This window comes from Physeter macrocephalus, chromosome 5, assembly GCF_002837175.3.
Source record: "Physeter macrocephalus isolate SW-GA chromosome 5, ASM283717v5, whole genome shotgun sequence".
NCBI lineage: Eukaryota > Metazoa > Chordata > Mammalia > Artiodactyla > Physeteridae > Physeter > Physeter macrocephalus.
In genome coordinates this window covers 41,125,482-41,231,538 of record NC_041218.1, presented here as the reverse complement: position 1 = coordinate 41,231,538, position 106,057 = coordinate 41,125,482, and the positions used below count along the sequence as shown (strand labels likewise).

The following is a 106,057-nucleotide window of genomic DNA, read 5'->3' as shown; positions in this document are numbered from 1 at the left end:
AACCTAGAAAAATGGTACAGATGAACCGGTTTGCAGGGCAGAAATTGAGACACAGATGTAGCGAACAAACGTATGGATACAAGTGGGGAAAGCGGTGGGGGGTGGGGTGGTGGTGGGATGAATTGGGAGATTGGGATTGACCTGTATACACTGATGTGTATAAAATTGATGACTAATAAGAACCTGTATAAAAAATAAAATAAAATAAAATTTAAAATAAATAAATAAATAAAATAAAAAATTCCCTGCCTCCTTGTATTCATAATGGATCATCTCCCTGGAAGCAGAAACTATAGGCCTTACTTTCAGGTCTTACAGAGGTCAGCTGCACTCTTTTGCAAAAAGTTCATATTATATTAGACGATCAAGTGGGTAAATAAATATATTTGTATTATTTCCAGGTAGGAAGACTTTGATGCCAGGAAGATATTAGTCAGCTCAAGGCCTGCAAGTGATGACAGCATGGCTAGTTGGGAACCTTAGAGCCTGTCTTCCTCTTCTTCCTTCTTCTTCTCCTCCTCTCCCTCCTTCTCCTTATTCTTTTCTTTTTTCCTCTCCCTTCTCTATTTTTCCATCCCCCTTTTTCTTGATTTCTCTCTTTTTCTTTCACTAACTCATTCAATCACTACAGATATACTAGCCACTTACCATGCAGTAAATATTGGGCTAGTGCTCACATTATTGTTTTCTACAAAAATTGGGTGTGAGGTGGAGTCTTTAAATAATAATAACTAGTGTGTCTCAAACATTCGATCAAGGTGTCTTCTAAGTTTCAGGCTTTTTCCTCTTCAAAATGTCTTTGTCCCAAAGCACAGGGCAAATTTCCAAACCTGAGCCTGAATATTAAAAAATCCAAACACATAGCATCTAAACTTGACATCCAGGGGAAGAAAGAGAACTTCTCGTTTAATAAGAGAGTATATATTATGTGCAAGTGTTTATTGAACCTCACTTGTCAAGTTCTGTATATAACACATGTCAAAGCCCTCAACTGAGCTTGCCCTTGAGCGCTATGACTGTGGGTGGTGGCTCAATTGTTTCAGGTTCCCAGGTCCTGCCTGTGGTGTTTGTCTCTCAGGCCCGTCTGTCACACAGCTTACTGCTTCTCTCAGACATCCTCTCGGTTTTCCCAGTGTAGGACTGTTCTCATTAGCAAGCTATTATTCTACAGTGATGCACTGGAAGCATTTCTGAATGGCATTTACTATTTTTGTGTGGTTCAAAGTTTTCGAAATGAAGGCATTTCTTTCCAAGGTTTTTAAGCTTTGAAATTCCAATTTTGTGCAAAAACTTGAGCTATCCCCTATTCTTTGTGGGTGTCCAACTCTAACACATAAAGTAACAGGTTAGGAAACATTTAACCATCTAGGTTCAAACAAATCCGTTTACTTTGGTTGAACTGATGTTGCTATTGTCACTGAAGTAAACCACTGTAAGGAAATTTGACAGTAAGAAAAATATGACATTGCTCATAACTCAAATGGGAATTGTCTTCAGATTTCAAAGTTTCAACTTCAATTTGGAGAATATAATTGTCTAAGGTAATATTGATAAAATAATGCTATTCATCCATGTGCCCATCTCTTCTCAAGTATCAGGATGTTGTGAACATGCTGCAATGCCCCGTCCCTACACAGGTGGGGAAGTGACTGATAGTGTGGTATTGGACATACACAGTCACGGCTACAAGCAAGTCATGTATGTAGGAGAATTAAGTGTTTCTCTGAGAAAGAATGAAGGAGAGGAGAAATAAAATTTTTATGCCAACTAATTAAAAATTTCTATTAATCACTGGAGTCATATCCCACATGCAGAGGAATACTTCTAGGACACACTTTTTTTTTTTTTTTCATTTTTTTCCCAGGGAAGAAATTGGGCCCAAATCCCTATATGATCTCCCTTACTACCTATGACTCTCAAAAGCCTTTACTGCTTCATTGTCTTCTTCCTCTAGGCTCCATTCTAGTTCTGTTTGGCTTTCAAAAGTTGATGAGCCATCTTGGTGGAGGAGGACAATTGTGTGGAATGGAGCAGTCTTCAAGAGAACAAAATAGAGAAAGTGTCATGTAGAAGGAGGCAAAGAGGAAGAGAGTTTTTAAAAAAGGAACACCCTCTAGGAAGAAAGAGCCTTTTAACCTCTCTTCTCCTTGTGTTACCTAGGCCACAGTGGAGATGGTTTCCTTGGGAGTGATGTGAGTGACAGTGTGCCCCCTGCAGGCAGGCTGAGAGAGTGCATGGCACAGCTTAGCCAAAAGATAAGGCAGAATGCAGCAGCTGGGATTTAAGGCAGACCATCTGGGAGTCTGCACAATAACCCTGATGAACATGTATGCAAAAATCCTTGACAAAATATTAATAAACCAAATTCAGTGGCACATTAAAAAAAATCATACATCATGACCAAGTGAAATTTATCCCTGTAAGCAAGAATGGTTCAATATACATAAACCAATCAATGTGATACACTTCATTAACAGAATGAATGATAGAAGTCACACGATCATGTAAATAGATGCAGAAAAAGCATTTGATAAAATTCAACACCGTTTCATGATAAAAGCTCTCAAAAAATTATGTGTAGAGGGAACTTACCTCAACACAATAAATGCCATATAGTTAACTTCAGAATCAATGGTGAAAAACTGAAATCTTTTCCTCTAAGATCTGGAACAAGGCAAGGATGCCCATTCTTGCTGTTTCTATTCATCACGGTACTGAAATTAAAAAAAAATTAAAGGAGCAATTAAAAAGAAATAAAAAGAGCAAGAAAAAGAAATAAAAACACCCAAATTGGAAAGAAAGAAGTAAAATTATGTCTATTTGCAGATAATGTTATCTAATATGTAGAAAACCTTAAAGACTCTACAAAAAAACCTGTTAGAACTAATCAATGAATTCATTAAAGTTGCACTATACAAAATCAACATACAAAAATCAGTTGCATTTCTATAAGCTAACAATAAACTATCTGAAACAGAAATTAAGGAAACAAACCCATTAACAATAGGGGAATAAAATAGAATAAAACACTCAGGAATAAACTTAACCAAGGAGGTAAAAGACTTGTACACTGAAAACTATAAAACACTGATGAAAGAAATTAAAACACAGAAATAAGTGGAAATACTCTGTATTCATGGATTGAAAGAATTAATATTATTATAATTACTACTCATAATAATCCATACTTGCATAAGTGATCTGCAGATTTAATATAATCCCTGTCAAAATCTCAATGACATTTTTTACAGAAAGAGAAAAAAATCCTAAAACTCATGTGGAACAACAAAAGACTCTGAGTACCCAAGCAATTTTGAGCAAGAAGAACAAAGCTGGAGCCATCACATTTTCTGATTTCAAAACATATTACAAAGCTACCATACAAAGCTGTAATACAAAATACATTACAAAGTAATGCAAATTGTATGGCATTGGCATATAAACAGACACATAGACCAATGGAACAGAATAGAGAACCTAGAAATAAACCCATGCATATATGCCAACTGATCTTTGACAAGGATACACAATGAGGAAAGGGTAGTCTCTTTAATAAATGGTCTTGGGAAAACTGGAGGCAAAAGAATGAAATTGGAGTCTCATCTTACACTACACACAAAAGTTAACTCAAAATGGATTAAAGACTTAATTGTAAAGCTGAAACCACAAAACTCCTAGAAGAAAACATAGGAGAAAAATCTCTTGACATTGGCCTTGGAAATGAATTCTTGGATGTGACATCAAAAGCATAGGCATAGACATCAAAAGCAAAAACAGACAAGTGGGATTATATTACACTAAAAAGCTTCTGCAGAGCAAAGGAGACCATCAGAAATATAGATCAATGGAACAGGATAGAAAGCGCAGAGATAAACCCACACACCTATGGTCAAACTAATCTATAACAAAGGAGACAAGGCTATACAATGGAGAAAAGACAGTCTCTTCAATAAGTGGTGCTGGGAAAACTGGACAGCTACATGTAAAAAATGAAATTAGAACACTCCCTAACACCATACACAAAAATAAACTCAGAATGGATTCGAGACCTAAATGTAAGACTGGACACTATAAAACTCATAGAGGAAAACATAGGAAGAACACTGTGACATAAATCACAACAAGATCTTTTTTGATCCACCTTCTAGAGTAATGGAAATAAAAACAAAAATAAACAAATGGGACCTAATGAAACTTAAAAGCTAATTATTAGAGAAATGCAAATCAAAACTACAATGAGGTATCACCTCACACCAGTTAGAATGGGCATCATCAGAAAATCTACAAACAACAAATGCTGGAGAGGGTGTGGAGAAAAAGGAATGCTCTTGCACTGTTGGTGGGAATGTAAACTGATACAGCCACTATTTACAATAGCCAGGTCATGGAAGCAACCTAAATGCCCATTGACAGACGAGTGGATAAAGAAGATGTAGTACATATATACAATGGAATATTACTCAGCTATAAAAAGGAATGATATTGGGTCATTTGCAGAGACGTGGATGGATCTAGAGACTGTCATACAGAGTGAAGTAAGTCAGAAAGAGAAAAACAAATATCGTGTATTAACGCATATATGTGGAACCTCGAAAAACGGTACAGATGAACTGGTTTGCAGGGCAGAAATTGAGACACAGATGTAGAGAACAAGCGTATGGACACCAGGGGGGGGAAATGGCGGTGGGGTGGTGGTGGGATGAACTGGGAGATTGGAATTGACATATATACACTAATATGTATAAAATGGATAACTAATAAGAACCTGCTGAATGAAACAATAAATAAAATTCAAAAAAAATAATTAAAAAATTAGAAAAAAAAGAACATGGAGGGATATATTATATTCAGTGATTAGAAGACATATTTAAAAGCTATTACTATCTATCTGAAGTTATCGGTATCTACAATTTTAATGAAAATCCATTAAAAACACTAGACTTTTTAAAAGCAGATTCCAGAACTTATATGGAAATACAGAAGGTCAAGTATAGCTCAGGTGATCTTAAGGAAAAGAAAGCTAAAAAAATTGCACTACCTGATATGACAACTTACTATACTGCAATAGTGATTTAGACAGTGTGGTATTCACACATGTATAGAACAATAAACCAGCGGAACATACTGGAGACCTAAAAATGGGCTAAATTGACTCATATGTGGCCACCTGATTTATGACACAGTTTAGTGCGGGTGAGGATGGTATTTCCAATTCCGTGTCAATTGGTTATCTGTATGGGAAAATATAATCATGGTCTCCTACCTTACTTTATATTAAAAAAAATCAATTCTAGATGAATTGTATATCTAAAAATTTAAAAAAAGAAAGTTAAACAGAAGAAAGCACAGGATACTATCTTTAATACTTTTGAGTAGGCAGATTCCTTAAAAGAGCATGAAAGTGCTGACCCTGAAGGAAAATTTGACAAATTGGTAATACCAAAAATTAGATGCTCTGTTCATCAAAAGATACCAATTAAGGAATGAAAGGAAAGTGGAAGAAGATATTTACAATACATATCTCCAACAAAGGAGTAATATCTAGGCTACATAAAGAACTACTACTGATCAATAAGAAAAAGGCAGACAACCAAATAGAAATATGGTGAAAGACTTTCAAAAGGCACTTCACAAAACAGGACATGCAAGTGTCCAACAGATACATATGAATGTGCTCATATTTATTATTCATTAGGTAAATGCAGATTAAAACCACAATGCAATACAACTATATCAACTACAATGGCAAAAACAAAAAGGACAGAAAATTCTGCATGTTCTTGAGGTTGTGGAACAACTGAAACTCTCATCTACTGTTAGTGGGAATTTATTTCAGAAACTGCGGTTTTCACTGAAACTGAACATATACATACCCTACAATCCATCAATTTCACATTTAGGTAAATTCCCAACAGAAATGCTTATTTTCACAAAAGATATTTATAAGAATGTTCAGGGCTTCCCTGGTGGCGCAGTGGTTAAGAATCCACCTGCCAATGCAGGGGACATGGGTTCGATTCCTGGGCCGGGAAGATCCCACATGCCGAGGAGCAACTAAGCCCGTGTGCCACAACTACTGAGCCTGCGCTCTAGAGCCTGAGAGCTACAACTACTGAGCCCGCGTGCTGCAACTACTGAAGCCCAGGAACCTAGAGTCCATGCTCTGCAACAAGAGAAGCCACCATAATGAGAAGCCCGTGCACCACATCAAAGAGTAGCCTCCACTTGCCACAACTAGAGAAAGCCTGAGCACAGCAACGAAGACCCAATGCAGCCAAAGATAAATTAATTAATTATTTTTTTTAAAAAAAGAATGTTCAGAATAGCATTTTTTTTCATTTTTATTTTATATTGGAGTATACTTGATTTACAATGTTGTGTTAGTTTTGGGTGCACAGCAAAGTGATTTAGTTATACATATACATATAGTTACTCTTTTTTCAGATTCTTTTCCCACATAGGTTATTACAAAGTATTGAGTAGAAATCCCTGTGCTATGGAGTAGGTCTTTGTTGATTATCTATTTTTTATATAGTAGTGTATATATGTTAATCCCAAACTCCTAATTTATCCTTTCCCCTTTGGTAACCATAAGTTTTTTTTCTAAGTCTGTGAGTCTGTTTCTGTTTTGTAAATAAGTTCATTTTTTAGATTTCGCATATAAGTGAAATCATATGACATTTGTCTTTCTCGGTCTGACTTACTTCACTTAGTATAATAATCTCTAGGTACATCCATGTTGCTGCAAATGGCATTAATTCACTCTTTTTTATGGCTGATAATATTCCATTGTATATATGTACCACATCTTCTTTATCCATTCATCTGTCGATAACATTTAGGTTACTTCCATGTCTTGGCTATTGTAAATAGTGCTGCAAGGAACATTGGGGTGCATGTGTCTTTTTAAGTATGGTTTTCTCTGGATCTATGCCTAGGAGTGGGATTGCTGGGTCGTATGGTAGTTCTATTTTTAGTTTTTTAAGGAACCTCCATATTGTTCTCCATAGTGGCTGTACCAATTTACATTCCCACCAACAGTGTAGGAGGGTTCCCTTTTCTCCACACCCTCTCCAGTATTTAGTATGATTGTAGACTTTTTCATGATGGCCATTCTGACTGGTGTGAGGTGATAGCTCATTGTAGCTTTGATTTGCATTTCTCTAATAATTAGCGATGCTGAGCATCTTTTCATGTGCTTTTTGGCCAACTGTATGTCTTCTTTGGAGAAATGTCTATTTAGTTCTTCTGCCCATTTTCTGATTGGGTTGTTTGTCTTTTTGATATTGAGCTGCATGAGCTGTTTGTATATTTTGGAGATTAATCCCTTGTGGGTCACATTATTTACAAATATTTTCTCCCATTCTGTGGGGTGTGTTTTTGTTTTGCTTATGGTTTATAGCATTATTTATAATAGCCCTATAAGTGGAAATAACACTATTGTCTATCAACAATAGATTGGATAAATTGTGAAATATTCATACAATGACACAATATACTAAATAAGATAAAACCATACACATGAATGAATCTTAAAGCATATTTTTGAGTGAATTAAACTAGATACACACAAAAAAATGACACTGAGTTTATATAAAATTCAAAGTAGACAAACCTACTATGTGGTTTTAGTTGTCAGGATAGTGATTACCTTCAGTGAGGGTATGTTTATTATGTTAAAATTAATAGAACTGTATACTTATATTGGGGCACTCTACTATAAGTATGTTAGTTTTCAATAATAATATTTACATTAATTTAAATAACTTCATTAGATTCTATGAATACAAAGGAAAACTTGATTCTTCCTTGCTCAGTCTTGTTTGGAAGGCAGAACTGAATTATGGTCTGTGTGATAAGTGCCATAATAGAGGTAAGCATGGTTGGTGTATTCCATGGGACAAAAGAGGAATGACATCCAACCTGAATTGAGAATGCATATTAGGAAAGGCTTCCTGGGAGAAATGATGCCTCAGTTGATTCTTAAAAGACCATAGGAATTAACCAGGTATATCAGGGTTGTTAATTGCAGACAATAGAACCCACTTTAGCTGGTTTAAGCAGAAGGTGTTTATTAGAAGGTAACAGTTTACAGAATATCATGGACTGTCTGGGAACCAGGCTTGGCTGCTACAAAGACATACTCCATGTAGAGAAAAATATTCAATACTACCATGGGATTAATAGCAGAAACATCACTGACTAACTATTGCTTTCTGAAATCCATGATGTATAGTTCTGGAGACCTGTGCCATTGCTGTCCCAGAGCAACCAGACATTTCCACTACTGTCTTGCCAAATGATCTAAACTCTCTACACATTGATATCCTTCACTTTGCCTCCAAATTTTGCAGTAGTGCAACAAACTAGCAGAAATTAGGTCACATACAACCACAATAACTGCAAAAAATCTGTACAGAAATTTTCTGGCAGACCAGAAAAGGTTAGAATGGATGTTGAATGAGCTAACTTATGGGATCTGCTGTAAACCAAGTAAAGGGAATAAGAAAATAAGAAATCCAAAAAGAAGGAAGAACAGGGACTTCCCTGGGGGTCCAGTGATTCCAGTGCAGAGGGCGCAGGTTTGATCCCTGGTTGGGGAAACTGGGTTCCCACATGCCACATTGCACAGCCAAAAAAAAAAAAAAAAAGGAAAAGCAGCTTTTAAGATATACTGGCATACAGCTATGTAAGTAGAACCAAATTTCGTCATGGCCTCCCCCCTTCTTATGTTAAGATTTAGAAGCTTGGGCTTAGGAGATGCACAACATGCTTCTCCATGACTTTCAATAAGAAGTGTGTGTGCGTGCATGTGTGCATGCATGTGTGCGTGTGTGTGTGTGTGTGTGTGTGTGTGTGTGTGTGTGAGAGATACTTTGGAGAACTTGGCAAATGATATCCAGACTGGGGCTCAGTTTCTTCATTTGAAAATCAGTATAGTGATACATATACAATACACAGGACTGCTTTGAGGGTCAAATGAGACTATGTTCAGGCGAGCATCTCATGTAGTACCTGGTACATAGAAGAGATTTAACATGAGCTTCTTATATCTGAAAGAGAGAGACCATGGCAGTCGGTGATAAGGAAGGACTTGAGACACATGATATGCAACTGATCATATTTTCTTCTTCTTTTAGAAGCTGGTCCTTCTAGGTAAATAGCTGAAAAAAATGATGAGCAGAACTTATGGTGGCATGTTCATCCTTGATTCAGATACGAACACAGTATAATTTCACATTTACCTGATGGAACTACTTTTCTACAGAGAAAAATAAAAGGCAAGTACAGAGATTACACATCACACAGAACCAGTATAACATGAGGCAAGCTTTAAGTTCGGCTGCATGGAAATTCTATTCCATACCCAGGAAAGTACAGGCTCTCTGAGGCCAGGTTATTATTATTTTTAAATTAGTCTTATTGAGGTATAAGTTCTATGCAAGAAAATTCACCAATTTTAAGTGTACAATTCAATGAGCTTTGACAAATAACTATAATTGTAACCAACACAATATAAAACATCCCATCATCCCATAAATTCCCCTATGCCCCTTTGAATTTAATCCCTTCCCCGGCAACCTGGGCCCTGAGCTACACTGATCTGTCACATTAGTTGTGATTTTTTAGAAAAAGAAATCATTCGGCATGTAGTCTTTTGTGGCTGGCATCTTTTATTTAGTATAGTGTTCTCAACTTTATTATTGCCCTTCTAAAGAGCCTTTTTAGACCTATTTCCCTAATTATCTCTCTCCCTCTTATGAAATTTTAATACCACAGATATACTGTTTGTCTGTTTATGTACTATATGTATATCTGTATTTTATACAGTAAAAGTAAGATTTTTCACACCTCCAGAACAAACGTTTGCCCCCTTGGGGGCAATATTACCCTATTGAGAATACATGATTTAGTATAATGCTTTTTCAATTCATCAGTATTTTATCAGTAGTTGGTTCATTTTTATTGCTAGGTCAGTTTGATTGTATGAAGAGATATTTTAAAAAATGAATAAGAATAATTGCAAACGTGTTACAAAGTGCATAATTATGAAGTGCATAATTCAACTACTGCTCTTCCTTAAATTTGAGCCTCAGTCTCCCTGGTATCAGTAAACAGACCTCTTATCACCCCATTGTTCAAGTAAGAAATCTGAGAGTGACTGAGACACTTCCTCTCCCTTCATTTCCCAATATACAACTCATGTCAAGTCCTGTCAATTTCATCTCTAGATTATTTCTTGAATCTGGTCTCAAGGGATCAGATTTTGCCACAACTCAGAACATTCTAAACATGCAAGAATTTTGATTTTTACCTTAGAAGAAATGGGAGGCCATTGAAGGAATTTAAATAAGAAAGTGAGGTGACCTGATTAGAGTAAGTAAAGATTAATAAGTATTTAGATTAATATGTCTTTATTATTTACTATATTTATTAATTAGTAAATAATAAATTAGAATGTGGATAATAATTAGAAGGAACCAAGACTGTATAGGGAAAGGATCTTTCAGGAGTCCAGAGGAAAAATGATAGCGGTTCTTTTATGAATTTAAAGGTGGGGGAATGGGAGAATTATGAGACATGCTATATATTCTCAGTGGGGCCCATGATAAGAACTTAGCCAAGGTCTCACTTTTAGATGATAATATAACTGTGATGAGAAATTCAGATATACCCTCCTATTGCTTGCTGCTGCCTTGATTTAGCCAGATTTTTAGCCAAACTCATCAGTATCCTAAAGGAATTAAGCATAAATATTCTTGGATCATTTGCTGATGAGCTGGAAGGAATTAGAGAATTACAATGATACATAAAAGAAAAAAAATATTCCGTGTATTTAATGCATCCACTCAGCTTTCTGTCCATCTTAAGATTTTTTTTTCCTCCAGTGGTTGCTACAGTAATAGTATCCATGTATCAGCTTCAAATGGTCTGCAATCAGTTTTATGCAAATAGTTTTGACTGTGTAGATATACAGACCTCTTGATGAGGTCTTTGACAATTAAAGGCCAAGAATCAATGACTTAACTGTGTTTTCAGTGTAGAGTAAACAGAAATGCATATGACAATAATCTTCATTCTTAAGGCACATAAAGCTTACGTCACGTAAACAGATAAATGACAAAGTCACATTGCCAGTGCAATGTGAACAAAATATGAACAAAATTCTGGAAGTTTGTTAGTTACACTGGTGCTTTACCTCTTCCAGGTGACTCCTGAAGTATGGCTGACCACAACAGTTCCTCCTGCAATAACCCTATAAGGTCACCCCATTTAACCAGCCTCTACTTCGTAGTGCTCTTTGGAGGGCTGGTGGGCATCATCTCCATTTTGTTCCTGCTGGTGAAAATGAACACCCGGTCTGTGACCACCACAGCAGTCATTAACCTGGTGGTGGTCCACAGTGTTTTCCTCCTGACAGTGCCTTTTCGCTTGATCTACCTCATCAAGCACACTTGGATATTTGGGTTGCCCTTCTGCAAATTTGTGAGCGCCATGCTGCACATCCACATGTACCTCACATTCCTGTTCTACGTTGTGATCCTAGTCATCAGGTACCTCATCTTCTTCAAGCAAAAGGACAAAGTGGAATTCTACAGAAAACTGCATGCTGTGGCTGCCAGTACTGCCCTGTGGCTACTGGTGATTATCATTGTGGTGCCCCTGGTTGTTTCTCAGTATGGAATTCATGAGGGTTATGACAAATATCACTGTTTTAAATTCCACAAAGAACTTGCTCACGCATATGTGCAAGTCATCAACTATTTGATAGTCATTATTGTCATAGTTATTGCAGTGACTCTCTTGGTCCTCCAGAGTGTCATCATTGTGTTGATGGCGCGGAAGCTACACCACTCCTTACTATCCCATCAGGAGTTCTGGGCCCAGTTGAAAAACCTGTTTTTTATAGGGGTCATTCTTATTTGCTTCCTTCCCTACCAGTTCTTTAGGATCTATTACTTGTACACTGTGGCACATTCAAGTGACTGTAATGACAATGTTGCATTTTATAATGAAATCTTCTTGAGTGTAACAGCGATTAGCTGCATTGATTTGCTGCTCTTTGTTCTTGGGGGAAGCCATTGGTTTAAGAAAAAGATAATTGACCTATGGAATTGCCTTTTGTGCCGTTAACCACAAAGTATAGTATTCAGAATTACTTCCTTACTATTGAGAGTGAAAACAGGAATGGTTATTTCATTACTTGATTAAAACCATGCCTTAATACAGCCAAATAAAAGGATTATAAAATGTCAGAGCATTCATTTCAGCCCTTATTTAATTCCTACCATCTCTGAATGATACATATACAAACACTAGTAATGTTCAATTTACCTGGTGTTGCAATACTGCATTATTTTCCAATATAAAATATCTACTTGGCCCATCCAGGTACCATGGTCTAATGGTTTCTGAGTTTTACTAGCTTATTTTCGTTTCCTCAGTTTGAAACATGGTCTTTTCTTAGGCTTTGGACTGGACTCAGCCCTCTAGTTCTTTTCATTCCACTTAACCTTAGGTAAATTAATCCTGGTCATGGTCACTTCAAAGACACAAACTCTATTTGGCTAACCAGATGAGAGGACTATTCAACTCGCACCCTCACAAAAAACAGATAAGGGGGGAGAGTAGTAAAAAACTTTTTTAGACTACCATAACTTTGGTGGGAAGTCACTTATCTAGACATCAAGAGAAACAGATCTCTTTGTGGCCTTCTGCTATAATAATTTTCTAGACTTGTCCTTTGAAAGGTCAGGTTTAAGGACATGGGATCAACTCCCTCAATATCTCCAAAAATCATTTAAAAGCTTACTGAGTATATCTAAATAATGGTGAAACTGTAACTTAGACAATATTTCTGACCAATATGCTGCTAGGCATTAAAATGAGTTCCCCAGGGAAGTGATTTAATTTTCCCCCTTTCTGTTTTTTGAAGGATTTCTAGATATCCTGGGCCACAATTTAGATTTCCCTTGAAGACAAAGTTATACTGAAATCTTAGAGTTCCCTCCCACCCTTAAAGTTATGTGTCTTTAATTAATTAAAAACAATATTCTAAAAAAAAAAAGAACTCTTGAGAAATATAAAGGAAAACCATTAATTTAGGCTATGAGATTGGGCTGCTAAATTGAAACATAGGCTTATGGATTTTTTTCCCTTGTGCCCATATTTCTACTATTTCCCTCAAAGTTTTGCAATCTTGAAACTTTCCAAGCAACTGATCCAGTTTCATATTTGAGCCTTCAGAACCTGAAGCAATTCATGGTAGGAAGAGAAGAACAGAATGAATTAAGGTAACTTTTTTCTTTCCCCAGCAAGATAAATGTTGAGGATTTAAAGATTTTTCTTTATTTGTTATACTCTATGCACCCCACAAATTCATCAGATGAATAAGAAATACCCCTGGAGGTTTTATGATCACTAAAATTGCTGAGTCATAGAAATTAATTTTGAGGAAGAAAAAGCAAAAATATACATACGTGACTTATCCAAATTTTTTCCTGCTTTAAACTTTCACTTATTCATCTTTCTTTCTTTTTAAGTTATAGTTTTTAAATTTCTTATTTGTCTTCTTTTCCCATCTTTTCTTAGTTTTTTCCTTCTCATTTGATCCATAATATTTGTAAGAAAATTTCTAAGACCCCAAAAAAGTTGTGAGAAAATTTGTTACACCCATAAAATGTGTAAGAAAATAATTATAGTAAAATATTTTAAAAATTTAAAAATTATTTATGAGAATTACATCATTTCTCCTCTTATATATCCATATCTTACGGTCATAATATCTGTTAGTTTGTAGATTGTATTACTCTTCCAGACTTTAAATTATGTTGAGGTCTGGCAATTATGCTTTTCTCTGTATTATCAGATATTATAATCAAGGGCCTATTTTTGTGGACCTATAAGAAATACTATCCCAAATATAGAAATGCAATATATAAAATATCTTATTCATTAATATTTACAGAATAAACAAATAATCTCAATTTGCCAGTTTTTTGTCTCTATTTGCTTTACAAGTGAATCTCATGCAGGAGTGGGGGTGACACTGGCCTCTCAGGCCACTTTGGCTATCACTATTATAAGAGAGTACCACTGGCATTTGATGGCTGGGATCAGAGGCTAGACACCCTGCCTTGCACACAATTCAAAATTATCAGGTCTTGCTCTGTTTTTGAATGTTCTTCCAGACATTTGTGAATTGAAACATATGCTCATAATAATCAGAGCAGTTAGTTAGGTTTTATTCAGTTTTCATAAACACATAGTATTTTCTTGGTATGGTTTTAATTTTGTGAAATTTCCAGAAATGTAGCTACCATAGATATTGAGGAAAGATTTTACTCTGTTTTCCTCAGAACTTTAAAAAGAATTGTTCATTCCTTTGGAAAATCACATTGTCAATGGCAATATCATCTGTGACATTAACAAACAACACAACACACCTGTAAACAATATTTGTAGTTGTTGTATTCAGGTTGATATTAGAGATAGGTGCCAACATCAGACTGCCTCATTTTGTCTCCTTTTGTGATCATGTCTGAGCATTTACACAGAAATACATATATTTTATTATAAATAACTTTCTCTTTCACTACTCATTTATATTACAGTTAGAACATTACATGTATGGAAGGGTTGTATTATCTATGAATTTTATTTTAGAATGGTAAAAATGTTGCCAAATATTTGCAATTAAAAATAAGGCATTGGGTCTGCAAGGATTGAGAACCACTGAGCTACCACAAACAGGGTGAGTTTAAAAGGGAGAACTGCCAGTTACAACATTATGGACTGGAAAAATATTCCTATATTTTGGGAATACTTAACCTCAGTGTAATTCAATTATAAATTATTTCTTTCATTACTGTAGTGATTAAAAGAATAAATGCAACTTTTAGGAAAATACAAAAAGAACATGTATGTATTTTTCCTTTTTGATAAGACAAAGGTATTTCCCTGAGCCTCACAACTCCCAGGTTGGCTCTTGGTCAATATCTACCAGATTTTGAACCCACAGATAATGGCAATTTTTTTTAAATGAAATGAGCTTTGTATGAAATGATTCAAGAAGTGTTGAAAATCCCCAAATCTTCCCCAAATCCTTCTTAATGGGACTGCCATTAAAACTGCATTCCTAGGTTAATATGGCACTTCTTCTGAAGGAGACCAGCAGTCCAATCCACTCCAGTCATTAGCTCTTGAGCATGAAGACAATGAGGTGAACCTTTGTGAAACTGCCATTTCTTAGATTTGGTAGATTTTGCCCACTTAACCTCTAATAAGATAAGGCATAAACCAAGGACTCTCATACCTATTGGGGCTGATAAGAACAGGGAAACTCTTCTTGTAATAGGGGCTGACTAAAACATTTTGAAAATAGTTGGTAACAAAAACCCTATGTTAAAGGGGCATGGTAATGGTGGATTTACTTGAAAATGCTGAGAAATCTCAGGAGGCCAAAGGGCATCTATAGATATCAGAAACAAGGCATCAGCCGGGGAACCTGATTTTGGTCTTGTGCATGGCTGAGCCCTATTTCTGTGATAGAACAAGAATGCTAGGCATTTACCAAGACAAAACTCAGAAAAATGAGCAAGTTCTATTTCCTGAAGGGATACACATGTGGACTGGAACTTCCAGAGACAGGAGCTGGTCCCCAATGTCAAAATGTACCTGATGGAGGCTTCAATATGAGACATATTGTAAAAGCTATAGTAATCAAAACAGCATAATGTCAGCATAAAAACAGACACATAGATCAATGGAAGAGAATAAAGAGCCCCCAAATAAACAAATGCATATAAATTAGTTTATGACTAGGTGCCAAGAATATACAATGAGGAAAGAATAGTCTCTTCAATAAATGGTGTTGGGAAAACTGGAAAATCACATGCAAAAGAATGAGATGGGACCCCTATCTTGTACCATATGTAAAAACCAACACAAAATGAATTAAAAACAGATTCAAGATCTGAAACTGTAAAACTCCTAGAGGAAAATATAGGGAGCAAGATCCTTGACAGTTGTCTTGGCAAAGTTTTTTGGATTTGACACCAAAGGCAAAGGCAACGAAAGCAAAAATAAACAAGTGAGACTTCATCAAAACTTAAAAGCTTCTGTACCGAGAAGGAAACCAGCAACAAAATGAAAACTTACAGAATGGAGAAAATATTTGCAAATCATATATCTAATAAGGGGTTAATATCCAAAATATACAAAGTACTCACACAGGTCAACAGCAAAACCCACAACGATTCAATTAAAAAATGAGCAGAGGAACTGAAGAGACATTTTTCCAAAGGAGACATACAAATGGCTATCAGGTCCATGAAAAAATTCTCAGCATCATTAATGCAACCAAAACCACAATGAAATATTAACTCACACTGTTAGAATGGCTATCATCAAAAAAAATAATAACAAATGTTGTTAAGGATGTGGAGAAAATAGAACCTTGTGCACTATCGATGGGAACGTAAAGTGGTACATCCACTATGGAAAACAGTATGAAGTTTCCTTCAAAATTAAAAATAGAACTATCATATTATGCAGTAATCCAATTTCTGGATTTCAATAGCTAAAAAAATTGAAAACAAGATATCAAAGAGATATCTATACTCCCATGTTTATTGCAGCATTGTTCAACAATAGCCAAGATATGAAACAACCTAAGCGTCCACCAACATATGAATGGATAAAGATGTATCATATATATATATATACATATATATATATATACATAATTCCATATATGGTATGTGGAATCTAAAAAAAAAAATCAAAATTATAGTTGTAGAGAGTAGAAGGATAGTTACCAGGGGCTGGGATGGTGGCAGAATTGGAGAGATGTTGGTCAAAGGGTACACATTTATAGTTATGTGAGCATGAATAAGTTTAAAGACCCAATGTACAGGAATGATGACTATACTTAATACTGTACTGGGGACTTCCCTGGTAGTGCAGTGGGTAAGAATCCGCCTGTCAACGCAGGGTACACGGGTTCAAGCCCTGGTCCGGGAAGATTCTACATACCGCGGAGCAACTAAGCCTGTGCGCCACAACTACTGAGCCTGCGCTCTAGAGCCCACGAGCCACAACTACTGAGCCCATGTGCCACAACTACTGAAGCCTGCGCGCCTAGAGCCTGTGCTCCACAATGAGAAGCCACCACAATAAGAAGCCTGTGCACCGCAACGAAGAGTAGCCCCCGCTCGCCACAACTAGAGAAAGCCTGTGCACAGCAATGAAGACCCAATGCAGCCAAAAATAAACTAAAAAATATATACTGTATTGAACCGAGGAAATATGCTGAGTATAAATTTCAGGTGCACTTGTCACAAACAAAACATGGTAACTATGTAAAGAAAGAATATATTAACTGACTTGACCGTAGTAATCATTTCACTATGTATATGTATTGGGTTGGCCATAAGGTTCATTTGTTTTTTTCCATAAGATGGCTCTAGTAGCACTTAGCTGTCTTTAACTTCATTTGAAACATTTTTGCTAGATTATATGTGACAGCTGTCATATCCGTGTGCATTTTAAAAAAGACTTACCAAAATTGGTGAATTTTTGTGTAGGCATTTTAATATTGAAGATGGAAGAAAAAAGCAACATTTTAAGCATATTATGCTTTATTATTTCAAGAAACATAAGAAAAGATTTGTTCAGTGTATGGAGAAGGTGCTGTGACTGATCAAATGAGTCAAAAGTGGTTTGCGAAATTCCTGTGCTAGAGATTTCTCACTGGACAATGCTCCATGGACGGGTAGACCAGTTAAAGTTGATAGCGATTAAATCAAAACAATAATTGAGAACAATCAACATACCACGCAGGAGATAGCTGACATACTCAAAATATCCAAATCAAGCGTTGAAAATCATTTGCACCAGCTTGGTTATATGAATTGATTTGATGTTTGGGTTCCACATAAGTTAAGCAGACAAAACCTTCTTGACCATATTTCCACATGCAATTCTCTACTGAAATGTAATGAAAACGTTCCATTTTAAAAACAAATTGTGACGGGTGCTGAAAAGTAGATACTCTACAACAGTGTGGAACGGAAGAGGTCGTGGGGCAAGCGAAATGAACCACCACCAACCACACCAAGGCCCGTCTTCATCCAAAGGTGATGTTGTGTATATGGTGGGATTGGAAGGGAGTCCTCTATTATGAGCTCCTTCTGGAAAACCAAACGATTAATTCCAACAAGTACTGCTCCCAATTAGACCAACTGAAAGCAGCACTCGATGAAAAGCATCCAGAATTAGTCAACAGAAAATGCATAACTTTCCATCAGGATAACTCAAGACTGCATATTTCTTTGACGACTAGGCAAGATCTGTTACAGCTTGGCTGGGAAGTTCTGATTCATCCACCATATTCACGAGACATTGTACCTTCGGATTTCCATTTATTTCGGTCTTTACAAAATTCTCTTAATGGAAAAAAATTTCAATTCCCCGGAAGACTATAAAAGGCACCTGGAACAGTTCGTTGCTCAAAAAGATAAAAAATTTTGGGAAGATGGAATTATGAAGTTGCCTGAAAAATGGCAGAAGGTAGTGAAACAAAAGGGTGAATAAGTTGTTCAATAAAGTTCTCAGTGAAAATGAAAAATGTGTCTTTTATTTTTACTTAAAAAACGAAGGCAATTTTTGGCCAACCCAATATATCGAATTGCATGTTATATACCTTAAATATATTTAACTTTTATTTAAAAAATATTTTAACTATAGTATTAGCTTCTAACTTCTGTCATATTGAAAATACTATCAATACAGAAGTTTTCAAAAGGAAAAGGCAAATGTGTTCTTTATTTTAACACTAGATGGCAGCCCAAAGTAACAATTGTATCTGTTTTCAAAGCTTGTTACTTGAGTTTTAAGCTTAATTTATTTAAAAAAGGGGGTGGGATAGAGAAAAAAAGAAAATGAAATAATAATAACAATCATATTGTTTTCAAAACTGCAATAGATTCTCAGGGGTTTTTTTTCCTTAAAAGGGATATTTCATAGTAACTCTTCCTGTGTGAAGTCGATTTAGAAGATATTGTTAAAATATAACTTTAGTTATAAGGGCAAAAATAATTCTGAAAGCAAATATTTTGGCTTAGGTCATATTTAGAGATTTTCATGCTTTATTTCAATAACAGTAGCTGCAACCAATTTTTGAACCCAAATTATGTTGATTCTTGCAAATAATTTGTAGAGAACAGTTATTTTTGTAGAGAATTGAGATTTAGGTGACCTATTATTATTATTTTTTAATGTCTGCAATTTGCATAACATTTGAATGCCTTTAACACAGGATTTCAGGAGACTTCTCTACATCTTAAATCCTGAAAAGGCTGGAGTATATGAGGAACAAGCCAGTACCTTACTGAGGTTTCCCCTTCAATGACAGACAGCCTTTGATTAGCTCAGAGAAACTTATTCTTCTGACTTGTAGATAGTGTGATGAAATATTTCTCCAACTACTATGCTATATGATTTATGACTGCTGAAACCTATATCAGCCAAAAAAAAAAAAACTAGGAAAGAGAAAGCAAGTTAAGATTTATCCTCTCTGTCACAAGGTTGAATATGTGGTGTCCATTGCATGCCAAGTAGAGTGAAGTGTTCAGAAGATTACCAATGTGAAAATCTTGATTGTTGTTGTTTTAATAATCTCAAACTTTCATAACAATTACACATAGAACACAAATAACTTCTTTTTCTGAACCATTTCAGGGTAAGTTGCTGACCTGATGCCCCATCACTTCCTAATATTTTAGTGTGAATTTCCCACAAACAAGACCCGTGTCTCCTACAAGTCATTATTCAACCTTCAAAATTGGGAAATTAATGTTGATTCAAGACTACCATCTAATCCACAGGCGCCATTTAATTGTCATATTTCTTCAGTCTCTTTCACTCTGGAACAGTTCTTAAGTCTTTCCTTGCCTTCCATGAACTTAACACAAACTAGATTTTTTTGTAGTTTGTCCCTCAGTTTGGGTTTGCTTCATGATTAGAGTCAGATTATCTATCTTTGATAGTAATATCACAGAGGTGATGCTGTTTTCTCATTATATCTCATTGCCATGAGGTGGTCCACAATTTTAACTTGTCTCATTACTGATGACATTCACTTTGGTCACTTAATTAAGGTGGTATCAGATTTCCCCACTGTGAGGGTTTTTTTTCTCTTTGTAATTAAGTATTTTGTGGAAAGCTATTTTGTTTTTTTTTTTGTTGTTGTTGTTGTTTTTTGTTTGTTTTTTTTTTGTGGTATGCGGGCCTCCCTCTGCTGTGGCCTCTCCCGTTGCGGAGCACAGGCTCCGGACGCGCAGGCCCAGCGGCCATGGCTCACGGGCCCAGCCGCTCCGCGGCATGTGGGATCTTCCCAGACCGGGGCGCTAACCCGGTTCCCCTGCATCGGCAGGCGGACGCGCAACCACTGCGCCACCAGGGAAGCCCTAGAAAGCTATTTTGAAGCTATGTTTAATCCTATTCCTCATCAAATATTGGCCAGCTATCATGAAAATATGCTTACTATCACTAGCATTCAAGTAAAAGCAAAGAAGATAACAAACGTTTTTATCATAAGATTTTTTAAAAGTTTGAGAAAAATCTCTAAATGGTAAGGGTGAAAGGCAATATTGTTAGAAGTGATATTAGTACTGCTTTTTGGAGTGCAATTTGGAAATAATAAAATAAGTTTTAAAGGTATATATTTCTTGATATAGTAATTCTATTTCTATATGTCGGTCCTTAAGAAATCCACAGAAATGGACTGTTGGGAATTCCCTGGCAGTCCAGTGGTTAAGACTTGGTGCTTTCACTGCCATGGGTCCAGGTTTGATCCCTGGTAGGGGAACTAAGATCCCACAAGCCAAGTGGCGAGGCCAAAAAAAAAGGAAAAAAGAAAAAAGAAATCCACACATGCACAAAGATGTATGTTCAAGAGTGTACACTGCAGCATTATTTGTATTAGCAAAAAGTCAGAAATGACCTAAATCACTTCAAGTGGGGTGATTAATTAATAAGCTATGGTATATCCATGTCCTGGAATTCTTTGAATTAGTTGAAAATAAATAGAGGTATATGTTTTAACTTAGAAGACTACCATATTATTAAGGGAAAAAAAAGTGAGTTGTATCCCTTCTCCATATCTTATGCTATATGCAAACATCCAGTCTTTCACCAGATCTTGTCAAAATATATCCTGAATCCAGCTACTTCTTATCATCTTCACTATTATCATCCTGTGCCATTCAAGGCCCAGCAAGAAACAGGTGGCTCATTAAAACCAGGTAATTTGAGGAGGATATATTGAAGGGATTGTTTAAAGGTAGTATGAGTAGAGTTTAGGAAACTCAACAAGGGATAGTATAAAATCTTGGGGTTACCAAAGCACAAAGCCTTATCATTATAGGTTTAAAGGGGCAATTGATGGGAGATGTTATAGAACCGGGAGAGAACAGATGTTTGGACAGGGGCTGCCCAGGAGAAGCTATGGTAGAGGAATGGACCAACTCCTGTGACCCTGCAGGGAGTGAGCCTGGAGAATAAGTACCCTCCTAACTCTCCTCCTGTTCTCCAGTTTCTGCCAGTATCTCCTATTGGCTGAATCAAACTAGCCTTCTGGGCACAAAACACCCGTGAAGGATAGAAAGGGTTCTGGAGAGGCAAACAGAAAATATCCAGCACACACCCTAGTCCAAGGTGCTATCTTCTCTTGCCAGAGCCTCCTAACCGCTCCTAATTGTTCTGAGAGCTTTCTCTCTTGCCTCTACGGTCACTTAAGAAGGAGTTAAAGGGTTCCCTTATTTCTCTGCTCAAAATTCTTTAGAGGCTTCTCATCACACAATAAAATCCAAAGCTACTGGTCATCTCTCCATCATCATTGCCAACCATTCTTCTCAAGGTCACTTGCTGTTCCTGCCTGGAACATTCTCTCCCCAGATATTCCTATGGTTTTTCCGTTTCATTTGCATTTCATTGCAGAGACGAAAATGTCACCTCCTCAGAAAGAACTTCCCTGATCATCACATCAAAAATATACTTATTATACTCTATTCTATACCTTGTTTTATTTTTCTTCATGTTAATTTTTACCCTCGGACATTATATTATATGCTTATTTGAAATTTTAAAATCAATTTTCTCTCTTCAAATTGCTTAAAAATTTTTTTTTAATTAAAAAGATTTTTTTACTTAAAAAATGTTTCTAAATTTTTATACAGTTTTAAAGGTTACTTTCTATTTACAGTTATTACAAAATATTGGCTATATTACCCATGTTGTACATCCTTGAGCCTATCTTACACCCAGTAGTTTGTACCTCCCCCACCCCTCCCCTTCCCCGGTCCCCCACTGGTAACCACTAGTTTATTCTTCTCTCTTCAAATTGAACATAAGCCTCAAGAGGGAAGGAATTTTTTTTCCTGGTTTGTTTACCATTGCAAACTCAGAATACAGAATAGTTCTTAGCAATAGATGCTCATTAAGTACCTGTTAATAAAGGAATGAATGAATTAATGAATCCTCCAGAATATAGGAGGAAGCAAGAGTGTTTGCAATGCATAGGAATAATCCACAATATACCTTTTGATATATTCATAAATAACCAAAAATAACAGCTTTTAAATTATGGTTTTTATTGAATTACAGTGTAATCATGTCACAAAACAATTTGGTCTGCTCAATGAGTAAAATATTTTTTATATTTTAGTAACCTCAAGAGATAAGATAGATTTTCTACTCATTTCCCAACAATGGTTGCCAAATACAAGCCACTCTACTACTGACATAGGACTTTGTATATCCAGAGAAATCAACACTTTCTAAAATGGTCATTATTATTAACTGATTTATGTATTTATCTAGCTATCAAGCTTTGGGATAGGTATAATTTAGTGCTTACAAGCCATTTTCTTTAAAAAGTCTGCTCAGTAGTTAAAGGCATCTCTTAAGACCACAGAAAAAGACTTGAAAGATTGCCCTTCTGAGCTAAAAACAAGGCTGGGACTTTAAGTCATTCAACTCAGTTTCTTTTCAGTGGGCATATGAGCCAGTTCACCTTCTCTTTATTTTCTTCAGTAATCTGAACAATTTTGATAGTACCGCTTTAAAGCTAAATAAGAAGAGCTCACTTTATAGAAGCATGGTATCCATATGAGGCTTACAATAATTTTTAATATGCCCCAAGGAGATGATTCTTTAATGGCAACTATTTCTCTACATTATTTTTGTTTAAGGAGAATGATCCTTGCTTGAGCAGGAAAGGAATCAAGGACTTTAGATATCGACTGTGTTTTCTGTTGCTATACAATTATTCTTCATTAAAGAATAAAAAGGAATAATAAAGACTCACAATAAACATATTCAATTATTTTACATATACTTTCCAATTAAGTTCTCACCAAGCCAAATTAGGTATTAGGCTTTTACTAAAAGTAATTTATGATCCAGGATGTTCTTTTTAAAGCACTAGAGGTTTGATTACACTTAACAGTCTTTGCGTGTGTGTGTGTGTGTGTGTGTGGTACGCAGGCCTCTCAGTGTTGTGGCCTCTCCCGTTGCGGAGCACAGGCTCCGGACGCGCAGGCTCAGCGGCCACGGCTCATGGGCCTAGCTGCTCCGCGGCATGTGGGATCTTCCCGGACCGGGGCACGAACCCGTGTCCCCTGCATCAGCAGGCGGACTCTCAACCACTGCGCCACCAGGGAAGCTCTGACAGTCATTTTTATTTATATGTTCACCTTTGTTGTATTGCTTATGATCCTCTTGGTTAAAGCAGCTTGCAAAGCTCAGAGTGACTTTTAAGTTACAGAGGGCTCCACATGTACCCAACACAAAGCCTTTTAGCACTCCAGTAAGACAGAATTCTCTCAGGAAGCAAATCCCCTATCACAGATTCATTCAATCACAAAGATTTGTTTCAAAGCAGTCTGAAATCTGAACTAGCCCAGTAAGTTTACCAGCCAAAACCTCACAGCCCTACCCTTCCATCACTACTCAAACATTTCCTTATACCTGAAGACGTTTTTATTTTCTCTTCAAGATAATACTGAATAAACTAAAAGTCCTGTTCATTATAGCATCTTGAACATAAAAATAAGTCAGAATTGGCTAAAGACCAGAAAGAGTCACTCATCTTAAACTGATATAACTGTGTTAGCAAGACCTTTTATAATTTTTAGAGATTATAAACCCATTCTCGCACTGTGGAGAGGCACGAAGTTGCCTAGGATATACTACTTAGCATGACAGATTTGGTGGTGGCATTTTTCCAGATCCTCTCTCAACTAATCTGAAATATTACAGCTGTATTTAACAGGCCAGATAATAGGGATGTTTGCCTCCATTTACATAATAGTCATTGTTCTGGTTATCTTCTTCTGTGTCACAATCCAGAACTTAGTGGTTCAAAACAACAAGCACTTTATTATATTTCACAATTTCTTTGGTCAGGTATTTGAGCATGGCTTAACTTCTTCTGTTCCATATGGCATTGACTTAAGTCACTTAGTGGCATTCAGCTGGTAGACAGGCTGATCTGGAGGGTTCAAGATGACTTGACTTCATGTCTGGTGCCTTGATGGGTATGGCTAGAACATAGGCTCAGACTATTGACTGGAGGACCTTCACACGGCTTCTAGAGCATGATGAGCTCAGATAAATCTGCCTTCCTACATGGCAACTTGTTACCCCAAGAACGAGTGTTGCAAAAGGCCCAGGCAGAAGCAGGGCTTTTTATGATCTAGCTTTGGAAGTTCCAGAATATCACTTCTGTCACATTTTATTCATCAAGCAAGTCACCAAAGCTAGCCCAGATTCAAAGAAGAAAAGGAACGGGCTCTTTCTTCTGTCTCCTGATGGCAGTATGGCATGCTTGTACAGGGAAGGAAGAAATTGATAGTAGCCCTCCACCATCACGATGGTACTAGGATCATGATGACTGTGGACCAACACCAAGCAGTTCATCTCCAAATGATTACTTTACAAAAAAGAAGTATCTTTAAAATACTGCAATCTGTAGCAGCTATGATTTTTCATTTTCAATTCTAGGCCTGAAATATCTCCTAGTATTTTTGATACTTAGTAAATTTTTTTTTTTTTTTTTTTTTTTTTTTTTTGTGGTATGCGGGCTTCCCTCTGCTGCGGCCTCTCCCGTTGCGGGGCACAGGCTCCGGACGCGCAGGCTCAGCGGCCATGGCTCACGGGCCCAGCCGCTCCGCGGCACGTGGGATCTTCCCGGACCGGGGCGCGAACCCGGTTCCCCTGCATCGGCAGGCGGATGCGCAACCACTGCGCCACCAGGGAGCCATGGCTCACGGGCCCAGCCGCTCCGCGGCACGTGGGATCCTCCCAGACCGGGGCGCGAACCCGGTTCCCCTGCATCGGCAGGCGGACGCGCAACCACTGCGCCATCAGGGAAGCCCGATACTTAGTAATTTTGATACTGAATTATTCCAGCCCAAAATATCTAAGACCTATATGACCTGGATTTTCATTAGTAGTATTTTTTATCCCAGTAATAGTTTTGATTCTTTGTCAAATAAAATTTTGTAAGATATTCCAGGCAAATGTACACATGGGAAAACATAGTACATTGCAAATCAGAAGTTAACCGTAAATCATGCCATCTTGAGCCAGCAAGATATACACTTTATCACTGGGGCCTTATTTTCCCACATGAAAAGGAGATTAAAGATGGTATTTAACTCAGGGGTCACTTAATAACAGGAACAAAAAAGGGGATAGATATGATTACAGACCCTACAGACTTTAAAAAGATAATAATTGTAATGAACACCTATATGCCAATAAATTTGACAACTTAGATGAAATTAACGAAGTCTTTGAAAAACACAATTTACCAAGACTAGTACAAGATCACAAAGAAAATCTGAATAGTCTTGTTTCTATTTAAAAAATTGAATTTGTTTCCAAAAACTTTTCCACAAAGAAAACTCCAGGCCCAGGTTATTTTGCTGGTAAAGTCTACTAAACATTTAAGGAAGAAAATGAGATAATCCATGGTCAAAATTATCAACAATCTTCTAAATAAAGGACATTGACATAGAATGGGTTAAAACAAAACAAAATTAAAAAGAGGGTTTAGAAATGAGTGTGAAACAAACTTTCCATAGGTTCTCTTTAAATCCCACATTGTAAATGCAGTAAAACAAGTTTAGGAGGAAGAGATAATAAAAAAAAAATTGCTAGAAACATGTCTCAGAAAAAACAGTTTCAAAGTATATTTTGTTTCATTTTGTCTTACTTAAAAAAATATAAATTGCCATAGTTTATGAGGAATTTGATGCTATGTTAAAAAACAGGCATATTGCTAAGAAAGACAAAATTGAATTAACTCTAGAAAATGAATTGATGTAAGATTTAGGAAGATCAGTAAATGAAGCATAGCATTATTCATGCTATGATGTGGCATTAAGAAAATCCATATTGTGTTAAAGTGTAGTGAAAATGACTTTTCATGTCTAAATACATGAGTATGGTTCCCAGAACAATCATAAACAGTAAATATGTGTCACCTCAAAGGAGTAAGCAGCAAACATCTTATGGCAATAAGATTGAAGGACAGTTTCTAAGTCTCAGAGTATATTTATTTTGCTCCCAGTTCAATCATGAAAATTGTGACTAACTGAAATATTTTAAAAACACTTCTAGGAGTAATGAATCTGTGAAGATATAGAATAAAATTAGGTGGAGTATAAACTTCAAAAAATAAAATCCAAATCAAGAGATAAATCACTCAAGATGAAGATAATTGTCTAGAAAAATATCAAAGGCTTGCCTTAAAAATTTCACTTTAGGGAGTTTCCTGGCAGTCCAGTGATTAGGATACGGTGCTTTCACTGCCATGGCTGGCCCAGGTTCAATCCCTGGTCAGGGAACTAGGATTCTGCAAGCCAAGCGGTAAGGCCAAAAAAAAATATTTCAATTTAGAATTTAGATAAGTCCAACATAAGGAAGATTTACGAATAGCCAATAAGTCACCTATTGTATTATTGGGTTTTAGATTTTTTAAATTTTATTTATTTTGTAAATATTATATATATTGCAATTGAAAACAGAAGTCTTGGAGTAAATATTTTGTGACTTTCTGAGGGATGCCTCAAATTGAAAACAGTGATATGTATATTTTTAACTATCTTAAATTTCTTTGCCCCCATTTAAATATTTGCTAAAGTTTTCATCTCTTTTGACATGTAAAAGTATGAAATTAGAACACTCCCTAACACCATACAGAAAAATAAACTCTAAATGGGTTAGAGACCTAAATGTAAGACCGGGCACTGTAAAACTCTTAGAGGAAAACATAGGAAGAACACTCTTTGACATAAATCACAGCAAGATCTTTTTTGATCCACCTCCTAGAGTAATGGAAATAAAAATAAACAAATGGGATGTAATGAAACTTCAAAGCTTTTGTACAGCAAAGGAAACTACAAACAAGACGAAAAGACAATCCTCAAATGGGAGAAAATATTTGCAAATGAATCATCAGACAAAGGATTCATCTCCAAAATATATAAACAGCTCATGCAGCTCGATATTAAAAAAACAAACAACACAATCCAAAAAAGGGCAGAAGACCTAAATAGACATTTCTCCAAAGAAGACATACAGATGGCCAAGAAGCACATGAAAAGCTGCTCAACATCCCTAATTATTAGAGAAATGCAAATCAAAACTACAGTGAGGTATCACCTCACACCAGTTAGAATGGGCATCATCAGAAAATCTACAAACAACAAATGCTAGAGAGGGTACGGAGAAAAGGGAACCCTCTAGCACTGTTGCTGGGAATGTAAATTGATACAGCCACTATGGAAAACAGTATGGAGGTTCCTTAAAAAACTAAAACTAGCATTACCATATGACCCAGGAATCCCACTACTGGGCATATACCCAGGGAAAACCATAATTCAAAAAGACACATGCACCCCAATGTTCATTGCAGCACTATTTACAATAGCCAGGTCATGGAAGCAACCTAAATGCCCATCGACAGATGAATGGATAAAGAAGATGTGGTACATATATACAATAGAATACTACTCAGCCATAAAAAGGAACAAAATTGGGTCATTTGTAGAGACATGAATGGATCTAGAGACTGTCATACAGAGTGAAGTAAGTCAGAAAGAGAAAAACAAATATCGTATATTAACGCATATATGTGGAACATAGACAAATGGTACAGAGGAACCGGTTTTCAGGGTAGAAATAGAGACACAGATGTAGAGAACAAACGTATGGACACTAAGCGGCGAAAGCGGGGGTGGGGTGGTGGTGGGATGAATTGGGAGATTGGGATTGACATGTATACACTGATGTGTATAAAATGGATGACTAATAAGATCCTGTTGTAAAAAAGAAAAAAAAATCATCTATCATTCAAATACCACCACTAGAAATAGCATATTATCAGGTTTTTCCACAACTTAATTGAGGGCTTACTAGGTGCTTAAGGCATTCAAAGTATGATACCCCAAAATATACCATTTTGACTAAGGACTGCTTTGAGCTGCAGGCAACTGAGAGGATACAGATACATAAAAAACTGTCTGTCCTCTTTCTTTCTGCTAGGAAGGACAGGAGGATTCTTAACCACCAGAGACAACCCCAGACTCTTATCAGAACCAGAGGAATCTACACAACAAAACTTACTTAAAGAGCCTTCATCTGCCATTCGTCCCCTCGCCCAGCCCCATATATTCACCTACCCACAGTTTGCTGCCTCTAAAGACCTAAACCCCTTTTCCTTTGTCTTGTCACTTTTCCTTGTTAAGAAACCATATAAGCCCCAAGTTCCGCCCATAGCTTTGAGTTACCCATCACAGTGAATTCTCCCATGTGTATGTCGGATGGTAGAGGGTATAGGGATTTCTTCTCCCCTACACCGACAAGGATAAGTTTTGGTCCCCACCTCTTAGGAACTTGCAGTCTAAACAGAGACTGATACATAAGGAGGTAACTGTGACAAAGAATGATTTAGTTATATTAATGATATGAATAGAGTCTGCAAAGACAGAGTGAACAACTGACTGGTACGAATATCTGTGTGTGTGCATCCGTGTGTGTGTGTGTGTCTGTGTGTGCTGTTACCTCTTGGAAGAGGTAACATTTAAACCTGTTCCTCAGTGATACATAGGACCAACCAACCCCCCCAGGAAGTTCTGGTTCAGTTCTTTCCAGATTAACAGAATGAAGACGAAAGACAGATGAGATGTGTGGGACCATTTTGTCTAAGTTGGAAGCAATTTCTCCCATGACAAACACTATGTGTTAAAACCAGGGTCCTCCATTCGCTAGTATTAGCAGCGGCATCTCTTTGCCTTCAGCATTTTGCTGTTGCTAACAAAGGAGTGGTTTACCTCATTGTGCCTTGGACTGGCTTTTTGTCTTTTTTTCCCTCATTAAAAGGCTTTGTTTTCAGAAATGCATTTCCGTGGTTTTTTCCACTAATGTGCTTCTGCCTACTGACAAAGAAGACTAGAATTTTATTACTCAGGAAACTGGATTTTTCAGGTCTTCTGAGTCCTACCTCTGTGCCTCTCCTATATCCCACTACATTATTTCCCTTTGCATTTTATCATTTCCCAAATTAATGAAACTAAACAGGTGAACTGAAAGTTGATATGCTGAAGGATGTTTCAAACCTCCAAATCACCAAATTTTAACAAGATAATAAATATCTCTTTAACATATTACTTGATGTTCCAAGGAGAAATAGATGCATGCTTTCTTATTTAATGACTTTCTGGGGATTATTTGAATAATCGGAATGGTGTCTTTTTGCCCTTCCTTCCTCACTCTCTCAAAAATTTCTTCTCATAGTTTAATACCACATCATTGAACTGCTTTTTCATCTGTGGTTTAGACATGTTCTAGTCTCATAACAGTGAATTCATTTTTACCTAGACTAAGCAAGGTTGAAAGCTCAATAAAATTAACCTCATTTCACATTTATGATGTTCTAGTCCACTGTGCATATTTAAACACCATGCCTTTTTATTAATGGAAATCCTAAACCATGCACTGAAAAAAAAAAAAAAAGATTAGGCTTGCTCTGAATTTGGCTCCTGCTCCATTGCTTCTCGTTTTGAATTATATTTCAGCAACTAAGAAACAAATGAATTGAACTTACACAGTATTTTCTAATAATTAAAAATAACACTTATTTAATATCTGAAATAAATTTTCTGACATTCTATATAGTAATTTGAACAATTAAAATTTATTTTCCATAAAATGTGAAACAACACTGGTCTAAAACTCATAAGAATTCTTGTGTAGAATTTACCCAGCCTGCTTTTGGATATGGGTCAATTTTTCTTTCAGTCCTAGTTTTACTCCCGATGAATAAAAATCACAAAACTGAATTGGTGGTTTTTGTGTACTCAAATCTAGGATAGTAGCTTTCCCATCTCTATGTTTCAAGGTTTTTAGAGAATAAAATAGGTAAAGAGCTCTATGCCTCTCTAAAAAATGGCACAGTGTGAAATGTAAGGCAATACTGCCCTGACCAGTGCTGTTTAAATTTTTTGGAATCATTTGTCCCTTTCCTAATTTAACAGAAATTATGGGTTCTCTTTCCAGAAAAATTCCTGCACACAAAATTTTGCATTAAATTTTAGGGCATCCAGTGACCTTCCTAGAGGCTTCCCAAAGACCTCCAAGTTATAAAACACTAGTCTAGAAGGAATGCTACTTCACCTGTACTAGGTACTGTTTATGGCATGCCATAAAAGATTTAAAGTAGCATTATTTACATTACAATTCACGTCAATAATTTAACAGAGCCTACCTGAATAATGGGGTAATAATATACTCATGGAGCTGCAAATTGGTTAATTTATTTGGTGGCTGTCTCAATGTGGAGCCAGAATTAGACCCAGCAAATTGTTCCTGAAATATGGTTTAGTAGGTGCTGTTATTCACTTGACAAATATTTATGGAGCTCCTATTATGTACTAGGAATTGTGCTAGGCAATGAAGGCAAACAGCTTGTAAAATAAACACATGTTAAGGGTATGAAAACTTACATTGGGGGTATGAAAACAAGTAAAGAGCAATAATGATACTAGATGATAGGTATTATGACAGGGTAAGTAAAGGCAGCAAATAGAGTAAATAAGAAGGGATAGAGTAAATAAGAAGGGATAGAGTAAATAAGAAGGGCATCTGGAAGGGCAAATGAAGGCTTTCTAAATAAAATAATGAACAGGTCAGTCCTGAAGGATGAATAGGAGCTAGCCCATATCTCTTACACATGTGCTTAAAATGTCAGCATTCTATGCGTCTTGTTACAAAAACTGCTGTCCTTCATTACCTGCTCCCTGGAGTCAACCCCTTCCAATGATACATGCAGATTCTTTGTGTATTACCTCAAAATAACACACTTAATTTGCATTTTAAAGTTTTTGCATTTAGGCATTATCTTTTGATATCCTACTATGGTCGATGAGGATTTTGCTCTCTTTAATTACCTCATCTTCCAACCCCTTGTTCCTGGCCTTAGCATAAACATATGCACACATACACACATCCCTCCCATGCCATACCTCATCTTCCCATTCTGTCAGTGTTTACATTGTATTTATAATATTTTGACCATGTAAATGCAGTTAGGTACTAAGATATGACGGCTTGAACTTTCCTATACATTTTGCATCAATATTTGTCTGTCTGGATAGTTTTCTCTGTACTTAATATTAACTCAACTCTAAATTCTACCCTAGATATGTAAGTTTCCTCTGAAGATGTTCAACACATTAGTTATTCTATCAATGTTCATCTTCTTGAAGAACTCTATCCCTGAGCCATCTGATCTACTACAATTTGGACCGCTGGCTCTCTAGATCTGTGGTCCAGCTGTCATGCTGAGACTGCCCTTCACCACCAACTTGGGATTTCCTTTGCTTTTTTCTTGATTTGAATTTCCTTTTTCCTACTTTTAATCTCTTGATCAGTTTAATGATAAATTAAATCATTCTAGATTAACCATTCTCTTGATTTTCTTTTATGGCCTTATTTCCCTAGGACATATTTTCCAATAGCGTCCTTGGAAAGGGTACAGAGGAGGCAATATTTTGAGAATTTGGATATAGAATTTGATCTTAGAACTCTTTTTTCCCTCATAATTTTCAAAGCATTGATCTCTTGTCTTCTTGCTTCCAGGGTAGCCATCAGGGGTTTGAAGCTGTTCTATTCTTGAACTTTTGTGTTGCATGTGCTTTCTTGCTGAAGTCCTCTTTTTGTGTCTAAAGTTCTGACCGTTACAAATAATCTGCCTTGGTGTATCTATTTTCATCCACTGTTTTCAGCACATGATGGGTCTATCTGGAAATACATGTTCAATTCTAGAAGATTTTCTTGTACTATTTCTTTTACTATTTCCTTTGTTATGAATTTTTAAAATGACTATTATTTGGATAACCAACTTCCTATATGTATTAGTTTTCTAGGACTGCCATGATAAAATACCAGAGACTGAGCGGCTTAAACAACAGAAATTTATTTTCTCACAGTTTTGGAGGCATGACCAAGGTATCAGCAGGTTTGGTTTCTCCTGAGGCTTCTCCTCTTTGTTTGCAGCAGACTGCCTTTTCACTGTGTAACTCACGTGGTCTTTCTGTGCTCTCAAATTCCTGGTGTTTCTGAGTGTTGAAATTTCCTCTTCTTATAAAGACTCCAGTCAGATTGGATTAGGGCCCACTCTAATGGCCTCATTTTATTTAACTAAATCACCTCTTTAAAGGCCCTATCTCCAAATACAGTCCCAGTCTAAGGTACTGTTTTTTAATGCTTCAACATCTGAATTCAGGGGTAGGGGGACACAATTTAGCCCATAACACTGGACTTGTTTATTTGAAGTTTACTGTCACTTTTTCATTTGTGATTCACAGAAATCAACTTCTTTTTCTCTTTATTTCCATACCTAACCTCCTCATTCTTGACCATCCTTGTCTGTTCCTAGTATATATCCTCCATTTCAGAACTTTCCTTTTACTCTTTAGCTATATTTATCAAGATAAAGTGGAATAGAAAGATTCAAAAAGAATAAATTGCTTTGAACTTAATACTTAATCCATGATGAAATTCCATTTCATTTTTACTCCATAACTTCTCCAGGCTTTATGTATTTATTTAATTATTATTATTATTATTATTTTTTGCGGTACACGGGCCTCTCACTGTTGTGGCTTCTCCCGTTGCGGAGCACAGGCTCCGGACGCGCAGGCTCAGTGGCTATGGCTCAAGGACCTAGCCGCTCTGCGGCATGTGGGATCTTCCCGGACTGGGGCACGAACCTGTGTCCCCCGCATCGGCAGGCGGACTCTCAACCACTGCGCCACCAGGGAAGCCCCAGGCTTTATTTTTACCTTTAATCCACATATACATTCATTCATCATTTAGAACTTTTCACTATAGATTTTATTGGATTGTTGGTACATATAATACTGGCATTGTTAAAGCATGACTACCTGAGTTATAGTACCAAGACACTAATCAGTGACCATTAAAAACAGTCAAATTTATTGATTATTTAGGAACAACAGATTCTTTAAATCTTCTTTCAAAGGAAAAAGTGGCATACATTTTAATGCCTAAGATGAAAATAATCACATTTAAGTCAGTTTTAAGGGCAGAATGTTGTTTTGGGGGCAAAATCCATATCACTCTTAATCCAGCACATTGTGAAAATCCACTTTATAATCAATATATAATATATAATAATCAATATATTTATCATATATTTTCTCTTAAATATCAAATAAAGCATACATTTCAAATATACAGAAAAATCTAAATATGTATTATTAATATAGCATCCCTGTGTGATTATCAGAGAATTAAAAAGTAGTTTTAATATTTTTATCCCCTTAGGTAATATACTTTACTAAAAATAACTCAAGTAAGAGAAGAATATATTAATAGTTCACCCAACATAAGATATTTTGCTAATTTGTTAGACAATTTAAGTTAAAATTTCTTAATTTAAAAGACATCTATAAGAACATTTAAAATACATTTCTGGGAATTCCCTGGCAGTCCAGTGGTTAGGACTCCACACTTCCACTGCAGGAGGCATGGGTTCGATCCCTGGTTGGGGAACTAAGATCCCACATGCCACATGGCGTGGCCCAAAAATAAATAAATAAAATAAAAAAATAAATCTCATATATTTTAGAATCTGTAGGTTCCAGTTCCGATAGTGAATATTCATCACATTTCCATTACCTGAATGTATGTAATCAAGCCCTTCTAAAACATAGGGTCATTCAATGACCTTACACCTGACAAAAATACACTATGTTACAATGCCTGAAGAGAAGACAAAACACAGATAGTCGTGAATGGAAAAGTTAACACTAATAAAACTAACAGCACATATACATGAGATAGTAAATACCATGGCCCAAGACTTTGGGATCCACGGCAATCTGGAGCCCCTGGCATAAGTGTGGGGGACATAGAGAGGGAGTCTGAAAAGGAATGACAGATGAAAATGAGTCTGAAAAGGTGCCATATTAATGATGGGTTGTCCTTAGGGTTTCTCTGAGATTGTGAGTAAACTGAGATTATTATTTTAAAGCTTCTTTTATTAAAGTATTAAATATGTATAATGTCATATTAATTAATAACCTAGGTTATTTCAAAATTGGGGATGGAAATAGCTTTAAATTTATATTAAAGCAATTTAGTTGATTAGTTCATATTAGAGTGTGGGAGACATAGAAGGAGAGTCTGAAAAGGAATGTCCATTTGAGGGAATAAATTCTCTCTAGTATAAAATATAAGAAAATGTTTCTTTTCCATTATCCAGAAGGTGTAGAATTTACAGAGAGGGAATAGGTGATTAAATTCACTAATGATGCAGAACAATAGGTCACCATATTTAATTACACAATGCATACTATTTATATACATGCCATAGAGAAGACTATTAAAAACCTGAACCTTGGAACAAAGCCACTGAGGTGTTGGTGACAGATTAATGATGATTAATGATGGGCTGTCCTTAGGGTTTCTCTGAGATTGTGAGTAAAGTGAGATTATTATGTTAAAGCTTCTTTTATTAAAGTATTAAATATATATCAATTAAACCTAGGTTATTTCAAAATTGGGGATGGAAATAGCTCTAAATTTATATTAAAACAATTTAGTTGATTAGTTCATATTAGAGTTAAACCTACTCTCACGCCTGTAAACGTTTTATGTTATCCTCTCCAGTACTGCCTGGTCCTTATTTTCTCTGGGAATAGAGAAGTGGGCCAGTGCGTCATTACAAGCTCAGAGGAGAGACATGAAACTAGAATTTGCTAGCAAGTGGGAAAATGATATGCAAAATGTCATCCTCATTTGTCTCACATTTTACTGCTGCAGAGAACTAAAGAAGGCAGTTAGCTGCTCCGCCTCCCCCCACCCCACACCACGCCACTTCAACCACTTATTAAAAGGGAAATTGCCCCTTTTCAGAGTTTTAGTGAGTTAGAGGAGCATTCTTCTGCCTACCATAGTGCCTAACTTCAAACCCAAGTTTATTGAATCCAAATCATCAAGTCTTTCACTGTAAATCCCCACTCCCCCTCAAATGTTCTTAAAACAAAGAGCAATCATAACTGTAAGAATGACGTCTAGTCAGAGTTGACCTTTAGAGTTACTTCAATAAGCCTAACACGCTCTTTTGTCATTTCAACTAAAATATGTAATTTTAAATTCTGAAACATTTTAAAAATAGTAAAGCAAACCTGTACCTACTTTTAAATAGATAATATTTTGTCATCTTTATTTAGCTCACTTTTTTTTTTTTTTTTTTTTTTTTTTTTGCGGTATGTGGGCCTCCCTCTGCTGCGGCCTCTCCCGTTGCGGAGGACAGGCTCCGGACGCGCAGGCCCAGCGGCCATGGCTCACGGGCCCAGCCGCTCCGCGGCATGCGGGATCCTCCCAGACCGGGGCGCGAACCCGGTTCCCCTGCATCGGCAGGCGGACGCGCAACCGCTGCGCCACCAGAGAAGCCCTCACTTTTTTTTTTTATAGAAGTGACACATTAAAATCTCTCCACCGTCACCCCTTCTTGCCTCCTCGGAGGTAATCATTATCCTGAAGTTGGTGTGTTTTTATCCTTTACATAGGAATGTAAATATAAGCAACGTGTATTACTGTTTTGTATATTTTAAAATTTTAATTAAGTAGTAGACTGTTACCAAACTTTTTGCAACTTACCTTTTTTCACATAGTTTGGGTATTTATTCATGTTGATGCATGTAAATCTAGTTCATTCATGTTAACTACTGTATAATATTCTATTATTTTGGTTTATAGAGGTGTTTATATATATATTTTTTCAGTGAATCATGTGATGAGATCCTCAGCTTGGGGGAGGAGGAAGGGGTAGTAGGAGGGGAAGGGAGCAGTGTGAGGGAGAATTGAACTGGAGATAGAAGTAGAACTACACAATCAGCTCTCCTGGTTCTTAGGCCTTCAGACTTGGACTAGAACTACACCAATGGCTCTCCTGGGTCCCTAGCTTGCCAACTGCAGACCTTGGAATATCTCAGCCTGAAGAACAGCATGTTTCTCTGGAAAACACAGCCTAAAACACTGCCTAACAATCCACCCCAAAAGAAACATTTTGCTTACAATTTTGTGGTTAAGGAATTCAGGAAAAGCTTAGCTAGGTGGCTGCATTTGCTGCATTTTGAGTCTCGAGTCGCTGGGGCTGGAGAATCAATTTCCAAGGTGGCTTCTTCACACGTCTGATATCTTATTCTCCAGAGTTTCTCCCTGTGACTTTGCTTTTCCAGCATGATCTCAGAGTTATCACACATCTTACATGGCACCTGGCATTCCAAGAGGAAGCAAAAGCTCCAAAGAGGATGTGAAAGCTGCCAGGACCATTAAGGGCTGAGTCTGGAACTGGCAGTGTCACTTTCACTGTATTCTATTGATCAAAGCAGTCACATGCTCTTCCAGATTAAAAAAAGGTAGAGAGAGCTTCCCTGGTGGCACAGTGGTTAAGAATCCGCCTGCCAATGCAGGGGACATGGGTTCCAGCCCTGGTCCGGGAAGATCCCACATGCCACGGAGCAACTAAGCCTGTGCACCACAACTACTGAGCCTGTGCTCTAGAGCCCAAGAGCCACAACTACTGAGCCCGCATGCCGCAACTACTGAAGCTTGTGTGCCTAGAGCCTGTGCTCTGCAACGAGAAGCCACCGCAATGAGAAGCCCGTGCACCACAACAAAAAGTAGCCCCGCTTGCCGCAACTAGAGAAAGCCCACGTGCAGCAAGAGATTCAACGCAGCCAAAAATAAATATAATAAATTAAAAAAAACAAGGTAGAGAAATAAACTCCACCTCTTGATAAGGGAGTGGCAAGGTCATATACTGCAGAAGAGAATACAGGATGAGATATATTTTGTGGCCATTATTTGAAAAACAGAACCTACTACAGGGATGATAGACTGTGGAAGAGTGGTTGGTTGCAGTGTGAGTTGTTCCAATAACTGTGCTAAACAATAGGTGGTAGTCAGAATGAGGAGCTTGAAGTGGACATTTTCAATGGGATGCAAGTACTGGTGATGACAAAGGTCTACCATTGACCATAGAAATGAGGTGGCTTAAGAGAAATGGAGGAAAAGTTCACTGGAGATGAAGTGGTCAAGTAACCAAAAAGCCAGAGGGTGGAGAATAGGTTAAAATGATAAATGAAACAGACCCTTCCTTGAAGGAACTTATCTCTTATACAGATACATCTTGTCTCCCACCCCCAACCCCCAACATTCTCTGTAGCTTTTTCCCTCTGACAATTGTGCATGTTTCTACCCACCCACTTCTACCCAGTTTCTACCCAGTCCACCCACAAAAATACAAAATAGCATAATCTAAAAAAGTATGTACTTGAACACCAAATTAGTTGGCAGAACTGTTCAATTTAGCTAGAAACAGAAAAATTTATCTGCACATTAATATTCCAACTCTTAATACATGGCTGATTTTTTTTCAAGATCGAAAATATGCAGAAAAATTCCCTGCTTTTTATTTTAGAAAGTTTTATTCTGCATATTTATAAAGTTGAGATTTTTTTAATAACTGCAAAAAAAATTCAGTCACACCTAATGATTTAACAGAATGTAGTGGTGTATTATCTAAACAAATTGTGCTGACATGCCATAATAAATTGTCTATTAGTAAAGAAAATACACTTTAGGGCACAGCATCATATCACAAATTACAGTAGGGATACTTTGCAAGAATTTATTCAAACTAGAGAATTCTGAGTAACTATCTTTTGAATGCAGCACTTAAAAATGTAACAACTCTGTGCATTCTTTTTCTTAAAAAAAATGACCTTGTGTGTGTCACAGAAGTGCTTTATTGCTGCAGAGGTCAAAGTTCAAGGCTCAAGAGGTACAGGAGAGAATACAAAGGTAGCCTTAAGAAAATTGGTTTTGTTCGTGTGTAAAAAAGAAAGTTTATAAAAGTTAATTTACAAACCAAGAACAAAGTGGTATGCATGCCTTATGTATAACCATCCTTAAAACGTCAACATTTTTGAAATGCATAGCCAAAAAACAAAAAACCACCACTGCCCCTTGCCAAAACCTGCTTGATGTTTAGATCAACGTCATAAATTATTTATATGATGAAGTCTTTCTAAATTTGACTTACCAATCTCCCTGACATGTAGGCATAAACAGCTTCCTTACACTTATTTCCTTTTTAACTATCAGATAAAGTAGGAAATAGTCTGTGGTGGGGATAGCCTTCTACAACAAAAATCAGTTAATAGGTGGCATAGAACATAACTGGTAAATGGTACTGTCCAGTGGAAACATGGAATGTTTTAAAGATTATATGAAGATCTATATCCTTCCCTAATCATTCTCAAGGTATCAAGGATATATTTAAGAAGGTTCTTGATTTTAGGTTACCAGAACCAAGAAATTCTAAGTAGGCAAATTCAAAATATTCATCCAAACATTTATTGAGTTAATATTATTCTGCTTTCAAAAAGCATACAGTCCAGTCGAAGAGAAAGCCATGGATAACATCATGATATACAAACCGTGTAAACACTGTTACGGTGTTACAAAACATAGTCAGTGTTATAAGACAAAGCCCTGTAGGAACAGAGAAAAAACAATTTTGACTGGTAAGAAGGGATGACATTCCAACAAAATCGAAATACAATTTTAACAGACTGGTTGAATTTAGAGAATAAAATAAGACACAAAAACAAGTACCTGTCTAGCATGTTTGAGAAATGCTAAGAAGTCCAGTGTGGCTAGAACACAGGATGAACAGAATCACAGAGGATCATATACATGATAGTAACAAGTTTTGCTTTACTCTGTAGGTATTAAAGAGTGATTACAGATTTCTGAGCTAGGAAAGTTAGGTGGTGTGCAGGTGACACAGCTAGATCTATAGTTTAGGTAAAAAGCTGATAGCAGAGTCCAGGAAAATATGGAAGCAGGAGATTGAAAATATAGGTACTATTAGTTAAGAGACTCCTATAAGAATGTAAGTAAGAAACAAAGTTGGTCAGAACCCCCAAATAAAATTTATTGGTTAACTGAGTTAGAGGGAACCTTCTGAATTGAATATAGAAAAGCCAAGAAAGTATCTTAAATACTTAGAATTTAGTAGTTTAAAGAAACACAATTAGTTTAAATTATTCCTGAGTAAACTATAACTTTAAATACAAAATAACTACAATGTACAACATATTTTATAATGACTTAAAAAGGCTATTTACATCTATATTATTTATTTTAAATACCAGCAAAATGCAACTTTACCTATTATATACACATAATTTATGCAAAAATTTTAAGGATTTTTGCCCCACAGTCACACAATAAGGACACCTCTAATCAACTTTTTATAATTAGCTGACACACGTTCATATAATACTAATTAATTTTATTAGCCTAAAAAAACTAAGTGAAATATGGCCCCAAATAATCATCCATTTACAAAACAATTAGTATACTATTTGCTGCGTAGTCAACTAATGTTTATTGAGCACCTCCTATTTTCTGGCACCAAAAACACATTTACTACCTTACAGAATTCAAAAAACCATCCTTCAAAAAAGGTAACAGTATTTGTTATATTAACAGATGAGAAAACTAAGAATCAGGCTGACAGGAATTTGCTTAATACCATAAAGAGTAACATATTTAATTATATTAACTGCCAATTCTAAGGAATCATCTATTTTTCACATTTGTGATGCTACGACTATGTCTCTGCTTTTACGTTTCATTTTATTTCTATCACCATTATTTCTCTTTCCTACTTGTCTCTCCAAGGTCATCACCACCTATCTATAATTTCTTTTACTAAAATACATGTAAGTGGGAAGGTATAACATTAAGTATTACTCTCTCATTCTGGAATTTTAAAACGACATATGCACACATTTTAAAAAGTTACACATATTAAATAGATAAAAACCATAATTTAAAAAAAGTATTAAAAAAATTAACCTCATTGAAATTTTTGGTTTATAAATGTAACCTTAAATACAAGGTGTCAAGAAGCTTAAATGACTGTGTATTATGAAGGTCTGCCACATATAAGGTACATATTCTTTCAAGTTTAAAGTACCTCTCCTAAGCACTGGGCTAATGGTTGATTCCTTATTTTAGTTCAATTGGAATAAAATTGTAACTGGAGTATTTTCCTTTATAACACAAAAAACTATAGCCCAAAGGCCAAGCAACACATAATTTAATAAATATTGAGAAGAATCCAACAGTTAATAATATCAAATGCTAGCCAGCATCTAGTTTTATGTAAGTATAAGATTGTAATATAGAAAACTTCTTCTATTAAAAGTATCTAACTAGAAAGGGAAGAAACTATAAAGAAACAGACTATGTTAGAGATCTAGTTAAGTGCCCTCTTTTTACAGACTAGAGACTAAGAATCTTGATAAGTAACTTGTACAAGTCACATGTCAATGGTAGAACCAAGACTGATTCCTGAGCCTGATTTCTATTCTGGTCTCTTGTTTACCATATCCATGTTCTCTCATTTTACGACTTAATCATATTATTTATTCACTACATTTTAACTTCAAATTTGGAAAATTAACAAGTAATGAAACTTCTTCTACCCAACAACTCTCTAGTTTTTCTCAAAAATGAGCATTATAGGAACAGGACGCAGTTCATAACATTAGAGCACTTGCTTAACTTCATTAAGATAAGAACGTTACACAGGAAAAAGTTCACTTTACATATAATTTGGTTTGGCAAACAAAAAGCTTACATAAAAGTCACAGATTTAAAACCTCTTTATCCTATATCATAGTAACTTCATACGTTGTGAAATGGTTTTCTATAATCTTGACATTTTCTTCAGATAGCCGGTTTTCCTGTTTTAGCTGCCTTATAAGAGCTTCCAAAGACTTCAATCTTCCTAGAGTTTGTTGTTCTTGTAACTCAAGGAGAGTTATCTTTGAATGTAGTTTAGAGACTTTCTGCCAAAGATGTTCCTTACTTACATCCTGTCTGCAGTAAGAATGCTCAATCTGTAAAACTTCCATCTCATAGTCTACATCCTTATATGAGTCTTCAACATCTATGTCTTCTTCCATTTCCACCTTTTCTTTGGGGGCAGGTATAAAAGAATTAATTGTAGGTTTGGAATTTTCTGTAGGTACAAAAATGGCAATAACAGATTCTTTATTTGTGTTTAATTCTTCAACTCTTTGAGTAATTGTGCTGAACAAGAATGGATTTTCCTGTGCTGACTTAATTTCCACAGAATTATTTGTTAAGTGTGGGTTAGCAAGATGATTGGTAGTTATTTCAAGCACTTCTTGGGCTTCCAAAGACTGCTGAATACCTTCTGAATTTGAAGTTGTCAAAGTAATAGTTGTAGAATTTAGATTCTCAAAAGATGTGCGAAAACCATCTATACCTATGTCTTGGTTAACTGATGTTTCCAAGGTAGGTTCTGATTTTCTGGTATCTTGTTTAAGCAGATTAAGACTTAATACATTATTTTGTAAACTTTCTGGTTTTGGATCTGGTGGCTTTACCAAGGCAGATGAATCAAGTAATTCTGCATGTTCAGGGAGGACATCTGTGTCAACTGTATTCTTCTTTGGCTCATTTGACGAAAATGACTCTTCTGACTTGGCTTTTAAGCATACTTCTTTCTCATCTTTCAATTTTTCCTTCTGAGATATTTTTTTGGAAGGGTCTTTCTCCTATAAAATAATATTTTCAAATTCTAATAAAGATGTCCTTACTAGGCTTATTCCCTTATTAGTTAGTGCTGACTATTTCAGTACAACTATGAGCAGTATACTGGCCAAGCAAATTTATTCAGTTAAAAAAATGTTTTCAGTATATAACAGCTCAAAATATACTTGAAAGCATTTTTAAAAAACATTATGCATAATCAATATATCAATATAATGGAAAAAAATCTCAGATCACTCACAAGACCAGTAAAAAATCTAGATCATTCATTTACCTTAATAACTTAACCTGATAATTTATGTATGTGTTATCCTTGGCTCCTCTGAAGCTATGCTTCAAAACGGTTTAAATCTTTAAAAAATTATTATACTTTCAGTAAAAGCACAAATTAGTTTTTCTTTTTCTCAAATATGTGTTTTCCCAGCAGTTATCTTTCCCTCTCATCCCCTCTACCTGATTACCTGCCACCCTGCAATCTGCCACCATGCTCAGCATTATACCCTTCTCCCCTACTCCCTGCCTCCAATACCTGATTGTCTTCAGGCAAAGAAAATATTGTTGGAATTGCAGTTTGTTTCAAATAGCGAATACCCCATCTGATGTCAAGAGAGTCAGGAGTAAAATGGTCACTACACAGGAACTGGTATTTACTGGGAACCCATGAATCTCGCTTCATGTTCTTTAACCATTTTTCAAGTCTTTCTTTGTCATGTAGAGGAAACCTGAAAGTAAAAAAAGGAAAACTTTGCTATATTTTAACAATTTTGCCAGATTCCAGGCCTGCACACATAGGTAACCTATGGGTCAAGTGCAACAAAAGCAAGACCAACACTCCTACCATACAATAGCATCTTCATGACAACTACTACCAATAACATCTCTGCAGCAAAGAGGACTAAGATATGAGATGTGTAGCCAAAGCTTTTGTCTGAGAAGAGTGGCTTGTAAAACATAACTCAGAGTCCCTTCAAGTAAAACCTATGTTACTACAAAGGAAAAAATCTATTCATATTTGCTATGGATTACATTTCTTTTTCATTCTGTTGTGTAGTTTGCCCAGAACTAGTGAAGAGCTTTGTAACTACAAAGTCCTATTCAAATATATTTCATAGTAATATAACAAGTCAAACGGTTTCTTGTCTATAATTCAAGAAGTATTAAACTTCAGGCTCTTACATTAATATTTTTAAAATACGGAGACGTTAATTCAAACAAATGGTTTAGGTGACATAAAATGAATACTCAATCTTATAAAACTTCTAATCCTCCATTCTCTTTACTGGAATCAGCCTCAATTCTACCCATTTGTAATTTAGTCCAGTATTTCTAGTCTTCTACAGCTGGTAGACTGGGAACTCTAAAATTCAAGTACTCAAGTTCTGAAAGAGAAATTGACACAAGAACTAAACGTGTTAAAGGACAGACTCAGATATTTTATAATATGAAACAAACAGAAAAGATAGAGAAAGGTAAAACAGCTCTTTATACGTATTGTTCCTGTACTGAGAAACCTGGATTTTTAGAGTTGGCTCTAACGTACTACAGTGTGTTTTATGGGTAAAACTGGACTAATGGCAGAATTTGACAGAAAACTTTATTCTACCAGTCTAATCAGGTTTGAGTTAAACTGTATTAAACAACAGTGATTTATACTTCTTTTGAAGATTTTACAAGAACACAGTCCAAGACACATACTACATAATAATTTCCTATTTTTAAAAAACAGTAACATTGGGCTTCCCTGGTGGCGCAGTGGTTGAGAATCCGCCTGCCGATGCAGGGGACGCGGGTTCGTGCCCGGGTCCGGGGGGAAACCCACGTGCCGCGGAGCGGCTGGGCCCGTGAGCCATGGCCGCTGGGCCTGCGCTTCCGGAGCCTGTGCTCCGCAACGGGAGAGGCCACAACAGTGAGAGGCCCGCGTACCGAAAACAAACAAACAAACAAACAAAAAACCAAAAAAACCCCAGTAACATAGAAGGTTCTCATACAAAAAGCAGCTGTTATACATTCCTCACAATCACAACCATTTATGCTTCGTAGTAGCACGATTTTTAAAAATAAATATTGATAACTTTATAAGATGCTAGACGAAAAGAGTCTGGGTACTTTGTAGGAAATAATTTTTAAACCTGATATCCTTCCGTGGAAAACTCAGATTATCTGCCTTTGGAAGTTTTTACCACAGATATAATATTCATAGATGGTTTGAAAATTTTTTAACCTTACATATATCAATGACTTAGGTTATAAGTATGATAGGCCTAACGAGAAAAGGCATTTAATGGCACACAGAATTTTCTTTTCAGAGGACTTGGAACTCTGCTATCCACAGATAAGTTTATACCTTTTCTGTTATAGCTAAAATGAGAATATGCCTTTTACAAAAAATTTTTTAAATGTAATTTCATGTATACGGATGCTGTTTGTAAATTATTTCTCTTGTACCTATATGCTAAGTTATCAAACAATTTAAAAAATACACTTTGTGAATGTCTTTATTGGTAATTGTATTGCAATGCTTTCTTAACAGGTAAATCTCTAAGAACTCTCCTAGAATATGTTTCTGGAACAACTTAGTATCTCTACATTGGTTCAGTTTGTCTGACTGGTAATTTTGTTTCTCTGTCTTATTAATTCTCCCCAAAACATAAAATAATCACTGGTATAAACTGGTCACCATATGTATATATTCATTGAATTCTCAAATTAGTATAAATTTATTTTGCAGCTTGCTATAGTGTTAGTATGAGAAAATTCAATTCTTCAAGTTCGGTGCTATCAGGGGAATAAAACTAATTCAATTTTTAGTTTGCTGATTACACATGAAATTTCTAAAACTCATTTAAAAACTCTACTTTCAGTAAATTCATTTTGAGGAAAAAATTCATTATAATTGACTTCCTCTGGCATTATTATTTTTCCCTCCTTAAAAATAGTAACTACGCAGTCCACAAAGATTAAAGAATTTTTAGTCTGAGGTTATGACGCCCCCAAATCCAAGGCCAAGTAAATATGGAAAATATGGGGTTAAATCAAGCTCAACATGATCCTTTGCTACAAACCTCCTCAGAGCCAGAGCCATTAATATACTAGCATATATTTCTCCCCCTAAAATATCTCTTTGCAACTTGTGGAAGGGCTTCGAGGAAGATAATCCTGGAAATATTGCCACACGGTGTGAATTATTTGGAGTTATCAGTTTTTTTCATTAGTTAATAGAAAGCAGCTGAGTCATTAGTGAACCGAAAGCTTTAGGTCTAAAGTCAAATAAGCTTCACAAAATAGCTAATGAAAATTCAAAGAAAGTTAAAGACAACCAGGTTAGGGCTAAATTAATTATTTTTAAATAAAGGAAACAGAATATTCTAAATACGTTGACTTTCATAAACACTAAGCACGTTATGAGTGCCAAAAGCCATTTTACGTTTTACACGCTACGTGCGAATTAGGTATCATTAATGTCTCCACTTTACAGATGGGAGGTCTTAGCTAGACGGGTTAAATAATTTACGGAAGGCTATTCAGCTACAAAGTAGTGGAGCCAGTATTTGAACCTAAGTCTGGCTTTGGAGTCTGGCCTCTTACTTATTACACAATACTGCTTCACTATTCTTCCAAATAAAAATGGGTACTTCTCGGGTTCCACGAAAATATTTCGTGGCCGTAGTAATTTGGAATACAGGTATTCCCCACTTCTCCAAAGTTCGCTTTCTGCCACTTCACTTTTAGGAAAGTTAGGTCTAACCGGTACTGATGCCCGAACAAGATTTTCGCTTTTACGGAAAAAAAAAAAAAAAAAAAGCAATTGCTTCCTCGCTTGGGAAAGGTTTCAGAGTAACGCTCTACGTTGGGAGAGCGGGGAAAACCTGTTAGCCCTTACTTACCCTGCTCTCTGAACGAATGGAGAGTATCTAGAGCCCTGAGCAGGAGGTAGATTATAATTCTGGCTCTGCCACAAAACTTTCAAGGTTACTTACCTAACCTTTCTCAAAGGCCTCAATTTCGTCAGGAGAAAGTGGAATTAAGTAACAACTATGCGACCTAACTCACTGGAAGTGTAAGTTAACTTTAAGTGCACCTTTCCACTTAGCACGTTTGATGCACCTGAAGTGGTGGTTAAGGTCGTCAATTAGATGAGGTCCGGGGAGGTGGGGAAACGCTCTGAAAACCACGGAGCATCGCACAAACGTGACTGCTTTAGGCGCCCTATGAACACTCCAACAGGCCCCAACGCCTCGCCACACGCCCAAAGACCTCCCTAGAAATGTCAGAACATTTCCAGGTAAACTGAACTCGAGCCTTCGCGCCCTCTTCCCGCGGAGGGGCCGAACACGGCCGCAGAACCAAGCACGAATTTATAGAGCTGACAGGAGATACGCCAAACCCCAACCACAAACGCCACAGGGCTGCGACCCAAAGGCAAGCTGACGCTTCTGCGTTAGGGACAACTTACGGGTAAAAACTCAGCTTCCGGTCTTTACTGTTTCGTCCCCGGCGGTTCTTACAGCAAATCGCTGCGCAATAGCGGGGCATCGCTGCGGCCAGGCCGCAGGAGACCCGGGCCGCCGAGGGGTACAGGCGGGCCTTTCTCGCTGAGGCGGGGCCGCAGATCCAGGCCGCCGAAGATACCGCGCCTGCGCCAGGCTGGGCGGAACGGAAAGACGGCGCAACCCTCGACTCACTTCCGCTTCTGCCGGCTTCAGTACAGCCCTTTCGGGGGTTGGGGCCGGAAGTGACGCACAGGCCGAGCAGCCACAACAGTTTTCCACGTGCGCGTAGGGCGCCAGGGTCAGGTGGGGAGGCGGGAGCCAATAGGAAAGCGTTTCGTGTAGGTCTCCTCCTGAGGTGGTGGCGCGAGCAGCGGCCGGCCCGCCTGTGGGGAGCTGGCTGTGAGGGGAGGTGGCGGCGACGGCAGGAGTGTGAGGTCGGTGGACAGGCGGCAGTGGGTGCGCACCAGCTCCCGGAGGCCACGGAGGCCGGGATTGGGGGGGCCGAGCCGCGCAGCCGTGTGGAGTAGCTGGTCAGCATCGCCGGCGCCTCCGCTCTCTGAAGGAGCAGCTGCAGCTGGAGGGTGAGAATGAGGGATGAGGCCGGGGTCTCCGGGAGGGGGTTTAGGCCTCGGTGTCCGCCACGGTCGCCGCTAGGGCTTCGAGTTGCCTGGTGTTCTTGAAGAGAATAGGAGAAAGGAGATGGCCGAAGCACAGTGTAGTGCGGTTTTTTTGGGGGTTGTGCCGCTGGCTTTCTCGGATGTCGGGCAGCTCCTCCCAGGGCCGGACCCCGAGCCGCGGACAACCGGACGGCGGCGCAAGGTCTGACAGGGCGAGTCCAGCCCAACCAGCCACTGGCTCTGGGGAGTAAGGTTCAGGCTTGCTGTCCGCCGGCTCTCTCTTGGGAATAAGGAGTCAGTATAACGCAACAGTCCTTTTAGGAGAATATGGTATATTCAACTTGAAACTGTGGAGTAGGGTTTATGAAACTGGGAAGATGCCTCCCTGTCAGTTTTAGACCCGCCCTTTGACTAGGGATCAGGCACAGTACGCGCTCGGTTTGTGTTCTTTAAACCAGGAATTCGTACTTGATCCTTGGTTCGCGTGACTGTGAGTAACTCGCTGGGAAGAAGTAATCCATCTGCTAATTATGCTCCGAACAGGCCAACAGGAGAGGAACGCAGGCAGCTTGCACAAACCAGAGCGTCTTTCGTCCGCTGTGTTATGTCATCCTAGGTTCTTAGGGACTCCTGTGGTACGGTGTTCAACAAACAGGGTCGCTTGAATCCCAAGTCATTTAATCTGTACTCTCAGGAATTCTCAGTTGAATTCTAGGTTCAAACTTCTTTAAGGTTAGAGAAACATTTTAACGACTCCTGAGAAGTTAGAAAGAATTTACCCTATCTAAAGTACAAACTATGAAAGTTCATTTTTCTGGCAGCCTTCGCAGAAATCTTAAATTCTATTAATTATGAGTTTTTAACAAAACTCATTTATCCATGCTTTTTTGTTAAATATTTGGGATCTTACAGTTAAAAAAAAAGAGATTACATTCTATTGTGTTGCGTTGTCAATATTATGTAATATTGAGATTCTCTGTGTGTAATCCTTGGCTCACCTTGCTGAAATGAAAACTGAAAGTTTCTTAGGGAGGGAAGATTACTGCGAATTTAGACATACTGGGCTGATTACCTTGGTAATTTACTTTTTCCACATTAAGTTAAAGTTTTTAAAAAATCCCTTTAGAATATGAATTCTAGAAGGGAAGATTGAGATATTGAGATCATTTTAAGCTATATTTTTGTAACTACTGTGTTTATGGCCAGAGTGTTAGTGGAAAGGCAAAGCCAAGAAAGATTTTTCTTAATTTGGTTGAATTATATTTGCTCTCAAGAGTACAACCAATTTAGGGGTAGTGCAGCCTGTATAAGTGAAAAAACATGGAAATAGATACAAGATACACTATATATGCTTAACATTTTGATATTGCTTTAGTATACTTTGAATCCTAAAAGCTCATTCAGTTTCTTTTAAAAGAAAAATCTTAAGATTAGTTCCATGGATAATATTTTTTTTTCTTTTCTTTTTTAGGATATTAGAAATGGCTACTCCCCAGTCAGTTTTCATCTTTGCAATCTGCATTTTAATGATAACCGAATTAATTTTGGCCTCAAAAAGTTACTATGATATCTTAGGTGTGCCAAAGTCAGCATCAGAGCGCCAAATTAAGAAGGCCTTTCACAAGTTGGCCATGAAGTACCATCCTGATAAAAATAAGAGTCCTGATGCTGAAGCAAAATTCAGAGAGATTGCAGAAGGTACGTAAATGACTATCTCCAAGGTCTCACAGGTATTAACTAGTAAAGGAGAATGATACCTAAGAAGTTTGTATGTATTTGAAGATTTTGTGGAGGTGGGAGGGAGACTGGGATCTACACATGAATATAGTGAGAGTGAGATTCTCAAGGGTATTTTCTTATAACATATTTTGATCCTGGATGTGTGGAAGTATATACTTCTGTTGGCATTCAAATCTGAAAATGTTGAAATGTATTATTTCATTCTTTTGTTATTTATAAAGTTGCTTATTGTTTCTATGTCAAAAGGAATTTTAGATACCCAAAACTTATGAATTAATTTAAGAAAGTTTTTATGAATTATGAGGATTAAATATAAAAATATTAAGCATAAAAATATTAAATAGACTCTAAAACACCTTGGGTTTTTTTTCTTCCTCACTTGGTCTACATCTTTCAAAGCCACATTTGTCTTTAAAGGAAAAGTATGAAACAAGTTTTGACTTAAGACTAATTCTAAAACAAATTGCATCTCCTGAGCATTTAGTAATTAATGGTGGGTGGAGGTAACTGAGTAGGGAGTTGGAGTTAAACATTTACTTCAACTAGTAGGTGAAAAATGTGAATTCCTCTGAATTTGCTCATTAAATTCTTTTATACAAGTGATGATTTTGTGCAAATAATAAGAATAACTCTGAAATTATTGCCCCCATATTTATTTGTATTAATAGCAGCATTTATTTAACAAATATTTATTGGTTATTTACTAGAGGCAGGCATTGTGCTAACTGCTGATAGTATGCAGTGAATAAGACAAAGTCTCTGCCTTTTGTGACTTCTAACTTTTATGTTAGTAGCATTTGGTTTTATTTGTGATGTGAAATACTTTCATAAAATAAGAGATTTGGGTATATGTAATTTTGATTACTTTCAGTTACTAAAGTATTTTTATTTCTTTCAGCATATGAAACACTCTCAGATGCTAATAGGCGAAAAGAATATGATACACTTGGACATAGTGCTTTTACTAATGGTAAAGGACAAAGAGCTAGTGGAAGTCCTTTTGAGCAGTCATTTAACTTCAATTTTGATGACTTATTTAAAGACTTTGGTTTTTTTGGTCAAAACCAAAACACTCGGTCCAAGAAGCATTTTGAAAATCACTTCCAGGCACGCCAGGATGGTTCCAGTAGACAAAGGCACCATTTCCAGGAGTTTTCTTTTGGAGGTGGGTTGTTTGATGACATGTTTGAAGATATGGAGAAAATGTTTTCTTTTAATGGTTTTGACACCACCACCAATCGACATACAGTACAGACTGAAAATAGCTTCCATGGATCTAGCAAGCACTGTAGGACTGTCACTCAACGAAAAGGAAATATGGTTACTACATACACTGACTGCTCAGGGCAGTAGTTTGTCCTTTTTCTGTTCTCTTTAAACCCAACTAGTTGACTCTTCTTCAATATCTTTGATGCAGAACCAATTTTTTGTGAACTATTTTGACAAGTGCATGATTTCACTTAACTTGATATAGCTATCAAATATATTTAAATTGTTTTTGAGAAATTCAGCAACATTCAGTTAGTAGAGAAATAGCTAATTATTAATTTCCCTGATTAGGCAAGGTTCTTTAAAAAAAGATATTATAATTCTGCCTGGTCTTTTTTCTCTACCTGCCCTTGGGCTTATTAACATGACCAGTTTTATTACCAAGGAAAAAATGAGTTTGCCTGATAAATATTTAAAGGTTAAATTTTAAAAGTTATTGTAGATTTAAATAGTGTGAACTTAAATGATTTTTTTTGCAGTGAAACCTTTGCTAATTTAAAATTGCATGCTCTGTAGCATCTCTGACTTGGGTCGCAAAATGTATGTGAAACTGTATAATTGAGTCGTTCAGCAAAGGATAGCAAGCAGTATCTTGGTTAATTTCCACTAAAGCTTCAGAAAGGTATAGTTTAATATTTACCAGAGAACCATGCAGAAGAATTTGAGTAAAGGAAATGATTGTATTGCTCATAGTCATTTACACTCAAAGTTGAAAACTTAACATTGTCCAGAGTTTGTTACATGTTTGGTCCCTGGCTAATGATTTTGTAGTGTTGAACTCATAGCTATTTTACACATCTTTTCACATTTCTTTCTTAATTGTTGACGCTCTAAGTCTTATAATGGATTTATGTATTTTTGTGCGTGTGTGGTTTTTCTTCTTTGCCCTCATCTTTAGAGATTGACTAATACCTCATTCTGTTTATAAAAACAGCCAGTAATTTCTGTGCAACCTTATTATGTGCAATATTTTTAAATCCTAAGAAATGTGTGCTTTTTTTTTCAGATAGTCTTATTTCTTTAGTTCCGCACTTTTCCGTGTTATACTCCACATGAGTATTAATCCTATGGATACATATTAAAACTAGTAAATATCTCATACACCTTTGTGAGTGAGAGAAATATAATATTTACAATATGATGTTCTCTGTTGTCATTTTATTGTTAAAAGTTTATTCAGCAATTCTGGAGATAGGGAGGGTATATAAGCAATTGGGCTGCTTATACTGATCATAGACCATATTCTAGAAGTTACTTTTCACTAACCTGAAACCCTGAGGTGACCTTGTTAGATTGCTGTTTAGTAATTTCTCTTGCTTTCTTATCGTCCTCCATCCTCCTTCCCTCACAGATTTTGGTAGCTTAAAGATTTTAATTATAATTTTGGTGTATTTGCTTGCTGGGAACAAGTATTCTTGCCCCTGCTGCTTTCCTCTTTAGGCCTGGTTGGGAAAAAGCAGACTTTGCATGAAGCTATATTTGTTAGTGATCATCTTTAATTTGACATCTGTGAAGAAAATGAATTTATTCTATTATATTTATGTACCTTAATTATTTCCTGAAAGTTATACCTACTACTTTTGTTTGATAATAAGAAAATAGCCATACGTTGTATTTTGGTCTGAGGATTATCTGTGGCCTATTAAACAGAACAAATGAGGCAAAAAAAAAAAATTTCAAATGACGATGAACTTCAAGGATTATTTTAATATTGTTAGCATCTGTACCCTTGATTATCTTTCTTGTTTTTCCCATTTTAAACATTTATTTGAACCCCTTCTTTTTTTTTTAACCTCCCATTTGGCTCTTTGGCATACTTTTTGCAAGGAAAAATGTACCATGAATCATAACTCTTATACAAACTAAATATAAAGATGCTTAGGTAATCTACAGGTATGTGTGTGTGAGTAGTTAGTTATATAAGCAACTAGAAATTAGACCAGTAATCAACATGAAAGTTTCCTCAGTAATTTAAAATTTTTCTTCTTTATAGTTTATACAGGTTGAATGCACAAGGAGAATGGTAAACTCCTGTAGTTATGAAATGACCAAGACAGTAGCTTAATCTACACTCCCTACACAAGTCAACACATGAAATCTATCACTTTTTTTTCTTCGGCATAAAATAGTAATATTCATAACATGACTTAATCTTTTTGAACTAATTTCTGTAATTCTTCACGTTTTCTGGAATGAGTATATCTTGCATTGGATGCTATAGTGCATGTGGTAGGCATGAAATTCTTTTGGTGCTCCAGATTGGTAGGTAGTTTTGTGCTCTAAATTTCAGGTCCAATTCTGAGATTAGTTCTGTGAAAATTTAGGTTGCCCAAGGTCAATTAAGAATTTATACATTCCTGGGGTAGTTATTCTAATTTTTTTGAAGTAAAAGCAAATAAAAACACACTAGAGGAAAATGAGACCATTGCCAAACAGAATAAAGAAGAGATTGGTATCAGCAGTAGGTCTCTAAGGTTTTATATTTTTCATGTTAATGCTGACATCTTTAGTTCCAGGTGACAGGTTGAATAAAATCAGTGATGATTGTTTCCCCTCTTGGTCCCAATGACAGAAAATATAATAATGAAGTTGTAAGCATGCTGTAAAACAACATACAGAAGTTTTGAGGCATGATATAAAGGAAAAGTATAAAGCAGAAGAAATTGAATTGAGAGGGAAATCAGAGAACCACAGTCAGGGTGTCCTGGAGAAGCTTTTAAGTCTCAGATTTTTAGGGGGCTGGGGAAGGGGAAGCAAAGTGAAAGAATGGGCCAGAGTAGAACTTCATGGGGGAACCCTTGCCCTTTTCTCTCCCCTTCAGGTAAACTGTTGACAGCTTTTTCTTCAGGTCAGGGACTTAGGATAACTTCGAAGAAAGAGATCATCCCTGGGCAGGCTCCCCATTTGAGGGTATTGAGATGCCAAAACAAGAGCAGAGGTGAAGTGAATTTTCACTTGGTGATGGAGTGGGTGCTGGTGAGTAATAGCAGCCCTCCACTCCCAGAGTAGATAAAGCCGTCTTACTTTGGTATGTGTAGGGAACAATAACTTCTGCATGCTGACGACATACTCACCTGCAGTTGCCTGCAGGTTGAAATACCCTGACAACTTACAAGAAACCATAGCTCCTATTCAAAAAGGAGCTTTAGGGCTTCCCTGGTGGCACAGTGGTTGAGAGTCCACCTGCTGATGCAGGGGACACGGGTTTGTGCCCCGGTCCGGGAAGATCCCACATGCCGCGGAGCGGCTGGGCCCGTGAGCCATAGCCGCTGAGCCTGCGCGTCTGGAGCCTGTGCTCCGCAATGGAAGAGGCCACAACAGTGAGAGGCCTGCGTACTGCAAAAAAAAAAACAAAAACAAAAAGGGGCTTTAACACAGGCATACGTAACTGCTGAAGAAACTGCTTTTCTCATCTCTCTGTGCAAGTTGATGTAAGTCCTTCATAAACACATAACAGATGCCCAAGGAATTCAGACATTTAAGGAAAACCAACAGTAAGGAAGAGAAACCCTAAATCCAACCCTGTGTTTACTGACATGCACCAATGAATCAGGCATAGGTCCTTATCTTACCTAACCTGCTTACACCAAGGTTTCCTTCCATTTGGTGATGGTGTCAGACAGGATTAGATGAAACAGTATGAATCCACATTTAGTTTACATTTACATCAACCACAGCCAAAGTCAGTGGAAGATACAGCAGATGTGCAGTGTGTATGTTCCCTATTGTTAAAAAACAAAATTCACATGAGTGAATTTTAAAGATCTTACTGGCTTTATTCAATGATTCATGTGTCAGGCAGCTTTACACCTAGCTGATAGAAAGGAGCTCTGAGGAACTAAACAACATGAAAGACTTACAGGCAGGAAGAAGCAGGACAAGGAAGTTATACCAGCAAAAAGTTGTCGCAAGGTCACTCCTTTAGGGGATGGCAGGGGTTTGTCAGGCAGATTACATCACTAGTGCCCATCAGGTATTTCCTGATTGGGTTGAGATTCCATTTCTGGGAGAGCTGAAACAGTACTTCAGCCTTGGTTAGGTGTTGTGGGGCTTAGCATAAACAACTCCATTTTGGGCCTCTTATTTTTCACCCTACCATGCAGGCCTTTTGACTATCTTCTGCGAAATTCAGATTCTTCCTCTTAGCTCAACTTTGCTACTCAAACCACTCTCCAACTTCTCTTCATTCCTTGCCCTGTGGTTGAACTACCCAGTGAATGGGAGCAGAATTTGCCACCCCAAAAATATGCCTCTTTGGCATAAGGATTATCTTACACTGATTATTGTAAACAAACAAAATCGTAGGAGAAGCTCAGAAAACAAAGTAAATGGTACCCTTCTATAAGAGACGTTTACATTTATAAGGAAATCTTCATTTTTAAGTGTGTCTCCCTCTTTGGACAAGGAAGAGGAGGATGACTAAATCTCTAGCAACTTAGCGGTGGGGAAGGCACAGGCTTAAATCAACACAACAACCATATCCTTGTTTACTGTGCTTTGCCTGAAAATCTCCTATAACTGCCCCCCACTCCAAACATCTTTTTCATCTTATTGTGTCTTTCGGTAGGTGATGGCTTGGGCCATTCCTGAGTGTTACTCAGTTTTCCTGTCCATCTCACATATATACAGGAGGTACACGTTATTAAACTTCTTTTTGTTTTTCTCTTGCTAATCTATCTTTCATTACCGGGGTGAGGGTGTTCCTCAGCAAAGAGGAGGACCCTCTAAGAGGGTAGAGGAAAAATAATTTTTACTCCTCTACACTAGATAATTTGCTATGCAGTTTTATTTATTGTCATTGATAATGTAAGGAGTATGGGGTGCAGGTGCTTACATTCTCTTCAAAGGAGATTGGTAATAACCATAATAAAATAATTACTGTTGACTTAAATAGACTGCCAGTAATTTCTCCAGCAAAAATGGGTTTATTTGGGGGCTTCCCTGGTGGCGCAGTGGTTGAGAGACCGCCTGCTGATGCAGGGGACATGGGTTCGTGCCCCAGTTGGGAAGATCCCACATGCCGCGGAGCTGCTAGGCCCGTGAGCCACGGCCGCTGGGCCTGCGCTCCGCAACGGGAGAGGCCACAACAGTGAGAGGCCCCAACAGTGAGAGGCCCGCGTACCACAAAAAAAAAAAAAAGGGTTTATTTGGGATCAACAAAGAGCTGCCATTCAGGGTCTGTAACCATGGCAAACCACATCCAATTCCCCAGCAAAAATGGAGAGGAGAATTATTTCATAGGGGGAAAAGGAAGCCAAGAGGGTTATAGTAAAGAGTCCATGGCTTTTCATTGGCTGAGTTGTGACAGTCTCAGCCGAGATCTTGTCAGGAAAGAGTGGAAGTCTTCTTCCTGTTGGGCTCTGCTATGGTGGTAAGGTGTGAGAGCTCCCATTCTGGTCTACCCATTCTATTTAAATAATTGAGATTTCTGTTTATTAATTTTTTACTTTACTATGTAAGGTGATACACTCTACAAAAGAAAGGAAGTGTAATACAGGGGAAGGATATTGGCAGGGCAGGCAGGTCAAAAACGTGTTGCAATTTTCAACTGGATGGTCTGTGTAGGTTTCATTGAGAAGGTGAATTTGTAAGGCTTGAGTTATTTGTATGGAAGATGGAAATGTGTGACAATTTCTAGGAAAAGCAAAGAAGCCAGTGTAGCTGGAGGTCAGTGACACGGGGGAGTAGTTGGAGATGAGTTTATAAAGATAGTGGGGTAGGGGGCAGGACAGATCATGTAGGGCTTTGTCAGCTTTTGTAAAGGGTTTGGCATTAGAATGTGATGTGTGATAGCTGAGTTTCGAGCAAATAAATGACTTTATCTTCTATACGTTTTAAAAGGATCATACTGGCTTCTGTGTTGTTAATAGACTATAGAGGGGCAACAGTGGAATAGAGGCCAGTTAGTCTATTTCCGTATTCCAGGATGAGAAATTGATGCAGCTCACACACTACACCAGGAGGGTAGCGGTGGCAATGGTGGGAAGTGGTTGCCAGTAGGAATTGCTTACCGGTTGGATATAGACATGAAAGAGGAGAAAAGGATGATTCCAAATTTAGTGTTTATAGAGAACCAGAAGGATAGTTGCCATTAACTAAGATGGGGAAAGTTGCCAGAAGACATTTAAGAGGGAAGATGGGAAATTCAGTTTGGACATACCAACTTAGCGACAGTGTGTAGACGGTTGGAGATAGGCCTGGAATTTGGAGAGAGAGTGGAGCTGAAGATGTGTATTTTGGAATTGTCAAAATATAGGGAATATTTTAAACCATGAGTGTAAATGAAATCACCAAGGGAATATTTATAGATATAAAATGAAACAATCCAAGAACTGAACCCTCAGGTGCTCTAAAATTAAAAGTACAAGGAGAAAATGAGGAACCCACAAAGGTATCTGAGAAGAAGCAGCCAATGAGTTAGGAGTTTTGTGTCTTGAGAGTAAGTGAAACAAAGTTTGTCAAGTAGAAAGTGGTCAACTTTGTAAAATGCTGCCACTGAGTCCAGTAAGAAGATGCCTGAGAAGTAGCCATTGTTCTTTCTAGCAATATAGAGCTCAGAAATGAACTTGACAAGACTAATTTTTATCAAGTGGTGGGGGTGTGCCTCATTGGAGCAGGTTTAGAGAGAATGGCAGCAAAACTATAAGTGCTTTTAAAGAAATTTGGAAAAGAATTTATACTGAATACATTTTTGGACAGAATTTTTAACATGGATATTTTACTAGAGTTTCAATTATGACTCCATACGTGTAGCAAATAGCTTGCTCTTCAGAATGAGGTTCTACAGGATGATAATAAATATGCTGTGAAAAAAAATCATGTTCAAATAGATTTGTGAAATATAGATTAGGATTTGAATCTTGTTAAGTGTTTCTTTATAAGGGTGTTCAGTATTGTGATTTATAAGAAATATATACTTGGTCATTTAGATGATCAGAATACATTTTTCATGTATACAGTTGACCCTCAAACAATACAAGTTTGAACTACACAGGTCCACTTATACACAGAATTTTTTCAATAAATACTTAAAATTTATTTTAGGTACTACACAATCTGTTGTTGGTTGATTCTGTGGTTTTGGAACTGTGGAAAAAACAGTCTGACTATAAAGTTATACTCAGATTTTCCACTGCATGAGGTCAGTGCCCCTAACACCCATGTTGTTGAAGGGTTAGCAACTTGGCTTTCATTCAGTTCCCAGTTCCCAAAACCTTTGGAATTTCCTGTGATGGCAGCAAAGCAGTGTCTCTTGTTATGCTAACAATGTGACTTTTGGACCATACCTAACGATGGGGGCTGGTTGCTAGAAGTGGTTAGAGGGTTAGAACTTTCAGTCCCACCCCTAGGCTTTTGGGAAGGGAGAGGAGCTGAAGATTGAATTGGTAACCAATGATTTAATCAATCCTGCGTCTGTAATGAAGCCTCTATAAAAACCAAAAAAAAAAAGGAGAGGGTTTGGAGAGCTTCCAAATTGGTGAACACATGGAGATTAGGGAGAGTGGTGCACCTGGAGAGGGTGTGGGAACTTGGTGCCCTTTCCACATAACATGCTCTATGCACCCCTTCCATTTGGCTGTTCTTAGTCATATCCTTTTCTAATAAATCAGTAAGTAAAATGTTTCTCTGAGTTCTGTGAGCCTCTCTAGCCAATTAATAGAACCTGAGGAAGGAGTCCGGGGAACCTCCAGTCTGTGGCCAGTTGGTCAGAAGCACAGGTGACAATCTGGGCTTGCGGTTGGCATCTGAAGTGAAAAATAGTCTTGTAGGACTGAGCCCTTAACCTGTGGGATCTGACCCTGTCTCCAGATGGTGTCAAAATTGAGTTGAATTGTAGCACACCCAGCTGGTGTTAGGAGCATTACTTGGTGATGTGGGGGGAAAACCTCCCCAAAACATGTTGGAAATTTGGGTCCTTGAATACCCATTTATTGGGCTTCTCAGAGTTCTTAATATGCTAACCTATATTGTGAATCTCTGGTAGAGATACTAAGTATTGTTTGGACTGTAGAATCATTTTTATTGAGTACCAAATCTAGCTGTGCCACAACAAAAGTTTGATGAATACTGACCTAAATAAAACTGAATAACAAATGATAATGAACTTTTAGAACATGTTCATGAACACGTATTAAATAGTACTTCAAGTAGAGCAAGGATGATAGCATATACTATGCTTGTGCTCCCATTCTCTCCGTCCCTTTCTCTTTCTTTCTCATCTGTTTGAATTAAATATGACCTGAAAAAGATTATCCATCAAACCCATTATTTTAGTGTAGCTTACATTTCATCAACATGCTTTTCTTCTTTTGATCACCACTCTGAATAACATTGTTTTTTTTCAGAACAATTTTATACCTATAAAAGCCATCATCAAGCAAATTATGACATTACAATTTATGTAAATGAAAAGCTCCTTTATTATTCTTCCAAGAAAATAAAATCTAGTCATTAGTGTTTCTATATTGTATTTTAAAAATAAGACGGTATTTGAGGACAGAAGAGTCAAAGTGGATAAAGAGCGAATGATTCTTATAGTCTCATCTGTTTACTTTTGGACTAGTATTAGGAACTGGTGCTATCAGACAGGTTCTGACAGTGAAGAATGAAATAATTACAGGCACACACCCCCCCATACATATTTTGCTTCTTGAAATATTCTTTGGCTATGTCTTCAGAATAATGGGGTACATGGAAACAGATCAAAATACTAATATAAGTGAGTAGTTTGTCACAGTCTTTCAAGAATCATCTATTCTTTTTTACTCTGCAAATATGCCTAAATTTAAAAAATTACTGGTCTTATTCCTAATGTAAACTTTTACGGTAAACTTCTGGTGAGATGGTCTCATCTTGTGGGGGTACATAAAGCATCCTTTTCTCACCCAACCCCGACCACACCAAAAAATAAATTATTACAAAAGGGCGACGGAGGGAGAGAGAGAAGGAGAATGGAAGGGGAGGAGCCGAAGATACCAAGTCTAGAAAAGCAGTGTGTAGAGTTTTTGGGGGAAGAGTTGCAGAGAAATGGGCAGTATTAGGTGGGGAAAGTGGGGTGAAAAGAAGTTTCCTACAAAGTAACAAGAATTCGCTTCACAGACATGGGGAAAATAATAGCAGATGCTGAAGTGGAATGGAGTAATGTCTCCAAATACCTGAGGGAAAAACGCTTTTGAACTTTGTAAACGAATAAATGTTAATAGAAGGTGAACCCAAAATAAAGACATTCTAGGAATGCAAGAACTCAAAGATTACCATCCACATACCCTTTATGAAAAAAGCTACTGGTTTTTTACTCTGAATTACAATGTACAAGAAGGGTTACAACATGGGAAACTAGACAATGTGGCTGAGTAAATACCCTCATGAAGAAATAAAGAAAGAAAGAAATTGAGAGCATACATTAGAATTTGACACTTGGGAATTTCTCATTTGGAAAACTGATATTGTTTGTTTTATTACTCAATTTACAACAAATTTGTTTATATAATATTATAAATGTTTTTCAATCAATCTATAAACAGTACACAAAAGATTTAATTATATTTATTGGTTAATGATGTAAAATGTACCTCACATTGAGAAATAGAAGAAAAAAGGAGAGGAAAAGGCTTAGTGTACTAATTCTATAATCTTTCACGGTAGGTGGTTGATTCTGTCTAAAGCTGATAAAGACCATGATTAGGTATATTATTTTCAATTTTAAATGACAGCCACCAAAAGATCTGCTAATAGACACTGGTTACATGATAATTTCTGAGGAGTAGTACTGGGAGGTCAGGGAAGACTTACTTTGCATTTTATATCAACCTGTTGTGTTTGAATTGTTTGTGAATGCATTTTTTTCTACATTAGTATATTTTTAAAGAAAAAAAAAAGCCTGGTGTATCAGTTAGGATGCATGCAACTAACAGAAAACCCTAAATTAAATTTACTCAAGCAATACAAAGCTTATTCTCTTCTTTAACAAGGAGTCCAGCGGTCAGGCAGCTGCAGGAGTGGTATTTGCCAGGAATCTGGTTTTGCTTTTTCATAGCTCTCTGGGCTCTGATCTCTGTGTTGGCTTCATCCTGATGGCTGTTAAGAGCCATGAAAGCTTCTCTTGAATGCCCTCAAAAAATTTTTCCCTCCCATCTTATTGGCCAGAAATGTTCCATACTGTTACATGTTCACACCTAAACCAGTCGTTAGTAAGGAGAATATGACCACCATGCTTGGTTTGGGCTAGTCAAGACCACCTGCTGGGGCTGCGGATGTTCTCCCCTACAACTCATGGTCTCCTGGAAAAGTATTGATACCTGGAGAAAAAAGTGCTTTATTAGAGAGGACTTACGAGGATGGATGGGAAGGATGTATACATTACAAGCAATTGAATATTTAAACTTAAAAAAAAGACTTCAGTGGTCTTGCATGTTTTTACTTCCTTTATAATTTATTCTTCACCATTAGATGTTTTTAAAGAGGATTGGGCTTTTTCTCTTTGTACCCCCAAATGATAGCTGAGTTTTTGTTTCAGTTAGGAACCAACCCCACCTTAAATATGTAGAATCGTGGCATTGGTAGGTTTAGTGTTTATGGTTTCAACTATTTGGGACAGACCCCAAAGTTCCATAATATAAGAATTTGTGATTTTTCTGGGGTATAAAATTGAATTCCATACCTTACTAGTCTATCATTCAGGATATAGTCATTTAGGTAGTAAGGCCTAGTCACCTATTCAGCATCTACATATCAAAATATCTTTGAATAGTTTGTATTTATCATTATGTAGGCATTTTAAGAGGGAAATTATTTGCTAAATGGTGTTCACTAAATTTGAGATATAAGTCTCCTTCATCAAGTCAAGGAAGGCTATTACATTCTTTTTCGTGTGAAGATTGGTTGCTACCCTCACCCATTTACCTGATCAAATCTTTTGCACCCACCCCTTTCTGTTCTGCCCCATCCTGCCTCTGTCAAACCTCAATTTTCCTCATTTATTTGAATACTGGCTTTGAATTTTAACTACTGGCCTGTAGGGAGTCAAATCTACACCTGGATCATTTCCCTTAGCTTTGGCCCTGCCAACTCATTGTTTTCACCTTTCCCCCACCAAGCTATGCTGCTGACATCCCAGAGATGCCTCATGGTAGTCTTTTTTGGGTTACAACACATTATGTAATTATCACTCACTAAATTAGCAACTTAGACTTTCCACTATTTAATTTTTTAAACTTGATTTCCTATTATTCAAATATAATTTCACATAATAATCACTTGAAGAATTACATGATTCATTACACATATTAGGGAAAAGTCACTAAAATTCTCTGCTGATATTTTACAGTTTACTTTTAGTTACAACTAAATGTATTAATATGTATGTATTATTTAAAAGAGCAATAACATTTTCTTGTTTTAAATGAGTTTTCTTAGCATTTTCTATATTATATTACATGTTTCATAATTAGAAATGGAATGAACTGGTGTTTGCTAATGCATATTATTTGGTTATTTATTTGTATTCATTCTTAACATTTAGATAATACTGATTCTCACTCCCTGATGCATAGATCAGGAATATAGGCCCACATAGATCTGAGATATAAGATATGGAAAAAAACATTTTACTTTGCTTTTCAGGGAGGGTTTTGATTCCTTCATCTCCGTTCCTTTCCCTGTGTAGGCAGAGGTGTTATGTTAGTTGGCATAGGCTGGTCTATGCTGCAGTAATATATTAGTCACATTCATTTTCTTAAGTATTGGAATAGTATCAAAATAAATATGCCTAGTGACTATATTATGTAGTGCTATATTTTTGAAAAAGGAATAGCTGTAAACCAGCTTTTCCCAAAGTGTGTTATGTGTGTGTTCAGTGAAAATAAGAATTCTATAGTCACGTATGGGAAAGAGTAGGTTTCCTCATTCTCCTAAGACTTCTCAAAGTCTTTAATATGCTAATTTTTACATTGGATAGCTCTAAGAAGCAAATATCGTTTGAGGCATTTCTAAAATCTATGATCAAAAAACGGTTTTTCGGACTTCCCTGGTGGCGCAGTGGTTGAGAGTCCGCCTGCCGATGCAGGGGACACAGGTTCGTGCCCCAGTCCGGGAAGATCCCACATGCCACGGAGCGGCTAGGCCCGTGAGCCATGGCCGCTGGGCCTGCGCGTCCGGAGCCTGTGCTCTGCAATGGGAGAGGCCACAACAGTGAAAGGCCCGCGTACTGCAAAAAAAAAATAAAAAAACAAAACAAACTAAAAAACCCACGTTTTTTCTAGGAGCATCTCTTTGGACCAATTAAGTAAGAGAAGAATTCTGTGTAACACTCTTTGGAAACTCTGGGCTAGAAATACCTTTAAATCTAATTAAAGAACAAACTTTTGTGGAAAAGGCAAGCTTTTAAAAACTCTACTGTAAAAGCTTTCCATGAATAAGTGTTAGGACTAATGGGCAGTAGAGAAAATTTATTACAGGAGTGATTTGAAGAGAGTCATGACATTAAAAGTGTAAAGCACATGTATATAGTATTACCTTTCCTTTCTTTGTTATAAATGTTACAGAACTCTGGATTACAGTTAGATGGTGGTCATAAAGACAGAATATCTATGATTAAGAGATACATTATGCATGGTAATGCATCTTTTTTTGTTTGTTTGTTTTGTTTTTTTTTGTGGTATGCGGGCCTCCCTCTACTGCGGCCTCTCCCGTTGCGGAGCACAGGCTCCGGACGCGCAGGCTCAGCGGCCATGGCTCACGGGCCCAGCCGCTCCACGGCATGTGGGATCCTCCCAGACCGGGGCGCGAACCCGGTTCCCCTGCATCGGCAGGCGGACGCGCGACCACTGCGCCACCAGGGAAGCCCGGTAATGCATCTTAAGCGCTAAGAGCCTAAAAGTCCTCCTTATCGTATTCTCAGAATGCTCACTGACTTCTCATTGTTTGTTTGCCACCTGGAAAATGACATAAAAACTATGAATATAGTAAACTAGTATTGGGGAAATCAGAAAATTCACCTAAATGGAAAAAAGTGCAAAGATAAATGCATCCATACTCATTCATAGCTGGCAATCTTCTTTCTTAATTGAGAAAATGGAAGTAGTCTGAAAAGAACTTCCCAAGTTTCCCATCATCTTCCTATAGCAGCAGCTCCACTTTCTCTGCCTTTCCGTGAGCCCAGCTACCATCAGTAAGCTCCTCATGTTCCCTCCTAAAGCCAACCCCTCCACCATACACTGGATCACATCACTCAGAACATTCAAAAATACTTCCCCAAAAATTCTTCCTTCCTGCTCCTGTTACCAATTTTTTGCTTTTCATTCAATAATTCCTACCAGAGAACAAACCTGTTGCTCTTTCTCCTACATTAAAAGCAAATTCTTGTCTTGACTCCACTTTTCCAACCAATTGCTGTCTCATTTTTTTGCTCATCTTTGTAGCAAGACTTCTCCAAAGAGTTTCCATTCCCACCACTCTACCAGAACTCTCGTCAGGGTTATTGATGAGCTCTACACTGCAAAATCAATGCCAAATAACAGACAAATTGGCCACTTCTCAGGCCTCATTTTACACACAGTTCAATATTCTCCTCCTTAATATTCTTTCTTTGCTTAGTTCCCAGAACACCAAACTCTTCATTTTTCTTGTCCCTCATTGGTTGTTGCTTCTCAGTTTCCTTTGCTGATTCTTCCTTCTCTCCTTTGCATCTTCTCAGTCCTGGTTCCTCCCTCTTTTCTTTCTTCTCCCCTCTTCTCTCTTCCCTTCCTTTCTCTTCTCTTTCCTCTTCTTCCCTTCCCCTTTTATCTATTATCTCTCTTCTCTTCCTATTACACGTATTTCTTTCATGTCCTCTTTTCATGGTTTTAAAGTCATTAGTATACCTGCCACTTCCAAATTTCTGTCTCTGGGCCAGATCTCTCTCCTAAACTCACATTCATATATTCAACTATCTAAAGTACAGCTCTACTCAACATATCTAAAATAGAATTCTTCATATTCCAACTCAGATCTGCTCCATCTCAGCTGATTGTCAATCCATCCTGCCAGGTGCTCGGGTTGAAACCTTGGTCGGATTCTTTTTTTTTCTTAACATTTTTATTGGAGTATAATTGTTTTACAATGGTGTGTTAGTTTCTGCTTTATAGCAAAGTGAATCAGTTGCACATATACGTATGTTCCCATGTCTCTTCCTTCTTGCATCTCCCTCCCTCCCGCCCTCCCTTTCCCACCCTCCCTTTCCCACCCTTCTAGCTGGTCACAAAGCACCGAGCTGATCTCCCTGTGCTATGCGACTGCTTCCCACTAGCTATCTATTTTACATTTGGTAGAGTACATATGTCCATATATACACTACCACTCTCTCACTTTGCCTTGGACTGATTCTTGATTTCTTTCTTGCTCTTGCACTCCCACCCCATAGCCAATTTTACTGGCTATACCTTCAGAATATTTTCAGAATCTCACAACTTCTTATCACCCCAATACCAATACCACCATCATCCCTCATATGGATTAGTGGGTAAAGGTAAATTTCCATCCTTTATTCCTTATATTGTGTTATCAAACCAGCAACTAAGATTATCCTTTTAAAAGGTAAGTCAGAACTTGTCATTTCTCTGCCCAAAGCTTTCCATTTACTCTATTCTCATTCACAGTAGAAGCTAAATCCTCCGTAATATTCCACAAAGTATTATACAGTCATCCCACCCTCCCCCTTAGCTCACTAATTTTATCTTCTACTCCTTTTCCCCTTGTTCATTCTGTTCCTGCCAGACTGGGCTCCTTAATCTTCCAGGAACATACCAGGCATGCTTCCTCCTTAGGGCTTTTGCACTACCTATTTGCTCTCTTTGGACCACTCTTCTACCATACGACCAACCCTTTCACCTTCTTCTAGTCTTAGCTCAAATGTCACCTTTTCAGTGGAACCTCCTGGCCCACCCTATTTAATACTACATGGTGTCCCTCTTCCTCCACCCTCCCCATCCCTTTCATCTCCATTTTGTTTTACACACAGTATTATTTGCTTACTTATTATGTTATTATGTGTTTCTTCTTGATAGACTGTAAGTTCCATGAGGCTAGGAATCTTTATTTTGTTCACTGATGTGTCTTAAGTGCCTAGGTCTGTGGCTGGCATAGAGTGGATACTCAGTATTTACTGAATGAATGAATTAGACATCTCAACGAGATGTGCATATCTCAGCAATTTGATTTTTGGAAACATTACAGTATTTTCATTTATCTCATAGGGGTTAATCTGAATAAGGACATTTTAATTATACCAGATAAATGACATCTGTTCATTAAGATATTGAGAATCTAACATAGTCATCTAGCAGATTTTTTTTTCTCCCAAATGGTAACATCTCTTTTGCTGTAAGTTTTTTCTCATTGTTTTTCTTTCAGACATTATAGTGTTAGAAAATAATATTCTGTTCAAATACCATAGTCCAAGCTCTCAGAGATAGTATCTCATAAGAAATTATTTTTGAAAGGAGACAGAATCAGTTTATATATTGATACTGGTGATCTTCAGATACTCAGAAAACTAGGATATGGCTCCTCATTTATAAGAAGATCAAAGGGGAACTTTAAAAGAACTTTTATTGAGTTAAGAAGTTAAAATTAACTGTTAACTCTCTTTATGTAGACACATTACTGCATGGGAATGTGTGAGCTTATTTTTCAAAAACTTTGAAAATAATAAATCTTCCTTCTCCCAACCCCTTTGAGCTGTGTGCGCAGGGACCTAAACATGCAATTTAAATTTTACTTTAAAGCTATAATAATGGTGTACTGAAAATGTCCCCTATTTGGTAATTACAAATAAACAAAAGAATTCTGTTTTTTCCAACACTTCGGAATATTTTAAAATTGATCATAAAGTAGGTAAAAGAAAATCTCATTGAATTCATGTTTGGACAATTTATAGAATGTGCTTTCAGCCGAGACCGCTAACAGAAAGAATGATGTGAACTTGATGCTGCCAAGGGTTACATTATGGCAACAGAGAAAGGGCTTCCATGGAGGACTTCAGAGCCATTTAGCCCAGGATCCAGCTATGCCTGAAGCCAATACTTGCCTTGGACTCCTCGGTTATGTGAGACCAAAAAAAAAAGTCATCTTTTTACATTAGTTAGACTGATGTAGTTGAATTCTAGCAGCTGCCACTCAATTAAATCCTTGATCAAGTGTCAGGAGCAGTAAGGAATCACATTGGGTTGTCCCAGAGAAGGAAGGGGGAGGACAGGAGGACAAAGGAAGATTATGCTTAGATAAGAAGATGGATATGTGCTGGCCTTGTGAAGAGAGGGATCCTCTGAGACTGGGAGGAAGCAGTGGTGGCAGATTAAAGATGGCAGAGCTTCCCTTCCCACTCAGCTGCCCTGGAAGACTCCATGGAGACAGTGCATGCAGGTCTATGGTTTGATCCCTGAGTGTCTCAGTCTTAATAGCATTTTTGTAAGTCCCTGTGACCAGTCCTGTGGTCATTATACAAATGACCCAAAGTTGTGCTGAGGCATGACAGGGTTATCCAGTTGCCCCAGTATGCTATATATACTTCCCCAAAGTTGTGCTGAGGCATGACAGGGTTATCCAGTTGCCCCAGTATGCTATAAAATATTTCATTTTGACTGAATTCCCCGATGTAAAAAAGAGGTTGGAAAGCACTAGAGAGGATTACCTTGTGGAGCTTCTATCGCAGTGTCTGTGGTAGGTAAAATAGTGGCCTTCCCAAGATGTCCATGTTAATTCCCTGACCCCGTGGATATTAGGTACGTGACAAGGGAGAATTAGGTTGCAGATTGAACTGTTTGTTAATCATCTTTTACATAAGGAGGTTATCCTGGATTATTTAGAAGGGGCTAATGTAATCACAAGGGTCTTTAAATGGGTCAGAGAGAAGCAGAAGAGTCAGAATATGAGAGATGGTGTCCCAAGAAGGACTTGATTTGTCATTGCTGGCTTTGAAGGTAGAGGAAAGGGCTACTAATCAAGGAATGAAGGCAGCTTCTATAACGTTTGAAAAAGGCAAGAAAAAACGTTCTCCCTTAGAGCCTCCAGAAAGCCTCCACAGGCCTGCCAATGCCTTGATTTTAGCCCAGTAGAGTTCATTTCAGACTTCTACCCTCTAGAACTATGAGATAATAAATTTGTGTTGTTTTTTAGCTGCTAAGTTTGTGATAATTTGTTGCAGCTACAATAGGAAAATAATACAGGGTCCTGTAGAGGACAGAGGTTCAGTGCTTGATGGAAAAATCAGGCAGCAGAGGGTGGATGATGATGACAGATGTGGACTGAGGGCCAGGCCTGCCCCATTTTGCTGTCACCATCTTAGTCTCAGGATTCCCGTACATTTCTCAGAGGGTGGCAGGGTGTACCAGTAATGGTATTTACCATCCCATCAGCAGGTAGGTGGGAGATCCAAACCGGATTTAATTTTATTTGGAAAATGAGGTGCTTGCATCAGAATACCATGGAACAATGAAAGTGTTGTTTATCAATTGTGTAACATCAATTTTGAATTTTGTTCATTTATACTCTTTTGAAGTTGCCTTTTGAACCAATTACCAGTGTCAGGTCTTTAAAAGTGTCTATAAAACCCCCAACTGTCCTTTTCTTGGAGGATTTCTATTGTATGAAGTTCATACATTTCTCCCTTTTGACGTTATTTTCACCAGCAGTAGCAGTACTCCATCGTTGTTTATAACCGTCACTAAACTTTCATGAGCTCTTTTTCAACTTGCACCCGCTTTGAGCAGTAGCCAGCTCACTACGAATCTCATCTCTTCTGTTCTTGACCATCCCTCCCACCTCAGTGAACGCTGTTGGGCCCAAACCCTTCTCTTCTTCCCCCTTCCATCCTCATCTGAAGACATCCTGTTGTCTTGTTATCTTAAAGGTGCTGATCGTCATGAAAGATCATGAATTTATCCTCTGTTAGGATTCTAACTAGTCTTCATACTCTTTAAACACCACCCATTATAGTTTGTTAAAAGCTTTCTTTTTATTCCATTCTTTGACCTTTGCATATATTTTCTTCTGTTACCTCTCCACTGAATTCTGTGCACCACATTATTAAAAATAATTATCATTTGTCTATCAACTTCCCAAATTTTGAAATTTGAAGTTGATATGAAACAGTTTCTGCCATATAATAAAAATGCAAAAACAATTCAGTGTCATTTCAAATGGAATCATACTATGAATTAGGCTGATAAACTCTTATATTGGTGGTACCTGGTCACATCTTTTTTCTTTTCCCACCTATTCTCAGTAATGATAGGAACTCTCAGACATTTAATTTTACTCGTTGACTGTGTCTTGGGTAGTCAGGTGCTATTTTTCATATATCTTAAAGTATTTTCCACATTAAACTGTAACATAAAGAGTGACTTTGCAGTCTTTAGTGCTGCTATTATTTCTCATAAAAATCACTTGGTATATATTGGTTGAATTGTAGTTTAAGACATAGTCTTTGTTTTAATTAGATGGATTAAAAAACGTATTTCCCAGAGGTGAAAAGACTTTCTTCAAAATGATATTTTTCATTTTTTCCCAGTATTATTAGGAAAGAAGAAGAAACTACCTTTATTCTGTTTAGCTTACTGCCTGAAGGACAGATTTTTTTCATTTAGTTTCACTGATGCATTAGTATTTGTGATACAGCAGAAGCTGGAACATTACAAATGTCTGCAATTGTTTGCATCGCTGTAGGGAATATAATGTTGTTAATATCTATTACTGGACTAAATGAATGAATTAAGTAGCCAGAAACAAATATGATTGTCAAGCGTGATTTAGTTGGCGTATAGCTTTAGAACAGCTGCCAAATTTAATATGGGGGGGGGTGGAGGAGGGTTTCATGTCATTTGCAAATAACATTTTGCAATGTCGGACACCTCTGTTTTTCCACTAGATGGAGGCCTTGCTTTGCTTTAAAGCCATGGACCGCTTGGGTGCTGCAGTGTGGTATAAAATGAATAAAATTCTACAATTTTTCTTTTTCCTTCTTTGTTCCATTGCTTTTATTGTTAGCTATCATCTGTGCCTTGTGCATGCTTTTGTCCCTTGGAGGGGGCTGTAAAAGAAAGAGAGGATCAAGTTAGAAGCGGGGAGAGCAGGGAAATAAGAGGTTAAAACTGGTGCTAACACAAGCTGCACTGTGAGGAAGGCTGAGGTTTTCCTTTATTTCCTCCCATTTTAGTCATCAGCATCGCCTACCCTGCTCTTGGACACACAGGATACACAGGGCCTCACTTCCTTGTGCATTCCTGATATATTTATTATCAAGATACACCTTTTCAGTGTCCTGTTTCTTCGTAAGGGTTTAGATTTATGTTTTGGTTCTTCTAATACTGTACTCATTGAGGCACGGTACTAGGAGCTTTCACATCAACCATCTCATCTCATTCTCACCAAGAAAAATAGCTGTTAGCTATTCTGGCAAGGTAATTTGCTAAAAGGTTTTCCAAACTGATGTGTTGTGGGTATTTCCACAATATTTCAATATTGTGGTTCAGTAAATTTGGAGTACATTGTGATAGACACTATTAAAAAACATGTATTTATTGCAGGATTTCCCTGAGTCTTTAACAGTGACTTCTGGCTGTGAGAAGTCCTCACTCCCTCACCCATCAATGATATTTCTGCTACCCGAGGGTGCTACCCTTTCTTTTGTGTTTGGTGTATAAGGATCTCCTGGTATAGAACAAGCATTCTTCTTGAAGATCAGCTGTTCTTATTAAAAACACTACTTAGGACAACTGTAGCTCTAGCTAGCACCTCTACAGAATTATGGGGAAGAAAGGAGGGAGCTAAATCTCCAGGACAGCAGATGAACCTTTGCCTTCCTGGCAATGAGTAGGATGGAAGCATCCAGCTATAGCATCTCTTTTGTGTCACCTTTTGTTGCATGTATATTAAAAGTTGAGTACCTCCTAAACCTGCCACTGGTTTACAGGCATTACCTGTAAAGTTCTTCTCCTCTGTCACTAATTCCTGGATTGTAGATAATGGCTTTCAATTGTTCCAAGTTGTTCCAATCTAATGGTTCATATTTACTGGAGATCATGGATATTAACACATACTTTTTTATCTAAAGGCTAACTTGTATAAGATACTAATGGATAAAAATGTTTCAGTAAATTAAATATTCCGTGTCACAGTGGGGCTCATAGACCTGGGGAAAATTAAGCCGCAAGTTTCGCAGTTCTCCAAGGACAGGGATCTTTAGAGCTCTGCAGGATAAGGATCTGCCAGCAGAAATGCTGGAGCCAGCCTCATATGAGACCTGATATCACTACCCCACTAATTACCTGAATTGGTGGTGGCCCAGCTCCCTGGCTCTTTTTCTCTCTCTTGGTGACTTTTTTTAATCACAGGCCTCTTGGCCTTCTCTGGCCCTGACCTTTGGTCAGTGCCAGTGTAGTCCACAGATCTCAATGGCTGAATCTTGAGACAGAAGGTTCGATCTTGATTCCTTCTTTCCTTAGAAGGCCTCCATGCTACTTACACAAATTTATTCATACCCTCCAGCATCCTTCAGGAGTTTCTCTTGCTGTGTTTGCCACAACCCCCATAATATACATGTATATTACTTATTACAGTTCTGCATCATTGGACATCTTATCATCAAAAGCCCCAAACAAGCAAACAAACACCTCTTACAACAGATCACTAAATGCAACTCTTGCTTTTGCTTCAGAGGAGGGCAGAGGCTTCAAAGGCTGGGAGCAATGCAGTAGATGTTAAGTACTACCAGCAGGGCTTCCCTGGTGGTGCAGTGCTTGAGAGTCCACCTGCCGATACAGGGGACACGGGTTCGTGCCCCGGTCTGGGAAGATCCCACATGCCACGGAGCGGCTGGTCCCGTGAGCCATGGCCGCTGAGCCTGTGCTCCGCAACGGGAGAGGCCACAACAATAAGAGGCCCGCATACCGCATAAAAAAAAAAAAAAAAAAGTACTACCAGCAAAGGGCAGATGTGCTAAGATGTTGTGAAGTCTGGTTCTGCCCCCATTTTCCAATGCCCACCTCTGGACTGGGAACTGGGAACCAAGGGGCTGAGCAGGAAGTTGAATAGCACCTGTTGGAGGAGGCCCCCAGCATCAAGGGAACTACAGAGAAGAGGTCCTGTGTGTGAGTGCGTGTGTGCATGTATGTGTGTGTTTCTCATGAGGAGTGGTCTCAGAAGAGCCTACCGAAGTCCTCCACAAAACAGTTCTCTTTGACCATCTGCTCAACTCAGTGAGCACCAAAGCAATAAGACAACTGTACCCAGGCTTACCTGCCCTTCCTCCTTGTCCTTCTCCTCTCACTCTGGTCCCTGCTGAGGGGCCCCAGAGGGTAGTAGCAACTAGAGAAAGGAAGATGAAGGGGTCCACCATGTCCTGGGCTTCTCACTGCAAGTTTTCTGGCCTCAGGACCATCTATCTTGCAGATGAAGGAAGTGGGGAGTGGGGTTTGGAGGGAGTAAAACTGCATAGAGAATAAAGTTTTAGTATTAAATTTGGCAAGATGTTCTATTGCCCAAAATGCTTAGGGGGCTTAAAATTTTTTTATGATGAAATATACATAATATAAAATTTACCATTTTAACCATTTTAAAGTGTACAGTTCAGTGGCATAAAGTACATTCACATTGTTGTGCAACTGTCACCACTGCCCATCTCCAGAACTTTTTCCTCATCTAAACTGAAATTCTATACCCATTAAACAATAACTCCCCACTCCCCCTTCCTCCAACCCCTAGTAAGCACTATGCTACTATTCTGTCTCTGTGAATTTGACTCTTTGGGTATGCTCTGTATAACTGGATTCATACAGTATTTGTCCTTTTGTGAATGACTTATTTCACTGAGTATAATGTCCTCAAGTTTTATGCATGTTGTAGCTTGTGTCAGAATTTCCTTCCTTTTTAAGGCTGAATAATATTCCTTGTATGTATATACCACATGTTGTTTATCCATTCGTCTGTTGATGAACACTTGGGTTGCTTCCACCTTTTGGCTGTTGTGAATAATGCTGCTATGAACATTGGCCTACTAGTATCTGTTGAGTTCCTGTCTTCTTTTGGGGCATACACTTAAGAGTGGAATTGCTGAGTCATATGATAATTCCGTTTAACTTCTTGTGTAACTGCCAAACCTTTTTTCTCAGCAGCTGCACCACTTTGCATTGCCACCAGCAAAAACGCACAAGGGTTCCAATTTCTCCACATCCTCACCAACGTTTTAGAAGACTTTTTATTACATATACTGAGCTGAATATCTGCTGGACCAGCCCATGATTTCCTTCAAGGGCTCAGAAGAGCAAGCTGTGAGAGCCAGTGTAAAGGGTTGAGTGGAGTGAGTGTAACTGAGCAGGACCCTATGGGGCCTTCCGAGGACAGACCCCTCCCCCCATGTCCTCTGCTATATCTCTTCTCCAAGTACCTAGATAACAGTATCAGATGCACATTTCCTGAGTTGATTTACAGAGGCTAAAACTCCCACCAAATGGAAGACATTAACTGCTTGATGACTGTGAGCACATAGCCCCCAGACCTACTGGAGCCTAAGGATTGATAATGTTAACCCCTGTGACACTGCCCTGTTACCATCAGCCAGTCAGGGAATTGTGCACAAGCTGATCTCATACCCGGGAAATCCCCTCCCTCGCCTGGCCTTTAAAAATGCTTCCCTGAAACCCATGGGGAATTTGGGTTTTTTGAGCATGAATTGTCCTGGACTCCTTGTCTGGCACCTTACAATAAATGCTGCACTTTCCTTCACCGCAACTCAGTGTCAGTAGATTGGCTTTACTGAGCGCATCTAGTGGACCCAAGTTTTGGTTTGGTAACATGACGATAGCTACCTTTTGCTTGCTCTCTACATCCTATGGGGTCCAGTTTGGAAGCAGTCAGATGGCAGTGACTGTTAGGAAGTGGCTGAGGCTGGTGCAGTTTCCTCTGTCAACAAAATCGTGAGGCAGTAGGCTTTGCTTCTTAAGATCTGAGAACGAGGAAGGCCCAGAGCTCTGGGTCATAGTCTTACCTCTTTGTATCTTCCGTGCCTACAAGTGGGCAAAGTGAGTAAAACCAAGGCATGCAAATCGGTTCTTTATTTTGTACAGATTTGTCCTTTCCATTCTTTTCAAAAAGATAGGAATAGTTACAGAGCTAGACCCTCATGACTCAGAGATTATCAACCCACTTTTGCAGACTGTTTATTTTTGTCTTCCTCTTTTATCATATGGCTAGTTTTGAGGTCAGAATGAAGACTACTAAAACCTGCAACATTAATGGTCATGGTTTCTTTTCCTCTCATTGTCCAACTTAATCTTCCTTGGAGCTTCTTATCGAATACACAGTGGTACATGGGTGCCATCTCCTATTTCCGCAGCTTTATCAATGGTGGAAATTAGTCCTAATTTAGCCCTTTTTATGAACTTACTAATTTCTTCATAAAATGTGTTCATAAACTTCTACAGCCATGGTCCACAGTTACGCAATTAAAGTTGGATAAAATGAGCATTTTCTGGCTGATAAAAGCTGAATGAAGTAGCTAAGGGCCTCGGGTGAAACCAAGGGTCCCCTACCCAGCATTAATCAGCAACATTAATTGATAATCCTAGCAGTTATCCTTAGCACTTCACAAGCATTAAGTAAACCTCACAACATCTTGTGAAGCAGATATTTTTTTCTCTGTTTTTACAGATGAGGAAATGATCTTAAAATGACTAAGAAGCAAATTGCTTAGAGAGTATCTGCCTAAGCCTTTGACTTTTCAGTCATGTGGCGGGGGAAAAAGGACGGATAGATGGTTTCTCCTTCTCCACCTTCCCTTCCCCAGCTAAAAGGCTGCTTGGAATTTCAAAAACATTTTTGAAACGACATTATTATTATTTTTTCCTTTTTGCCAAGGTCTTTGAAGACTTTAGAAATCATGAAAAATCTATTTCTGTAATTAAAATGTGAAAACAAAAGCTATCTGTAGCCAAAAAACATCCCATTAATGTGATTTCTTTGTGGTGGATTGACAAGTTCAAAGCAGGAATGTATGTTGCCATGGCCACCAGATTGTATTTGCTCTGCTGGTTCATTTGACTTAGCTGCTGGAGGAGGGTAGCTTTCAGCCAGGAATCACTGAGCATTGTTAGAATAGATTTGTAATTTTTATGTAACACCTTCTCTTTATAGATCTACACAGATTACAGCGGCAAATTGTTTACAGTCACTTTAGGGACAGAGTTTTCAGAATCTCTCAGGAATATAAACGGCAGAAGGGGTCATAGGAGAATGCCTTTTCTCCCTTCTCAAACATCTCATCCGTAACAGGCTGTAAATAAATATTTGTCAAAAAGATGGGGGATGGATGAATGGATGACTCATTTTCATGCACCCGCTGCCTGAGTTAAACTTTGGGTTTATGGGGAGGGAGGTTGGGAAAAGAAGTTGCGATACAGAAGAAAGGGAAGGGGAAAGGGGGATGTCAGGAGAGAGAAGGAAGCAGACATTCTGGAGTGGTTTGTAATCTTTCAGATACAGGGGTTCAGAATGAAAGCTGTCCTTCTGCAGTGACAGAGGGAGAGAGATTAAGAGTGAGTGGGAGAGATTATGTGTGCTACTTTCCTAAGACCACTGAAGTCAAATACACAGAAAGCAGTTAAATCTTATTAGCCCGATGATGCTCCCAACCTCCTCTAACTGTCTTCTTTTACTATGGTTATAGGGTCTAATAGTAACTGAGAAACGGTTGGGCAGCTCCCCGTCTGGAGGGTCAGGGGTGGTTTCCTGGTGCGGAGCCAAAGAATGAAGTTTTGCTTCATTTATCAGGGCCAGGTGACTTTCATTTTGAATCATGCATTTTCCTTCCCTGATAAATGAAGCCTCCTGCCAAGGCCTTTGGATCAGAAAAGGCTCCTGCTCCTCACATACAGCAGCAAGCATTCACATTGTAAAATGATGGTTCCGGAGTAGCAGTGGAAGTGGCAATATTTCATAGTGAGTGGTTATCTCCCTTCCTTCTCACTGCTACCCCATGTTCAGTGTTGTCTAAGCAAATTCTGGTGGTGTCTTTTGTGTCTCTATATGCCTAAGTAAGCAACAGGCAGGATAAAGTAAATATCTTCCAAATCTCCATTTATCATGAACACAGATTATAGTTTCGGCTCTTTTGCTTGATGCAAGTAAGCTGACAGAGGTATATCCATTGGCAGCAAATCTTATGGCTGACCTAGCTGCTGAATTTATGTCTGTATTTTTCCTGGGGAGGGATAAATTGTGATATAAAATTTTTTGGTGCTAATGCTCCCTGACCTTTCTGCCTCACTCCTCCGATTCAGCCCTGAAAGTACACCTTTTCAGAGCTCTAGTCCCATTTCACCCATTTCCTCCTCAGCTTCCTCAACCGCCACCTGCCACCAGTTACATCCTTTGCTCAGTTATTCCATGGCCCTTGTGGGTAACTGTTTGATCATGATAACCTGATACACTAATTCACAACAAGTATTTATGGATGATAATAACGAAGTGTATAATTTCTCAAATGTTTCCACTAAGATCCTAAATTCACTAAAGTGAATAAGTATCTCTAATGGGGCTGAGGGACAGGTGGGAGGCAGGGGTGTAAGGTTGGGGGAAGAAAGGCCGGAGGGGAAGTGCTTAAAAAGTCTATTTTAAATGAGTTATCGTTTCGGTTACTTAATGCTCTAGCCCATCTGAAATTCCCAGTAGAATACACTCTCTACATGCCTTGTTCATCCTGTACTTTTGCAAACTTCCAGCACACCGCTGTGCACTTTTGAAGGTAAACAGGTAAATCTTATTCAGATGAATAAATCTCTGTTACCCTTTATCCCATCCTTTAAAAAATTAGTAGTATTAATATATTATAAAAGTAATATTTGCTTTTGTAAACTTCAAGTAATACAGAGGAGTATCAAGAAAAATGTCCCCTATTCTTAATTCCATTCTTTTTGGAGAAAATCACTGATAATAATTTGCTGGTTATTGTTTTCAGACTTTTTTTTTCTTTTTTGGTAAATGCATATCATTATATGATCTGTAATGTGTGCCTGTGTTTTAGCTTTAATCAATACCTTAGGGCTGATTAGTTAATCTTTGATGTACCCTAATCAAGGTAAACTTTCAAGGAATGGTTAGTTACCATTGAAAGACTAATCAGAAGTCCCCACTCTGGAGGAGCTAGTTCTCCAGTTTTTATTTTTTAGTACAATGGATATTAGAAATAATATTTCCTTAGTAAGACTATTAGTGTTAAAGATATGTGAATTGGTTAGAAATATTATATAGGCCCTCCTGCCCTTGATGAATAGGGAATAAGAATTTAAGTGCAATCCTATACCATTTGCCTGGCACTCTAGGTTGAGGATTTTATTCTGTCTTGTGGGCACTTCTTTGAGCTAAGAGAATTGAGTGTAACTGTGTTTGTGCCTGCCAACTAATAAATTTTTGTCTCCTGAGCAAAAGTCGATGTGAGACCTGCTTTCATTGTACCAAATACCCACTGGCGGGGTAGTTGTGGGAGAAGAGTCCTTTACTATCACCTACTTCTCACCTTTAGAGCCTACAGCTCTCTATGAAAAAGAACCTGATGATTGTGAACAAGTTGAGTTGGGTCAGTTCCCAATGTGTGTATAATAATATAAATAAATAATAAGTAAACAGATACTAAAGTATATACTCATTTAAAACACAAAAAGAAATAGGATTATAAATATATACTGTCTGCTCAAGATATGTTGTTGAATAAATTTCTAATTATAGGAATTTTGTGTACCTGCAGAATATTGGTGGAAGAGATTTTTGGGTAAGATGGACTTTTACAAATCTTCTTAAATTTCTATCACATAAGTGAATATTTGTCCTGCTGATGAGTTATCTCTTGAGGCAGGCTAGGCATTTTAAAATATTTACTTATTTCCTGATTTTAATAGTAAAATACATTAGTCATGGAAAGATCGAAAAAAATCCAGAAGAAAATAAAAATCATCCCTAATCCTCTCATTTGGATATAACTGTGTTATTGACAGTTTGGTGTGTTTCCTTCCAGTGCGAGTGTGTGTGTGTGTGTATGTGTGTGTGTACATCTGTACATACTTATAAATAAAATCATACTGTAAAATCATACGGTTTTGTGTTATGCTTCTTTCATTTTAGCATTATATAGGGAGCATTTCTGCAGATCATTAAGATGACTTGAAAGCATAATTCTGTAATTGTCTAATAATTCCACCTTATAGATGGACCATAGCTAAATCATTTCCCTGTCATCGGATATTTACATATCTAGATTTTTTGTTTTAATATTATCATATTGTGACATATTTTAGACCTAAAGTTTTGCCCTCATCTCTGATGCTAGACTTCCACGTATAATTTGGAAAGCATAGTTTATACATGACCTATTTCATCCTTCTCATTCATCTGTCATCCTCCAAAAATAAACAAAAAGAAACTCTGTGACCTCATGCTCTGTCGTTTAGAAATATTTGAAAGGCTTTTAGGGAAAAAAATTAGAATGTTCTAAGGAAGAGTACTGTTGGTGTTACAAGCTATGCTTTTGTTTTGAAAAAAGAAAAAGCCACTTTGTTTTCTTTCTAATGGCTAGTTTAGGAAGCATGGGTTTAGGATTCTAGTCTGACTTGACCATCAGAGTAGCTCCTTGCTCAGCGCCATTCTTTCCCAATGGATCTGGCTTGTTCTGCCATCATAATGCCATCCACTGAATGCCATCCCTGCCATCCCTTCAATCTGAGCTCAAATGATCCTTCCTCCTTTATTCCTGTTCTTTTTGTTGTTGTTGTTGGAGGGGAAATAAACATTTAAAGCTTTTGTGTGGCCCCCAGCAGGTGCCAATGGCATCCATGGAGCATCCCAGCCCCAAGCTCTACAAAGTAGGAGTGAGGTGGTGCTGGCCATCTTGCTTACTGGTGAAGCAGAGAGAATTCACAGCTGTTCCCCGCCAGCCTTCTCATCTCATGAGTCTGTGAAGTGACAGTTTCCATGGGCTCGAAGTAGATGTTAGGAAAATTTTTAGTGAGGAAAATTTTTAGTGTCCTCTGACCCTGGAAGCTGCTAATTAAAGTGCCACCAAGATGCTTCCATCGGCTCTGAGCTGGTTACACATACATTTGAAAGAGCTGCCCTTTCGCCTTTCTGTCTCTTGTACCCCATTGTGAGTGCTGTGGGTGGTCAGCAGATAATAACTGATAATAACCCTCTCCTATCCTTTCAAACCTCTACAGAAATGCAAATTTCTGCCTTCAGAAGAAAGCACACAGGCATATGAATTTTATATCAGCAGGGATTATCAATGAGTCATGCTTGATGTTGTTGTATAAACCATTCAGGTGGGAAGGCTAGCACTGCAATAAGAGAATACGGTGGGGAGTGTCTCTCTTTCCTGAATGTTCAGTTATCAGAGAGCACACAATACACACGCGTCCCAGCCCACAAAAACACAATTACATAAAATGTATGCCAAAATCTCCACAGGGAGGAAAGCTAAACTCTTCAAAATCAAATGTTTATCACAATGCAGGAGAAAAAATCTGGAAGGTGGTAAGCAGAATTAATACCTGAGCAAGTTCCCAAACTCATGCAGATGTGTTATTTATGCCCTTAATTGTTATTTCCAGTAGGTTTCTGGCTGCCAGTGCACCTGAGTTAAATACTGTAAAATAACAGATGTCACACGTCACAAGAACGATAGGGAGTCAACATAAGCAGCAGCATAAATCTGATTACCTTAGGTACTCGGGGAAAAAAAAGAGGAAGTCCACAAAAACGGATGAGCCCGTGGCTGTAATTTATAAAACAAATGATCCCATTCAAATATGTTCTACAATAATTATATATCTGCACTGAATATACTGAGAGACAAGCCATCCTGAAATAACAGCCTATTTGGGTAACAAAGTTTCCCTTCATTTTTAAAAGGACAAAGGAAAGGGGAGAATGAGAATGAATAAGAGGCAACAAAAGAAGAGAACCAAGTCAGCCAGTGCCATTTTGTAGAGAAAGACATGTGGGACGCAAGAAAAAGACTGAGAAGAACCTTCGATGTAAATTTTAAAAGCATCATTAATGATCCGGCAGAGAGAAGATGTTCCAATGAGGCTTATAATCTAGCACCAAATGATGGTGCTGAGAACACCACAGACTGAGCTAGTTTACAAAGACTTAAGGGAGCTCAGAGATTTGAGAAAAAAAAAAAAAAAAAAAGTACAGGATACAACTGAGAAAAGTGAATACAAACACACCACCCGGGAAAAAAAAATCTTAAATAAGGATACCCAGTTGGAGAAGAACTGTGTAAAGCCTGGATGTGGAGTGAAAGCTGATTGCAAATCCTATCAGAATTGCAAGGTATTATTTCAACAGTTCCAAACGGTGAGAGTTCTCTCTTGGGGTTTTTAGTGAAGAGGTGTCTTTTTTTTTTTTTTTTAATAAATTTACTTATTTATTTTTGGCTGCGTTGGGTCTTCGTTGTTGGGTCTTCGTTGCTGCACGCGGGCTTTCTCTAGTTGTGGCAAGCAGAGGCTTCTCTTTGTTGTGGTGCGTGGTTTTCTCATTGCGGTGGCTTCTCTTGTTTCGGAGCTCAGGCTCTAGGCGCACGGGCTTCAGTAGTTGCGGTGCACAGGCTTCAGTAGTTGCGGCACATGGGCTCAGTAGTTGTGGCTCATGGGCTCTAGAGCGCAGGATCTGTAGTTGTGGTGCACGAGCTTAGTTGCTCCGCGGCATGTGGGATCTTCCTGGACCAGGGCTGGAACCCGTGTCCCCTGCATTGGCAGGAGGATTCTTAACCACTACGCCACCAGGGAAGTCCTGCAGAGGTGTCTCTTTATGAAGCATTGACAAAGGAACTCATGTCCCTCTTTACTAACATAATGAGATCTTCATTACATAGCTGACTAAATGAACCTTGGTCACGGTGTAGAGTACATTTGGGGTCGTGTAAATATGCACGTGTGGCTGAAACTGTTCTGATTCTATCATTTCTAGTTAAACAATTTAACAGAAATTTGATTATACCAACTTATAATTTTCAGAGCCTAAGAAACTATTTAAGGATAATAGCATTTACTAAATACCAGGCATTGTTGTAAGCACTTTACATATTTAACTAAATCCTTATAACCCCCCCAAGTAGGTCCAGTTGTTTTCCTCCTCATCAGATGGGGAAACCAGGATGCAGAGCTTAATGAAACATCCCTAAATCATACATTAATAAATGGTGATTCTGGGATTCAAACCCAGGCAGACTGTTCATGACCTTTCAGCACTACACAGAACTTCTGTGTATGGGTAGAAAAAGAGGCTTACTCCATAATTCCCTTCAATTTGTCAGATAAACTTTATCTCTGAATAGGACTGGAAAGGCTGATGATCTATGGCCAGGCTATACCATTCATCCTCCTGTATGCCTACATGTCTCCTCACTCCCAAATACCCAGTCCCCTTCCAAAGGTGATCCAAGTGGTCTGCCAAGACACGGGGTCAAAGGTTAAAGTCTGTAGCTCCAGCACCGGGACCTTTTTCATCTTTGGCCCATTGAGCTGCGATGGTCTTTGAGAGACATGGACATGCCAGAGACTATGAAAAGCTTTTATAGATCTAAGTATCCCTCATGAATTTTGTCATTCAGTTGAGAAATTAAAACTAGTTAATTCTGGGAGGTTACTAAAAACAACTGAAGTAATATAATTTTTGAAACATACTCCATGAAAACATACATTAGTATATATTATTTATGAAACGTTGGTTTCTTTGCAAACACTCTTTGTCCCCACAGAACGATGAATTACAGATCGCTGCCCACATGACAGTGTTTTGAAGGAATCAATAAAATTGTGACTATCAAAGAATACATTTCTCACTGGGCTGCCATGGTGCTCTTCTGTTTTCCTCCCTGTCTTGAGTCTCCCAGCATTAGAGTCATGACTTTTTACTGGGCAACAAAAGCACACTGCCTCTGAAAGAGCGTCATTCAAATCCATGTGCAAAGCATGGTGAGTGTCTTGTAACTGACCAAGTTCCCTTCCCTGCATTGGCACCTGTGAACCTCAGAGTCAGAGTTGTGACACAGCCTTGATAAGTGTTGCTCTTTAATCTCTCACCATCTTTCCTATTCTTAACATTTACCCAGTCTCTTGACTTATTATTTTACTGTTATGGGCTGAATTGTGCCCCACAAAAATTGGTACGTTGACATCCTAACCCCCAGTACCTCAGACTGTGACTATGTTTGGAGACAGACTCTTTAAAGAGGTGATTAAGTTAAAATAAGGTAATTAGGGTGGGCCCTAATCCAATGTGATTGGTTTCCTCATAAGAGGAAATTTACACACAAACATGTACAGAAGGAAGACCATGTGAAGTCACAGATAGAAGATGGCCATTTATAAGTCAAGTAAGAAGAAACCAATCTGAATGGTGAGAAAATAAATTTCTGTGGTTTAAGCCTTCCAATCTGTGGTACTTTGTTAGGGCCACCTGTTATGGACTGAATTGTGCCCCCCAAAGCCAGGAAGACAGGCTCAACCAGAAACCAATCCTGCTGGCACCTTGATCTTGAAATTCTAGCCTCAAGAACTGTGAGAAAATTAATTTTTGTTCATAATTACTAAGCTCTCGTTTCTCTGAGTGGGGCTTAGGAGTAAACAAGTCAATGGAAATGAACCCTTCTTTTGAGAAGGATGGAGCAGATGGACCAGAAAACAGAGTCTGAGCTCCAACTGGGAACTGCTGTGTTTGGGTCATTGCAGTGGACTGAATGTTTGTGTTATCCCAAGTTCGTATGTTGAAATCCTAAGCCTCAGTGTAGTAGCATAATGAGGTGGAGTCTTTCGGAGGTAATTAAGTCAAGAACCTTCATAAATGGGGTGAGTGTCCTTATAAGAGAGGCTCTTGCTCTCTTTTAGCCACGTGAGGATACAATGAGTAGTTGGCAGTCTGCAACCTGGACAAGAGCTCTCACTAGAACCCATCCATACTGGAACCCTGATCTGGGGCTTCCAACCTCCAGAACTGTGAGAAATAAATTTCTGTTGTTTATAAGTCAAGCCACGCAATCTGTGGTACTTTGTTACAGCAATCCACACTGACTAAGGTGTGTAGGAACTGACTGGACTTGCCTCTTCAACTCTAGCATGGGAGCCTTAGTGGTGACCCAGCCCAGTGATGGTCCAAAAAGACTTGTTTTAGTGTGAATCTGCTGCCAGCCACATCCACCCTGAGCCAGAGTGTCCCAATCCCAAGGATAATTTTCCCTGGGACTGGGAGAATTGGAGATTAGATAGACTATAGGTTTGGTACCACTTATTGATTCTTTTACTTCATCTGAGAAATACCTTTCACCTTTTAAGAGACTGAGATTGAATTCTCAGTTCAATAGGTTTATGTGATGAGATCAAAAGGATTATGCTCAACATTTTATGCTTGTTTCATGTCTCCTGGCTCACTCAGAGATCATCCAGAATGAGAGGCTGGAAATAAGCTGATAGAATTAAAATGTAGCGTGGGGCATATCCAGAGAAAAATAAGTTCTAAGACAGAGTTGTGTGCCTGATTCTGCCTACTACAGGTGTCTTTAATCAGTCAAATGAGATACCTGGCATAGGTTTTCTAGTATAAGAATACCTAGATTACCAGCAGCACAGCACAGGGAGATCAGCTCGATGCTTTGCGACGACCTAGAGGGGTGGGATAGGGAGGGTGGGAGGGAGACGCAAGAGGGAGGGGATATATGTATGCATATGGCTGATTCACTTTGTTGTACAACAGAAACTAATACAGCATTGTGAAGCAATTATACTCCAATAAAGAGGTATTAAAAAAAAGAATACCTAGATTCATTATTTAGTTATATACATATATATTATGCAGCATATATAAAGGTTTATTATATATATGCATATATATATATATATATCTATATACACACACACACACACACACAGAGGGAGAGAGAGAAAGAGAGAGAACGTTATTGGAGGGATTCATCACAGAATGTATAGGCTTAGACATGTGATGGCTTCTACACAACACACACACACACACACACACACACAGAGGGAGAGAGAGAAAGAGAGAGAACGTTATTGGAGGGATTCATCACAGAATGTATAGGCTTAGACATGTGATGGCTTCTACACAATCCCAGAGTAAAAATGGAAACCAGGGCAGTCTGGTAGGTCTCTAGACAGTGGAAACTATCTGACCATCTTTTACAGGCCCTGCTTCTGGAATGAATGTGATCCAAACTTTATTTTTTTAAGCTAAAAAAATATCACTCTTCTCAAAGTTCAAAGTCCAGAGAGAGAGGGTCACACTCCATGACTTTGTGCCAAATCTCTGCTTAGGGTAAGGTACAGTTCCACTAAGACTTCACAGAGAGGTGAAGAAGTCATTCCTCTAAAGGCAATTAGGATAACAGTAGAAAGAGGGAATGAATCTCGTTTAGCCAAACAATAATAATAACAACGACAACAATAATGACAACAAATGTCCACTAGATTCTAAGTCCTTCTTGTTTCGGATCTCATGATCTGCCCAGGGTGACTCCTTTTCAGTGTGTTTCAGGCTGTTCTTGGCACCCTGTCTGAAAGAGGATGTCTACCTCTTGCTTTAAAAATCTATGTAACTGATCATAAAGAGTTGTTAGCATTATTTAAGCTCTGGCCCAGCGCATAGTTTTAAGGACTGAATTACCATCTGCTGATGTTCAGGGCATGGTGTCTTATCACTGTCTCCCCGGCTGTGCTGGATGTGCTTTGCTAGTTCATGGAGGAAGCAGGGTGGTGTGAAGCTGCCCCTCTGCACCTTACTCTGTGTCTGTGTGCTTTTAGCTGGCTGCTGTCTTGTTGTCAGGCTACTCTGCCCCAAGGCTAGATGATGAGGGCTTTCAACTCATCTTGCTGGGAATGACATTTAGTTTTGGTTTAAGCACAGCCTGTCCACATCATGTAGGCTAGCATATGTTACTTGGGAAGGAAGAAGATTCTGAGAGTCCATAGTACTCCCAGGAATGATTTTTTCTCAAATTAATTAGCAGTCACTTTGAAGGGGAAACAAAGTAGTGATAAACTGTGGGTGGATAGGTAATAGTAACAAGTATACAGGAAGGCCACCTTCATGGGTCCCTGGGCAGCCCCAGGAATGCAGGGGCCTAGAATGGTAGGGCTTCCTCACTTCACTGTCAGAGCATTTATGTTCACTCTCACCCCTCAGCACTTCGCTTCCCTTATTAAGTACCCAGAATCCTGCTGCTCTTTCTCAGGTCTTGTTAGAGCAGACCAAAGGTAGCTTAATAAACACCAACCCACACCAAGGTGCTAAGAACTGGGTGGACTGCTCTTCCAAGGGAAAAGTGCATTTTTAAATGGTAGAGCAATTTGTAGCACGATGGAATCAACTATTTTGGTGGGATTTAGTTAACATAGTAGGGGGGAAAATATTATTGGACAATGGGGGTCGTCTTCTTATCTTTTTTTTTTTTTTTTTTTTTTTTTTTGGTGGTACGTGGGTCTCTCACTGTTGTGGCCTCTCCCGTTGCAGAGCACAGGCTCCGGACGCGCAGGCTCAGCGGCCATGGCTCACGGGCCCAGCTGCTCCACGGCATGTGGGATCTTCCCGGACCAGGGCACGAACCCGTGTCCCCTGCATCGGCAGGCAGATTCTCAACCACTGCGCCACCAGGGAAGCCCTTCTTCTTATCTTTGAAAGTGTACTTTATTGACCATTTCCTGATTCTGAACATGTGCAACCTTAGCGGGGGGGACATACAGCTATTGTGGAGAGAGGGAAATAACACTGATCAAGAAAGGGGCCCAGTTTCCTTTGGCTGCAAACAAGGTCTGTGCTTTAAGGGAAGGGCTAGTAGGAGAAAAGCTGGAAAAGCTGGTTTGAATGGCATTTAGCTAACAAAACTCTCTCCTCTCTTAGCTCTCCTTAACCCCAGGAGAGATCACACTTTTTACCATCATACAAAGACCAAACCGGTGAATATACACTTAGAGAGCCTACGCAGATAAACCATAAACTAATCGAGGGCAATGATTATACTTTCAACTCCTTTGTATAACACCATCCACCCTCATTTATTCAGTTCGTTTAGCAAACATTTATTGAGTGTCTACTATTTGCCAGACACTATGCTAGATGTTAGTGATTCTACATGATTAAGTTGTGGTTTCTCTCCTTAGAGAGTGCACAGTCTAGCAAGGAAGACAGATGGGCACACGATAGTTTTAAAACAATGTGTGAAGTGCATTCTTAGCTGTAGGAATAAATTGCTATCGTATCATTGAAGAGGAAGAACTAATTCTGTCTAGCTTTAGAGAGACTCTGGCATTTGAGCCGGTCCTTGAAGGACAAGAAGATTTCTCAGTATCTCATTAGCTCAGCATCCTGAATATAGCAAAAGTTTAATAAATGTCATTGTCTAACAATCTAAGAGATGGAGGAAACTAGAATTCCTTGAAAGTGGAGTCCATTGTTGTTTCTCTCAGGTTTTGTCTGGACTGAGGTTGAATCAGTTCATCTCATTAATGAAACACCTGCATGGTTCTAGCACGGCATCATTTGGCCACATAATCAATGTTCCTGAGATTATCACACAGACACCATATAGGAGTTGAGAACTTGACCTATTATGGATGCACACGTCGTTAGGTGTTGAAATTGTCATTTCTCCTTTTTTTTTTTTTTTTTTACTTTCGAGGGGTTTTGGATTTTTAAGTTGTCAGTCTTGATACCACACTCATAACCCCAGTAATTCAACCCAAGTACCTCCTCATGGGTGGCTGAAATGTGTTGCTGTGGTGACACAATCTGGCACTACTGAGCAGTCAACTCTAGAGCTGCACATTTTAGATTTTACAATGAAATTTTGATCAAACTGGGCTTTTTTTTTTTCTTCTAGTGATAGTTATCCATTAAGTAGCACAGTATTTACAAAATAAATGGTGAGAAGCCCACCACAAATTCTCTGTGTAGTTTTAGCGACTTTATTTTTAGCAGTAACAATCACATTATTCTGATGTATTGAATTTCTTTTTTCGGGCACTCTAAAAAAACTAACAATTGAATGTTGTTTGAAAAAATTTATTGACTGGTTACTCCCATCAGTTGTTTTCATCTGCATCTAGATAAGGAAAAGAACAAATCCTACCAACTATTAGGTATTTCAGAAAGATAGGCATTTGGATGATATACAGAAACAGTGAGATGATTGAATGTGTCAATTTCTATTTAAACTTGATACTGGGTATAAAATAAGCCTTTGCTGTTCACTGTCAACCTTTAGATTTCAAAAATAGTAAGATTCTAATTTTCACCACAAGGAGGAAGTAGAGCACTAAGATTGTTATGAAATGGAGCCTAATGAAAAATATAGTGTATTTGTATTAAGAAAAACTGTAATCTGTAGCAAAAAAAATAAGAACTTAAAAAAAAATCTTGACTAGAATTTAGTAATCTTTGTGGATTCGTATTCACATTAATTTCAGCCTCTTTGTAGTTTGTAAATTTTCTACAGATTTCACCTTTGAGCTAAACATATGGTTTATGAAATGGACAAAGAAAAGAAATAACAATTATCAGTGAAGGGAAATACTTCACATTTCATCTTGAATGATAGCATGTATATTCTCAAGTATTTTGGGGTAATTATCAATATTTTTTTAAGATGGCTGGGTGGGAAGTGTATATTTTTGAGGCTGCAACATCAATGGAAAATATTCAATAGATCCGCCAAAGTAGTTGCATGATAAGGTTTAGCATTTAAACAGAGCCTAAACTTCTTTGAAAAGGTAAATATTTAATCTGTTTTTCTGGTCTTGCTTGTAGTTCAGGCAAACCTTGTAATTCTTGTCAAGTCTGATTCAAGGTTCTTTTCCTTCAAGAAACATTCCTGATCTCATTGGACCTGAAGCGGATGACTTTTCTTTCGTGTGCATCAGAATCCCCTGGAAAAGTTCTGCAAACAGATTGTAGGCTTCTTCCCCCAGAGTTCCTGGTTTGGTAAGTCTGGGAAGGGGCCTGAGAATATGCACTTCTAACAAGTGCCAGGTAGTGCTGATGCTGTGGGTCTGGGACCATACTTTTGAGAACCATTGTTTTAGCATGTATTCACTCAGTTTATGCTATCACATACTATCGCAGCAAAGTAAAGAATGTTACCTATTTGTTTGTTATGCTGGAATTTGGCTTGGCTCCGTATTGTTTGAAACCAGGTGGCTGTTGACTGTGGCTCAATAAGTTTTCTCAGCCCTGCAGTTGGATATATTTATTAGGGTTTGACATGAATATTGCCCCACATCTTTGGGTATACTGGTTTCTCAGGACATTGTGCGTGTGTGTGTTGTGTCTTTCTGAGCACACTTGAAGTCACTTGAATTGGGCTGAGCCTTTTGTCCTGTGCTTGCCCTTAGAGCCCCCTAGAGCTAATTACAGTGCTTGTTCTATACCATGTGTGTACCCAAACCTTCAAGACTGAAGACAAGTTAAAATATCAGTACATATGCTATTTAATGAGTAATTCTTGCCAGAAATACTCGTACTGATATAAAATGAGAATTAGGGAAGTGTTTGGTCTGAATCATTCAGCCTGTATATCTATAGTCATTAGTTAATTGGAAATTGTTAATTGTCTATATTTCTTTACCTTTTGCCTCAGTGAAGGAAAAAATGAGCCAAACATTGTGTTGGGTATCAGCAGACTTCTAATTGTTTTGGTCTCGGGTTTATTGGGTAAATTGTAGCAACGTGATCTTTAGCCTTCCAGAGTAAGATGAAAATAGCCCCACTTACCTAAATAGATCCATTGAAAATGCAACCAGCAGCAGCAACAGCAAAATCCTTTGTAAATATAAAGTGCTATAAATATATTTAGTAAAGAGAATCAATTCCATATTATGGGTTTTACTGGTCAGATCTATTTCTTTACAAACCACACTTCTAGAAATAGAAGAATTATAAGCAGAAATGCATGGGTCCACTGAGGACAATATAATACAATGGCAACAATTTAAATATACTGAAGATTAAAGCTGGCTATTTACCAGCATGGCATAATGGGTATAGGGCTTTATAAGGCACATGTTCTAGTTGCTTAACAAATCAATGTAGGCAATGCGATTAATCTGGTAGGCCCCATACACTCTGCCACTGATTCCTTGATTCACAGTAAGCAACACATCCTTCGGAGGTTCTAGAAGTATGTGTAATCCCTGCAAAACAAGCTGTGGGATTCCAATTTCTAAATCATCACTGTCTTCTCTCTAGCCTAGGTGATAGTACAAGATACCCTGCAGGGTCGTAGGAAGATACTGGATTCTTCTCTAATATTCCATCCCTAGCTTCATGGCACTGAATAAAAAGGATTCTTCTGTGAGGGCCACTGTGAGAGTGTTTATGAAATGTTTTGAGACCTCAGATGAAGGCATGATATTCCACATGTTGGTACGCTCTTGTCAAAGCAAGATTTTCCATAATTTATTTTTTTAATGAGGAGAAATGAAAGAGTTCTATTTGACCTGCAGAATGTGTTCTTGAAAGATCCATGCTTAACAAGATGGCTATTTCTAGTCATCCCTATCTGATGGTGGTTTGTAATGACAAGTGGTTAAAGAGGGACAGGTCACAGCTGCTGGATGAGGGTGAGCACAGGCTTCCAAAGCAGCATCACACACCTACCTGCTGGTCCTGGCTGTGGGGCTCAACCTCTTAAACATTTGTCCAGTGACTCCTTTTACCCCTCCCTTGATGTTTGGCTGATTCATTTCGGTTTCCCTGCTCATGTTTGCCATTTCCTCACTTCAGCCAGTACTCCTGAGGCCTTCTGGCAAAAGCATGGGCCGTGAATTTATATTGCCTGGATTTGTTTCCGATTCCACCACTGGCTTTCTGAGTCTCAGTTTCCCTCTCCCTAACAGGGAGATAGAAACTATCAAAGGCTGCTGTCAAGATTTGCTGAGATAAACACAATTCCTGGCAAATATTTGTGCTCAACATATGCCAGTTGTAGTTATGACTAATTAGGTGTTAGTGCTTTTAGCTCGACCCTGTGTTACTTTGGCCACATGACCTGTGCTGCTTTCTCCTGCCCAATTCTGTGGCACTGATGTCCTGTCCCAGCTTCTCTTGAGCTGGGTGTATCCTCTGCTTCTCTTATCATCCCTTTGCTTCCTCTCTTGGGGTTACAGCTCCTGGGGTTAGGAGAGCTTCTGCTTTTCTGTTAGCACCAATATCATTACGCTTCAATCTCAAACAACAGCAAGCACTCTTCAGATTTTACCACATAAGGGGCCAGATAGGCAGTGGAACTGACCCATTGGTTTTGTCATCTGAGTAAACAGATGATCAACTCCTGAAAGATTTGACTTTAGAAATCAATATTCATTATCAATGTGGTTAAAGTGATTGAATGGTTTGGCTATTGTCCCACTGATTACTCATTGATTAATTGGTGGTATGACCTCAGCATTCCTATTTTGTGAACAATTATTCTAACCCCAGCAAAGCAGACATTAAACTTCTTTTGTCTCCAGCCAAGTTTTAGGTGTAACCATTATGTGTTTTAATTTTATGCCTTCTTTTAGAGAAACCTCATTCAGTTGATTAGCTTGAAATATTTTCTGTGCCCTAAAGCCAACTCATTTTGCTATTCTGTAGGTTAGAGAGGTCAGGCTTCTGGAGTCTGGAAGAGGCAGGCAACAAAGCTCAGAGAATTTATTTTCTGCTCATACAGAACTAGTGGATGGAGGATTTCCCTCTTGTGAAACTTTGTAGGACACATTTTGGCACTCTAGAGAATTGGCGGGGAAAAAAGTAGGGTTAAATAATGAAGAAAATTGCACACTGTGAAAAAAAGAGCTTAAAGAAAGATTTTTCCCTAAGGAATAAGGTATAGCAATGTGGCTCTGTTTTCAGATGAATCGATCTTAGCTTGTCCTTTAACAATAAGTAAATGAGGAACTTCAGTCTCCATTAATTTGAATACCTGTGCTACATCACTGTAACCAATGGTTTGTTCTTTTGTCCCATGAATAAGCTGAACACAGGGCCTTACTTTAATATAAAATGTACTGATTTTGTTGGATTCTATTGCATTCTCATGCTGCTAAAAAGTCTCTTTCATGCTCAAATTCCACTGTGTTTTCAATGTCAGATTTTCTTCTTTCAAAAGGAAAAGGGTCCCCTGTGGAAGTTTATGAAAGCTGACACATTTTCTTGTAAAATATCCTTCTGAGACCATATGGTTTATTGGTAAGCACATATTTTTGGACCTTTTAAAGTGAGTATTGTGAAATTAATGTGAGATGTTTTTGGAAAAGTGAATGCTATTGACTCAGTAGGGCAGAATGCCTGTCTCCTTTGTGGTTGTTACTCTTTATAATTCCCTGCAAAAGGCATTTTTTAGATAATTAAAAAAGGTATTTGGAGCAAAAATACTTATCAAAAAAGGATATATAACACATGCACAGCAGCCACTTGTCAAAGTTAAATATACCCCTTTCTTTCCCCCCAAAGCCATTAGATCTATTACCACCTAATTGCTTGGAAAATTCATTTTCTCTTTCTCCAATCACAGCCTTAATTGAGGTCTGAAAGCTCACCAAGAGCCTCTTAAATCAGTAAACCTAACTTTTTTTTTTTTTTTTTTAGTTCTTCTATAATTTATCTTTGTGGCTAAGGGCATATTGTTTTCTTTGAGACAGTTATGGCAGTCAGTACTGGGAGAAAAACCTCTTACTTTGAGAAATAAGAAAACTGGGGAGCATGTCTCATGTTTCTGATAATGTACACTGAGGCCAAGAATTCACAGCAAAGTGAATAAATGTTGATGCAAGCATATTATTTAATCACTGAAACCAAAAGATTTTTAACCAGTTTATATATTTTATCCTTAATGTCAAGATGTGAAACTCAAATCTGTTCTTCATTCTGACTATGGAAATCTGCCCTTTATGTAACCATCATCAAGAGTATCATATGTGTAATATATACAACCTTATTCCTTGTTATATAAACCCTGAAGAATGTACATAACAAGAAATGATTTTCTTTTTTGTAGATTTTTTTAAAATTTATTTTTTATTGAAGTAGAGTTGAATTACAATGTTGTATTAATTACTGCTGTACAGTAGAGTGACTTAGTTATACATGTATATACACTCTTTGTCATATTCTTTTCCGTTATGGTTTATCACAGGATATTGAATATAGTTCCCTGTGCTATAAGTAGCACCTTGTTGTTTATCCATTCTATGTATACCAGTTTGCATTTGCTAAATAAATAAAAGCTGAAAATTATTTCTTGGGATTAGCAGGTACAAGAAATAATTTTCAGATTTGGTTTATGACATATCAAGCATCAATGGTGATTAGAATATCTAAATTGGTGTCTGAAACTAGAATTAATTTTAATTATATAAAACAGATGAGAATAAATGTGATTTTTTTTAATGAATATAGAAGCAATCATTCAGTTTAGGGTTGCTATTTTAAGGAATTACCTTGGGAAGCTATAAACAAATATGAAAAAAATCTATTTTTCAAAATGTTTTTAAAACCCCTCTATCAGAATTGCTTCCAAGTTAGTTTATGACCTGTTTTGCCTTATTACTTTATTTATTTTTCAAAATTTTAAGAGTTTATTTGAGCAAAAAAGTCAATTGGAATTTGGCAGTGCCAAACCAAAAGTGGTTAGGAGCTCAGGGAGATGCTCCTCTAGGGAAGAGGGAGAAATGGCCTCCGTGTTGAATTAATTTAACAATTCCCCCATTTTGGTCATCCTCTGTTACATGAGATATTGACCAAAAATTTAGTATTAGCGCCACTCTCAGTCACCATCAGAGTTAAGTTGCTCTTGTCTCATTGTGAAACTCATAGGTTACGATGTCAGATCTGTGGAAGAGATTGTTTCTGCTGTTCATCTTGTTTCTGTTTCTCCAAGCATTGTGAGACCATCTAGTGTACTACTGGTGGCTGTGGACATGCATTTAAGACTTTTGAGAGAACATAGTGCACCAGGGAGACTACAATGATAGCTATTAGGAAGGTAATACCAAGAGAATGATGTATAATCCTTAGCCAGGGCCCCCGTGAACCAAACCAGTTGGTATCAAATAAATCAAAGAGTATACCTGAAGGGGCAACAGCCTGTTTTAGCCAAGCGGTTTATTAGTTTATTTCCTCTATTTGCTACAATACCACAGGTGTTGATCCAGGTAGAGCAGAAAGTATTTGCTATGGCACAGACTCCTCTTTGTTCAGCCAAGAAGTAATCTAAAGCAATCCTATTATCTAAAACCACCTTAGCAAGAAAATATAGGCACTTTTGTTGTTCAGCTATCGGCTTAGCAGTAAATTAAGCAACATTTGCCAAAGTTAAGGAGCTCTGTCTTCCCGTGCGCTAACAGAGAGAAAAACCAAGTAGTGAAAAGGCAAAGGAATAAAGTTTTATATTGGAGATGAAGATCTTGATCTCTGAGTTTGGGAGAACTGTCTACCTCAGAATGCCATCTACTTCTGGGGAGGAACCTCCCTAGACTATTTTAATTTTAGATCTCCAGCTAGTGTGCAGTTCCAAGAGTCTAAAGGAGCCCATTTTAATTGGGGGATGTGGACCCAAGGTTCAAGTCCCTGAAGTTTGGCTGCCTTCTGGACAGTGAGGGGTACCTGGTATGGTCCCTGCCAGGGAGGTTAAAGGGCAGTCTTTGTTCTTAGTGATTCTAATTCAAAAAGGGTGGGAGAAAATTGGAAATGTTAGCCTGGAGAGTTGTAGCCAGATAATTGAGGATACTAGAAGAATTCAGGATCTAGTTTGGTTTATAGATATATAACAAAACCTCAAAGACAATAAATGGAACTAGAATCTGATATCCACAAGGTTGTGTTATAATTTTCTACTGAAATGTAATTTTTTTTCTACAAACACCCTCATTTCTATCAAAGATAATCACAGCAAGACTAATTTGTTTGCAAAATTAGTCTAGTCTCTTTACATTTGGCCTGCTTATTTATGTAAATGTAGCAAGAATAGTGATTGACCATATATACTCATTTTAAATCTGCTTTGCTGGAATTTTTCGTAAGTTTTATTGGCTCCTTAAAGTCAACCTTAGTTCCTTGAAACTGTTTGGTCATATCTGATTTTATGGAATTCTCAAATATGATATTGCAGTCAAAGCCTTGGTAATATAACCAATGTTTCCAATCATGTCTTGTTACAAGGAGAACAGATCCTTATTGAAGTTATGCAAACAACTATATTGCTATGAAAAGAAAAATACTCAATAAATTTATGAATTCTGGAGGGATTAGGTAGGGAGAAAAAGTAAATATTTCAGTTCTGTTTACAGAGGCGTACTTTATAAAATTACTGTAAGTCATAGATATCTTAAAAGAAAAAAGAAAAAGTTTTCCTTAAATCTGGAAAAGTAAAACATTTTCAAAGAAAAAGTTGTAAAAAAATCATAATCATCCTCATCAGTTTATTCAGTCCTGTATTATTAATTATTATTCTGCTTGAAGCCAGTTTTTCCTAATGGAAATTCTTACCCAGTTCTGTTTTATGATCTTAAAGTTTTCAGAAACATATATTCTAGAATATTTGTCAAAGTCTGTTCTATGAATCTCTCTGAAGATTAAGTACCTCAAAAAACATCAGAGTAAAACAGTAACTATATGTAAATGAAAAAAGGCTAAAACATGGCCATGGTTAAAGATCTGATGAGAGTTCATTTGACAAGGAAATTTAGTTATTTTTGTGGCATATAATAATTTTAGATAATAATTGGACAATGACAGTATTGACAAATTTCTAAAGACTTTAGACAATTTCTGGAATAGCTATGTTAACAACATATATCCCTATACAGATAACATAAGGAGGATTATCATCACTTCTTACTTGACAGTACTCCCATGTAATTTAACATACCAAATAAATCTCATTAGCTTAACATCTCTCTTTTACAAGGTGAGAGACAAATTCTTTGAGGTTTTTCAGAGGTCTTCTGGAAAATCTCAAAGTTGCTTTGAGGTAAAAAAAGACTCCATTTAGAATTTGATTTTGGGAAGTTGTCAAATGTCAAAAGGTTTGAACATTTGACTATGTTGGATGTAAGATTATAAAATAATACTAAATTATTTATTTAACCAAAGTGGTAATAAAAGACTTTAAAGGCAAATACAGAAGGTTACATATTTGTGAACAAAACTTAGTTCTTTTAATGTTCAGAAGACTGGGCTGATAAAGACAACATGAAGCACAATAAATTATTTTGGTAAGACACAAAACCTTTGCTTTCCAAGTAGATTACGTGGAAAAAAAACAACTTTCACAATCTCTTATCAAGATCAGACCAATAGTCCAATAAAACTTTGTCCTTTTGACAGAGAAAACCAAATTCAAATTTTGCACCAGCGTACTTTTGCTATTAAAACTCATTCTTTAAAAACTTAAATAAAATTCCAATTTTAGTTCGTTTGATCACTCATAAAATTCCTTTTCCATACTCCTACAACAAATTTTTTTAAATAAATTTATTTATTTTATTTATTTATTTTTGGCTGCGTTGAGTCTTTGTTGCTGCGTGTGGGCTCTCTCTAGTTTGTGGCGAGTTGGGGCTACTCTTTGTTGAGGTGCGCAGCCTTCTCACTGTGATATCCATTCAGGTTTTGTCCTATGGTTCTTCTCTTTGTCATTTTGGAACAACCAGTCATTTTATTTTCCTTACCTACTTTTCATACATAGTTGTTTCCTTTCACTCTTATTATTTCTAAGTAATTTTAATTAAACACATTGATTACATTTCTTAAATCTTAGAATCCTTTATTTCTAATGAAAACTAAGAAGTAAGTAATTGTGGACTTTTTTACACTAGCATTCTGTAGATTGGCTAGTTTACAAATATATTTTACATGGCTAGTTTATAAATATATTTTACAATTTCTAGAAGTATATTCTTCCTCATAGTAAATTTTTCAATGTGGCACAAAACATGTTTACTAATAGACCAGTATATCTTTACTTCATCTGTAACAGGAAGCCAAAAGTAGATAAACCTATGTTCAGCAATTAACGTTTCAGTATTTTATCTTACTTGGAAATAATCTAGATAGTCAATGAATATGTATCATTCAGCTTATCTCAGTATAACTTTAAGGTTTCAAATTACCAAAAAGATTTTGGAAATTATTTTTAAGTAGACATAAAGCATAATTATTGTTGAAAAGTTTATTTATAAACTTATCTTACTTACATCTATTTAATTTACTTGTTCTTAATAATAATGTTTAGACTATTCATGAAAATTTCATGAGACATTAGACAGCTAACCATCATCTTAAGTCATCTTTCTTGGGCGCACATTCTGTAACAGAAAAAACATGAGCTTATCTGACTTTTAGTAAACCTAGGTAGAATAAAAGTATTATATTTAATGCTTATAACTCTAAAGACAAGCCCATTGTAATTAAACCAGTAAACTTTAGCTTTTATCCTAGATCATGTGAACTTGAAAAAAATTTGGGTTAGTTTCTATATTTCTGAGAGTATACTTGATTTATGTAAGTTTTTGTTTGTCTTTAAGTAAATTAAATAGAGCTCTTGACAAATTAATTTTGGCAATATCATCCAGAGGTAGAAAAATTTCACACAGCTATAACATACATACAAAGATATACAGATGCATTGATTTTATAGTTTTCGTTTTAAAATCTTACCCATGAGACAGGTGCAACAGTGCAAAACTCTCTAGTTTATAAAAGAATGGTTGGTTGTATTTCTGGCAGATAGAATAAGTTAAGGTTACCTGCTCAGATGGCTAAAGTTTTCACTACTAATATTTGTGAAAAAAACTTGAGACTTTTTATTCACTTCATTTCCAAATAGCTTAATTTTTTTTCTCTGATAAGAATTATCTGTCATATTGCATTTCAAGAGCTGGCTCTGGGTTCCTAAAGACCAGGAAGAACATTTACATCTCAAAGGCACAGGGAAAGGCTGTAAGTTTCTCCAAAAAGGGCTTTTGTTTCCTAAATTCAGATCTTTTACAACATCTGCAAGCCTTTTGAGATAAATAGGGAAGTTTGGGGGTTTGGTAAAAAGATAGGTAGGTTTTGAATTGTTGCTACAGCTGCATTTCTGTTCTTGTAAAGACTCAGTTGTAAGACAAGTATAATTTTTAAAAATTCCTTAAAGAATTGGGTTGCAACCTAAATAATTTCAAGATGTTGACCCCGCCGTCCAACCACATTACCCTCAATTTCCTCTTTTATATTGGGGAGAAGATTTTCAACTAAGATGGAAATCAAAAGATTCCTAAGTTCTAGATTTAGAGCTGTGATTCTTTGGAATGTTTTAGTATTCCTTCCACAGTGGCTTCAGAATGTTTTTCTTTCCCTCTGGGTACATAGTTTCATTTTAGATTAGGTGAGAAGGTCTACAAAACAGTTCCTATCAGGCTCTGAATGTCAGCTTCCAATTAGATCAACTTCTGACCATAGAGCTACTTAAACAAACAAACAAACAAACAAACGAACAAAAAACCAAAAAAACCTCTTGAATAGCAGTAAATATTCCTGGAAGTATTGAACAACCCCATGGACACAAGAGGGGTCCCCAACGAGGGTGCAAAAGATACTACCCTTCCAAGATCTAGAGCCACTCCCAAAGATAACCAAAAGAATGAAAGACTTAGACAATTCCCCTGAGAGCTGGGAACAGTTGGTAGGACCCTAGCGGCAAATGGAGTGCGACTCACATTTCTGTCTGGCCATATTTTGGGGTCCTGCAACCTCATGGTTGCCAAGCCAACGTCTCAGGACACAAAATGAGACAGGAAGACAATAGCTGCCCCTGGGAGAGAAAGGATCAATAATCAGTGATTTCTCCTGCCAATCTAAATTTGGAAAAGAAGGAACTACGTAAAATTTTAGCTTCCTCTTTTGACCAGGCACCACAGAGAGATCTGGGGGAGATGACTTTGGTGGGAATTCTCACCCTTTACCGGCTTCTGCAGTTTTCCCAGGATCCCATCTGCAGGTCGCATCCTGGTCACCAGAAACTGTAAAGGAGGAAAAATAATTTCCCCTCTATTCTTTTTAGCAAGTGCCTGAGTGAAACTCCTTTGTCTCAAGGGCACCTGTGTAAATGGATAAGCCTACCTAAGATGGTTAAAAGTTCTCTACTGTAGACACTGTAATTCAAGATTATCTTTGGTAAAGTTAACCTACTTGTTTAGCCTCAAAATAATTTTATTCACCTGAGGCCGCATACTGCACCCAGTCCAGTTTTAAGCTGGATCCAGTCCAGATCATGTCGAGTTTCTAAGTTGAACTTAGTCCAACCCCAGACCCAGTCTAACTCTGGCCAGGTTCTGGACCCAGTCCAGAAAAAGAAATGCTCAAAGTCTGAGCATAATGCAAAAGCTGTGGAGCTCGCATCCAGGATCCTGGAGGGACTTACCTATCATCTCCAGAGACAGTGAGATCAAGGGGCTCATGAGGTCCTACACCTGGCTGCTCATTGCTCTTGGGGGCCATTGGGCGTCTCCTTTGGTTCCCTCTTTGGACACCAGAGCTGTTAAAAGATAAACTGAGGCATATTAGAAAATGTAAGAGATTGTGCAAAAATTGATTCCAGTTGAGTAGCGCCAAACCAGAAGTGGTTAGGGGCACTCCCTATTACTGTAGTTACATTTTTACTACTTAAACCGAGCAGGACCCTGTAGGGGCTCCTGGGCATGGGGAGCCTTTCTGTTCAGCCTCCATGACCTTTCCTGAGTTCCAAAGGGCAGATTCAAACAGTTGCTAATTCCGGAAGGGAAGGGATACAGAATCGAGGGAGGAACAGCCAAGAAACAATAGTACAGCCTAGGGGCAGCATCCTGGTTCCACCTCAAGGGACACACATAACAATATCTTTAAGCCGTTTTATAGAATTAAAACCCAACTAATGGAAGATTCAGCATTTTCCATGCCAGAGAAGACCACCTGAGGCCAGACTAAAGGAACCAGAGAAGCTCATCAAGAATATTGCCTGAGAGACTTCCCTGATGGTGCAGTGGTTAAGAGTCTGCCTGCCAATGCAGGGGACACGGGTTCGATCCCTGGGCTGGGAAGATCCCACATGCCGCAGAGCAACTAAGCCCATGAGCCATAACTACTGAGCCCACGTGCCACAACTACTGAAGCCCACACTCCTAGAGCTCGTTCTCCGCAACAAGAGAAGCCACCACAGTGAGAAGCCCATGCACCGCAACGAAGACTAGCCCCTGATCGTCGCAACTAGAGAAAGCCCGCGTGCAGTCAACGAAGACCCAATGCAACCAAAAATATATATATAAATTAAAAAAAAAAAAAAAAAGATTACCTGAGGCCAGATTAAAGGAGGACAGGCCCTATACACACCCTATCTTATCAGCAACCCCACTCTTGAATTATTGCTATAAAACTCTTCATCAGATCCTCCTGGGTTGGGACATAGTTTTCTAGGGCAGGAGCCCTCTGTGTCCCCCTTTGCCTGGCAAAGCAATAAAGCTATTCTTTTCTACTTCACCCAAAACTCTTGTCTCCTGTCTCTGAGATTCAGTTCGGCACCAGTGTACAGAGAGGCTGAGCTTTGGCATCACTACTGATGGTGTTGCCCTGCTTGGCTCACTCACTTTATTCATCAGACTTGACTTGGAGTGAATTTTTGTTAGTTGAGACATTTACAGAGCTGTGGTGTAAACAATTCCAAAGTATTCTGTGTAGCAGCATCCTCTCTGGAATGTCTGTGTGCCTCCTCTTCCACCCTAGGATAACTTAGATTTAGAAATGGGAAGAAGCAAGCTCAGTTTTTAACATAAATCACTTTTATTTAATCTTCACCAAAGTCCTATGAAGCAGGTATTATCCCTGTCATCCAGATGAGGAAGCAGAATCAAAATGTTTAAGTGATTTAAATCCCTTCCAACTAGTGTAGAATTGGGATTTATCTGGCACTAAAGTTCTACTCTTTCTTATACTCCCTATTATCTCCTTCAATGGTGACAACCTCATTGTGGAATGATAAGTTCTGTTGTATTTGTGAAAGTTCACATTACTTTTTAATTGTGTCACACGTGCGTTATCTATGTAAGCTTGGGCCAGTGCATAAGAGATATTTTTAATATTCTGTTTGTGATTACGTAGCTTTGAGCGATGAGGAAAGGGGAAGAAGTGCTTTTTGTTTATGCATAGCAAGCACTGTGATGGGAAGCCAAATAATGTTGGGCACTCTTGATAGCAGTGATGTTTTACCTCCTAGTGTTGCAAAAATTTGCCTCATTAAACAAGATGAAACAAATGAGCCAATAAGAAGGGAGCCCCATTTGGAACAAGCAGGCTTTAAGAAAAAGTAAACCGATGAGAAGTGAGTTTGTGATGGTAATGTGAAAACCTTGGGGAAGATGAAACAGACATGATTCAGGACTCTATTTCAAATGATAAGTTTGAAGACAAAAGAATCCATATTAAGTCCTGGTTCCAGGATGAGCAGTTTAGGTGGTATGCATCCTGCTTGCTTAAATGACTTGACTTTTAAAAAGACAGAAATGGGAGATACGTAACAATCTAGTTATAAGTCCAGATGAACCAGTATCACCAACTATATCAACCAAAAAAATCTAACATGTTTACACTACTTACTATGTGCCAGGTAGGGTAACCAAATCATCCTGGTTTGCCTGGGACTTTCTCAGTTTTAGCATTGAAAATTCTGCATCCTAGGACCCACTCAATCTCAGAAAAACCAGGATGACTGGTCATTGATGCCAGGTTCTGTTCTAAACATATTATATTTAGTAACACATTTAATCTTCACAACAGCTCTCTGAGGGAGGTACTATTATTATTCCTAATTAATTAATTAAAAATTATTTCTTTGGCTGCTCCAGGTCTTTAGTTGTGGCATGCAGGATCTAGTTCCCTGACCAGGGATCAAACCCAGGCTCCCTGCTTTGGGAGTTTGGAGTCTTAACTGCTGGACCACCGGGGGAGTCCCTATTCCTATTTTACAGGTGAGGAAATGCTTGCATAGAGAGGCTAAGAAATTTGCCTAGGGTTCTACAGCCGATAAGTGACAGACTCAGGATTTGAAATCAGGCAGTCTGGTTCAGTGTCAGTCTGCCTCTAAGTGGACTGCCTCTAAGAGTGTCCTGCTTTGTAATAGATGGAGAAAGAGAGATTGTTGGGGAGAGAATAAAGGAGAAAAGCCTAGTCCCACTCTCCTGGTGCACATGTGGGATATATAGGCAAGGAAACAGGCTGTCACAGGTCTGGGAAAGAAGAGAAACCCTTTTCAGAAAGTATGTAGAGTGAGCTCTTTGAGTATGTTGGAAAATTAATTAACCCAAACTGCTTGGTCAGGGAAGGCATGAGATACTATGTGAAGGGTCTAGCCTTCTGCTTGACATATACTGGTTGGTTAATGAGCAGAAGTTTGTCATTAGTTGCCATTCAATAATGGCAACTGTAGGAGAATTGACAACAATGACAATGGCTGCAGAAAAGTGGAAACTATGGCTAAGGAAGGATATGAACCACTCAGGGCTTCCAGACAGCAGAGGTCAGGATAGGGAGATTAGGGTAGAATCAATCACGTTGTGATTGTCCCCAAGGCTGCGATAGCGTTTGTCTGTAGGTCTAGGTGGTCCATGGAAGCCTGGGTTAAATGAGTACATACATACAATTGAAGGTTTCTTGGCATGGAGATTCATAGGTATATCCATGATGGGATGCCAATATGTTAATACAACCACAACCCAAAAAACAAAAATTAAAAACAAATTTGGAATCATTTTTCTAAAAGGTAGGAACTGTTCTATGTTGTGCTATGTTACCCAGGGATTAGCAGGTTTCAGAGTTTTTCCCTGATTTGGAAAATAGTAAGCATTGTCATTTACTATAAGCCTGATCAATAAGAAGGTAATGTAACTGTTACTAGTAGGTTTGCCCACGACTCTCTTTAATTTAGCATTGAAAGTCCCACATCCCAGAAAACCACTTAGTCCTGGGCAAACTGGACAGTTGGCTACGCTACCAGTAGGCTGGCTCTGGAGCCACTCAATTCTAACTCAACAGCTCATTCCAAGCTCTGTGACCTTGGGAAAATTACTTCACTGCCTTAGCCTCAGTTTACTTACTTGTAAGGTGGTAATGGTAAGAGTACCTATCTGTATGGTTACTGTGAATATTCATACACAATGTACCTGTCTTATCCGTATTGCAGCCTCTTGCACATAATAAGTGCTCAAAAACTTTTAGCTATTATAAGGAAATAGAAAAATTCCACAAAAGACAGAGGTTTGTCTAAACCTCCCTAAGTGCATTAAGCCAACTCTAGCAATGTGCTGTAGTTAGTTTTGTTGCTCACCAAATATTTCTAGTTCTTTGTTTAGGCATGTGGTAGGATTGATGTCAGGTGTGGGTGGCCATATGACTTGCTTTGGTCAAAGAAATAGGAGAAGTGGTCTGTGTAACATCCCAGTGGAAGCTTTAAAACTGTCACATGGAACACGATGCTCTCTCTCCCAGGAAGGTTCCAAACCTACTACTGGCTACTCTGTCACTCAGGGTCCTGAACTAAGGACCAAGAAGAGCAAAGCTCCCATTGACCTGTGAGAGACATGAAGCAGGAGTAAGAAATAAACTTCATTTCTTTAAGCTGCTGAGGAATTCTGGGTGTGTTAGCACAGCGCTAACTAGCCTGTACACTAAGGAAGGGACTGATATTTCCTGAACTCTGCCAATCATGGAGAACTGCAGTCAGGCCCAAACTGACTGACTTAATACAGTTACTGTTATATTGTAAACTTAAGTTCAATTTTGGCTTCAGTTAGGTTTTCAGTTTTGTTAAACAAAGAATGAGTTGTCTTAGCATGCTTTTTCATGGTTTGTCTTGCATTGGCAATGATGTTATGTAGCACGCTGTGCTTTTACTCTATTTTGCCTGTATTTCTTTGCTGTTTGTGTGTAATGCTTCAGTTGGACAAGCATTCATAACCCTGGCTGCACATTAGATTCTTCTGGGGGCTCTAAAAAATATCCATATCCAGACCCTAGCTAGACTCTGGTTGTTTTTCAAAAATTCCCCAGGTGATTCAAATGTGAAGCCAGCGGTTTGGCCCTGAACCAGATCTTTAACTTCTTAATGAGGGACTATGACCTGAAATTGCTGAATATCCTCTTTGTTGTAAGTAGGAGCCCAGAACACAGAGGGCCATGCAGCACCATGACCAAGAATGGCTGACATGGCTTAGTGGAGACTATTGTGCCATACTTCTTTTTTTTAAAATTTTATTTTATTTATTTATTTTTATACAGCAGGTTCTTATTAGTTATCTATTTTATACATATTAGTGTATATATGTCAATCCCAATCTCCCAGTTCATCCCACCACCACCAGCCCACCCCGTGCCATACTTCTAAGTGGTATTAGCCAACCTAGAACAAGTACTCAGTGGGGTCTGACATCATCTTTCTGGAAGGGAATTCAGGGCTGTAGGTGCCAGTTGAATGTCTGCAGAATTAAGCTTGTTACGAGTGTCCACGTAGTCAAGAGGATGTAGTCTCTTTAAGAAAGGAAGGGATCATCTCTTAGTAGGTATACTAAAGGAAGTTCACTACTTTTGCAAAAGGGTGATACCAGTCTACAAGCACTTCGGGAAGTGACATCTTGTCTCCTACTGATCCTTTGGCTTCACTTGTAACAGATCTCAGCTCTCTTACTATTGGATCAATTATTCATTATCTGTTTGATACTACCTACCTCCAGCTGAAATGTATACACTAGTACAGGCTCTAGGATTTTATTTTTGCTTCTGTCCTCATTCGTGCTAATGAATGCCCTCTATGGTATCATTAGCACCATATCCCAGTGCTCGCGTGGAACCAGCACTTGCTGAGCCGTGGAGGTCTGGCCAGGCTCTTCTCTTTGTTGCTTTGCCCACCTGGAATGTTTCTATTTTTCTGTTCAATTTACCAGCTCGTGCCCACCTAGGCTCAACATAGGTGGAGTGAAGGCAAAATCCCCTGCTTTCTGCAGCTTTTGTTGGCCTCCTTGTCCTTTGATACCTGTAAGTCGATTGAGAGCTGCCTTATTCCAAGAGGAGCCCTTTGCCTCCCTCTGACTTCCTACCTCTCTCACCTTCTCTGAAGATTTAAATAGATCATAGGCAGAAGTTAATTGGAGATAAAAGTTTACAGTTAAGCAGGCAGGTCGTAACACAGTATCTGTAAAATCTAAAGTAACTGGGGCTCCCTCAGGGTCATTGAAATGAACAAAGGTATTCTTCCAATGCATTTTTGAAACCTAGACAAATTGTGTGTCATATAAAATGCATTATAAAATGTTCCAATTGAGTCATTGGATTAAGTGAACATTTCAACACCTTTCAGAGGAAAAGAGATTGTATTTGGTGTGATAAAATAGTCAATGCTTGGCTTCACACTTAGGTGATGCAGTGGTCATCAGGGAACACTTTACTTAAAACAAAAAAATAAAAAGAAATAAATCATCAAACCCTGACTTTATATCAAATATAAAATATTATTATTTTAAAATCATAGCTTCCAGGATATTCTCAGAAAGAAAAATGATATTTAAAGCTTCTTCTGTCTTCTGACCCACTATTAAAATGGTATCTAATCCTCCCCCCCTACCCAATATCCACTACAGCCTATTAAGTAATTGATCACTCATATGCTAAAAGCTGATTTCTCTCGTTCCTTCAGTAGCCAGTGTTACGTAAATTCTGCTAAGGTCACAATTAACAGGAAGCCAGAAGCCAATCTCTGACCAGTGAACTAATACAGAAGAATGAGAACAGATATGATTAGTATGTTAGAAAGGGTTTCCTCATTCTTTAGTTTTCTTTATTCTGAACCTATTTTTTAGAAAACTATTTAAGAGATTCAGTTTGGAATCCATTTAGATAGTCTCATATTTGGAGAAGAGTTTAAGGTCACTCTTAGAGATGCTTCATTTCATTTGAAAAACATTGTACTATCACCTTTATGGAGAATATCTAATGAGAGACAATTGGAAGGTAGAGATGTTGAATAATATTCTCTGAACTGAGAATGAACTTTAAGTCTGAAAAACAATGAAGCAGGCAACTCCGTGAAGTGCAATGATGAAGTTTATTGTGGGTGACTTACATACAGGCAGGATTGGGCCAAGGATGATCCAGAGACATACACTAAAAGGGATACAGAGGGATTTAAAGGGGCCAAAGCTAAAAATACAATCTGACAACTGAGGGAGAAGCACATCTGCACGAAAGGAACCAGGGGTTTTTCCTCCCACCGTGGGTCTCATGACCATTAACCTTCCAGTTTTCATATCAGTTGAAGGCAAGGGTAAAAGTTGACAGGGAACTTAATTGGCTTGGGTGCATTCCTTAGGAGTAGGCTAAAGCTCAGCCACGCAGAAAGGGGAGGAGCAGCAGGACTAAGATGGAGCCAACAAAATGGAGTCAGTGTGGCTCAGCCACACAGAGACATTCCCGAATCCTACATTGCCTAAATTCCAAAGTCCACTTCTCTCATGCCTTGGCTTCCCTCCTCTCACTTTCAGACTCTTTCTGTGTCTTGACCTTCCCACTGATTAGTCTGTGGCGTCCTCAGTTTTCTTTTCAATTTAAAGGTAACATTTTGTTCAGTTTTTCTTGTTCCTCATTTGTATATCTATACCATGATTATTTTTCTTAAAATTTAAAGTATCTATGGGTAGGAGCCTTACTCCTGCTAAAATGATGCTCTCAGATGGTGATGATGATAAACTAAAATAAGAAATCAAATTTCTATGTGCTAAAATGGTTATAAGAAACATTGAAATCTTTGGATAAAACTTACATTATGATGTAGAGCAGAGCATCTTGAAAACATTTAAAGATGCTGATAAAGTTAACATTTATAAACATTGTTTTTTCTTCTTGGAACCTTCTATTTAAATTTTTATTGAGCAACTACTTTGTACTTCATACTGACCTAGCAACCCCAAGCGGTCTTTTTATTCCAGTCCTACTTGGATGGAATCCCATATTTTCCTGCAGGACCCAGAGGGGACCGGGGGGAAGAGTAAATTAGCTGAGATTCTGGCATGCCAAGGGTTGCTGTGGCAGAGTGGAGGTGACCTTGCAGCTGAGTGTCATAGGATAAACCACTGGGCCAGGACCAGATGTTCAAGGAGAGATAAGAGGGGCTTAAAGAGGATGAGGCTTTAAGGAAAGCAAAAGAGGTCTGGCCATAAATCCCACTGGCTGCCAAATTTAACAGCAGATGCCAGCAGAACATCCCAGGACAGGCTCAGTGGTACTTCTATGATTGCTAGTCCAGAAAAAAAAGCAAAAGGACAGAGAATATAAATCCCAGACCTGTTCCCCCTACTGTCAGGAGGACACAGGAAACACACCTCATATACCCAGATGTTTCCTTGGAGAAGAGAAGGGAGAGAGAGCGCATCTGAAAGCCTAGACATTTATCCCCCAAATGCTGAGTTCTCTAGAGAGAATTAGATTAATTTATAAGAGAGGAATAAACTCAGTTTTTTTGTTTGTTTGTTTGTTTGTTTGTTTTTTTCGGTACGCGGGCCTCTCACTGTTGTGGCCTCTCCCGTTGCGGAGCACAGGCTCCGGACGCGCAGGCTCAGC

The 106,057-nt window shown here is 38.0% G+C and overlaps 3 protein-coding genes across 5 annotated transcripts; 2 read left to right on the top strand and 1 right to left on the bottom strand.

Annotated features, from left to right (window-relative positions):
• Positions 1–9,161: 9,161 nt before the first annotated feature.
• Positions 9,162–12,135, top strand: GPR141 (G protein-coupled receptor 141). Its single transcript, XM_055084922.1, has 2 exons — positions 9,162–9,281; positions 11,210–12,135. The coding sequence occupies exon 2, from the start codon at positions 11,224–11,226 to the stop codon at positions 12,133–12,135; it is 912 nt and encodes a 303-aa protein (XP_054940897.1). The 5' UTR covers positions 9,162–9,281; positions 11,210–11,223.
• A 28,972-nt stretch (positions 12,136–41,107) lies between these two features.
• On the bottom strand, positions 41,108–46,919 carry THAP5 (THAP domain containing 5). The gene is made up of 3 exons (XM_007112053.3): positions 46,718–46,919; positions 42,794–42,986; positions 41,108–42,269 (listed from the first exon to the last, which is right to left on the bottom strand). Exons 1-3 carry the CDS (start codon positions 46,795–46,797, stop codon positions 41,355–41,357), a joined length of 1,188 nt encoding a protein of 395 aa, XP_007112115.1. The 5' UTR covers positions 46,798–46,919; the 3' UTR covers positions 41,108–41,354.
• Positions 46,920–47,087: 168 nt separating this feature from the next.
• On the top strand, positions 47,088–85,632 carry DNAJB9 (DnaJ heat shock protein family (Hsp40) member B9). 3 transcript variants are annotated; one of them, XR_008617341.1, is made up of 5 exons: positions 47,091–47,335; positions 48,843–49,069; positions 50,010–50,276; positions 79,307–79,759; positions 84,926–85,632. XR_008617341.1 is itself a non-coding variant. In XM_028489873.2 (4 exons), the coding sequence occupies exons 2-4, from the start codon at positions 48,853–48,855 to the stop codon at positions 72,627–72,629; spliced, it is 591 nt and encodes a 196-aa protein (XP_028345674.1). In that variant the 5' UTR covers positions 47,088–47,335; positions 48,843–48,852; the 3' UTR covers positions 72,630–72,644. The 3 variants fall into 3 exon arrangements, 2 of the variants coding, with proteins under 2 accessions (XP_028345674.1, XP_007112116.1); XM_028489873.2 differs by lacking the exons at positions 79,307–79,759; positions 84,926–85,632 and adding an exon at positions 72,523–72,644 and having other exon boundaries at positions 47,088–47,335; XM_007112054.4 differs by lacking the exons at positions 79,307–79,759; positions 84,926–85,632 and having other exon boundaries at positions 47,092–47,335; positions 50,010–51,525.
• The last annotated feature ends 20,425 nt before the right edge of the window (positions 85,633–106,057 follow it).

Coding starts and splice junctions, on each gene's coding strand:
- GPR141 (XM_055084922.1), top strand. CDS start 11,224: ATGGCTGACCACAACAGTTCCTCCTGCAATAACCCTATAAGGTCACCC.
- THAP5 (XM_007112053.3), bottom strand. CDS start 46,797: ATGCCCCGCTATTGCGCAGCGATTTGCTGTAAGAACCGCCGGGGACGA. Junction 42,987..46,717: donor CGGAAGCTGAGTTTTTACCC/GTAAGTTGTCCC, acceptor TTTTACTTTCAG/GTTTCCTCTACATGACAAAG. Junction 42,270..42,793: donor CTTTGCCTGAAGACAATCAG/GTATTGGAGGCA, acceptor ATTATTTTATAG/GAGAAAGACCCTTCCAAAAA.
- DNAJB9 (XM_007112054.4), top strand. CDS start 48,853: ATGGCTACTCCCCAGTCAGTTTTCATCTTTGCAATCTGCATTTTAATG. Junction 49,070..50,009: donor ATTCAGAGAGATTGCAGAAG/GTACGTAAATGA, acceptor TATTTCTTTCAG/CATATGAAACACTCTCAGAT.